This window comes from Coregonus lavaretus (assembly GCF_964263955.1).
Source record: "Coregonus lavaretus genome assembly, chromosome: 36".
Lineage (NCBI taxonomy): Eukaryota > Metazoa > Chordata > Actinopteri > Salmoniformes > Salmonidae > Coregonus > Coregonus lavaretus.
In genome coordinates this window covers 13,780,936-13,902,831 of record NC_140023.1, presented here as the reverse complement: position 1 = coordinate 13,902,831, position 121,896 = coordinate 13,780,936, and the positions used below count along the sequence as shown (strand labels likewise).

The 121,896-nt window shown below is 43.5% G+C and overlaps 2 protein-coding genes across 2 annotated transcripts; one reads left to right on the top strand and one right to left on the bottom strand.

Moving 5' to 3' along the window:
* Positions 1-15,424: 15,424 nt before the first annotated feature.
* soul2 (heme-binding protein soul2) lies at positions 15,425-19,510 on the bottom strand. Its single transcript, XM_084153187.1, has 4 exons — positions 19,137-19,510; positions 18,913-19,039; positions 17,111-17,288; positions 15,425-17,002 (listed from the first exon to the last, which is right to left on the bottom strand). Exons 1-4 carry the CDS (start codon positions 19,269-19,271, stop codon positions 16,828-16,830), a joined length of 615 nt encoding a protein of 204 aa, XP_084009313.1. The 5' UTR covers positions 19,272-19,510; the 3' UTR covers positions 15,425-16,827.
* A 3,314-nt stretch (positions 19,511-22,824) lies between these two features.
* Positions 22,825-69,886, top strand: ccdc85a (coiled-coil domain containing 85A; the record flags this gene model as incomplete). The annotated part of the gene is made up of 4 exons (XM_084153045.1): positions 22,825-23,055; positions 23,895-24,951; positions 67,051-67,108; positions 69,871-69,886. The coding sequence occupies 4 exons, from the start codon at positions 22,825-22,827 to the stop codon at positions 69,884-69,886; spliced, it is 1,362 nt and encodes a 453-aa protein (XP_084009171.1).
* Positions 69,887-121,896: the final 52,010 nt, after the last annotated feature.

The window sequence follows — 121,896 nt, the reverse complement described above, 5'->3', positions numbered from 1 at the left end:
CTGTATTCTGTTTATTTTTTATTCTACAAAATTCCCTAGTCCTTGCCGATGACACGCATAACCATAACATTATGCAGCCACTACCATGCTTGAACACATGAAGAGTGGTACTCAGTGATGTGTTGGATTTGCCCCAAACATAACACTTTTGTATTCCGGACAAAGTGTTCATTTCTTTGCCACATTTTTTGCAGTATTACTTTAGTGCCTTGTTGCAAACAGGATGCATGTTTTGGAATATTTTTTATTCTCTACAGGCTTCCTTCTTTTTAGTCTGTCGTTTATGTTAGTATTGTGGAGTAACTACAATGTTGTTGATCCATCCTCAGTTTTCTCATATCACAACCATTCAACTCTGTAACTGTTTTAAAGTCACCATTGGCCTCATGGTGAAATCCCTGAGCCGTTTCCTTCCTCTCTGGCAACTGAGTTAGGAAGGATGCCTGTATCTTTGTAGTGGCTGGGCTTTTTGATACACCATCCAAAGCCTAATTAATACCTTCACCATGCTCAAAGGGATATTCAGATATTTTACAATTGTTTTTTACAAATCTACCTATTCTTTGCGAGGCATTCAAAAACATCCCTGGTCTTTGTGCTTGAATCTGTGCTTGAAATTCACTACTCGATTGAGGGACACTACAGATAATTGTATGTATGGGGTACAGAGATGGGGTAGTCATTCAAAAATCATGTTAATCACTATATTGAACACGGAATTAGTCGATGCAATTTATTATGCGAATTGTTAAGCAAATTTTTACTCCTGAACTTATTTAGGCTTGCCATAACAAAGGGGTTGAACACTTATTTGCTCAAGACATTTCAGCTTTACATTTTTTATTAATACAAACAAAATTCTACAAACAAAATTCCACTTTGACATGGGGTATTGTGTGTAGATCAGTGACACAATAATCAAAATGTAATAAATGTTTAATTCAGGCTGTAACACAATAAAATGTGGAAAAAGTCAAGGGGTGTGAATACTTTCTGAAAGCACTGTACATTCCTAGATCCACACTGCCTCCTTGAATAATGTTTATGAAAATAACCCTGCCATGACAAAAGCCCTCTGGGGATAAGATTGCACACCCCTGTTGAAGACAGCAGAATTGTGGGATTAGGGCTAAACAAGTGAACATGACAATCAATTGACATTGAACTGTTTACCAACCGAGAATGGACCCTTGGCGCCTCGGGTGCAGGGCTCAGGGGTTGCAGGAGCATTGATTGTGTTGATGTACCCTGAGAGTCCAATCCTCTGAGTCCGTAGGTTCAGGAATGTCCTCTGAAAAGCATAAGTATGTTTGTTTGTATAGCGTAAAGTCGGATACCCTGGCTAACATCAAACATGTACCTAAGTCCACGGTGTTGGCCTTCCATGGATGTTTATATGACAAGTTATCGACCCTGTTTCACGTCGAATCGCAGTGCTCACTCTCACACGCTACAGTTAGCTACGCTAAAGACATTGGTAGCTATTTAGATAGTAATTTGGCTAAAAACAAAGTATTACTGTGCTGATCATCGCTGCTCAGCGACATCATAGCTTCAAATATTGCTGTCGGTTGTGTCGAATCCACCGTCCACCGAATAGACATCACGGGTCTGCATCCCAGCACAGTGTCGATCGTGTTGAACCACCGGTATGTTTTGCGGTCTGATCCACTTTTGTTGTTGTGGTCTTTTATCTTTTTATATTCTTGTTTGAGTTTCTTATTTTTTCCCTGCAGTGTTTTACTGACCGATGAATTCCCATCTCGGCAAACGTTTCCAATATTTTGTAGAAGACCTTTTCATTCCTGGTGGAAGAATCCAGTTGCCTCTGGATGCTGGGGTCTTCCCAGTTGCACAAAAGCGCTTGAACATCTCCAACTGATGAATTTGCTGCTTCCATTGTTCGTTTTTACCTTTAGAGTTATATGTTTGTATAGCTGTACCTTTCGTATTCAGATGTACCTTCTCTTTTGAAAATGGAGCCTGTGGCTCTTTCATGAGTATTAACAACATACGCAACACTGTGACATCATTGCATGAGACCAATCATTGAGTACGGCCATATGTTACTCCACCCACCGGCCTTCTTGGTCGAGGTCAGTACCATATATCAAACGAGGCTGAATATCCTGCTTAGTTCCAGGAATAAAGCGGGCCATGGGCAAATGGAAGCGAAATAGGAACCGTGATATTCACGGCCCGGCACGGCCCTGCAATGGAAAAGCGCCATAAGAGAGCATTAGCTAAAGCTAGTACAACACCTAGCGGTTGCTATGAGCCTCTCTGCTCGACAATCAAGCATCCATAATGCGTACAGTACAGGGAGTAAAGCTGGGACACTGTACCAGCTCTTAGTGATTCACTTGAGGGAAACCACCATAAAGACCAGGCCCCACTTCAACTCTCCATGTTCTGTGTCTAGAGCAAGGAGGTTTCTGTTCTTGTGTATGTGTCTACTGGATCTGAAGCCTAGGATGCATAGTGAGGGACCCATACTATAGTCAGACAAGGCAAACTATAAGGAGAGAAAAAGCAGCAGGGAATATGCTAAACTCAGGGTCTGTGTGTTGAGATGAGTGCAGTTGTGTTATAGGACCAGATAGTTGGAGCGCTGTTCAGCGCTAGTCCAATAACACAACTGCACTCTGAAAGATGGTGGTTTATGCAAGTAATCCTGGGTTAGAAGTAGAACCCTATGAGTGCAGTTGTGTTATAGGACCAGATAGCATGTCCAATATCAGAATACTGTTTTTAGCTGCAGCATTGTATGTGCAGGAAGTTGGAGCTCTGTCCAGCGCTGACCTACTTTCCGATGGTGGTTTATGCAAGTCATTCTGGGTTAGAGGTAGAACCCTATCACCAAGTTCTGACTGACAGGAGGGGAGAGAGAGCGAGAGAGTGAGAGATAGAGAGAGTAGATGGGAGGAGAAGCTGACAGGGAGACAGTGCCTGGGGGGAGAGAGATGCTTGAGAGATTGAGACGGAAACAGAGAGACAGATAAACACAGAGAAATCAAGAGGAAAAGAGAAACAGAGGGGTAACGAGAGAGACAGAAATAAATCTCCTCGACATTTTCGACATCAGCGTGAAAAACAACAATAGACACTAAAAGTGAAGGAGCGAAAGAAACTTCCTGTACAGTTACTACAAAACAACAAAACATCCTTACCCAGGTCTCAATGGTATTGCATGGCTTTGTCCTCAGTTATACTCTATCTGGTCTGGGGGAGACTTTGCCTTGACACCACTGTCTGAGTCTGTCTAAATATAGCTTTTGGTCTTAAACCTCCTTCTTTCTGGGCTGTTTAAGATTACATGGCAGAGTTGAGATAGTGCTGTCAAGCACTAAGAGACATACAGCGTGCCATAGCTGCTCTCACCAGCCGTTATCACTGGGAAAAGGATGCTAAGGCCATTTCACAGTAAACCAGCCCCTGATAAGATAAATCCCTCATGAGCCTCAGCCAACAAGGTCTCTGTGCTGACACAGCGATGGAGAACTGAACACCATCCACAATGGAGCAGAATAAAACTGACGACTGAGGTTTCACCATCCATTTCACTGGCCAAGTGGTGGGTTCGTTAGAAACAAACTGCTATCAGAACACAAGACGTGACTAGAATGGCAGTCAGAAAGATAATTAATTAATCAATTAATACAATTAGAAATAGAGTTTGTGACATCAGGCATATGCAAACCATGTTATAGGTTTAGATGCAGCACTGCATATGATTCAATCTGTGAACTTGAAACTGTGAAAACAGGTTAATATCTGGGAATTTTCCAGGCCTGTCAGAAATATGAGGGGCTCTGCATGGGAAACGTGTTGATAGGTAGGTGGCTCCTTATGTGTAGAGCAGGATGACTCATGCAAACACACTTTGCTGGCATTATTACAGGTTTTCAAAAATAGATGTCACAACTAGGGATTCTAGCTTTAAAGGGGCAATCAGCAGTTGTTACATCCGTTTTTGGACTTATAAATTAATGATATGTACCCATTGATTCTTAAAGAATATAACTTATAAATGGCTCATGAGCTTAGTTCAACTGTTGTACCCCATCAGAATCCAAAATGTAAGCTTTTTTTTTACTCCCATGTTTGTAAACAAAGTAAATGTAAACAAACACTATATAGCCTAAAAACATGGTTATAAACTATAACTTTGATATCATGATGGTCAGTCCTTGCATCCATAGATCTGTCTTTGAATTTGAGAGTGGTTACATTTCTCCAGCCCCATCCCTCTGCTTTTTACAGAAAGAGTGGCAGGGACAAGCTTTGTTATTGTTTCTACTGCTGAATGCCGCTTTAAGGGCCCTAGTCAATCTGTATCGCTGAAGCATTACACATTACAGATAGACATTTTAAGGTAATTTCCAATTGAGCCTACACAGTGCCGCCTCTAGCACGTGTGGGAACCTAAGCGAGATTTGGTTTGGGGTGCCACCCTCTGCATATAGGCCCCCTCTGCGTGTCGGGCCCCCTCTGCGTATATGCCCCTTCTGCGTATCGGGGACCCACTCTGCGTATAGGCAGAGCACAGCTGACATGGGCTAATTGAGTGACTGTCAGTTGCAGACATAAGTGGAAAACTGCTGATACACTACCAAATTGAGAAATTGAGAAATTGTGTATTGCACTTTTAGAACTCTTAACAGTAAGTTGAGACGCCGACTGAGTAAAAATAAATAAAAAATCAAGAAACTTTTTGGGGTAAATTGTCGGGGGGCCCCTATTGGCCGTGGGGCCCTACACGCAGCGCGTAGCCTGCATATAGGCAGAGGCGGAGCCGACATATGCAACGTTTACCGTGAATGCAGTCTACTGCTAACATTTTGTTTTGGTTGTGAAGTGCATTAGCAAAAAGCTTTGTCCTTTCTTTAGAACAAAATGCAATTTACCACATGGCTGACTATTATTTAGTGTCACATGCACTCCCAGTCAACACCACCTCATAAGATTGTCTGCTGCAATTGTTCGAGAGATGTCCAGTTTGCAACCAAACATGCAGCATAGAGAAGAACAGCAAGGTGGCCCTCATCAGCATCATGCAGACATGCCCTCGCTGTGAGCATTCCTATGAATGGAACAGTCAGCCACATGTAGGCAAGTATCCGGCCAGCAACCTTAACCTATCAGCGGCAACAGCTTTCACAGGCTCATCATTTGTAAAAATACAAGAGTGTAACCCTCCACTGGGCACACACTGGTTGAATCAACGTTGTTTCCACATCATTTCAAAGAAATGACGTTGAACCAACATAGGAGAGACGTTGAATTGATGTCTGTACCCAGTGGGCCACTTCATTACTTTGATACATTTGATATCCCAATTGTGAAACATAACATTATTTATGTAAACTGACATTATTTATTGCTTATTGTCTACTTCTTAGATGCAAATAATTTCCAGGGTATAACCTAGCCTGGTGGAACCAGCCTGATCGCTGTGTTCACCATTCTATTTCACTTCACATTTCATGATATCTGGAAGGTATGATGACTGACATGTTTGGCAAGGTAGCCCCAGCACCACCAAACAAAATGTTGATAGGTACAGTATCGGTATCAGCTGAGAATGACAATAAAAGATGAAAGACAAGTGTAATATTTGCACATTGTTATTTTAGCAGACCACCGCTTCTACAATATTATGTGAAGGATGGTTTATTCTACATGGAACTGTTACACTTGAAAGTTAACAATACACTTTGTTTAGAATATCTACATTCAGAAATTGCATTCTTCTCATATTACTCTAGGCTAATCAGTACGAGAAGAGTCCCATCCTCCTGCATCTCACATCTGCCTGTAGTTATTGAACTCTGCCTGCTGGACCCATGAGGCAAACTCTGTCATATCCAGGATGGAGTCTCATCCACTCCACCCCTCCTGCCACCTGACTGCACCTGTCCATAACCTGTAATACATTACATACACTACATGACCAGAAGTATGTGGACACCTGCTCGTTGATCATCTCATTCCTAAATCATGGGCATTAATATGGAGTTGGTCCCACCTTTGCTGCTATAACAGCCTCCACTCTTCTGGGAAGGCTTTCCACTGGATGTTGGAACATTTCTGCGGGGACTTGCTTCCACTCAGTTACAAGAGCATTAGTGAGGTCAGGCACTGATTTTGGGCGATTAGGCCTGGCTTGCAGTTGGTGTTCCAATTCATCCCAAAGGTGTTCGATGGGGTTGAGGTCAGGGCTCTGTGTATACCAGTCAAGTCCTTCCACACCAATCTCGACAAACCATTTCTGTATGGACCTCGCTTTGTGCACGGGGGCATTGTCATGCTGAACAGGAAAGGGCCTTCCCCAAACTGTTGCCACAAAGTTGGAAGCACAGAATGATCTAGAATGTAATTGTATGCTGTAGCGTTAAGATTTCCCTTCACTGGAACTAAGGGGCCTAGCCCGAACCATGAAAAACAGCCCCAGACCCAGTGGCGACCCGTCATTCAGGGCAGATGGTGCAGAGCCCCACCTGTTTTGAGCCCCATCTGTTTAGCTTAAAAATATATATATTATAAAGAAATGTGTTGCCTGTTTTGCATGTTATTTGGCATTAATACGTGTCACATATCAATTTGCAAACAATGTAAACAAACAAAAAAAACATTTTGTTAATATAGCCGCATACAAACATGGTCTCTTTTTTGCTTTCTTGAGTAAGGCAGCTGCAAAATGCAGGTGTTTCAGCCTAGCTTAGTGCTTTCTGTGGTGGTGGGGCAGCCAATGGAAAATACGGAGCGTAGGGGTTGGTAGTGTTCTCTAGTTGCGCCGTGATTGGGTCAGTGTTCTGTCACTCATGGGGACACTACGTCGCCGCAATATGTACGGGGAGAGCTTGAAAATTCTAGCCCCTTGGGTGCTGCCATAGAGTTACATTAGAAGTGCCCATCCAAGAAGGCTCAAGGTCATTGGCCACAGGTAAAATTACGTAAAATCCCATTATATCTACAGTAGCTTTGATTGGACTGATCAACATCATACTTTCAAAATCTTAGCTAGCAAGCTAGCAGTCATCATCATGAATCAAGTCGACAATCTACTGGCAAATCCTTTTCAATCCTTGTCATATGAAGAGAAATAATGAAGAGAAATTATAGATAAAACGTATCGGTGCTAATCGGCCATTGGACATAAACATTACACAACAGTTGGAAATCGCAAATTCAACAATAAGTGGTTTGGCAGGAATCAGTGAATAACTGCAAGCATTGCAAAGCAATCACTATCCTGCTATTCAGTGGAGTGGATGTGTGGTCCAAGTCTGGGTTGAAGGTTCTCTTTTCCAAGCTTAAAAGGATAAACATTCAACATTGGCCATGCTGTTTAAATCAACTGGAAACTTGGAACTGGGAAATCTCAGACTTCAGTGAGTTCAAGACAACTGGTAACTCGGAAAATAACGAGCTCCGACTGGGAAAATACATTTTGAACGGTCATCCAACTCGGAATTCCAAGTCGGGAACTCGGGCCTCTTTCTAGAGCTCCGACCTGAAGATCACTAACGTCATGATTCAACCTTGTTTTTTTTCAGAGTTCCCAGTTGTCTTGAAAGCACCATAAATCCAGAGAATGCCAGACGTTGATGACAAAGTTTGATGACAAAATTTGCCCACGAAGGACCGCTGTGCCACCTTCCTGTTCAAGTGAGCACAGCACAACAAGGTGAGTCCAAAAATGTATTGTCTAAGAAAGTAATACTAAGTGTATATTGTGTAGTAAGCTGTTAGTAGCCCATGTGCCTCACTCTAATAATTTGGTCCCTTTTTCCCTCATAATTTCCCTCATAATTTCGCCTACTGTTCTGACTTGGTGGTGAACATGTAGCCTATAGCCTGTTTTAGAGAAATGTCATCATCAAATATTGTAAGAGCTTTCATTGTCTGCTTATATGACCCTTTTATTTATCCTACGGTTCTGATTTGGTGTACAGGGAGAACACTGTAAGAACGGCCCATGTTCTTGTCACGGATCCCCCCGGTACTGCTGCTCATTCCATTCACCAGCTCCGGAGGTCAACGTCACAGGCCGTCTAGGTGTCACTGAACTAGATCATTACCACCAGCCCCGGACTGTCTTGTCTCATTATGCACAACTGGTTCCCATTCCCCCTAATTAGTATGTGTATATATGTGCCCTCTGTTCCCCATTGTCCTTGTCGATAATTGTCCCATGTCCGTTGGTCTCGTGTATTGTGCTTGTTATTACGGGTCCTGTATATTTGTTTGGAGGTTTACACCTCGCTCTTTTGTTTGGGTTACATCCCAGTGTTATATATATACAGTTGAAGTCGGAAGTTTAAATACACTTAGGTTGGAGTCATTAAAACTTTTTGTCATGCACAAATTTCTTATTAACAAACTATAGTTTTGGCAAGTCGGTTAGGACATCTACTTTGTGCATGACACAAGTAATTTTTCCAACAATTGTTTACAGACAGATTATTTCACTTATAATTCACTGTATCACAATTCCAGAGGGTCAGAAGTTTACATACACTAAGTTGACTGTGCCTTTAAACAGCTTGTGTCATGGCTTTAGAAGCTTCTGATAGGCTAATTGACATCATTTGAGTCAATTGGAGGTGTACCTGTGGATGTATTTCAAGGCCTACCTTCAAACTCAGTGCCTCTTTGCTTGACATCATGGGAAAATCCAAAGAAATCAGCCAAGACCTCAGAAAAAAAATGGTAGACCTCCACAAGTCTGGTTCATCCTTGGGAGCAATTTTCAAACGCCTGAAGGTACCATGTTCATCTGTACAAACAATAGTACGCAAGTATAAACACCATGGGACCATGCAGCCGTCATACCGCTCAGGAAGGAGACGCGTTCTGTCTCCTAGAGATGAATGTACTTTGGTGCGAAAAGTGCAAATCAATCCCAGAACAATAGCAAAGGACCTTGTGAAGATGCTGGAGGAAACGGGTACAAAAGTATCTATATCCACAGTAAAACGAGTCCTATATCGACATAACCTGGAAGGCCGCTCAGCAAGGAAGAAGCCACTGCTCCAAAACCGCCATAAAAAAGCCAGACTACGGTTTGCAACTGCACATGGGGACAAAGATCGTACTTTTTGAAGAAATGTCCTCTGGTCTGATGAAACAAAAATAGAACTGTTTGGCCATAATGACCATCGTTATGTTTGGAGGAAAAAGGGGAAGGCTTGCAAGCCGAAGAACAACATCCCAACCATTAAACAATTTAAAGGCAATTCTACCAAATACTAATTGAGTGTATGTGAACTTCTGACCCACTGGGAATGTGATGAAAGAAAGGAAAGCTGAAATAAATAATTCTCTCTACTATTATTCTGACATTTCACATTCTTAAAATACAGTGGTGATCCTAACTGACCTAAGACAGGGAATTTTTACTAGGATTATATGTCAGGAATTGTGAAAAACTGAGTTTAAATGTATTTGGCTAAGGTGTATGTAAACCTCCGACTTCAACTGTATATACAGTGGGGGAAAAAAGTATTTAGTCAGCCACCAATTGTGCAAGTTCTCCCACTTAAAAAGATGAGAGAGGCCTGTAATTTTCATCATAGGTACACGTCAACTATGACAGACAAAATGAGAAAAAAAAATCCAGAAAATCACATTGTAGGATTTGTAATGAATTTATTTGCAAATTATGGTGGAAAATAAGTATTTGGTCAATAACAAAAGTTTCTCAATAATTTGTCATATACCCTTTGTTGGCAATGACACAGGTCAAACGTTTTCTGTAAGTCTTCACAAGGTTTTCACACACTGTTGCTGGTATTTTGGCCCATTCCTCCATGCAGATCTCCTCTAGAGCAGTGATGTTTTGGGGCTGTCGCTGGGCAACACGGACTTTCAACTTCCTCCAAAGATTTTCTATGGGGTTGAGATCTGGAGACTGGCTAGGCCACTCCAGGACCTTGAAATGCTTCTTACGAAGCCACTCCTTTGTTGCCCGGGCGGTGTGTTTGGGATCATTGTCATGCTGAAAGACCCAGCCACGTTTCATCTTCAATGCCCTTGCTGATGGAAGGAGGTTTTCACTCAAAATCTCACGATACATGGCCCCATTCATTCTTTCCTTTACACGGATCAGTCGTCCTGGTCCCTTTGCAGAAAAACAGCCCCAAAGCATGATGTTTCCACCCCCATGCTTCACAGTAGGTATGGTGTTCTTTGGATGCAACTCAGCATTCTTTGTCCTCCAAACACGACGAGTTGAGTTTTTACCAAAAAGTTATATTTTGGTTTCATCTGACCATATGACATTCTCCCAATCCTCTTCTGGATAATCCAATCCTCTTCTGGATCATCCAAATGCACTCTAGCAAACTTCAGATGTGCCTGGACATGTACTGGCTTAAGCAGGGGGACACGTCTGGCACTGCAGGATTTGAGTCCCTGGTGGCGTATTGTGTTACTGATGGTAGGCTTTGTTACTTTGGTCCCAGCTCTCTGCAGGTCATTCACTAGGTCCCCCCGTGTGGTTCTGGGATTTTTGCTCACCGTTCTTGTGATCATTTTGACCCCACGGGGTGAGATCTTGCGTGGAGCCCCAGATCGATGGAGATTATCAGTGGCCTTGTATGTCTTCCATTTCCTAATAATTGCTCCCACAGTTGATTTATTCAAACCAAGCTGCTTACCTATTGCAGATTCAGTCTTCCCAGCCTGGTGCAGGTCTACAATTTTGTTTCTGGTGTCCTTTGACAGCTCTTTGGTCTTGGCCATAGTGGAGTTTGGAGTGTGACTGTTTGAGGTTGTGGACAGGTGTCTTTTATACAGGTAACGAGTGGAGGACAGAGGAGCCTCTTAAAGAAGAAGTTACAGGTCTGTGAGAGCCAGAAATCTTGCTTGTTTGTAGGTGACCAAATACTTATTTTCCACCATAATTTGCAAATAAATTCATTAAAAATCCTACAATGTGATTTTCTAGATAAGAAATTCTCAATTTGTCTGTCATACTTGACGTGTACCTATGATGAAAATTACAGGCCTCTCTCATCTTTTTAAGTGGGAGAACTTGCACAATTGGTGGCTGACAAAATACTTTTTTTCCCCACTGTACGTGTTTGTTTTGGGCTTCGGCCCCGTCGTTTTTTCAAGACGTACCTTGTGTTGGGTGGAGTAATAAAAAACCCTAATACGTATTCCTTCGCCTGTCTTCTAATCATTATACAACGTGACATTTCTGAATTCTGTCGCTGTACATTTAAAAAGTGCTGAACAAAGTTATATTGACTACGTCTATCCTAGCTCGCTCATTGATGTCTTAATCGAAATTACGGATTGCCTCTGATCTGCTCGTCGTCCCCTTATGCCATCATTTGTACATCTCAATTGTCAGTAGAAACCACATTTGTTTAAGCAAGTCAGCCATATTGGCTATGTTTTTTTTAAAGGCAGTAAATGAGGCTGAATGAACTGTTTCACTGCCAGACAAGGCTCCGCTGATAGCCAGGTGTAGCGGTGATAAGGTGTTGGGACTGCTGTTGGGACTCTGCTGTTGGGACAGCTTTATGTAGGCCCTAACAGTTTGTGGGCACCGTTTGTCACCGTTATAGTCCAATTAATATATTGTTTAGTGTTGTGTTGTGGCTTTGCTGGCATGCATCTACAGTTATTACTTTTTTTTGCCCCACCATCATTTACATCCTAAAATCGCCACTGCCCAGACCATTATTCCTCCCCCACCAAACTTTACTGTTGGCACTATGCACTGGGGCAGGTAGCATTCTCTTGGCATCCGCCAAACCCAGATTCATCCATCGGACTACCAGATGGTGAAGTGTGATTAATCACTCCAGAGAACGCGTTTCCACTGCTCCATAGTCCAATGGCGGCGAGTTTTACACCACTCCAGCTGACGCTTGGCATTGCGCATGGTGATCTTAGGCTTAATTCCGGCTGCTGGGCCATGGAAACCCATTTCATGAAGCTACCTACGAACAGTTATTGTGCTGACGTAGCTTCCAGAGGCAGTTTGGAACTTGGTAGTGAGTGTTGCAACCTAGGACAGATGATTTCTACGCACTACACGCTTCAGCACTCGGCGGTTCCGTTCTGTGAGCTTGTGTGGCCTACCACTTCGCGGCTGAGCTGTTGTTGCTCCTAGATGTTTCCACTTCACAATAACAGCACTTGACCGGGGCAGCTCTAGCAGGGCAGAAATCTGACTTGTTGGAAAGGTGGCTTCCTATGACGGTGCCACGTTGGATGTCACTGAGCTTTTCATTAAGGCCATTCTACTGCCAATGTTTGTCTTTGGAGATTGCATGGCTGTGTGCTCGATTTAATAGACCTGTCAGCAACAGGTGTGGCTGAAATAGCCGAATCCACTAATTTGAAGGGGTGTCCACATACTTTTGTATATATGGTGTAGATGGAAGGGACTTCATCACCCACTGGAGACTTGAAGACAGAACCTCACCCAGAGAGCAGTGCATGTCAATGTGTTAGACAGACAAATCCTTAGATTTGGCCAAATAGACCATAGAAATAGAAATGCCATTCTAGTTCTGGTTAGACAGCTGAAGTTGTACTCTGCACACAACTGATTTTGATAGGTAAAGTGTAAGCATACTGTCTAAATTAAAATAAATATATATATATATTTTTTTTTAAATAAGCACATCAATATGATATTTATATCAGAAAATGTTTTGTCTTTGTAACACGATAACATCCATTGATTTTTTTGTTGATGTTTGTGCAATGTCCACATGTAGCCGACACCTGTAGGGATATTAGTTATGGGATTTGTATTCCGGTAAAGATTTAACTGCGGACATAAGGAGAGACGAGATGAGACAAAACTAGCCAGTTATAGAATATTGTGTTGTAGGACAGCTGAGCTGACTGAAGACTGCAGGCATTAAACTCCCAGTAGTTGGTATCGTCTCCACAGTAGCATGTATTTACATGACGTGATGAAACGTTGAAACTAAATTGCAAGCTACTTTCTTAGCAAGGCATTGTACACTGAACAAAAATATTAACGCTTCATGTAAAGTGCTGGTCTTATGTTTCATGTGCTGATGAAATTAAAGATCCCAGAAATCTTTCATACGCACAAGAAGCTTATTTCGCTCAAATTTTGTGCATACATTTGTTTACATCCCTGTTAGTGAGCATTTCTCCTTTGCCAAGATAATCTATCCACCTGACACGTGTGGCATATCAAGAAGCTGATTAAACTGCATAATCATTACACAGGTGCACCTTGTGCTGGAGACAATAAAAGGCCACTCTAAAATGTGCAGTTTTGTCACACAACACAATGTCACAGATGTTTTAAGTTTTGAGGAATGTGCAATTGGCATGCTGACTGCAGGAATGTCCACCAGACCTGTTGCCAGACAATTGAATGGCTTGCTGATGTCAACGTTGTGAACAGAGTGTCCCACGGTGGCGGTGGGGTTATGGTATGGGCAGGCATAAGCTACGGACAATGAACACAATTGCATTTCATCAATGCCAATTTGAATGCACCGTGACGAGATCCTGAGGCCCATTGTCGTGCCATTCATCCGGCGCCATCACCTCATGTTTCAGCATGATAATGGACGGCCCCATGTTGCAAGGATCTGTACACAATTCCTGGAAGCTGAAAATGTCCCAGTTCTTGGCCTGCATACTCACCAGACATATCAGACATTGAGCGTGTTTGCGATGCTCTGGATCGATGTGTACGACAGTGTGTTCCAGTTCCCGCCAATATCCAGCATCTTCGCACAGCCATTGAAGAGGAGTGGGACAACATTCCATTAGATTAGGGCCTAATGAATTTATTTCAATTGACTGATTTCCTTATACCTCAGTAAAATCTTTGAAATTGTTGCATGTTGCGTTTATATTTTTGTTCAGTATAGAACGAGTGTCTTATAATACACATTCCAGACACTGGCTCTTGCCATCTTGCCATAACTGATTTGACAGAGAAATATCATCTAGATTGGATAGCCAGCTTCAGCTATCACCAAGCTATGCTAGCTAGCTGCTGTCAGCTTGGCTTAACACAAGGTCAGCACAGGCTTCAGCCTACACATAGAAATGAATTAGCTGACCTTCTTGAGATGGCGAGTCTGTCAGGAGGCGAGAAATCCTCAACTTCAAAACTTTGTTCTCTCCTTAGCAAAGCTAGCTTATCTTACCTCACTGTACTCACTACTGCACTTGTTTGTCGTGATTGAATGACAAAGACACACCCAAGAATCACCCAGATCAAACCACACCCCCAAGACAACTCTTGTTTGCCTGTCATGGCCACTACAATTTCTTAATGAGCGTTGATGAAAAACGAGGCCAAATCAGGAAGTTGACTTTAATATTTCTATCACGCTGTAACGCTGAACTTCCGCAATACGGATTGAAAGCCCGGTTTTGACTATACAAGCGGCACTCGCCTAGCCACACTACATACACTGCACACTTCCAGTCCCGCACACACACACCCTCTCACAAACACACGCACGCGCCCTTGGAATTGAATTGTTATCAACAGTGCAGGTTTTGGAGGCTGACAAAAAATATAGCAGCTATTATCAATAAATCATCTCAATTTCATTAATATTTCCAACAACTCTTGAATTGTACAAAGAACCTTGTATCACTAATGAGACGATGCAGAAACCCAAGTTTTCAACTGCTGTCAGTAATAGTTACCCTTGACAAAGATACAATCCAAAAAAGCAACACCACCATCTACAGGACATACAGCAGGCAAATTAAATTATGGCTGCGTAGTACCATAACGCCTATTACAGACTCCCTACTAATGTCTACTTAAAAATGTGTATTTTATAAATAATCTGTGAGATGATAGGTATAACTCTCCTTTTCTCTCCTGTCTCCCTCTGTTCTGTTTTGTCTGTAACACTGCAGTGCTCAGGTGATGGCTGGCTCCTATTTCTCTGCTCCAGCACAAATAAGCCAAACCAGGAAGTAAACACGCAGTGTCATCACATTCCTTGGTCCTTTGGGAAACACTGGGGCCCAATTACGCTGTTCCTGAATCAGTCACATAGCAAACCCACGCAGCTGTGTCCCTTGTGGGCTAACCCAGATTACCCCTCCTGACAACACACAGCCATGTAGCCTACTAATTCAAATCAATGCCATACCATAGCAACAGTTTACCTAGAGTATAGAGCATTAAAAACACTGCTCCTGCTCACCTGTAGAGGGCAATCACTAGATGGCCATGTTATAAAGGACAAAAATGTCTGTGTTATCAGAATTGATGAGCAGTTGCTGCACATTAGTAATTTGTTATCACCCCCAATACAGATACAATTGGCCATTAATTAACTCAGTTTCAGCAGTAGGTCAGGTGGATTGATGAGGGCGAGATTCAAACCAGGCTTGTTCACAGGCAGTGATGAGCAATTTCAAAACAGCCAGGGTTCCTGTCCATACAAACCCATTTAATATGCAGATGATGTGCAGTTTCAGTGAAAGGGAGATTAGGTTTGTACATGGCACTGTGATTCTGAAGTTAGCATTCAGCTCTTAGTACAAGACAGTCAATAACATTGAAAAGGCCCAGTAAACATGTTTAGCACAATCTAAAAGGAATGTCAAAATATAAAACATAAACATAACACATTAAAATAACATTTTACTTTAATGCATAGGAAAAATCACATTATTCACCTAGGCTATTTTGAGGGTGGGGTTGGATGGTCAGAACAGAAGTGGTTGATCCGGTATGGTGGGGTACTTCAGGGTAAATGTCAATATTTTGGGTGAAAAATGAAAAACAGCACAACATTGTCATGATTTACATGAATCCAACCACTTCCTTGTTCCTTGTCAACAAAAGATTCTTAAAGCAAAGCTGAGTACATTTATATTTTTATTGATTTACATTAATATATGTAAAGTAATTTGCAGGTACAAAAGTACATCTATCTGTAAGTATCATTACTCTGAGATTATATAATATGTAAGCTTCTCATGTGTCTTTACTGTGATGACGTCTTGTGGAAATTGAGAATGATATTATGAGAATGTGACTAGGTACTTTTGAGGTTGCTTCCTGCACAGCATTCCTAAAACCATTCACCTTCTAATCACTCTGGCAGAGGACCAACCTGAGACTGTGGACTAACTTGACTTCCTTATATAGCATGTTGTTGTCGTTCACATTCTCATCTGAACTTTATTTACCCAGGAGCAGGCCATTGAGATTGCAAAATATATTTTACAAGAGAGAATAGGCATATAAGTGGCAGTAGAAAGACCAAGTCATTTAAAGAACAAATCATTTATAGTGCAAATCAAGACTGCTGATATAATGCTACAGATAGTTTGTTGAAAAAAGTGCAACTTGTGTTTGTGGATTACAATACTTGCGACAGTTAGATGGTTGAACTATTATCATTTTAACAGAACGGGTGCCCAAAATGTTCTTAACTAACAGTTCATACATATCCACTAGTAGGAGTATATTTAGCTAGTAAAGACTATGGAAATCCACACATCTAAAGTGAGGAAACTAGTATGTTTTTCTAACGGACACAGTAATGGCTTCACATTTATACTATTAGTCCCTCAACCCAAATAGAAAATGCCATGGTTGCATGGCTAAAACACTAAGATAAAAGTAGCTACAGAATTCTGAGGTTGCAAATGATGTAGTTTAAGGCTTAAAATCAATTACATTTTTGTCGTTGACATATCAACTTTCATAGCGTCCTAATTGAACATTCCAAATGGCACGCTCTATAAGCATGGGCAAGTGTACCCACCATTGAACATTTGTTTGGAATTTTAAATCTCTGTGTTTATTAGTTTCATCTGCCTTCCTCAGGCAGCATGGATCCAGACCTCATTGTGTCGGCCAATCAGAGTCCACGGACTTTCATACCCTGCCGCGATGTACTGGTGGGAGTCAAAGGCTTTCCCAGCCTGTGTCAGGGCATCACGTAGCGTCTTCAAGTTTTCCTGGAAGTTGTAGTCTGACGGAAAACCACTGAAAGTCCTGAGAGAGAGAGAAAGAGAGTTAAAAAACAGAGACATAGTCTTAAAAAACCTCTACAGCAGGATTTGGCTCCTAGTAAGAAACAAGATGGCAACGGTGGTTCCTCACCTGACATATATGGTGCCAGCAGCCATAGTCTCGTCCCTGATTGAGGCATCATTGGGAGTGGGGAGGACTGTATCTTCTGCAGCCACATAGAAAGAGAGAGATACATGCTTCTCTCCACCATCCTCTACCTCAGTCGTAGAAATGAGTGCAGGCCAGGTATGAGTATTGACATGTTCACCTGAGAAGGAATGATAAAAAACACAACATACATTTTATATTTTACAACCAAAGAGCAAATAAAAAGGGTTCTTTGAAAGATGATATTCATTGAAATGATTCATACTTTAGGTTAATTTAAAGATTTTAAGTTAATATATAAAATCTTTAAATTGTGCATTCCAACAGGTAGGCTTCCAGTTGTGTAGGCTACTGTAATTACACTGCACTTGCCTATGTTACTAGGCTACCATGTAATAATAGGTATTTTTCTCTTTAATGTTGAATGTTAATGTTAAGTGGATTGCCATATTAAACATATCTTCATGAGAGGGCCATATACAGTACCTAGTAATGCCATGTACAGTTAGAAAGCTCAGATTTCTTGCTTTTTGGGGTATTTATTATTTATCTATGATTTGTATGCACCTTTTCCACTAGTGTGCACTGCTATAGTAAATAGAATGAAAAATAGTACATTGTAGATTTTATTTTCAAATGTCATATGCTATGAACAATCTATTCATGAAAAATGATGGAATAGGGCTTAATCTACATAATATACTAAACTTTACAATTGACATGCTATAAGATTTCAGCTGCCTTATTACCGTAATCATTTTTAGATAACTAGAGATCAGGGAAAATCCTACTCATTTCCTGGTGGACTGCTCTCATTCATTGTTGTCTCTCCCCCTGTGAACGTACCACAGAGTTGGCTAGCAAATCAACTGATTTGTCACAATCTCAGCTTTCATATAATATAAAGTGTGTCCCTCTGTGGTGAAAACAAAGTGGTTTTGTGTCACATCTTCACATTGTGTTACATTTTATTTAAATTCGATACAAATCGATTTGTGTTTGTCATAGAACAATTAGAATATTTCCTATCGCAGCAGTAGACTCTCAGCATTGCAGCGCTATGCTGCTTGTGTGCCTGAGATGTACGCCTGAGATGTACAAATTGTCGGACAGTCCGATCAGCGAATTAGCGTTAAGGCGGGACTCCCGAGCCTCCAATGGCTGTGGATATGTAACCCGATACCGCTAACCTAACGCAGCAGTCGTAAAAGAAACGCCTGAAACTACGCCCCTACCCTACATTCTGGTCTTGCCGAGAATTAAAAAAACTTTCGGGGGAGGTTCTCCTCTGCACTTTTCAAACCAATCCAGTAAATGTAGAGGAGGAATTAAGATGGTGTGTCTCCTTGTTAATGTCCAAAAGCAGAAGTCGTGTCACAGGCTCTCTTTCCAATTCCCCTGAAAACCGGAGCATCCGGTTGTTGGGGACTCGGCAGAGACTATATACCCCAGAGTCAATCGAGGCCAACTGAATTGAAGCAGGGATGCGGGGATGTCAGCCAGAACTGTCGCGAAGCTATTTGGACTGAAATAAGTTGATTTATAAGTGAATTACCTTGATATGCCTTGATAAAATAATTTAATTATAACGAAAGTCCCCTAAATAGGGGAATTAACATTTCATTGGTATTGGACACTTGTAGGCTACAGTAGTATTGAAAATGTATTTCATGTAAATTACATTTCCTTGAAGTACATTTCAGTAAAACACAATACTGCATGCTATAACTTGCAATTAATCAATAAGGTCATTATTGCAGTTGAAGCAATATTGAGACATCCACCTGCTTGATTGTCCCACTGGGTGTAGTCCCACAGCTTCGTGAATCCAGCCTTCACGTCGTGGTCAGAGACACTCAGACTGTCGACGGTTATCCAGCGGCTCACTTGGTACGCACGTTCCTCAAAGTCCTGTTGAAATAAAAACAACGTTAGGCTATTTAACCATTACATCTCAAGCTTCTTACACCAGTTATAAAATGTGTCATAGATCTCTATATTCACTTACCTCATATTTATTAACGACCGTGAACTCAGGACAATCATAGTTATGGCAAAACGGCGGCGCATCCCATCCATGCGCACCGCGTAAAAACACCACGGCCAGAACCGAGAGAAGCGCTGTTACCTCGGGATACTTCATTTTGTCGCGGCCTAAACTCGGATGACACTTTCAATTTTAACAGCTCTCTAGACTGTCTTTGCATTTTGAGGACACACCTACAATACCTTTCTGAGAAAACAGGTGTTGCCTGACTATTTTCTTCGTCGGAGGGGGGGAGGGAGCCAAATAAACAACCATGCAATACCCAGGGGAAGGGCCGGGGAGTTGTCCCCTGGGCCTGGGAGTTGTCTGGTTATGGTCTACGTCCATAACCAGACAACGGAAGGGGCTAACCTTATAGAACTGGTCCAACTGGTCCAAGGTCACTGCTGTTGTTATGCCCATAAAAGTAAGTAATTGGCCAAGAGCAGGGATGCCAGATCCAAAATCAAATTCTGACAGAATCCTTTGCCTATTTTCATAAGCTGGTCTAGACAGTTTCAGCTGCACAATGCAATGCAATGCAATGTTATGACTTTAATGGGGCGACTTTGTCTTAACAGACAAGCAATGAGACAAGTTATGAAGTCTTTGGTTTGCTAATCAGAGGAGAATTGATACCCGTTTTCTGGTCTAGGTGTCTGTGGATTTACATTAACTTTGTGTGGGCCATTATTGCTCCTGGCTTGCCCTTGATGGATGGAGCCTGGGGTGAATAACAAAAAAACACCAGACATGTCAGATGGCATTCAGCAGCTATTTGAGGCTCCAGCCTTAACATAACTACTGGTTCAATTACCATGACAGAGATGACCACATGACAAACTGTCTAACACCTTGTAGCATGTGAAATGGTACATGTCAAAATCTAGTATGCACACTAAAAGAATAGTGATGGTGTTGAAAAAGAAGAAAGGTTTACTGTAGCAATCCCTCTATATTACAATAAAATGGAGGTAGAGATTATATAATTATTTTATTGAAACTATTATTATATTTTGATAAAACTCCCCATTGAGACATAATCCAAGCCACTGTGCATGTGAGAGTGTATTCCAAGGCAATGCTTCGTTTCTAATAAATGCATTACTCACTCACCTCCTGACCTAGTACTTGCCAAGGAGTGGAATGTAATAGCTGAACAGAGACAGCAACCAGGCTATTCCTGACCTAAAGTACATAGCTTAAACAATAGCTATTCATTCTATACTCTCCTTTTTCATTCTTTCTCTTATTGTTATTTGAACTGTAGTTTAAGTCTGTCACACCGATGACTAGGTAAGTGTTGGCAGTAGGCCTTTAGTAAACCTACTTCCCACTGCGCACACACTAGTTGAATCAATGTTGTTTCCACGTCATTTCAACTAAATTATGTTGCACCAACGTGGAATAGATGTTGAATTGACAACTGTGCCCAGTGGATTGTAGGCTTTTGTATACAGTAAATTTACCTGTTCCCTTTGTTTGCTTACATTTTGCACCTGCACTTTTGGACAGTGGTAAATAAATGCATCCACTCCTCAACACACCTTACTTCCTGCTTCGTTCCTGCCATGAAGACCACCTCTCTGTCCACAACACTATGTTGTAGTGTTCATTAGTGAGTTATTGGGCTCACATAGTCATGATGAGTGGTCGAAATCTGCACAGTCATGGTATCAGAGCTAATTTTAGTGGTCATTAGAGTAACTAAATATCTTCGACTATGGCAGAGTAGTCATGGCAAATGACAAAGGGCAGAAACCTGTTGGAACATTAGTAGGCCTACATTGTTAGAGGCAACCCGTCTGTCTATAGCAACTGTTTCCAACCTTTTCTGTTCCTACGTTCACCAAATCACTGTCAACAGCTCTCGAGGACCACCATTTGCAGATTCGCAGAATTGTTAAACATAAAATATCTTGGCTGTTAAATGTAGTCAATTTTATCAGTGAATGTAACAGATTAATGCCTAATAATATTTTTATTATTATAAACAATTTGTATTGTGAAAAGTAACGTAAAATTGTTTATAATACCATTAATACTCCCAACAGTTATTATTTTTTGAAGAAACATTTAATAAATAATGAAACAAATCGCGGACCACCTGCAGTACCCCGTGGACCACAGATTGAAATCCACTGGTCTAGAGCAGGGATGGACTGATGCCGGTGGGGGTCACAAAAAATCTGAACTCATCGTGAGGGGCCGCAGTGGCTGGCGGGTCTGCGTATCCACATCCATACCCACACATGCAGTCAGAGCCTTAGCCTTTTGGGGACCCTAAGCAAAAAAAATTGTTTTGGAGTGGCCCCCTTCTTGACAGCGGAGAGAAAACGTATACGTTTTTAGAGTTATTTCGGTAATTCGTCCATGATTACTATAAATTTAGATATCTGGCTAGACTAACATTTTTTGATGACATGGGCTAATTGAGTGACTATCAGTGACAGATATAACAAGAGAAAAACTGCTGATGCACAACCAAATTTCGAAATTGCGCCTTCGTGTATTCTACTATTCTAACTCTCAACAGTAAAGCCAGTTGCACATCCCTGGTCTAGAGAGACTAAAGGCACATGGGTTCCCAAACCTTTAATTTCGAGGCACCCTAAATATAATTAGGGCTACATAAATGCAAACCATTCGTTTTTTAACGTTTTTGTTCACATTTTCCGCCTTAGGCCTACTTCCTGGATCCAGTCCCATGCTGTTTTTGACTGGACGTTAAGATCAAATTCATGAACACGCGGTCACTTAAACACAGCTATATATTCATATTTGTGGACTAATTTAGGCTACTTCTATCCAATAATTGCTCATGTAAGTCGGTCTGGATAAGAGTGTCTGCTGAAATGAAAAGTGCACATTGGATTCATGTGATACAGATCGCCTAAACGTATCTCATAATAATGACTTACTATCTCATTATAACGACTTACTATCTTATAATTATGATTTAGTACCTCATTATTATGAATTACTATATCATAATAATGACTTACTATCTCATAATTATGATTTACTATCTCATAATTTATAGTCAGATTTTCCTTTTTTGGTGGCAGGAACGAGTTTCCATAGTAGACCTATTTATGCCGACCAATATCGCCACAAGGTTTTCAATCTCAATAAAGTCTACGCTAGGCCTAGTTATATGATTGGAAACCTGATTAATGCAGTTGGTTTACAGGGCTAAAATCATGCAGCAGATGGCGCAGGAAGACAACCGGTCCTCGCCACTCAATCCCTGAGGCAGAAAGAGATAGACCCAGCACGAGCTGCGAAGCATCTGCAGCCACTACTTCTCCCTTCTGGCCTTAGCGCAGGAGCAGGAGTGCCCTAGGCAAAGGCTGTATGTGCGAGGCAGCAGGCATGCCCAGAAACAGCCCACGAGCCGATGATGGGCTCTCCAGAAGAAACTGCGTGCAGACTACTTTGAGAAAGGCGGGAATATAGGAGAGCACTGCTTGTCTTGGATAGTTTCAAAATGGGCGTCAGAGAGAGAGAACAAACATGAAATTGGTATAAATATCTGGACGTTAGATAAAGAGTGTACATTTGGGTAAGTGCATGTGTGGAGTTAGGTTTGGGTGGCTTGTGCACTTAATTAGTAGGTTACCGTCGTAGTGTTAACTTCTTATTGGAGTAAACTAGCCAAAATTCAACGATGGAGAAGGGGATGCAGCCCCAGCTGATGGCCAAGAGCGCAGAGAGTCCGGCGGAGGAGCTCTCCAAGATAAGCGACGAGCAGCTGGTGAAGTGGAGCAAAGAGGAGCTCGTGCGGCGGCTACGGAGGGCAGAAGCCGAGAAGATGGGCGTCATGCTTGACCACGGAAATTTGATCCGGGAGGTGAACCGGCGACTCCAGCAGCACCTGACAGAGATCCGGGGTTTGAAGGTGAGGCAGGTGTGATGTTGATAATGCCGGGCGCACAAGTTTGCGCACTGCTCTATGGATGTCTGATGGTTTCCTGGTTCAAAAAGCCATGGTCTAATTATTATTATCATTAATTCGTTAAAAAAGCTGTAGTTTACCGCTGCAAACTCCTTAAAAATAACAAAGGTAGGGGGTTTGAAGGTAGCAAGGTAGTCTTCAAGTGTTACATAATCCAACCCAATGGACCACGTGTTGCTTGTATGTTTATCATAACAGCTGGAACTGCTGAAGGTATCTAGCCCTTATCTGCAGTCAAATGACCTAGTGTCCTCATGGGTGGAATGTTGTTAATCTTTTTCATAATTTCATAATAAAAAATATTATAAAAAATAAATAAAATAAAAAGTGTTTCTATGTCAAATGGTTTTGTTATATTTCAGTCTTCTGTGATGTAAATAAAGTATAATATTGGGATGCAAACTCAAAATTGAATACATTTCAACTCTATATCTGACAGGTGTCTGAGGTGTATACTTTTTAGATTTGTTTAAGACTACCAAGAAACACTCTGTGTGACCCTGACACTGCTGTAAAATATTGAAATAGAACCACAAAAGTAAATTTTTTTAGGCCTATGATTTTTAAAATAACGATAATATAAAAAAAATAATATATATGTATATATATTACCATCAACACACACACACGCTCCCTCAATGCACAATTGCGTGCTCAACATTTGTTATCACAATGCACAATTGCGTGCTCAACATTATCACAATTCCCATATGATAAATGATATATCACCTCCTCTGTGCTTGCTCCTGTGTGTGTGTGTGTGTGTGTGTGTGTGTATCCAGGATGTGAACCAGAAGCTGCAGGAGGATAACCAAGAGCTGCGGGACCTGTGCTGTTTCCTTGATGATGACCGTCAGAAGGGCAAGCGTGTATCTCGGGAGTGGCAGCGTCTGGGACGCTACAGCGCCGGCCTCATGAGGAAAGAGGTGTCCCTTTACCTGCACAAACTCAAGGAGCTGGAGCAGCGCCAGGGAGAGATGATCAGAGAGAACCTGGAGCTCAAGGAGCTGTGTATCCTACTGGACGAGGAGAGGGGAGGAGGAGGGGGAGGGGGAGGAGCAGTGCATGGTGCAGGGTGCAGAAGTTCCATCGACAGCCAGAGTAGTCTGTCTCAAACTGGGGGGGCTACAACGTGTCTGCTCCGAGACGTGGGGGATGGGAGCAGCACCTCCAGCGCAGGGAGCACAGACAGCCCCGACAACCCCCACCACAAGCCCCCTCACCAGGGCTCCAGGCTGGGCTCCAACCCTGGCTCCAAACATGACAAACCAGAGGGCCCAGGCCCCGAGTCTACAGGCCGTCGCCACAGCTCCACCCCAGACTACCACACCTTCCCCCAGGCCTGCAGGCCCCGCGGGGGGTCCCTCACCAGCCCTGACCCCAGGGGCCTCCGGGGGCCCTGCAGCCCAGAGAAACACGGCAAATCCCCTACTAGACTGGAGGCCGAGGCTCACTCCAAACCCAGCAGTGCTGACATGCTGGCCCAGAAACAGCTCTTGGGGGCTGGGCAAGGGCTAGGGCCAAACCAGGGTCCGGGTCAGTCAAGTCCAGACCTCTCACAGAGACACAGGGGTAATACGGTCGTGGTTGGGACTGGATGTGGGAGCCCTGAGGCCAAACAGGCACTGCCGGGGACACCAGAGCACCTGAGGAAGGGTCGGGTGATAGTGGGGAGTCCTGAAGTGTTACGACACCAGAACCACCACCACAGCCCCAGTTCAGAGCACGGGAAGGGGAGGTACGGCAGCAGCCCCCCAGCAGCTAGGGAGGGGGGACAGAGGAGGACCACTGGAGACGAGTTGTCCCCTCACCACCGCAGCATCTACAATGGCATGAACGGTGCGTTTTTATTCAGAATAGTAATAATGTTTTATTTGATTATTTATCAGGGAAAATACTGTATGTAGCTGAGATGGTTCAGGGAACTATGTCTGTGTGATGAGTCTGAGACATTAACCCTGTCTGAGACATATAGTAAACACTTGTGCAAATGCCTAGGCTTTAGCTGAGTGGGCTAACATGGTCTTTAGGTGTGCAGGCAATATGGGTTAGCACACCCTGTAGCCCTCCAGGACCACTGTATATGACTAGAACAACCATATAGGCAGATGTAACACAATTGACTGTGTAATGTGTTTAGCATTGGGCTATGGCAGGTTCAGTTACTGTGGTATCACCTATGTGGTTCAGCAGCAGTTATGGTGTTAGCCAAGCAGCAGTGATGTCACCGCTCTGTGGGATTCTCTCTCTGTGGGTCACATGGGGTTGTGGTGGTGGTGGTGTTTGTGTGTGTGGATGGATGGTGGAGGGCATATGATGTAACACTCCCCAGGGTGTCTGAAGTCAACACAGGTAACACAGCTGTGTGCGTTCAGGGCCGTGATTCAGGCAACACACACACACGCATACCCACACACACAGCCTGAAGGTGTGTTACTCAGCACAGCAGGGTCCTGTCTTCTTAGTTCATTATTATTATTAGCAGCAGCATCTTTTAGTTATTTTTACCCGCAGTTCCAAGGGCATGTGTTTGTGTGTGTGTCTAAGAGTTCAGGGAGTTATTTTGCCGCACAGTGTGTCCTGGATAAACACGGAAAGGGAGTGAGTCTATCAGTAAGGGTCTCCACATAGTTAAATACAAGGCTTTCATTTAACAGTTAAAGAACATTAAATCAAACTGATTTTCATAATAACCTAGACAAATGGTTCTCTTTTGATAGTAAATGCCTTTCATACCTAAAAAGATTTCTAGGAATCCATTTCAGTGACTGTATTGACTGAGGGACAGCTGAGTATGTATTCATAGATGCTCTGTCCCTTAGTAAGTATGCATGTATTAGGGATACATTTCGTGAGTATGTTTTTCCATTTAAGAATGTATGTGCACATGTTTATATGTGTGTGTGTGTGTCAGAGAGAGAGAGAGAGTGAGTGTGTGCGTGTGTGCCTATGTGTGTGTGTGTGTGTGTGTGTGTGTGTGTCTGCAGCCTTGAGATCTAAAGACTAGTGTAGAGTGCTGAGTGGATTCTCTGTGTAAGGCCATGGGAATGAGTCCTGGAGGTGAGCAGTTAGCCTGACGTGTCGCTCATCACCACAATACTACACGCTCATTTACACACTAGTCTACTCAGTAGGAAAAACACTCTAGATACATAATGTAGACTGGGGGGATTCTGTTTTTGGGTGATGTAGTTGCTACCTTGTCTAAAGAAGTACTATTTAAGATCCAGTATTGATGAGAGGATTGATTATTTGATGAGAAGATTGATTATTGGAGGCATGTTGAAAGGGGATGACATAGTAATTGAGAAGTGGGCCAGTGGTACTGTGCACAGAGTTTATTATAAGGCTTTAGAACACACATCACTGTGAGAACAGGGTGTATAGTACAGTATGATCAAATCATACACAGATTTGCAGATGTTATCGCAGGTGCAGAGAAATGCTTGTATTTCTAGCTCCAACAGTGCAGTAATACCTAGCAATAATAAAATCAAATAAACAATACACACCTAGTCCAGAAAAAAAATTATAAACACATTAAGAAATATCAGAATGAGCAATGTCAGAGACCGGAATATAAATATATATACATACAGTGCATTCGGAAAGTATTCAGAGCCCTTGACTTTTTCCACGTTACGTTGCAGCCTTATTCTAAAATGGATGAAATTGTTTTGTTTTCTCTCGTCAATCTACACACAATACCCCATAATGACAAAGCAAAAACAGTTTCTTAGACATTTTTGCAAATGTATTAAGAATAGAAAACGGAAATATACATTTACAAAAGTATTCAGACCCTTTACTCATTACTTTGTTGAAGCACCTTTGGCAGCGATTACAGCCTTGAGTCCTCTTGGGTATGATGCTACAAGCTTGGCACACCTGTATTTGGGGAGTTTCTCAAATTCTTCTCTGTAGATCCTCTCAAGCTCTGTCAGGTTGGATGGGAAGTTTCGCTGCACAGCTATTTTCAGGTCTCTCCAGAGATGTTCGATCGGGTTCAAGTCTCAAGGACATTCAGAGACTTGTCCCAAAGCCACTCCTGCGTTGTCTTGGCTGTGTGCTTAGGCTCGTTGTCCTGTTGGAAGGTGAACCTTCGCTCCAGTCTTAGGTCCTGAGCACTCTGTAGCAGGTTTTCATCAAGGATCTCTTTATACTTTGCTCCGTTCATCTTTCCCTCGATCCTGACTAGTCTCCCAGTCCCTGCCGCTGAAAAACATCCCCACAGCATGATGCTGCCACCGCCATGCTTCACCGTAGGGATGGTCCCAGGTTTCCTCCAGATGTGACGCTTGGCAGTCAGGCCAAAGAGTTCAATCTTGGTTTCATCAGACCAGAGAATCATGTTTCACATGGTCTGAGAGTCTTTAGGTGCCTTTTGGAAACTTGGCTCATCGTGCTCTAGCGACTCCTTGTGGTGGGCCAGGTGCCTGCAGGCTGACTTCAGTCGTCAGTTGAATGCTGTTTCCTCTGACACATTGGTGCGGCTGGCTTCCGGATTAAGGTGGCAGGTGTTAAGGAGTGTGGTTTGGCGGGTCATGTTTCGGAGGACACATGACTCGACCTTCACCTCTTCCGAGCCTGTTGGGGAGTTGCAGCGATGAGACAAGATCACAATAAAAAATAATATTTCAGTTTTACCGGTCAGAAAACGTATGGCTTCATTCCCAGAACCAATGGGTAACCAAACACGTACATTCCCACAGTCTCTTCGATTCCTCCTCTCTCTCTTTTTCTGTTAATTCCTTTGCCTCATTCTTTCTCTCAGCCTCTCCCTCTCTCTGCTCCCTCCCTCCCTGCTGTTGAAGCTGAGTTTATTGGGAAATGAATGTCTCCGTCTGGTTCTCACTCACCCCTCTGACACCATGAGCTAACGAGGGGAGAACATTCTACAGCACTGCTCTCCCTCCCCCTTCTCTCTCTATCACCCTACGCCTTCTCGTTCTCCCCCTCTGCCTTCCACTCTTTCTGTCTCCATCCCTCTGTTAATGTTGCAGAACCAATTAGACTAACACATACTGTGGTCTGGTCTGTTGGTCTGAGGGTTATAGGCACATAGAGGCACCAGTTATCCAGTTAACCCTTTCACTTTTGGTGCTGGTGTTGTGTGTCCGCCTGTGCCCTCTCGGTTTCTGTGCCAAGTCTATCTTTTTCTGTATCTGCTTGTGCCTTACTGGTGTTTTGCCATTGTACGTGTCTGTGACAATCCTGTTCCCTATGTCTGTGAGCAGTGTGTGTGCCTTGTGTTGTGCTCTATCAAATTGAACTCGATTTTACTGGCATGACTGTAAATATTTTACCTGCAGTAAATAACATGGTTAATCACAGAGTAATAGAGGGTTAGACAAATGTATTAAAGTGTCACTCCACAATGATACAATAATTGACAATACAAAATACAGATTTTTTTTTAAACACGTTGTGGACCACTCAAATAGAGTTTTGAGACACAAAAACACTAGCATAGTCCTTTGGCGTCGTCTCTAATACATCACATCATCTATACATTATTGGTATCAGTTATTATACATTGGGTAATCTATACAAGTGTATGCATAAAAAAAACAAAGTACAGTAGATAAAAGGACATTTAGGCACTTATAAAGTAATGCACAATCAGCAATTAATGAATGCTTTATCACATTTTTCAAAACCTGGTAACATGCTCCCTGTCTCAATGGTTTCCATGGGCTCTAGCCTAACCCTGTCTGTGTGCCTGTTCTCTCTCTGGTCTCCCTCTGTCCTGCCTGCTCTTCTCCTTTGAACCTGCATCTAAGTTCAGCAATGTAATGTGTCTTCCAAAGAACCAACTGTACATGTACATCAGTGGAGGCTGGTTTGAGGAGCTATGGGAGGATGGGCTGATTGTAATGGCTGGAATGGAATTCATGGAACGCAGTCAAACATGTGTTTTCCATATGTTTGATGTCTTTGATAACGTTCCATTTATTCCATTGCAGCCATAACAATGAGCCCGTTCTCCTATAGCTCCTCCCACCAGCCTCCTCTGACGTACATTCAGCATGGCAGTATGCTACCGGAAGGTGTACAAAACATAATAATTATAGCCTAGGCGTAATCATAGAATCACATATAGAATCCCTATGAATTTAATAGGATCTCTGTGGGCCTAGTAAAGATTTGTCATATAGCTTTTAACATGCATTACCTTTTAATGTAGCATAAACACAACCAGTCATGATGTTTTCATCTGATTGTCAAACAATCTCTTCGAAAAAGCACTCCTCTAGGCTACCTATGCACGTTCGTCCACTCACAAAATATTTCAGCATCCAAACAGTGCACTGTGCACCCACAATTTGATGAATGGAAAGAAGACATATTTTAGAAAACACCTAAACTTGTATTATGATTACATTCTGCGATTGTCATTAGGCCTACACTTGTAGCCTGATGTCCGCGCGCTTCTCGGTATCAGCTACTCATCTCCGCCTTGGCAAAATGTAAGTGTTCTCGTCAAACCACAACTCAATTTGGAGCGTATACCACCGGGTTTCTAGTCAATTAGAAAAAAAATTATGAGGCCGACATGCGGTAATGTTAAATAATGGTGTCATAATACATCGTTTTCTTGGCATTTTGTGTTAATTATTGTGATAGGCTCACGTTTTACCGGTATGGCATACCCCCACTATCTATTTTGCCGGAACGCCGGAACGCCGGCCTACTTTCACCCCTGGGTAAATCTTCATTATAACACATAGCTTTGCCGACAAGAATGGGCACCTTAACAAACTATGGTCATTAACACTATGGTTCTGCTGTGTGAAGGCCTAGTGTGTTCAATAATTGAGAAGGCCAGCCTTGTGGTAATCAGTAAACATTTCAGAATGGTAAGAGTTTCCATCAGCCAGTTTGTAATGCATTGTAGATGCTTTATGGACATCAGATGGCCCTGTGCAGGTCAGACAATCACTTTGTTTCCTTCAGAGAGGGTGGTGAGGTAACCAGCTCCACACAAACCTCGCTGGGACTGCTTCTAGGGGGCTTCAACCTTTATCCTAGTGAAAAAATGTATAGCGGTGTCATGGATGTGTGTGTTTGTGTTTACGTGTGTGTGTGTGTGTGTAACTGCACAGTGCATACCTCCTGACAGGGTCCCCTTGAAACTGCCCTCTACCCTAACACACATGCATGCACGTAGGCACACACACACACACACACACACACACACACACACACACACACACACACACACACACACACACACACACACACACACACACACACACACACACACACACACACACACACACACACACACACACACACACCTTCCCTGGGGGCAACCAATCCAGTGCTAGGGTGCTCATCTGAGAGGACATGGGCTGTGACCTGGACTACCTTGAATAAGCACCTTCCAAACACAACATCATAATAAGTGTCTCTTCTTTGTCCCCTTCGATTAGCATCATGGCTCTTGCTTGTCATCCACTGTTAGTATTGCACCATAACGTTCTTATTTATTCACTATGTAGAGTCTGGGTATAGTTTTCTTGGTGCTTGATTTTGTTATGTCCTATCCTTAGAGGTGTTAACCTTGGACTAATGACACAAAAAAACACAATTGATCTCAAAGAAAACAATGCAATATTAGATTTATCTCGGGGACATGATGCACTGCATTTGATTTCCATTTAGTTTGACGACATACAACAATACATATCGACACACAGGTGTAATATGGGCACAATTGTATTGTTAGGTCAATGTAACAACAACATCAATATATCGATACAAGTCAATGTTCTGCTTCAGCGCTAGAGAAGCACTATATACTGTATGTGTTTGTCTTTTGAGAGCACTTAATATTCTCTGGGCTTTGGTGGAGGGATCAGCCAGTCAGTCAGTGAGGCCTGGTGTCATTTGCTGTGTAAATAAGGCATCATTCTCCCTGTAGTGTGCCCAGGGTTGCCAGGCATTAGCATTGGAGATGTGATACCCAACAGGCCCTGCTGAATGTTCAGGCTGCTTCATGCTACATAGGTTTTCCCTTCTGTATCCTTTAGTGATGGGGGGAAAAAATCGATACAGTTAGCCTATATATCACGATATTATTTTGGACTAAATTATATATCGATACTTTGACTCCAAGTATTTTATTTTGCTGGGTAGCATTAGCTAGTTGGCAGTACCTGCTCTATAGATATCCATCTTCTTTTTAAATATTGAGCCAAAATGTTTTCAGTACTTTTATTTCCATGACTGATCAAAACTCATTTTCTCATGCTCTCTCTTGTCTCTCTGCACAGACAGACAGTATAGTGAGCAATATGTTTGGTACATCAAATCGGAATAAAATTGTAATATTTAATCGCAATACATATAGAATCTTGAGAATCTCGAAAGCCCTGCTCTGGTCTGTCCTGTTCTGTTTGGTTTACGATGTTTATATTGCAGTATGAACCTCATTTAATTTGGAGGGCTTTTGATTTGCTCTCTGGGTTTCAATGAGTGTTGGGGGGAGGGGGGTGGGGGTGTAGAAGGTTCAACATCGTCTGCTTTAGCGACAAGCTGGAATTTAATTTATCCTCTCTTGAGATGGTGTTACTGATGAGGGAAAGAGGGAGCTGGCAGGGATCCTCTAAAGTCTTGTTCACACTGCAGGCCTTCATTCTCAAATCAGTTTTGTTCTTCTAATCCGTTTTGGAGTACTGACTGTCCAAACAGCAAGTTACAAGTGACCAAATTGGATTTGTGTGTGTGTTCAGACAGCAGTCTTTTGCTGACACATGCACAGTGGTGTAGGCTGATTGGTGAGTAGTACTGCTGGACATAGAGAAACTAACAGAGAAAACTGAGCAAGGGAACACAGGGAAGTGAGGGCATAAATACACAGGAAAACAGGTAGACATAGGTGACACCAATAGGATACTGATTAGTCCAGACTGTGAGTGAGGAGGTGCCTAAGGTAGTCGGAAGATGACACCACCCTCCTGTAACAAGCTACCACATGTCCTTGTCAAACTGTCAACAGATTAGCTAGCAAGCAACAAGATATGCCAAATAACAGTCTAAAAACCAGTCTAAAAACCATTCAGACACAAGTCGCATGGCCAGGAATCAGATTTGTATCTGACTTCAAACCACAAATGAAGGTGGTTTGAAATGTGGCTCGAAATATCCTATTCCATGTGCTTTTTGGCTGTTCAGACTGCAAGAAAAATAACAGATTCGAATCGGTATGCAAAAAAATTGGATTTGAGTCACTTCAAACTGCCAATGTAAACAAGGCTATAGTCTTTCACTTTCTCTCTTCTTTATTCATTCCCTCCCTCTCTCTCTCTCTCTCTCTCTCTCTCTCTCTCTCTCTCTCTCTCTCTGTCTCTCTCTCTCTCTCTCTGTCTCTCAATTCAATTTCAATTTAAGGCCTTTATTGGCATGGGAAACACATGTTAACAAAGCAAGTGAAGTAGATAGTAAACAAAAGTGAAATAAACAATAAAAATGATCTCTCTCTCTCTCTCTCTCTCGCTCCCTGTCTCTGGCTCCCTCTCTCTTTCACTGTCTCTCTACCCACCTGCTGGTATAAGAGGAATTCCAGTTCTCTGAATAATCAGTCGGCTACACTGAGCAGTACTTAGGGCCATGTTCTCTGTGCTTCCTCCTTCACTTATTAACACCCTGACCAGTGACTCCAAATACCTTGGGATTTTAATAAAGTTGGTCCAATGCAATGCATACAAGGCTATTAGTAGTTGTCCAATAAGGATGAACATGTCTAATATCACAGTAGGGAGTTGTCAGTGTGACAGGTCTATTATGGCTCATTTGTAAAGGCCAATTGTTGTTGTTATCAGACTTGCATTCATATTCAATCTATAATTGGGACTAGGGAGTGTTAAAAAGCATGGGCTGAATCCCCCCATAATGCGTTGCCAGGACAACCCTTTTTTTGTGGTGAAATTCTGAAGAAATGAACTTTCACACACCTGAGTCTATTCAGAACTGAGTCTCTTTTCATTCACAGGCGTGTGTTTTATGCCTCAACTGTAAAATATTGTTGCCTAAAATTGGCATGACATGTGCTATGAGTTTAAAGGCCCAGTGCAGTCCAAAACGTGATTTTCCTGTGCTTTATATATAATTTATATACAGTACCAGTCAAAAGTTCGGACACACCTACTCATTCAAGGGTTTTTCTTTATTTTGACTATTTTCAACATTGTAGAATAATAGTGAAGACCCTCCTCCATGCTTTACCATGGGAACTACACATGCGGAGATCATCCTTTCACCCACACTGCGTCTCACAAAGACACTGCGGTTGGAACCAAAAATCTCAAATTTGGACTACAGACCAAAGGACACATTTCCACCGGTCTAATGTCCATTGCTTGTGTTTCTTGGACCAAGCAGGTCTCTTCTTCTTATTGGTGTCCTTTAGTAGTGGTTTCTTTTCAACAATTCGACCATGAAGGCCTGATTCACACAGTCCCCTCTGAACAGTTGATGTTGAGATGTGTCTGTGACTTGAACTCTGTCAAGCATTTATTTGGGCTGCAATTTCTGAGGCTGGTTACTCTAATGAACTCTGGGTCTTCCATTCCTGTGCCGGTCCTCATGAGAGTGTCACGCCCTGGCTCTGGGGACACTGTTATGTTGAGCCAGGGTGTGTAGATCTATATGTTGTATTTCTGTGTTGGCCAGAGTGGTTCCCAATCAGAGGCAACGAGTGTCAGCTGTGGCTGGTTGTCTCTGATTGGGAGCCATATTTATAGAGGCTGTTTTCCCACAATAGTTGTGGGATCTTGTTTCTAGTTGGTTTGTGTTAGACCGTGAACTGTCACGTTATCGTTTGTTTATTTTGTCGTATAATCGCTAAATAAAGAGTATGTTTGCCTGCAACGCTGCGCCTTGGTCCTCATCTGTTCCCGACGATCGTGACAGAAGATCCCACCAGAACTGGACCAAGCAGCGGGTCCAGGAGCCATCACCAGGGAAATCCCTAGCGGATATCCAGCGCCTCCTCGACTGGGTCAAGCCGGGTGAGGAAGAGAGGGGCTTGACATGGAGGCAGAAGGGCGAAAGGCTGGCGAGAAGTATGGAGACCTGGTCCACTGGTAGGAGTGAAGCCCATAACATTTTTAGGGGGGGGCTAACGCCGTGGACGACGGGGCAGCAGGAGACCGCGACAGAGTGGCCCAGCGGGTTGGCAGAGGAGGCCGCCAGGTTACGGGGGCCACTGGTCGAAGAGGGGAAGGAAGGTGTAGAGGTACGGCGAGAGGGACTGGGGTGTGTTACCAGTCCGGTCCGGCCCGTTCCAGATACCTGCGTAGGGCCAGTGGTGTGTGTCCCCAGTACGGCCCGGCCCGCTCCTGCTCCCCGCACCAAGCCTATGGTGCGCGTCGCCAGCCCGGCCCGGCCTGCTCCTGCACCCCGCACCAAGCCAATGGTGCGCGTCGCCAGCCCGGCCCGTCCTGCTCCCCGCACCAAGCCTATGGTGCGCGTCGCCAGCCCGGCCTGTCCCTGCTCCCCGCACCAGGCCAATGGTGCGAGTCTCCAGCCCGGTCCGGCCCGCTCCTGCTCCCCGCACCAGGCCAATGGTGCGCGTCGTCAGTCCGGCACGGCCCGTGCCTGTTGCCCACACCAAGCCAATGGTGCGCGTCGCCAGCCCGGTCCGGCCCGCTCCTGCTCCCCACACCAAGCCAGTGGTGTACGTCGTCAGTCCGGCACGGCCCGTGCCTGTTCCCCACACCAAGCCAATGGTGCGCGTCGCCAGCCCGGTCCGGCACGCTCCTGCTCCCCACACCAAGCCAGTGGTGTGCGTCGTCAGTCCGGCACGTCCCGTGCCTGTTCCACCGGTGCCTGGTCCGGCACCGGTCAGATGCTTCACGCCGGAGCTAGAGCAATCCGCTCCACCAGTGGGCAGTCCAGCTCCGGCCAGCGGGGCCAGACCGGACCAGGGGTACTTTGGGGAGTTGGAGAGGGAGGGGGGATCAGGCCCGGAGCCGGATCCGCCGCCTAGGCGGAGTGCCCACCCGGTCCCTCCCCTGTGGTATTTGGTTGACGCGGTCGGAGTCCGCGCCTTTAGGGGGGGGTACTGTCACGCCCTGGCTCTGGGGACACTGTTATGTTGAGCCAGGGTGTGTAGATCTATATGTTGTATTTCTGTGTTGGCCAGAGTGGTTCCCAATCAGAGGCAACGAGTGTCAGCTGTGGCTGGTTGTCTCTGATTGGGAGCCATATTTATAGAGGCTGTTTTCCCACAATAGTTGTGGGATCTTGTTTCTAGTTGGTTTGTGTTAGACCGTGAACTGTCACGTTATCGTTTGTTTATTTTGTCTTATAATCGCTAAATAAAGAGTATGTTTGCCTGCAACGCTGCGCCTTGGTCCTCATCTGTTCCCGACGATCGTGACAGAGAGACAGTTTCATCATAGCGCTTGATGGTTTTTGTGACGGCACTTGAAGAAACTTTCAAAGTTCTTAACATTTTCCATATTGACTGACCTTCATGTCTTGAAGTAATGATGGACTGTCGTTTCTCTTTGCTTATTTGAGATGCACCAACCCCCCACCTTGTCACAACACAATTGATTGGCTCAAACACATTAAGAAGGAAATAAATTCTACAAATTAACTTTTAAGAAGGCACACCTGTTTATTGAATCGCATTCTAGGTGACTACCTCATGAAGCTGGTTGAGAGAATGCCAAGAGTGCGCAAAGCTGTCATCAAGGCAAAGGGTGGCTATTGGAAGAATCTCAAATATAAAATATATTTTGATTTGTTTAACACTTTCTTGGTTACTACATGATTCCATATGTGTTATTTCATAGTTTTGATGTCTTCACTATGATTCTACAATGTAGAAAAACCCTTGAATGAGTAGGTGTGTCCAAACTTTTGACTGTTACTGTATATATACCGGAACCATGTCGTCCAAAAAGTTATACTTTTGAATCATCTGTCCATAGAACGTTCTTCCAAGATTCTTGATGATCATCCAGGTGCTTTTTGGCAAACTTGAGTCAACTTTTTGGACGAGATGGGTCCCATTATGCCTGGCGAAAACCAAACACTGCATTCCACAGTAAGAACATCATACCAAAGGTCAAGCATGGCGGTGGTGGTGTGACGGCACCTCCTTACCTTCAGGCTCTGATCAGTCCCTACACCCAAACGAGGGCATTGCGTTCTTCCACCTCTGGCCTGCTGGTCCCCGTACCTCTGCGGAAGCACAGTTCCCGCTCAGCCCAGTCAAAACTGTTCGCTGCCCTGGCACCCCAATGGTGGAACAAGCTCCCTCACGACGCCAGGACAGCGGAGTCACTGACCACCTTCCGGAGACACTTGAAACCCTACCTCTTTAAGGAATACCTGTGATAATATAAAAGTAATCCTTCTACCCCCCCCTACCCCTACCCCACCCCCACAAAAGAAAAGAAAAAATTGGGATGCTTTGCTGCCTCAGGACCTGGATGACTTGCCTTAATAGAAGGAACCATGAATTCTGCTCTGTATCAGAGAATTCTACAAGAGAATGTCAGACCATCCGTCTGTGAGCTGAAGCTGAAGCGCAGCTGGGTCATGCAGCAAGACAATGATCCAAAACACACAATCATGTCTACATGAAAATTGCTAAAAAGCAACAAATTGGAAGTTTTGGAATGGCCAAGTCAAAGTCCAGACCTAATCCCAATTGAGATGTTGTGGCAGGACTTGAAACGAGCAGTTCATGCTTGAAATCCCACACGTCACTGAGTTAAAGCAGTTCTGCATGGAAGAGTGGGCCAAAATTCCTCCACAGCGACGTGAGAGACTGATCAACAACTACAGGAAGCATTTGGTTGGAGTCATTGCAGCTAAAGGTGGCACAACCAGTTATTGAGTGTAAGGGGGCAATTACTTTTTCACACAGGGGAATTGGGTGTTGCATAACTTTGTTTATGAAATAAATGAAATAAATATGGAATTGTTGTGTTATTTGTTCACTTATGTTCCATTTATCTAATATTAGGTTTTGGTTGAAGATCTGATAACATTCAGTATCACAAATATGCAAAAGTAGAGAAAATTAGAAAGGGGGCAAATACTTTTTCATAGACATTCGAGTCATTTAGCAGACGCTCTTATCCAGAGCGACTTACAGTTAGTGCATACATTATTTTTTATACTGGCCCCCCGTGGGAATGGAACCCACAACCCTGGTGTTGCAAACGCCATGCTCTACCAACTGAGTTACATCCCTGCCGGCCATTCCCTCCCCTACCCTGGGCCAATTGTGCGCCTCCCCATGGGTCTCCCAGTCGCGGCCAGCTACGACAGAGCCTGGATTTGAACCAGGATCTCTAGTTGCACAGCTAGCACTGCGATGCAGTGCCTTGGACCACTGCGCCACTCGGGAGGACGAGTTAAAAAATAGGTGTAGCGACTGCAGATTGACCCTTTAAAAGTAAAGAACAGTGATTTTCAAAACCTGCAACAAATTACTAGGTACTTTCCTGCTCCCTGCATCACTACAAATCTCATAGTGTTTGAAAATCACAGTTTTTAAAATGTTTTTACTTTTGATGACATCATGAAATTGCACTTAAATTTGTATATTTTATATTTTAATATTTCTAACTTCAAAACATAGAAATGTTCACATACAGTGCCTTCAGAAAGTATTTACACCCTTTTACTTTTTCCACATTTTGTTGTGTTACAGTTTGAATTTAAAATTGATTACATTTAGATTTTGTGTCACTGTCCTACACACAATACACCATAATGTCAAAGTGGAATTATGTTTTTAGACATTCTTACAAATTAATTTAAATGAAAAGCTGAAATGTCTTCAGTCAATAAGTATTCAACCCCTTTGTTATGGCAAGCCTAAATAAGTTCAGGAGTAAAAATGTGCTTAACAAGCCACATAATAGTTGCATGGACTCACTCTCTGTGCAATAATAGTGTTCCACATGATTTTTGAATGACTACCTCATCTCTGTACCACACAAATACTATTTTCTGTAAGGTCCCTCAGTCGAGCAGTGAATTTCAGGAACAGATTCAACTACAAAGACCATGGAGGTTTTCCAATACCTCGCAAAGAAAGGCATATATTGTTAGATGGGTAAAAAAAAAAGCATACAATGAATATCCCTTTCAGCATGGTAAAATTATTAATTACACTTTGGATACTTATCAATACACCCAGTCACTACAAAGATACATGCGTCCTTCCTAACTCAGTTGCCGGAGAGGAAGGAAACAGCTCAGGGATTTCATCATGAGGCCAATGGTGACTTTAAAACAGTTACACAGTTGAATGGCTGTGATAGGAGAAAACTGAGGATGTATCAACAACATTGTAGTTACTCCACAACACTAACCTAATTGACAGAGTGAAAAGAAGGAAGCCTGTAGAGAATAAAAACATTCCAAAATATGCATCCTGTTTGCAACAAGGCACTAAAGTAATACTGTAAAAAATGAGGCAAAGAAATTAACTTAATGTCCTGAATACAAAGTGTTATGTTTGTGGCAAATCCAATACAACACATTACTTACTCGCATACATTACATACTCACAAACGTACATTACTCACTGAGTTCCACTCTCCATATTTTCAAGCATAGTGGTGGCTGCCTCATGTAATGGGTATGCTTGTAATCATTAAGGACTGGGGAGTTTTTCAGGATAAAAAATAAAAGGAATGGAGCTAAGCACAGGCAAAATCCTAGAGGAAAACCTGGTTCAGTCTGCTTTCCACCAGACACTGGGAGATTAATTCACCTTTCAGCAGGACAATAACCTAAAACAAAAAGCCAAATCTACACTGGAGTTGCTTACCAAGAAGATAGTGAATGTTCCGACTTATAGTTTTGACTTCAATCGACTTGAAAATCTATGGCAAGACCTGAAAATGGTTGTCTAGCAATGATCAACAATCAACTTAACAGAGCTTGAAGAATTTAAAAAATAATAATGTGCAAATATTGTACAATCCAGGTGTGCAAAGCTCTAAGAGACGTACCCAGAAGCTGTAATCACTGCCAATGGTGATTCAACGTATTGAGATATTTCTGTATTTCAATTTGTCATTATGGGGTATTGTGTGTAGATGGGTGAGAGAGAAAAAATCGATTTAATCCATTTTTAATTCAGACTGTAACACAACAAAATGTGTAATAAGTCAAGGGGTAGGAATACTTTCGGAAGCCACTGTATGCAGACACTGGTATGTGCTGCGCATGTCGGCTCAATCAGAAATGACCAAAATGTCAAGCACGCTATATTGAATCCCGCCCCAAGTACAGTTGAAGTCGGAAGTTTACAAACACTTAGGTTGGAGTCATTAAAACTCGTTTTTCAACCACTCCACACATTTCTTGTTAACAAACTATAGTTTTGGCAAGTCGGTTAGGACATCTACATTGTGCATGACACATGGAAGTAATTTTTCCAACAATTGTTATAGTCAGATTATTTCACTTATAATTCACTGTATCACAATTCCAGAGGGTCAGATGTTTACATACACTAAGTTGGCTCAAGTCTGGCTCATCCTTGAGAGCAGTTTCCAAATGCCTGAAGGTACCAAGTTCATCTGTACAAACAATAGTACGCAAGTATAAACACCATGGGACCACGCAGCGTCATACCGCTCAGGAAGGAGACATGTTCTGTCTCCTAGAGATGGTGCGAAAAGTGCAAATCAAACCCAGAACAACAGCAAAGGACCTTGTGAAGATGCTGGAGGAAACAGGTACAAAAGTATATATATCCACAGTAAAACAAGTCCTATATCGACATAACCTGAAAGGCCACTCAGCAAGGAAGGAGCCACTGCTCCAAAACCGCCATAAAAAAGCCAGACTACGGTTTGCAACTGCACATGGGGACAAAGATCATACTTTTTGGAGAAATGTCCTCTGGTCTGATGAAACAAAAATAGAACTGTTTGGCCATAATGACCATCGTTATGTTTGGAGGAAAAAGGGGAACGCTTGCAAGCCAAAGAACACCATCGCAACCATGAAGCACGGGGGTGGCAGCATCATGCTGTGGGGGTACTTTGCTGCAGGAGGGACTGGTGCACTTCACAAAATAGATGGCATCTTGAGGAAGGAAAATGATGTGGAAATATTGAAGCAACATCTCAAGACATCAGTCAGGAAGTTAAAGCTTGGTCGCAAATGGGTCTTCCAAATGGACAATGACCCCAAGCATACTTCCAAAGTTGTGGAAAAATGGCTTAAGGACAACAAAGTCAAGGTATTGGAGTGGCCATCACAAAGCTCTGACCTCAATCCTATACAAAATTTGTGGGCAGAACTGAAAAAGCGTGTGCGAGCAAGGAGGCCTACAAACCTGACTCAGTTACACCAGCTCTGTCAGGAGGAATGGGCCAAAATTCACCCAATTTATTGTGGGAAGCTTGTGGAAGGCACATTTGACCCAAGTTCAACAATTTAAAGACAATGCTACCAAATACTAATTGAGTGTATGTAAACTTCTGACCCACTGGGAATGTGATGAAAGAAATAAAAGCTGAAATAAATAATTCTCTACTATTATTCTGACATTTCACATTCTTAAAATAAAGTGGTGATCCTAACTGACCTAAGACAGGGAATTTTTACTAGGATTAAATGTCAGGAATTGTGAAAAAATGATTTTAAATGTATTTGGCTAAGGTGTATGTAAACTTCCGAATTCAACTGTATGTGTTGTAGCTCTCAACAGACATTATTAATCTTATAGATCTGTCGGTCTGTCAGAAATAGTGCATGACTATCTGTCACGTACTCATCTCATGCTATATTAGTTGTCTACTGCGCTCTAATTACCCAGCACCAGCAGAGACTATTATATTCTTGTTTAATGTTAATGTTTGTGTGTGTGTGTGCGTGTACGTGTGTGTGTGTGTGTGTGTGTGCGTACGTGTGTGTGTTGGTGTCTGTCTGTGTGTGCATATGTGTGCGTGTGTGTGTTACATGCATTAATCATAGGTTTAATTTATGCTGTCAGGCCTTAAATAGCACCATTTAGCGCCTTAATTATGATTATGTTTTGTAGATGATGATAGTATGGATGGAAAAGAGATGAATGATTTGATGTGTAGAAGTCAGTGTGTGTGTCGTTAAGACCAGAACACTGACATGTTTGGCGTCAGGTGTCGCGTGAGCAGCAACAGATGGTGCCCCATTCGCTTGAGCGAGAAAGTGTGTGTGTCTGTGTGTGTGTCTGTCACAGAGAACATGATTATGAACATGTGTGTGTGTATACATGCTTTAAAGTGCCGTAAGTGAAAGCACTGCAGTTTGGCTGGGTCTCAGCTGGCCTAGCTCGCATTATTGTTCATAGGCAGAAAGAAGTGGTTGCTCGACTGAACAGAAGGCAACTTTTTTGTTTCTGATGAGAGGGCACACATCGCTCTCATGTCTCTGCTCCTAGACTGTACAGACTTAGAAGGAAAGGAAGTAGTAGAATCGTTAGGCAGCTAAATAACATATGCACTGTGGATATTTAGCACATGCTTTAAGAAGTTAATATAATACCAGAAGTAAGGCAGTCACATAGTGAATATGGAGCAAATCTGCCGGTGGAGATGCAGAGTAGGATGGAGAGATGGAGGTATTGAGGGAGGGAGGGACTTCCTGTAAACCAGCAGAATGGGAGAATCCAATGTCCCATTTCCCAGACTCACACGACCCATCATGTTGGCCTAGCCACGAAAATCCGTTCAAACAGTGAGAGAGGGAGAGAGTGTGTGTTGTGTGTATTGTGTGCGTGCGGGTGTGCATATGGGTGTGAGGGAGTGGAGCATCATAAGAATATGGACATTAGCAATAGCCTCTTCACTATCACCAGTACACATGGCAACCATCCAACTGTGGTCGCTCACTGTGAGTGAATGAGTGCGTGACGCACATTGAGGGTATAACGAAGGCTGAGCTGTTGTATTTGAAGGAGCTTTACTCTTTGTGGGGTATGCCCCGCCCCCACACTCCTCTTTTGAGAAGTTGTTCAACTAGACAAAAGACACAGCTGCAGGAGCCTGGCGAAGCAAAGACAGAACCTTGAGAAATTGGCGCAAACCTCATCCGTCCTTGAAATGTTTGAATCCCAATCCTGGTAAATGCAGAGTGTATACTTTTTGCGCTAGTACTGTATTCCAATCTGGATATGGGTGTCCCTTACAGAAGTCTGAATTAGTCTCATGATAATAGCATTGGTTGGCGGTGTGTCACCTGACCTCATGACATTCTAACGGGTCAGCAGAGAAGCTCCTGAGCAGACCTTCAACAGAACAGATGACATCGCTTCTCCACTCTGTCAGTAAACGGTTAAGCACACCTACCTCTTCTCAGGGCAGTGTGTATGTTTGTGTGTGTTTGCATGTGTGCGAGCAAGAGAGAGAGAGAGATAGAGAGTGAGAAATTGGAGAGAGAATAGAGCAAACAGTGGCTTTCTATTCTCTAGGGTCTCATACAGTGTATGATGCTGGGGCTATTTTTAGACCTGAGATTAGAGCCCGGTTGTAGCTATGAAGAAAGATGCTGAGAAAGAGGATATGATGTCAGCATATGCTCCACATCCTGTTCTCACTGTCAATCAGACTTCCTGTTGTCATGACAGATGTGCTAACTGGGCTGCATTCAATATCACTGATAAGATGTGTCAATATTTTAGAATAGCAATTGTGCCGAACTGAATAAAGGGTTGCACAACACAACAGTATAGTGACAAGGAAGCTGTTTTTGTAATTGATGCATGGTCATCGGCTCCGTCGGTGGCTTGTCAGCTCCGTCGCTGATTGCTAACCCCCTTGGGATTGATTTTTCTTGTAGATGTTCTGAAAAAATGTGTTCATCATTGTCCTACAATATATGCTTAGACTGTTGAAGTACTTGCTGTGCTGGACATAAGGGATGGTGTTTGCTTTGTGGATCATGTTTTGTGTTCTGAGTCTGGAAGGGCATGCCAGGATGCTAGCAGAGTTGGCCCTGGAGCATTATGCAGTGGTATGGAACGGAACAGAGGGACGTTTGGAGATTTGTATTGCATATTTGAATAGTCTAGTTGTCAGGGTGTCAAATGTGCAGCGGTAGGACGGAGTCAGGCGCAGGACACAGAACTGAGTACACAACGTACTTTACTCGGAAAAAACAAACACTAATTTCCACGCAGGGAAAACACACCAGCTCACAAAAGCGTATGACACAACACAACGAACAAACACGCACAAAACCATGTGGGAACCAGAGGGTTAAATAGGGAAATAATCATCATACAATGGAAACCAGGTGTGTACAAACAAGACAAAACAAATGGAAAACAGAAACGTAGATCGGTGGCAGCTAGAAAGCCGGTGACGACGACCGCCGATAGCCGCCCGCACAAGGAGAGGCACCAACTTCGGCGGAAGTCGTGAAACTAGTGTTAGAGTGGAACAATCAAGGCCTTTGAACACTTGTTGGACAATGGATATAGGGAAGGAATGCCTTTTGTGGTGTCTGACGGAGTTGACTGGGTCCAGTTGGGTGCAATTTATGAAGGAAAGGTTTTGATTAGGTTGTTCCTTTGCATGGTGTGATGGCTGATATTTTTGGTTTGTGGAAGGGTATGTTTCGGATGTGGTTAATGTTGAGGAAAATGTTTGTAAAAAAATCAAATATATATATACACTGCTCAAAAAAATAAAGGGAACACTTAAACAACACAATGTAACTCCAAGTCAATCACACTTCTGTGAAATCAAACTGTCCACATAGGAAGCAACACTGATTGACAATAAATTGCACATGCTGTTGTGCTAATGGAATAGACAACAGGTGGAAATTAAAGGCAATTAGCAAGACACCCCCAATAAAGAAGTGGTTCTGCAGGTGGTGACCACAGACCACTTCTCAGTTCCTATGCATCCTGGCTGATGTTTTGGTCACTTTTGAATGCTGGTGGTGCTTTCACTCTAGTGGTAGCATGAGACGGAGTCTACAACCCACACAAGTGGCTCAGGTAGTGCAGCTCATCCAGGATGGCACATCAATGCGAGCTGTAGCAAGAAGGTTTGCTGTGTCTGTCAGCGTAGTGTCCAGAGCATGGAGGCGCTACCAGGAGACAGGCCAGTACATCAGGAGACGTGGAGGAGGCCGTAGGAGGGCAACAACCCAGCAGCAGGACCGCTACCTCCGCCTTTGTGCAAGGAGGAGCAGGAGGAGCACTGCCAGAGCCCTGCAAAATGACCTCCAGCAGGCCACAAATGTGCATGTGTCTGCTCAAACGGTCAGAAACAGACTCCATCAGGGTGGTATGAGGGCCCGACGTCCACAGGTGGGGGTTGTGCTTACAGCCCAACACCGTGCAGGACGTTTGGCATTTGCCAGAGAACACCAAGATTGGCAAATTCGCCACTGGCACCCTGTGCTCTTCACAGATGAAAGCAGATTCACACTGAGCACATGTGACAGACGTGACAGAGTCTGGAGACGCCGTGGAGAACGTTCTGCTGCCTACAACATCCTCCAGCATGACCGGTTTGGCGGTGGGTCAGTCATGGTGTGGGGTGGCATTTCTTTGGGGGGCCCTCCATGTGTTCGCCAGAGGTAGCCTGACTGCCATTAGGTACCGAGATGAGATCCTCAGACCCCTTGTGAGACCATATGCTGGTGCGGTTGGCCCTGGGTTCCTCCTAATGCAAGACAATGCTAGACCTCATATGGCTGGAGTGTGTCAGCAGTTCCTGCAAGAGGAAGGCATTGATGCTATGGACTGGCGGATGGTGGCGGCCCGTTCCCCAGACCTGAATCCAATTGAGCACATCTGGGACATCATGTCTCGCTCCATCCACCAACTCCACGTTGCACCACAGACTGTCCAGGAGTTGGCGGATGCTTTAGTCCAGGTCTGGGAGGAGATCCCTCAGGAGACCATCCGCCACCTCATCAGGAGCATGCCTAGGCGTTGTAGGGAGGTCATACAGGCACGTGGAGGCCACACACACTACTGAGCCTCATTTTGACTTGTTTTAAGGACATTAGATCAAAGTTGGATCAGCCTGTAGTGTGGTTTTCCACTTTAATTTTGAGGGTGACTCCAAATCCAGACCTCCATGGGTTGATACATTTGATTTCCATTGATAATTTTTGTGTGATTTTGTTGTCAGCACATTCAACTATGTAAAGAAAAAAGTATTTAATAAGATTATTTCATTCATTCAGATCTAGGATGTGTTATTTTAGTGTTCCCTTAATTTTTTTGAGCAGTGTATATATATATAATTCATAGACTATGTGTGGTATGTATTTGTATTTATGTGTGAATCTGTTTCTGGTATATGTAGAGCAACAACACTACAACAACACTACTATGTACCATTTGGTATCAATCCTGAATATTTCTCTGTGGTAGCTAAAGTACCAAAAAGTGATTTTTGCCATACTATCTCTTACACAGGCGACTGGTGGTACCTTTATTGGGGAGGACCAGTTCATTGTAATTGCTGGAACGGAATAAATGGAACAGCAAACATGTGGTTTCCATGAGTTTGATACCATTCCATTGACTCCATCCCAGCCATTGTTATGAGCCGTCCTCTTCTCGCCAGCCTTCTGTGATCTCTCAGTACCAGGGCAGGCAATCAGTAGCTAGACCAGGACTGAATACAGTAGAGTGTTCCCCAGTACCCCTGCTGCGTTTCTACAGACACAAGAGAAGAAATAGAACATTGATCTGTTGTGGGTGGATGCCTTAGGTAGGACTAAGGATGAGAGCCTAATTTGCCTCCAGAGAAAACACACACACACAGTGTAAGAGTAGTTTTTAAAGAGTAGTTTAAGCTCCTAATATTGCTGGGTTCCCTGGTGTGCTCCAATCACTTCTATTTACTCCATCTCTAGGCTCCCGGCTGCGAGCGCTAGGAGTTCCCAACAAACAACTACAACAGGGTAGTGTGTGTGGAAGTGTGAGAGAGAAAGTGTGTGTGTATGTGTGCTGCCACTGTTGGGTATCTTTCTCTCTTTTGGTTGCTAGCAGTCAGGAAGTAGGTCAATAAGTTGGTAAACCCACCACAGATATTTGGAAGGAGACTAATTAAGTGTTGACATGGACTGCTGTTGGAGGATGTGTGCGTGTGTGAGTGTATTTGAGCGTGTGTGAGAGTGTATTTGAGTGTGTGTGAGTGTGTATGAGTGTGTGTGAGTGTATGTGAGTGTATGTGAGTGTATGTGAGTGTATGTGAGTGTGTGTGAGTGTTTGTGAGTGTATGTGAGCGTGTGTAAGCGTGTGTATCACCCCGTCCAGTGTATGTGTGTGTGATAGTGATCAGAGGTCCTCTACAGGGGACAGCTCATAAGCTAGGCCAACAGCTGCTTCCCTGGCTTCTAATTTGCATTTCCACTTTGAAGCCTTTTTCCTATTATTTCTGCGGAGGAATATTTTACATATTAATGGCTTACACGTGCAGCTAACCTACCCACATTTATTTTGTATTTAAATTTTATTTCACCTTTATTTAACCAGGTAAGCCAGTTGAGAACAAGTTCTCATTTACAACTGCGACCTGGCCAAGATAAAGCAAAGCAGTGCAATAAAAAACAACAACACAGAGTTACATATGGGGTAAACAAAACATAAAGTCAAAAATACAACAGAAAATATATATACAGTGTGTGCAAATGTAGCAAGTTATGGAGGTAAGGCAATAAATAGGCCATAGTGCAAAATAATTACAATTTAGTATTAACACTGGAATGATAGATGTGCAAGAGATGATGTGCTGTAATTTCAGATGGGCTGTGTACAGGTGCAGTGATTGGTAAGGTGCTCTGACAACTGATGCTTAAAGTTAGTGAGGGAGATAAGAGTCTCCATCTTCAGAGATTTTTGCAGTTCGTTCCAGTCATTGGCAGCAGAGAACTGGAAGGAATGGCGGCCAAAGGAGGTGTTGGCTTTGGGGATGACCAGTGAGATATACCTGCTGGAGCGCATACTACGGATGGGTGTTGCTATGGTGACCAATGAGCTAAGATAAGGCGGGGATTTGCACATACACACTGTCATGAACATATACACGCACACATGCGCATATACATACAGTTGAAGTCGGAAGTTTACATACACCTTAGCCAAATACATTTAAACTCATTTTTTCACAATTCCTGACATTTAATCCTAGTAAAAATTCCCTGTCTTAGGTCAGTTAGGATCACCACTTTATTTTAAGAATGTGAAATGTCAGAATAATAGTAGAGAGAATGAATTCTTTCAGCTTTTATTTCTTTCATCACATTCCCAGTGGGTCAGAAGTTTACATACACTCAATTATTATTTGGTAGCATTGCCTTTAAATTGTTGAACTTGGGTCAAACGTTTCGGGTAGCCTTCCACAAGCTTCCCACAATAAGTTGGGTGAATTTTGGCCCATTCCTCCTGACAGAGCTGGTGTAACTGAGTCAGGTTTGTAGGCCTCCTTGCTCGCACACGCTTTTTCAGTTCTGCCCACACATTTTCTATAGGATTGAGGTCAGAGCTTTGTGATGGCCACTCCAATACCTTGACTTTGTTGTCCTTAAGCCATTGTGCCACAACTTTGGAAGTATGCTTGGGGTCATTGTCCATTTGGAAGACCCATTTGCGACCAAGCTTTAACTTCCTGACTGATGTCTTGAGATGTTGCTTCAATATATCCACATAATGTTCCTTCCTCATGATGCCATCTATTTTGTGAAGTGCACCAGTCCCTCCTGCAGCAAAGCACCCCCACAACATGATGCTGCCACCCCCGTGCTTCAAGGTTAGGATGGTGTTCTTTGGCTTGCAAGCCTTCCCCTTTTTCCTCCAAACATAACGATGGTCATTATGGCCAAACAGTTCTATTTTTGTTTCATCAGACCAGAGGACATTTCTCCAAAAAGTATGATCGGTTTTGAGCAATGGTGTCTTCCTTGCTGAGCGGCCTTTCAGGTTATGTCGATATAGGACTCGTTTTACTGTGGATATAGATACTTTTGTACCTGTTTCCTACAGCATCTTCACAGGGTCCTTTGCTGTTGTTCTGGGATTGATTTGCACTTTTTGCACCAAAGTACGTTCATCTCTAGGAGACAGAACATGTCTCCTTCCTGAGCGGTATGACGGCTGCGTGGTCCCATGGTGTCTATACTTGCGTACTATTGTTTGTACAGATGAACGTGGTACCTTCAGGCGTTTGGATGAACCAGACTTGGGGAGGTCCCCAATTTTTTTTCTGAGGTCTTGGCTGATTTCTTTGGATTTTCCCATGATGTCAAGCAAAGAGGCACTGAGTTTGAAGGTAGGCCTTGAAATACATCCACAGGTACACCTCCAATTGACTCAAATTATGTCAATTAGCCTATCAGAAGCTTCTACATTTTCTGGATTTTCCAAGCTGTTTAAAGGCACAGTCAACTTAGTGTATGTAAACTTGTGACCCACTGGAATTGTGATACAGTGAATTATAAGTGAAATAATCTGTCTGTAAACAATTGTTGGAAAAATTACTTGTGTCATGCACAATGTAGATGTCCTAACCGACTTGCCAAAACTATAGGTTGTTAACAAGAAATGTGTGGAGTGGTTGAAAAACGAGTTTTAATGACTCCAACCTGTATGTAAACTTCCGACTTCAACTGTATATACAGTTCCAGTCAAAAGTTTGGTCACACCTACTCATTCCAGGGTTCTTCCAGGGTTCTTGTATATTTTTACTATTTTCTACATTGTAGAATAATAGTGAAGACATCAAACCTATGAAGTAACCAAAAAAGTGTTAAACAAATCAAAATATATATATTTTTTGAGATTCTTCAAAGCATCCACCGTTTGCATTGATGACAGCTTTGCATACTCTTGGCATTCTCTTAACCAGCTTCATGAGGTAGTGACCTGGAATGCATTTCAATTAACAGGTGTGCCTTGTCAAAAGCTAATTTGTGGAATTTCTTTCCTTCTTAATGCGTTTGAGCCAATCAGATGTGTTTTGACAAGGTAGGGGTGGTAAACAGAAGATAGCCCTATTTGGTAAAAGACCAAGTCCATATTATGGCAAGAACAGTTCAAATAAGCGAAGAGAAACGACAGTCCATCATTACTTCAAGACATGAAGGTCAGTCAATCTGGAAAATTTCAATAACTTTTAAAGTTTCTTCAAGTGCAGTTGCAAAAACCATCAAGCGCTATGATGAAACTGGCTCTCATGAGGACTACCACAGGAATGGAAGACCCAGAGTTATCTCTGCTGCAGAGGATAAGTTCATTAGAGTTAACTGCACCTCCGATTGCAGCCCAAATAAATGCTTCACAGAGTTCAAGTAACAGACACATCTCAACATCAACTGTTCAGAGGAGACTGCGTGAATCAGGCCTTCATGGTGGAATTACTGCAAAGAAACCACTACTAAAGGACACCAATAAGAAGAAGAGACTTGCTTGGGCCAAGAAACACAAGCAATGGACATTAGACCGGTGGAAATATGTCCTTTTGTCTGATGAGTCCAAATCTGAGATTTCTGGTTCCAACTGCCGTGTATTGTGAGACACAGAGTAGGTGAACGGATGATCTCCGCATGTGTGGTTCCCACCATGAATCATGAAGGAGGAGGTGTGATGGTGTGGGTGTGCTTTGCTGGTGACACTGTCTGTAATTTTTTTAGAATTCAAGGCACACTTAACCAGCATGGCTACCACAGCATTCTGCAGAGATACGCCATTCCATCTGGTTTGCGCTGAGTGTTTTTCAACAGGACAATGACCCGAAATACACCTCCAGGCTGTGTAAGGGCTATTTGATCAAGGAGAGTGATGGAGTGCTGCATCAGATGACCTGGCCTCCACAATCCTCCGACCTCAACCCAATTGAGATGGTTTGGGATGAGTTGGACCACAGAGTGAAGGAAAAGCAGCCAACAAGTGCTCAGCATATGTGGGAACTCCTTCAAGACTGTTGGAAAAGCATTCCTCATGAAGCTGGTTGAGAGAATGCCAAGAGTGTGCAAAGCTGTCATCAAGGCAAAGGGTGGCTACTTTGAAGAATCTAAAATCTAAAATATATTTTGATTTGTTTAACACTTTTTTGGTTACTACATGATTCCATATGTGTTATTTCATATTTGGATGTCTTCACTATTATTCTACAATGTAGAAAATAGTAAAAATAAAGAAAAACCCTTGAATGAGTAGGTGTTCTAAAACTTTTGACTGGTACTGTATGCGTGCACAGGCACGCACGCACATGCACACACTCCCCTAACCATGTCAGCTCCAGGCTTCTGACTGATCTTAGTGTACAGTGTGTTATGTATCCAAATAGATGCAGTGAAATCACTCTGTTTATTTGACAGTGTAAGCAACACTTAGGGGTCGTTCCTGGTGCTTTGAGCTTTTTGTTCCCCCACCAGGGAAATAGACTAATGCAGAGGTTCAGATTCAGAGCAGACATTCACTGACATTGTGTCTAATGGCTGTCATAGTGGGATTCAGGAACATAATGAAGACTGTTGAGGTGGTGTGTGTGTCGTTTTGTGTGTGTGTGTGTGTGTCTTTACCTTTTTATATGTGTTTGTAGTGTGTGTGTGTGTGTGTGTGTGTGTGTGTGTGTGTGTGTGTGTTTACTCTTTGAAGTCTTCATAGAAGCCCAGTGCTGTTGTTCAAAGAGTCACCTCTTTCTATTCTCCCTTCTTCCTTTTTCCTCCTCTCACAATGAGGATAATACAGGAGAGCCACCCCCTCTCCACACACACACACACACACACACACACACACACACACACACACACACACATACACACACACATACACAGGTGCAGCAGAGCAGAGGAGACAGCTGTGGACTAGCCAGAGGTCTCTGTCCCTGTCTCTTGCTAGACCAATGGGAGGGCAGGAGGAAGCAGGTCTGTAGGGGCAGAGAGGGCCAAGATGATCAGGGTCTCTCTGCTCAGAGGACAGGATAGGGGCAGGATAGCCCTTCAAAACACCTGTCAGTGTTTTCTCTGTACTTAGAATATTAAATAAACACGCATGCACACACACACACACACACACACACACACACACACACACACACACACACACACACACACACACACACACACCATGTATGACAGATGATGAGTGACCGGGGTCACTAGTCAGCTCTTCTTTCTTTTCTCTTTCTGAACAGCTGTTCTGCCACATGCTCACTGGAAGTTTGATCCACTGGTTCTGCATGAATAACCAAGATGGCTGAAGGGTCTTAATAGGATACACATGTACTATGTACTGCCTAACATTTGACTATTGATGGCTAAGTATTGGGTTTTAAAATACCTTGCTCCACGTAGAGAGTCAGTGTGGTGGTATGTGTGTTAATAATCGCTGTCAAAGCAGTGCCTTGCCTTTATCTCTGCCCCTGCCCAAGGACATCCACGAAAGACAACAGGGAAACATTAATACGGTACGGTGCCTTCAGAAAGTATTCAAACCCCTTGACTTATTCCACATTTTGTTGTATTTCTCACCCATCTACACATAATACCCCATAATGACAAAGTAAAAACATGTTTTTAGACATTTTTGCAAATGTATTGAAAATGAAATATCTAATTTACATAAGTATTCACACCACTGAGTCAATAAATATCAGAATCACCTTCGGCAGTGATTACAGCTGTGAGTCTTTCTGGGTAAGTCTCTAAGAGCTTTGCACACCTGGATTGTACAATATTTGCACATTATTATTAAAAAAATTCTTCAAGCTTTGTCAAGTTGTGTCACGCCCTGACTCTGGGGACTCTTATTTGTTGAGTCAGGGTGTGTATTTTCTATGTGGTGTAGATCTATGTTTAAAGTCTAGTATGTCTAGATCTATGTTGGCCGGTGTGGTTCCCAATCAGAGGCAGCTGTCGCTCGTTGTCTCTGATTGGGGACCATACTTAGGCAGCCTTTTGGCACTAGTGGGTGGTGGGATCTTGTTCTGTGTGAGGTTTGTTGTGTGTACCTTAGGACGTCACGTATCGTTGGTTTATTGTTTTGTCGTTGTGTTTATTCGTTAAATAAACATGTTAGCATATCACGCTGCGCCTTGGTCCGTCCCGTTTATGAACGAACGTGACAAGTTGGTTGCTGATCATTGCTAGACAGCGATTTTCACGTCTTGCCATAGATTTTGAAGCCTATTTAAATCAAAACTGTAACTAGGCCACTCAGGAACATTCAACTCCAGTGTATATTTGCCATTTTATTTTAGGTTATTGTCCTGCTGAAAGGGGCATTTGTCTTCCAGTGTCTGAACAAGGTTTTCCTCTAGGATTTTGCCTGTATTTATCTCTTTTCCGTTTCTTTTCATCCTAAAAAACTCCCTAGTCCTTGCCGATGACAAGCATACCCATAACACAATGCAGCCACCACCATGCTTGAAAATATGAATAGTGGTACTCAGTGATGTGTTCTGTTGGATTTGCTCGAAACATAACATTCAGGACAATTTCTTTGCCACATTGTTGCAGTTTTACTTTAGTGCCTTATTGCAAAGAGGATGCATATTTTGGAATCTTTTCATTCTGTACAGGCCTCCGTCTTCTCACTCTGTCATTTAGGTTAGTATTGTGGAATAACTACAATGTTGTCGATCCAGCCTTAGTTTTCTCCTATCACAGCAATTAAACTCTGTAACTGTTTTAAAGTGGAAGTGACAGCAATTTTGCAACATGACATCTTATTAAAATCTTTTCATATACACCCCCAGGAAGAATATTACACCTTTTTTGTACATTTTCTGACAAGCGACCCTGGGACTAAACACCTCCCTCTGCAACTGGATCCTGGACTTCCAGACTGGCCGCCCCCAGGTGGTAAGGGTAGGTAACAACACATCTGCCACGCTGATCCTCAACACGAGGGCCCTCAGGGGTGCGTGCTCAGTCCCCTCCTGTACTCACTGTTCACCCATGACTGCATGGCCAGGCACGACTCCAACACCATCATTAAGTTTGCCGACGACACAACAGTGGTAGGCCTGATCACCGACAACGATGAGACAGCTATAGGGAGGAGGTCAGAGACCTGGCCGTGTGGTGCCAGGATAACAACCCCTCCCTCAACATGATCAAGACAAAGGAGATGATTGTGGACTACAGGAAAAAAAGAGGACTGAGCACGCCCCCATTCTCATCGACGGGGCTGTAGTGGAACAGGTTGAGAGCTTCAATTTCCTTGGTGTCCACATCACCAACAAACTATCATTGTCCAAACACACCAAGACAGTCGTGAAGAGGGCACGACAAATCCTATTCCCCTTCAGGAGACTGAAAAGATTTGGCATGGGTCCTCAGATCCTCAAAAAGTTATACAGCTGCAACATCGAGAGCATCCTGACTGGTTGCATCACCGCCTGGTATGGCAACTGCTCGGCCTCCGACCGCAAGGCACTACAGAGGGTAGTGCGTACGGCCCAGTACATCACTAGGGTCAAGCTTCCTGCCATCCAGGACCTCTATACCAGGCGGTGTCAGAGGAAGGCCCTAGAAATTGTCAAAGACTCCAGCCACCCAAGTCATAGACTGTTCTCTCTGCTACCGCACGGCAAGCGGTACCGGAGTGCCAAGTCTAGGTCTAAAAGGCTTCTTAACAGCTTCTACCCCCAAGCCATAAGACTCCTGAACCGGTAATCATGGCTACCCGGACTATTTGCATTGCCCCCCCACCCCACCTCAACCCCCTCTTTTACGCTGCTGCTACTCTGTTTATTATTTATGCATAGTCACTTTAACTCTACCCACATGTACATATTACCTCAATTACCTCAACTAACCGGTGCCCCCACACATTTACTCTTTACCCGTACTCCCTATAGCCTCCCTACTGTTATTTTATTTTACTGCTGCTTTTTAATTATTTGCAATTTTTTATTTTTTACTTATCTATTTTGTACTTTACTTAAAAACTGCATTGTTGTTTAAGGGCTTGTAAGTAAGCATTTCACTGTAAGGTCTACACCTGTTGTATTCGGCGCTGTCACACCCTGGTTCTGGGACTCTATAGGTTGAGCCAGGGTGTGTTCATTCTATGTGTTCTGTTTCTATGTTGGGAGTTCTAGTTTGTTTATTTCTATGTTGGCCTGAGTGACTCCCAATCAGAGGCAACGAGTGTCAGCTGTGGCTGGTTGTCTCTGATTGGGAGCCATATTTAAACTGTCGGTTTTTCCCTTTTGTGTTTGTGGGCTCTTGTTCCGTGTTGGTCTATGTTACCTAGGACGTTACGAGTCGTTTGTTGTTTTGTTCATTGTCAGTATTTATCACTGTAGATAAATAAACATGTTCGTTCATCACGCTGCGCCTTGGTCCTCCTCTCTTAACGACGATCGTGACAGAAGAACCCACCATACAAGGACCAAGCAGCGTGTCCAGGAGCAGGCAGACTGGACATGGGAGGAAGCGCCGGGAAAGGAGATGGAGAGGTTGGCGATGGCCCAGGTGGGCAAATCGTGGTCCTGGGAGGACATGCTCGGGGGCAAAGGGCCATGGGCTAGGATTAAGGCCCTGGCGAGAGAGGAGCAGCGGCGTCAGCAGTGTCATCGTCGGACGGACGAGAGGCAACCCCCAAAATTTTTTAGGGGGGGGCACACGGCATGGTCGGCTGGGCAGCAGGAGGCTGCCACAGGGCGATTTGGAGAGGAGGCCACCGGGTTTGGGGGGCCAGAAGGCAGGTTGGCGGAGCCTGGATGGAGAGCGGAACCAACTTCCCTTACTCAGGCATGGCAGCATGGGACTGGGCAGGTTCCGCGGTATGCGGAGCGGCGTTCTGTGCCACGAGTGGTCCGGCATAGTCCTGTACGTCCTGTGCGAGCACCCCGCACGTGTCGTGCGAAGGTGGGTATGCAGCCAGGACGGAGTGTGCCGGCTCAGCGCTCGTGGTCTCCAATGCCTCTCCTCGGTCCCGGATATCCTGCGCCAGTGTCACGTGCTGTTATGCCAGTACGGGTACACAGCCCTGTGCGTCCTGTGCGGATGCCTCACACAGAGTGTGTGAAGATAGGCATTCAGCCAGGACGGGTTGTGGCCGCACTTCACTCCAGGTCTCCTATCCGTCTCCACAGCCCGGCCCGGCCTGTTCCGGCCCCTCGCACCAAGCCTACGGTGTGCGTCGCCAGCCCGGTCCGGCCTGTTCCTGCCCCTCGCACCAAGCCTACGGTGTGCGTCGCCAGCCCGGTCCGGCCTGTTCCTGCCCCTCGCACCAAGCCTACGGTGCGCGGCGCCAGCCCGGCCCGGCCTGTTCCTGCCCCTCGCACCAAGCCTACGGTGCGCGGCGCCAGCCCGGCCCGGCCTGTTCCTGCTACTCGCACCAAGCCAGGGGTGCGAGTCGTCAGCCCGGTCCGGCCCGTTGCTGCTCCACGCACCAAGCCAGGGGTGCGCATCGTCGGTCCGGTGAGGCCCGTTCCGGCTCCACGCACCAAGCCAGGGGTGCGCATCGTCAGCCCGGTCCGGCCCGTTGCTGCTCCACGCACCAAGCCAGGGGTGCGCATCGTCAGCCAGGTCCGGTCCTTTCCTGCCTCACGCATCAAGCCAGGGGTGCGCGTCGTCAGTCCGGCACAACCCGTGCCTGGGTCACCGGTGCCTAATCAGGTACCGGTCAACTGCTCCACTACGGAGCTGAAGCTAACCGCTCCTGCTACGTCCAGTTCAGCTCCAGCCAGCGGGGCCAGACGGGACCAGGGGCGCTATGGGGGGTTTATTGGAGGGTGGTGGGCAAGCCCGGAGCCAGAACCGCCGCCGAGGAGGAATGCCCACCCAGCCCTCCCCTGTTTTGCTCTAGTTGAGGCGCGGTCGCAGTCCGCGCCTTTAGGGGGGGGTACTGTCACACCCTGGTTCTGGGACTCTATAGGTTGAGCCAGGGTGTGTTCATTCTATGTGTTCTGTTTCTATGTTGGGAGTTCTAGTTTGTTTATTTCTATGTTGGCCTGAGTGACTCCCAATCAGAGGCAACGAGTGTCAGCTGTGGCTGGTTGTCTCTGATTGGGAGCCATATTTAAACTGTCGGTTTTTCCCTTTGTGTTTGTGGGTTCTTGTTCCGTGTTGGTCTATGTTACCTAGGACGTTACGAGTCGTTTGTTGTTTTGTTCATTGTCAGTATTTATCACTATAGATAAATAAACATGTTCGTTCATCACGCTGCGCCTTGGTCCTCCTCTCTTAACGACGATCGTGACAGGCGCATGTGGCAAATACAATTTGATTTGATTTGAAGCGAAGCGAACACTTAGATATAGTCTTTATCATGTTTTCATAAATTCATATAATGTTTGGGAATTACTTATAGTAAGTAATTTGTGAACATTCAATAGCAATATAGAGTGGGCCTTGCATTTGGACAATTAATAGACACTGCTGTAATTGCTACAAGACCATGGTGCTTGCCTACGGAGCTGTGAGGGGAACGGCACCTCCGTACCTTCAGGCTCTGATCAGTCCCTACACCCAAACGAGGGCATTGCGTTCATCCGCCTCTGGCCTGCTGGCCACCCTACCTCTGCGGAAGCACAGTTCCATTTCAGCCCAGTCAAAACTGTTCGCTGCTCTGGCACCCCAATGGTGGAACAAGCTCCCTCACGACGCCAGGACAGTGGAGTCACTCACCACCTTCCGGAGACACTTGAAACCCCACCTCTTTAAGGAATACCTGGGATAGGAAAAAGTAATCCTTCTACACCCCCCCCCCCCCCCCCCCCCCCCACCACTTTACAATAAAAACATATTGTAAAGTGGTTATCCCACTGGCTATAATGTGAATGCACCAATTTGTAAGTCGCTCTGGATAAGAGCGTATGCTAAATGACGTAAATGTAATGTAAATGTAATTAAAACCAAATAAAACATCTGTCCTGTCCAGGACCGGAGTATACACAGACCGGTTCGCCATAGCCAATCAGAGGTACAGTAGGCCTATATGCAAATAAGCCATTTGCCACATGGGCCTGCCATCATTCACTTTGAACTGGACTGTGTGTTTACAGGCAGTAGCAACAGGGCGACTTTAGATCATTAGAACGCATTCGCCAAAAGCTACAAAATACACCTGAATGGATTTCTGCAAATATGTAAATACCATGGGAGTCCTCTTACATTTACAAACTTCACAATCCTATTGATCAAACAACCATAAAAAGGGAGTCTCTCTCTCTCCCTCAGTTGACTATGCACATCAACAACAACAAGATCAACAACTAATGCTAGTCGAGCGAGATTAGATAAAAATCTAACGAGGGAACATTAGATATAACCTCTCAAACTAGTTGGCCATCAAAATTGCACTGATAAACAATGGGGAATAGTAGACTGCTCGTCCTTCTGCCAATTAATGCTTGCCCCAACCCACATTTTGGCAGCTGAATGGGAACTTGCCTGCCCGCACATTTGATCGATGCCAAATACATTTGATTGTCAACTAAGAGATATGCTAACTGTGGATAACAGTCTTTCATGTTCAGAATAGCTAGCTAGCAAAGCAATTCACATTTCTTGCTCGCTAACCAAATGGCACCTGCAGCATTTCTAGCTGTAGCCAACGAAAAATGATATGAGGGGGAAAAGTCGGTCACTCACCCACTCCTCCAATGACATGTCATCCTCCCAGCAGCTAGCTAGCTAACATTAGGCTCAGTGTTATTAGCTTGCTAAATAAATAGCTAGTTACATAAATAGATACTTCCATGGGTGTCAAACTCAATCAGTGCACGGGCCATATTGAAAAAACACAAAGAATTAATGTACCAGACATAGCCTATTTGTTTTGACAAAAAAACGTGCAACTGCAGTTGGCCATTGTTTTATTAGAAAAAATATGGCCCTTTATAATGTCCACTTATGTACATAGCATGCTGTATATACTGTAGCATTTTAACATATTAAAACAAAAGAGATAAATAATATTTGTCCAGCCTTTGCCGCTATGCTTGCAGATGTGCATAATATGCTGCGACCCTAATCAAAAGGTATTTAATAACTCCAAATAACAAAAACTTAGCTATAGGTTGTTGTAACATTTAAACTTAAACATTTTTTTTCATTTACACTGCATGGATCACCGGTGCGGTCGAATGCAGCATTTATTTATGGTGCAATCAAAATGTATTGTAGTTGAGTAGCTAACCTAGGCTACTGTTCAAATGTTGCTGTAATAGGCCTACATGTTTCTCTTTTGCATTGTGTTTTGTTGCAGGTTTTATTTTTTGGTTATTCATTGTCAAGCTTTAAAAACCGAACAACTTATTATGTGATTTGTTAAGCACATTTTTACTCCTGAATTTATTTAGGCTTGCCATAACAAAGGGGTTGAATACTTATTGACTCAAGACATTTCAGCTTTTAATTTTGTATTAATTTGTAAAAATTTCTAAAAACATTATTCTACTTTGACATTAGGGGGTATTGTGTGTAGGCCAGTGACACAAAATCTCAATTTAATCAGTTTTAAATTCAAGCTGTAACACAACAACATGTGGAAAGAGTTAAGGGGTGTGAATACTTTCTGAAGGCACTTTAGTCCTTTAACCCTTTGATGCCTACGATCACATATTTGTGATCATTGTTGAGTGGTCCTTGCAGCATACCATTGCAAATATGTGATTGGAACAGTAGCAGCAGAATGTATTATGCAACAAACTCATCCAAACAGCATTGTTGTCTGAAAAGCATCTAAACAATGTTTTGTACTGATGGGAAATAAAGGTCTTCACAACTTTAGTCCTCAATTTCACCTTTTATTGTAAAAGGTAAATGTGAACTTCATCATCCAAGCATCACACGGAACACATCCACAGCCAAACTCATTCCATAAACCAGTCTAAATAACAGGTTGCACTGACAAAAAACGAATCCTAAGTTAGTGACCTAACAGCTATACTTGTTTACAATGCACAAGGGAGAAATGTAATATTGTTTAGAAAAGAGATGTGTGTCAGCTAAGCTAACAACACCTAAATTCTTTATGATTGATAAGCAAAAACTCCCTAATCCCAGAATGCCATTCACTATAAGAAGTAAATAAACAAAGTCAAAGATGGCTGCGCCCATTGGACAACATTTTTTAGGGGTGTTTGTGGGGGGGGCCATTTCAAGTCCATGGGGGGTAGAAATGGGGGAAGGTATCGTGGGCGGATATGATGCAGGAAATATTACTATGATGGGGGATTTATCAATAAATGGGGGGCAAACACGGGGGAAGTTTATAAGCGAAATAAAAATAAAACCCCTGGAGAGGGGGGTCTGAGCTGGCAACCGTGAGTAACGATAGTTATAATTTAAATCAGTCGAGTGAACCATCCCTTCACATCGTTTTGTTATAACATCTTTGGTCTGACAGACGTTTACATGACAACCAGAGTGCATTGTATAATGTCAACAAACATGGCGCCACACATAGCTTAGCATTAGCTCATCATAATCAGTACAACCTTCCAAAAAGTATTTTACACACATCATATGTGTCCATTACAATCCATGCACGAATCGGAATGCATGATTTGTCACCAGTACTTGAAAACATGTGAATAAAACAGAAAATGCATTATGCTCCAAACATACATACAGTATGCTACAGTAGAAACGACAACATGATATACAGAAACTATAATGATAATGTAATAAGGCACTTCCTTTGATAGGAACGCACACATGTCCAAAGTTATTATTAGTAACAAAAACAACAATGAAGGCAATGCGAGCGCCAGCTGGAAAATGTGCCAGCGGGAAAAGGTTTGTGCAAGTTATTTTCTGACTGGAGATGCGCAAATATCTGCATACTTGATCTGGGGAAACACTGGGGAAGTACTTGGGCTCACTCAGTAAAGCTTCAAACATACAGTGGGGAAAAAAAGTATTTAGTCAGCCACCAATTGTGCAAGTTCTCCCACTTAAAAAGATGAGAGAGGCCTGTAATTTTCATCATAGGTACACGTCAACTATGACAGACAAATTGAGGAAAAAAAATCCAGAAAATCACATTGTAGGATTTTTTATGAATTTATTTGGAAATTATGGTGGAAAATAAGTATTTGGTCACCTACAAACAAGCAAGATTTCTGGCTCTCACAGACCTGTAACTTCTTCTTTAAGAGGCTCCTCTGTCCTCCACTCATTACCTGTATTGATGGCACCTGTTTGAACTTGTTATCAGTATAAAAGACACCTGTCCACAACCTCAAACAGTCACACTCCAAACTCCACTATGGCCAAGACCAAAGAGCTGTCAAAGGACACCAGAAACAAAATTGTAGACCTGCACCAGGCTGGGAAGACTGAATCTGCAATAGGTAAGCAGCTTGGTTTGAAGAAATCAACTGTGGGAGCAATTATTAGGAAATGGAAGACATACAAGACCACTGATAATCTCCCTCGATCTGGGGCTCCACACAAGATCTCACCCCGTGGGGTCAAAATGATCACAAAAACGGTAAGCAAAAATCCCAGAACCACACGGGGGGACCTAGTGAATGACCTGCAGAAAGCTGGGACCAAAATAACAAAGCCTACCATCAGTAACACACTACGCCGCCAGGGACTCAAATCCTGCAGTGCGAGACGTGTCCCCCTGCTTAAGCCAGTACATGTCCAGGCCCGTCTGAAGTTTGCTAGAGTGCATTTGGATGATCCAGAAGAGGATTGGGAGAATGTCATATGGTCAGATGAAACCAAAATAGAACTTTTTGGTAAAAACTCAACTCGTCGTGTTTGGAGGACAAAGAATGCTGAGTTGCATCCAAATAACACCATACCTACTGTGAAGCATGGGGGTGGAAACATCATGCTTTGGGGCTGTTTTTCTGCAAAGGGACCAGGACGACTGATCCGTGTAAAGGAAAGAATGAATGGGGCCATGTATCGTGAGATTTTGAGTGAAAACCTCCTTCCATCAGCAAGGGCATTGAAGATGATACGTGGTTGGGTCTTTCAGCATGACAATGATCCCAAACACACCGCCCGGGCAACGAAGGAGTGGCTTCGTAAGAAGCATTTCACGGACCTGGAGTGGCCTAGCCAGTCTCCAGATCTCAACCCCATAGAAAATCTTTGGAGGGAGTTGAAAGTCTGTGTTGCCCAGCGACAGCCCCAAAACATCACTGCTCTAGAGGAGATCTGCATGGAGGAATGGGCCAAAATACCAGCAACAGTGTGTGAAAACCTTGTGAAGACTTACAGAAAACGTTTGACCTGTGTCATTGCCAACAAAGGGTATATAACAAAGTATTGAGAAACTTTTGTTATTGACCAAATACTTATTTTCCACCATAATTTGCAAATAAATTCATTAAAAATCCTACAATGTGATTTTCTGGAAAAAAAATTCTCATTTTGTCTGTCATAGTTGATGTGTACCTATGATGAAAATTACAGGACTCTCTCATCTTTTGAAGTGGGAGAACTTTCACAATTGGTGGCTGACTAAATACTTTTTTTCCCCACTGTAAATTGTCCGCAACAGTGAAGTGAGCTACTTCTATGTGAATTAATGAGGAGGCGGACACACATCAATGCAAACTGTTGTTAGAAAATAAAACTTGTTAAAAAATCAATTGAAACATAGCCTATAGATAATTAGCAGGCAGCGTGCCTTGGTTTGAGGGTAGCGTGGGTTAACTGTCCGTAACAATAACATTAACGCCCGTTAAGAGATGTTTGGAACTTACACGTGAAAAGGTTAATTGGTAGACATAAAATTTAGCTCAGATCCAACGTGTTACCATGGCAACCAATACTCAATAGTGGTAATTTCTAGTTAATAGAGGGCTAGGGTCACAGTTAGAATGTATGAGTTATTTATGGCTAAATGGAAAATGGAATGCAGTTTGTCGCTATACGCGTGTAGGCTGTGTGTAGGGGGAGGCCTTCCCGCTCAAAGACCTCTCCATCACGGTTGACATCTCCACGGTGTCCCCCTCCCAGAGTGCAAAGAACCTTGGCGTGACCCTGGACAACACCCTGTCGTTCTCTGCAAACATCAAAGCAGTGACTACTCCTGCAGGTTCATGCTCTACAACATCCGTAGAGTATGACCCTACCTCACACAGCAAGGAGCACAGGTCCGAATCTAGGCACTTGACATCTACCGTCTGGACTACTGCAACTTGCTGTTGGCTGGGCTCCCCGCTTGTGCCATCAAACCCCTGCAACTTATCCAGAACGCTGCAGCCGCCTGGTGTTCAACCTTCCCATGTTCTCCCATGTCACCCTGCTCCTCCGCACACTCCACTAGCTTCCAGTCAAAGCTCACATCCACTACAAGACCATGGAACTTGCCTACAGAGGAACTGTCCATCCCTACCTTCAGGCTATGCTCAAACCCTACACCCCAACTTGAGCACTCCGATCTGCCACCTCTGGTCTCGTGGCCCTCACACCACTGCGGGAGGTCAGCTCCCGCTCAGCCCAGTCCAAGCTCTTCTCTGTCCCCAGTGGTGGAACCAGCTTCCCCCTGAAGCTAGGACAGCAGAGTCCCTGCCCATGTAGGCCTAAAGAGACAGACAAGAAGACAGAGAGAAGGAAAGAGATGTAATGTGTGAGAAACAGGCAGAAAAGCCAGAAATAATGATGACTCTCTCTTGCAGATACACAGTCAGACAGTGCTATAGCGACAGTCACAGACACTAAAGCAGAGGATAATGGGTAACAGGAAGTGGCGCCCGCTGCCATCCATGGTGTAACAGACAGAGAGCGATCTGAGAGTAGCGTCAGTCTCATACATCCACTTCATTTATGCCCCAACCACACAGCTAAACCTTTCACTGTGGGTCTTCACACCTACACCGTGTGCGTGTGTGTCCCAGCTACAGTAGCACATTTAGTTTCTTGGAAGTTGTGGGAATGTACGTTTTTGGTTTCCCATTGGTTCTGGGAACGAAGCCATACGTTTCCTGACCGGTAAAACAGAACGTTTTTTAAATGTTCTGAAAACAGAAATTAACATTTTACCTGTTCTGGGAACATACAGTTTTAAGTTGCAGGGAGGTTCTGAGAACGGTTTACTATGGTTCCCGGAATGTTTTCCTGGGAGGTTTTATTAAAGTTATGAGAATGGAAATTATAGGTAATTAAATAACGTTCTGAGAACATGTTTAAATAAGACTTTTAATAATACTGCTAGATTAGTTTGGATGAACTGTTTTGAACGCCAAGCATATATAGGACACATGGAAATTCATTTGCTTAGGCAATAATCATGCAAAATAGGGCTGCACGATATATCGTTTCAGCATCGACATTGCGATGTATGCATCCGCAATAGTCACATCGCAGAACGTTCGATTTAGTAAGGTAAACATATATCAGTCTACAATATATATATATTTTTTTACGTTAAACTAGCATTATATCTGTCTGATATAACGTAATTTACTCTGATTTATGGGTTATTGGATACAAAGTTTATTATTATTATTATTTTAAACACGGAGTTCGTTGCTGCACGTGGTTGACATGCAGGCTCTGCTTGCGCGTGACGAAATGATGGACGAGGAACAGCCAAAAAAGACTGAAATTGAGAATTTGGTTGCAAAAAGAAATGCATCATCAATTATATGGAAATATTTTGGCTACAGACAGGATAATGTTGACCAAAAACAGGTACTTTGTCGAGAGTGCCTTGCAATTGTTGCCACAACACGAGGCAACACGACCAATTTGTTCGATCATTTAAGGCGGCACCACAAATCTTCGTATGACGAGTGCAAAGCATCTCAATTCCCTCCAAAGCAAAAATCTATTTCAGATGCCTTTGCCAGTATTACACCATACGAGAAAGGTTCCAAACGGCAGAGAGAAATCACAGATTCAATAACATTTCACGTCGCTAAAGACATGGTACCAATTAACACGGTTACCAAAGAGGATTTTAAAAACATGATCCGGTCGCTTGACAAGCGGTATGTAATGCCATCACGCAACTATTTTTCTCAAGTTGCCATCCCAGAGTTGTACGAGAAATGCAAGGCACAAGTTGAAACAGAGCTGTCACAAGTGGAATATTATACAGCAACAACGGACTTGTGGTCCAGCCGGACAACGGAGCCCTACATAAGTCTGACCATACACTTTATTAATGAGGACTTCCACCTGAAAAGTCGCCGTTTGCAAACTGCATTTTTCCCAAAGGATCATACATACATCCTGTATTTTTTCATATCGCAATATATATCGCAGAAAAACAAAATATGGCAATGTCAGTTATTTCCAATATCGTGCAACCCTAATGCAAAACCCTTTTTTTATTGTGGCACAGCGTCTGTGAGATTCAAAACTATGATCTTCTGTTCCCTATCCATAGAATTAGTCCACTGCGCCACCAGAATGGAAGTAGCATGCCATGTTTTTTTTACTCATACAAAGCTGTTCATTTTAGTCTATTCAAATAGACCCCATTTCAAAGGAAACAAGCACTCTTTAAGAACCAGGTGTGGCTAATTAGTGGGCGCAGCCAACACACCTGAACACACAACATAGAGAGAGTTTTGTTGACGCTGAGAACGGAATGTATGTTTTTAAATAACATTCTTAGAACATTCTTTGAATGTTACTAATGTTTTCTTGTGGTTTTTATGGAATGTTTTCTTAATGTTCTGTGAACATGACTTTAAATAGAACCTTGAGGAAACCTGTAGAAAACATTATGCTCAAGTACTGAAATTCCCACAAAAGATTGTTGTTTCTTAACGTTCTCTGAACGTTCTGAGAACATGACTTTAAACCATGAGGAAACCTGTAGGAAACATTCATTATGCTGAAGTACAGAAATTCCCACCTAATAAACATATGGTTCATGTTACAGTGGCTTGTGAAAGTATTCACCCCCCTTGGCATTTTTCCTATTTTGTTGCCTTACAACCTGGAATTAAAATGGATTTTTGGGGGGTTTGTATAATTTGATTTACACAACATGCCTACCACTTTGAAGATGCTAAATATTTTTTATTGTGAAACAAACAAGAAATAAGACAAAAAAACAGAAAACTTGAGCGTGCATAACTATTCAACACCCCCCCCCCCAAAGTCAATACTTTGTAGAGCCACCTTTTGCAGCAATTACAGCTGCAAGTCTCTTAGGGTGTGTCTATAAACTTGGCACACATAGCAACTGGGATTTTTGCCCATTCTTCAAGGCAAAACTGCTCCAGATCCTTCAAGTTGGATGGGTTCCGCTGGTGTACAGCAATCTTTAAGTCATACCACAGATTCTCAATTGGATTGAGGTCTGGGCTTTGGCTAGGCCATTCCAAGACATTTAAATGTTTCCCCTTAAACCACTCAAGTGTTGTTTTAGCAGTATGCTTAGGGTCATTGTCATGCTGGAAGGTGAACCTCCGTCCCAGTCTCAAATCTCTGGAAGACTGAAACAGGTTTCCCTCAAGAATTTCCCTGTATTTAGCGCCATCCATCATTCCTTCAATTCTGACCAGTTTCCCCAGTCCCTGCCGATGAAAAACATCCTCACAGCATGATGCTGCCACCACCATGCTTCACTGTGGGGATGGTGTTCTCGGGGTGATGAGAGGTGTTGGGTTTACGCCAGACATAGCGTTTTCCTTGATGGACAAAAAGCTCAATTTTAGTTTCATCTGACCAGAGTACCTTCTTCCATATGTTTGGGGAGTCTCCCACATGCCTTTTGGCGAACATCAAACGTGTTTGCTTATTTTTTTCTTTAAGCAATGTCTTTTTTCTGCCCACTCTTCCGTAAAGCCCAGCTCTGTGGAGTGTACGGCTTAAAGTGGTCCTATGGACAGATACTCCAATCTCCGCTGTGGAGCTTTGCATCTCCTTCAGGGTTATCTTTGGTCTCTTTGTTGCCTCTCTGATTAATGCCCTCCTTGCCTGGTCCATGAGTTTTGGTGGGCGGCCCTCTCTTGGCAGGTTTGTTGTGGTGCCATATTCTTTAAATTGTTTAATCATGGATTTAATGGTGCTCCGTGGGATGTTAAAAGTTTATGATTTTTTTTAAATAACCCAACCCTGATCAGTACTTCTCCACAACTTTGTCCCTGACCTGTTTGGAGAGCTCCTTGGTCTTCATGGTGCCGCTTGCTTGGTGGTGCCCCTTGCTTAGTGATGTTGCAGACTCTGGGGCCTTTCAGAAAAGGTGTATATATATAGAGATCATGTGACACTTAGATTGCACACAGGTGGACTTTATTTAACTAATTATGTGTCTTCCAAAGGTAATTGGTTGCACCAGATCTTATTTAGGGGCTTCATAGCAAAGGGGGTGAATCCATATGCACGCACCACTTTTCCGTGATTTATTTTGTCACATTTTTTGAAACAAGTTATTTTTTTCATTTCACTTCACCAATTTGGACTATTTTGTGTATGTCCATTACATGAAATCCAAATAAAAATCCATTTAAATTACAGGTTGTAATACAACAAAATAGGAATAACGCCAAAGGGGATGAATACTTTTGCAAGGCGCTGTATGTGCTAGCTGGGTATCCTGCACCATTCACAGAACTTTGTGGGAAGGTTGTATGCAAAATAACTATAGGACAACCATGCTCTCAACAAGCTCTAAGAAACATATTGTTCTCAGAACGTTATGTGCTAACTGGGGTGTGTGTGTGTGTGTGTGTGTGTGTGTGGTCCGCTGACTAAGTGTATCAAACATAAATAATTAAGAGGGCATTATAAGCAAATCAAACCAGCAGATCCAGTCCTCTCAGTTTAAGTGATGCTGCCTTATTACAACACACTTGAATTATGGGGTTGTTTTTCAACTAATGCCTGTAATTACTACAGTGACTCACTACTATGGCATCACGCACGAACACACACACACACACACATACACACACACACACACACACACACACTTTGCTCTGGATAAACTGTGAGAATATGTTTTATTTGATTCTATTCCATTCTGATTTTATTGTCAGTATGTTGTGCTTGTCCCTTGTCATTTAGATTATTGATCATATTTATTGATGTTGTTTGCAGCTCTCATATCTGCTGGCTGCTGCACCAACACCTGTAGGAGTGTGAAGATTTGGGACAGGTGAGACATACACACAAAAACAAACACACATACAGTGCATTCAGAAAGTATTCAGACCCCTTGACTTTTTCCACATTTTGTTACATTACAGCCTTATTCTAAATTGTGGTTTTTCCCCTCATCAATCTACACACAATACCCCATAATGACAAAGCAAAACAGGTTTTTAGGAATGTTTGCAAATGTATTTATTTTATTTTATTTCATATATCACATTTACATAAGTATTCAGACCCTTTACTCATTACTTTGTTGAAGCACCTTTGGCAGCGATTGCAGACTCAAGTCTTGTTGGGTATGACACTACAAGCTTGGCACAAGCTTGGCACAGTATGACACTACAAGCTTGGGGAGTTTCTCCCATTCTTCGCTGCAGATTCTCTCAAGCTCTGTCAGGTTGGATGGGGAGCGTCGCTACACAGCTATTTTTAGGTCTCTCCAGAGATGTTAGATTGGGTTCAAGTCCGGGCTCTGGCTGGGCCACTCAAGGACATTCAGAGACTTGTCCCTAAGCCACTCCTGCGTTGTCTTGGCTGTGTGCTTAGGGTCTTTGTTCTTTTGGAAGGTGAACCTTCGCCCCAGTCTGAAGTCCTGAGCGCTCTGGAGCAGGTTTTCATCAAGGATCTCTCTGTACTTTGCTCTGTTCATCTTTCCCTCGATCCTGACTAGTCTCCCAGTCCCTGCCGCTGAAAAACATCCCAACAGCATGATGCTGCCACCACCATGCTTCACCGTAGGGATGGTGCCAGATTTCCTCCAGACGGGACGCTTGGCATTCAGGCCAAAGTGTTCAATCTTGGTTTCATCAGTCCAGAAAATCTTGTTTCTCATGGTCTGAGAGTCCTTTGGGTGCCTTTTGGCAAACTCCAAGTGGGCTGTCATGTGCCTTTTACTGAGGAGTGGCTTCCATCTGGCCACTCTACCATAAAGGCCTGATTGGTGGAATGCTGCAGAGATGGTTGTCCTTCTAGAAGGTTCTCCCATCTCCACAGAGGAACTCTGGAGCTCTGTCAGAGTGACCATTGAGTTGTTGGTCACCTCCCTGACCAAGACCCTTCTCTAACGATAGCTCAGTTTGGCCGGGCGGCCAGCTCTAGGAAGAGTCTTTGTGGTTCCAAACTTCTTCCATTTAAGAATGATGGAGGCCACTGTGTTCTTGGGGACCTTCAATGCTGCAGAAATGTGTTGGTACCCTTCCCCAGATCAGTGCCTCGACACAATCCTTGTCTCGGAGCTCTACGGACAATTCCTTCGACCTCATGGCTTTTGCTCTGACACGCAATGTAAACTGTGGGACCTTATGTAGACAGGTGTGCACCTTTCTAAATCATGTCCAATCAATTGAATTTACCACAGGTGGACTCCAATCAATGGATGATCAATGGAAACAGGATGCACTGAGCTCAATTTACTCCTGAGTGGCGCAGTGGTCTAAGGCCCAGCGTCGTCCAGGGTAGGGGAGGGAATGGCCGGCAGGGATGTAGCTCAGTTGATAGAGCATGGCGTTTGCAACGCCAGGGTTGTGGGTTCGATTCCCATGGGGGGCCAGTATAAAAAAAATAAAAAAAACGTATTCACTAACTGTAAGTCGCTCTGGATAAGAGCGTCTACTAAAATGTAAATGTAAAGTTTGAGTCTCATAGCAAAGTGTCTGAATACTTATGTAAATAAGGTTTGTCTGTTTTTTATTTTTAATACATTTGCAAAAATAAACTATTTTCACTTTGTCATTATGGGTTATTGTGTGTAGATTGATTAGGAAAAATGTTTATTTAATCAATTTTAGAATAAGGCTGTAACGTAAAATTTATTGGAAAAAGGGATGGGGTCTGAATACTTTCCGAATGCACTGTATGTTGCTCTAAGAGTTGTGCAAAGTTGGTAGAATCTTAATAAAAATTCTTCACAGCTATAATGGCTGCCAAAGGTGCTTCTATTAACTCAGGCGGATGGAGACTTGTCCAATTATGATATTTCAGTTGTATTATTTTTTCTTAATTTGGAAAATGTTTTATAGCTTTCTTTCACTTTGAAAAGGTGGAGTAGGTTGAATCGATCTGTAGGAAAAAAATCTAATATAATCCCTTTTTAGATTTAAGTTTAACGCAGCAAAATGTGAAAAAAGTTCAATGGGGTGTAGACTTTCTATAGGCACTGTAGCTTGTTGTTTATGTTGGCCAATCAAAGCGACACAGAGGCTCAATGTGTAACAATTGGAGTGAGAGTTCACTAATGCAATGCAAGATGGAAATGAGAAGGAGTAGGCTACAACGAGCAACCAACAGGTAGGCTGTTGTTTTATCTGAGTGGGGTTGGGGAAAAAGCGCAGCATGTGGCCTGAATATTAGCCTAGCTAGCTATAGCTGGCTAGCTTAGCTAGCTAGCTTCTCTAGGCTACTCCAGTCAAGACAGGCACTGTTATATGGGATGATAAATAACATTGTGGCTGCTACAAGTTAGCTAGGCGTGGCTGTCTACCTCCGTCTGCTCGCTCCCATCTCACACACACCGGCCCCTGTGCAGCTGCAGCAATCGAGCGCTAGCCTCTTTACATCATGCAGCAGTGCTCAGGTAAAAAAACATAGGTAAAAAAAAACAACATGTATTTACAATATCCGGATATCTGACAAAAATTACTATTCGAATAGTGAAATTATTTCAAACCCCATCCCTAACGGGCACACACACACACACGGCCACTTGCACACACACATGCATATATACAGTAATGGTAATACCCATTGTCCCCTCTTGTCTTTCAGCTTTGATGCCTCCTGACCACAACAAGCCTCCATCATACATGCTGCAGTGACCAGAGCCCCTAAAGAGAGAGAGAGGGGGAGAGATAGAGAAACACTAGAGAGAGAGGTGCAGTAGAGAAAGAGAAATAAAGAGAGAGAAAGAAAGACAAAAATAAAGTTTGAAAGACAGTGTATTGATGAGGTCGACTCTCCCACTTCAGCCATGCTCTTTCTTGATGTCAGATAGAGGATACACGGTTGTGTGATTGCCAAATGAATATTACTGTCAGTGAATTGTATCTCTCTGTTGCCAACAAAATAGTCCTACCTCCTTTGATTAAAAAAAGCCTATGAAACCGAAAGGAACAAGACTTGTAGGCCATAGGCCCTTTACAGACCAACACATGCTCTCCATAATACATTACAGTTCCCTTTTGTGTGAAGTTCCAACCAGTGTTACAGTACAGTACATAAACCTTGTGTTCAGCTGAGAAGACTGCATTATATTGGCCCCTTATTATACATCTAGAAATGTAAACACCAGCTCATATGACAATGGTTGTGGAGAGAACATATCAAAATCCTATCCTCAATTCATGTGATTTGTGAGGAGTCACTTATACACACACACCACACACACACACACACACACATTATTACTAACAGACTGTACTGTATAACCTCTAATCCCTGTGACTTTTTAGATTTTTGGTGACAGAACTAAGATAAGTCAAGAGTAGTGTATATCTGCTTAGTTTTCTATATATAACAATGATCATATTATTTTTGACGTACTGGTCTTATTATATCTATAAATATCATATCAAGAGATGTATGTATAAGATAATAAAATGTCTTTATGTAAAATACCTCATCCAGAGAGACTTGTCTTCTGTTTGGCCCCACACACACACCATAAACTGGCACCATAGGTGTGTTTGTTTTTAGGAGTGCATGGATTCATGTTAAGGATGGAGAAAATGACTATTTCACCACAGCAGGAGGAACCGCAAAAGGTATTCAGCAATTATGCACTTAACTCATCGATCCAGGCACAACACAGCAGATAGAAGCTTAAGATGATCAAGCTCACCGTTCCGTTTGACCGAAGAGACCTCCACGATATTCACAGGCTTATCTGATCAATATCTCTCTATATTCAGCTTGTGTGTGTGTGTTTTCATAACACTATATTATACAGTAAACATATAGATATTCCTCTGGGTTGCTGACATGGGAAATGGTCTAACATGATTTATTAACTCAAATGGCATCAGATCAAATAAATTCTAATAAGAACCACCCTCGCACACACAATCACAGTTAGAAACACACATATACACCTCTACATTCTCCCACCCAACACAGCCACACACACACAAACACACACGCGTGCTAAGAAAGCATACACAGTAAGAAAATGTTTTATTTTCATCGCACACAATTATCTCACAAACACACACCTGTGTGTGGGGTAGGCGAGGGGAGTGATGTGCTGATTAACTGCAACCTACTCCTGTGACTGTCTGAGTTCCTACTGCAATGCACCAGTAGTGGGTCCTACTGGGGTTGCCCTCACTACTGCCTGCAAGCTGTGTCTCTGTGTCAGCCTACCTGACTACCACACACACCGTGTCTGTCTATCTGCCTGTATTTACATAGACATCAACAGTCTAGGCTGGGAGGGCTGAAGAGGATGGCATAGATTTCATAACCGCAGTATTGTTCAAATAAAATAACAATTTGTAGGAACTGGGATTGTCTAATTTGCAACATGCCTACGCTAGCACTTTGATACCTGGTGTGTGTGCTTGTGTGTGTGACTGTGAGACTTTGTGTGTGTCTCTTTTTCTGCGCGTATGTGTGTGCATGCATAGAGATCCCTAGGGATTTCCATTATAGAAGAACTACCTTGTTTTTTCAAGTCCTAAACATCCTACATTTGATCTAGGATAACAGTCACACACTAATGTCAGAGCCTAGGGATTTGGGAATCACATTGCAAAGTCCTGGATTTGCAATGGATTGTTCCTCTTCATTGTTATTCCATGTTCCCTGTACGGAAATGTATGTGTATAAATCAGTAGTTCTCACTAGGGATTGAGTAAAGCTGCTTTTCCTTTGGCTCTATTTTCTCTCTCCATCAGTTATGTGACACACTACTTCTGGAAGTCTACCAATCATCAAGTTTGCAGACGACACAACAGTAGTAGGCTTGATTACCAACAATGACGTGACCGCCTACAGGGAGGAGGTGAGGGCTCTGGGAGTGTGGTGCCAGGAAAATAACCTCTCACTCAACATCAACAAAACAAAGGAGATGATCGTGGACTTCAGGAAACTGCAGAGGGTGCACCCCCCAATCCACATCGAGGGGAGAAGGTGGAAAGCTTCAAGTTCCTTGGCGTACACATCACCGACAAACTGAAATGGTCTACCCACGCAGACAGTGTGGTGAAGAAGGCGCAACAGAGCCTCTTCAACCTCAGGAGGCTGAAGAAATTTGGCTTAGCACCTAAAACCCTCACAAACGTTTAAAGATGCACAATTGAGAGCATTCTGTCGGGCTGTATCACCGCCTGGTACGGCAACTGCACCACCCGCAACCGCAGGGCTCTCCAGAGGGTAGTGCGGTCTGTAGAATGCATTACCGGGGGCAAACTATCCGCCCTCCAAGACACATACAGCACCTGATGTCACAGGAAGGCCAAAAAGATAATCAAGGACATCAACCAACCGAGCCACTGCCTGTTCACCCCGCTATCATCCAGAAGGCGAGGTCAGTACAGGTGCATCAAAGCTGGGACCGAGAGAATGAAAAACAGCTTCTATCTCAAGGCCATCAGACTGTTAAATAGCCATCACTAGCACATTAGAGGCTGCTGATGCCTCTTGAAATCAATGGCCACTTTAAGAAATGGAACACTAGTCACTTTAATAATGTTTACATATATTACACTACTCATCTCATATGTATATACTGCATTCTATTCTATAATATTCTACTGTATCTTAGTCCATGCCGCTCTGTCATTGCTTGTCAATATATGTATATATTCTTAAATCCCATTCCTTACTAGTTTTGTGTGTATTGGGTATACAGTGGGGGAAAAAAGTATTTAGTCAGCCACCAATTGTGCATGTTCTCCCACTTAAAAAGATGAGAGAGGCCCGTAATTTTCATCATAGGTACACGTCAACTATGACAGACAAATTGAGGGAAAGAAATCCAGAAAATCACATTGTAGGATTTTTTATGAATTTATTTGCAAATTATGGTGGAAAATAAGTATTTGGTCACCTACAAACAAGCAAGATTTCTGGCTCTCACAGACCTGTAACTTCTTCTTTAAGAGGCTCCTCTGTCCTCCACTCATTACCTGTATTAATGGCACCTGTTTGAACTTGTTATCAGTATAAAAGACACCTGTCCACAACCTCAAACAGTCACACTCCAAACTTCACTATGGCCAAGACCAAAGAGCTGTCAAAGGACACCAGAAACAAAATTGTAGACCTGCACCAGGCTGGGAAGACTGAATCTGCAATAGGTAAGCAGCTTGGTTTGAAGAAATCAACTGTGGGAGCAATTATTAGGAAATGGAAGACATACAAGACCACTGATAATCTCCCTCGATCTGGGGCTCCACGCAAGATCTCACCCCGTGGGGTCAAAATGATCACAAGAACGGTGAGCAAAAATCCCAGAACCACACGGGGGGACCTAGTGAATGACCTGCAGAGAGCTGGGACCAAAGTAACAAAGCCTACCATCAGTAACACACTACGCCGCCAGGGACTCAAATCCTGCAGTGCCAGACGTGTCTCCCTGCTTAAGCCAGTACATGTCCAGGCCCGTCTGAAGTTTGCTAGAGTGCATTTGGATGATCCAGAAGAGGATTGGGAGAATGTCATATGGTCAGAACTTTTTGGTAAAAACTCAACTCGTCGTGTTTGGAGGACAAAGAATGCTGAGTTGCATCCAAAGAACACTATACCTACAGTGAAGCATGGGGGTGGAAACATCATGCTTTGGGGCTGTTTTTCTGCAAAGGGACCAGGACGACTGATCCGTGTAAAGGAAATAATTAATGGGGCCATGTATCGTGAGATTTTGAGTGAAAACCTCCTTCCATCAGCAAGGGCATTGAAGATGAAACGTGGCTGGGTCTTTCAGCATGACAATGATCCCAAACACACCGCCCGGGCAACGAAGGAGTGGCTTCGTAAGAAGCATTTCAAGGTCCTGGAGTGGCCTAGCCAGTCTCCAGATCTCAACCCCATAGAAAATCTTTGGAGGGAGTTGAAAGTCCGTGTTGCCCAGCGACAGCCCCAAAACATCACTGCTCTAGAGGAGATCTGCATGGAGGAATGGGCCAAAATACCAGCAACAGTGTGTGAAAACCTTGTGAAGACTTACAGAAAACGTTTGACCTGTGTCATTGCCAACAAAGTGTATATAACAAAGTATTGAGAAACTTTTGTTATTGACCAAATACTTATTTTCCACCATAATTTGCAAATAAATTCATAGAAAATCCTACAATGTGATTTTCTGGATTTTTTTTCTCATTTTGTCTGTCATAGTTGACGTGTACCTATGATGAAAATTACAGGCCTCTCTCATCTTTTTAATTGGGAGAACTTGCACAATTGGTGGCTGACTAAATACTTTTTTTCCCCACTGTATGTTGTGAAATTGTTAGATATTACTTGTTAGATATTACTACACTGTCAGAGCTAGAAGCACAAGCATTCCGCTACATATCTGCTAAACACGTGTATGTGACAAATACAATTTGATTTGATTTGATTTGGGGTGCGTTCAACGTTTGCTACGTTGCGTGGCGGTTTGCACTGAATGACACATTTTCCCAAAACGGTGCGCACCGTTCTTCAACAGCATTTGAGGTATGTTTTCTCCCGTTTGGTGGGTGTAGCAAGGTGTGGCCTGATCAATATGGGTGTGACCATGTGAAATCGCCAAAAACACCATATATAATCGCCGTCTGAGCCACCATAATCACATTGCCACGTTTACATGCACACCAATATCCCGTTATTATTCGGGATACTCAAGGATTCTGTTTTTGAGTTGACGCATATAAACATCATATCCGGTTTACAATAACCCGAAAAGTTTGTATCCCGGTTATGAGAAACCCAGATAAGATGCCTGGGATATGCTGATCTTAGACCAGATACTGTGGCTTGTAAACATCTTATCCCATTTACTGTTGTTTTTCACGGTCTGCGCCGGCTCAGTTGTGCATATCATGGGTGTTGTGTGATGATGTTTTCATCTGATTGTCAAACAAATCACTTCAAAAAGTAGGCTACCTGTGCAGTTCGATTCACCATAGTAATTACATAATAATTGATTTTGCTGATACTCCGTACTGGACCGTATAGCCTACTGGCTACTTTCACCTGTCACGGTTTCGGCCGAGACTGCTCCTCCTCCTGGTTCGGGCAGGCTTCGGCGTTCGCCGTCCCCGGAGTACTAGCTGCCACCGTTGTATGTTTCGTGGTGTGATTGCTTTAGTCTGTCTTGTACACCCGTGTCTGTTTGTGTTCTGATTACGTGTCTTATAAGTTCCCTGTTTTGTATTAGTTAGATTGTGTGTTGTTGTTTGCCTGTCGTGCGGAGCTGCGTGTTTGCGCTCTGTTAGTTTTGTTTATTGTTTTACGCATGTTGCGTAATTCCCTCGCCTCCGTTTGTTTTCGAGGTCGTGTATTGTTTTGTTGCACTTTGGACTAGTAAAGTCTTTTGGACGAATCCTCTGTGTCCTGCGCCTGACTCTTCCACCACATCCACATCGGTTCTTTTGACAGAACAACACACCACAACTATGGAGTCAGCAGGAGCAGCGGCGGCACCCAAGTCGCTGGAAGAGCGGATCAGCTATCAAGACACCATGATCCGGCAACTTGGGGCCGCCATGGACGAGGTGTCCAACACTCTGCGCCGGTTGGTGACTGGAGAGGTGCCTACGCCTTCTTACTCCATCCCATCACCAACGGCCAGTCCTCCTCTCTCAGTACCGGAACCCAGTGGCATTCGGCTCTCGCTCCCGAGGGCATATGACGGTTCTGCAGCCGGGTGTCAGGGGTTCCTCCTGCAGGTGGAACTCTACCTGGCTACCATACACCCAGCGCCCTCGGGATACGAGAGCGTCTCCGCCCTCATCTCCTGTCTATCCGGCAAGGCGTTGGAGTGGGCCAACGCCGAATGGAGGGGAATAGACGCCGCTACCATCACCTACGCGGAGTTCTCCCTCCGACAGGGGAAGAGGAGCGCACAGGAGTTCGCACTGGAGTTCCGGACGCTAGCGGCGGATACGGGGTGGAATGAGAGGGCCCTCATCGACCATTACTGGTGCAGCCTACGAGAGGACGTTCGTCGTGAGCTGGCCTGCAGGGACACCAACCTATCATTCGACCAGTTGGTGGACATCTCCATACGTCTCGACACCCTGCTGGCTACCCGCGGACGTCCCGAGTGGGGGCCGACCATTCCACCCTCCAGCACCTCCGAGCCGATTCCCATGGAGCTCGGGGGTGCTGGCGCTAGAGAGAGGAGGAGAGAGAACCCGAGGGGGGCCACCCCCTGCACCAACTGTGGCCGTGGAGGACACACCGCGGCCAGGTGCTGGGGAGGGTCTCCTGGGAGAGGGGACAACGGGTCACGCACTGGGGAGTCATTTCAGGTGAGTAGGCGCCCCACTTACCCAGAGCTTTCTGTTGGTCACATGAGTATTCCTGTGAGATTTCCACAGGTGGCACCTCATTCCCAGCATAAGGCGCTAGTAGATTCAGGCGCAGCTGGGAATTTTATTGATCGGGCATTTTGTTATAGGTTTGGAATTCCCCTTCGGCCGGTAGAAGCCCCCTTTCCTGTCCACGCCTTAGACAGCCGGCCGTTGGGGTCGGGGCTGATCAGAGAAGTCACAGCACCACTTACTATGACGACGCAGGGGGGTCATGAGGAGATCATTCAGTTTTATCTGATTGACTCTCCTGCGTACCCCGTGGTGTTGGGGCTTCCCTGGTTAAGCACCCATGATCCTACCATTGCGTGGCAACAGAGGGCTCTTATGGAGTGGTCTGCCCAGTGTGTAGGGAGATGTCTAGGTGTTTCCTTAGGGGCGACCTCGGTTGAGAGTCCGAACCAAGTGCCCGCAATGCGCATTCCCCCTGAGTATGAGGACTTAGCACTCGTGTTCAGCAAGACGAGGGCAACACGGCTACCACCTCATAGACAGGGGGACTGTGCGATAAATCTCCAAACAGGAGCGGCTCTTCCGCGGAGCCGTGTGTATCCCCTGTCTCAAGAGGAGACAGCGGCTATGGAGACTTACATAGCCGAGTCCTTGGCACAGGGATACATACGGTCCTCCACTTCCCCGGTTTCCTCGAGTTTCTTCTTTGTGAAGAAGAAGGACGGGGGTTTGCGCCCGTGTATAGATTACCGTAGTCTCAATCAGATCACGGTTAAGTACAGTTACCCTCTTCCACTGATTGCGACTATGACGGAGTCATTACGCGGAACGCAGTTCTTCACAAAGTTGGATCTCAGGAGCGCGTACAATCTGGTGCGCATTAGGGAGGGGGATGAATGGAAAACGGCATTTAGCACCACCTCGGGTCATTACGAGTATCTCGTCATGCCATACGGGCTAATGAATGCTCCTTCAGTCTTCCAATCCTTTGTTGACGAGATTTTCCGGGACATGCATGGGCAGGGTGTGGTAGTGTACATCGACGACATCCTAGTGTACTCTTCTACACGAGCCGAGCATGTAGCCCTGGTGCGCCGAGTGTTGAGAAGACTGTTGGAGCATGACTTGTATGTCAAGGCAGAGAAATGCCTGTTCTTCCAGGAGTCCGTCTCCTTTTTGGGTTATCGGTTGTCCGCGTCTGGTGTGGAGATAGAGGTAGACCGTGTGTCGGCCGTGCGTAATTGGCAAACTCCAACCACTGTAAAAGAGGTGCAGCAGTTCTTGGGTTTTGCTAATTACTACCGGAGGTTTATTCGGGGCTTTGGACAGGTTGCAGCGCCCATTACGTCCCTGTTAAAGGGGGGTCCGGTTCGTCTGCAGTGGTCAGCTGAGGCAGACAGGGCATTTGTCAAACTGAAGAACCTGTTCACCTCGGCCCCGGTGCTGGCGCATCCGGATCCCTCTTTACCATTCCAAGTAGAGGTAGACGCGTCCGAGACCGGTATTGGGGCAGTCCTGTCACAACGGTCCGGCACGCCACCTAAGCTCCGCCCCTGTGCGTTCTACTCTAAGAAACTCAGCTCGGCGGAGCGCAATTATGACGTTGGGGACAGGGAGCTGTTAGCTGTAGTCCAGGCCCTAAAGGTGTGGAGGCATTGGCTTGAGGGGGCTCAACACCCTTTCCTCATTCTGACCGATCACCGTAACCTGGAGTACATCCGGGCAGCTAGGAGATTGAACCCTCGTCAGGCTAGGTGGAACATGTTCCTGACCCGGTTTGTTTTTAAGATCACATACATCCCAGGGTCCCAGAACGGTAAGGCAGACGCCCTGTCCCGGCGGTATGACACAGAGGAGAGGTCCATTGAGCCCACTTCCATACTGCCGGAGTCTTGTCTGGTGGCTCCGGTGGTATGGGAGGTCGATACGGAAATCGAGCGGGCACTGCGTGCCGACCCTACTCCCCCCGAGTGTCCTGTGGGGCGGAAGTACGTTCCGCTCGAGGTTCGTGATCGTCTTATTTATTGGGCTCATACATCACCCTCCTCTGGACATCCAGGTATTGGCCGGACAGTGCACTGCCTTAGCGTAAAATACTGGTGGCCAACGTTAGCTAAGGATGTGAGGGTTTATGTCTCCTCCTGCTCGGTGTGCGCCCAGTGTAAGGCGCCTAGACATTTGCCCAGGGGTAAGTTACATCCCCTGCCCGTTCCACAACGACTATGGTCCCACCTCTCGGTGGATTTTGTGACCGACCTACCCCCTTCCCAGGGGATACCACCATTTTGGTCGTTGTGGATCGGTTTTCCAAGGCCTGTCGTCTCCTCCCAATGCCGGGTCTCCCTACTGCCCTACAGACCGCCGAGGCCCTATTTACCCACGTGTTCCGGCACTATGGGGTCCCCGAGGATATTGTGTCTGACCGAGGTCCCCAGGTTACCTCCAGAGTCTGGGGGGCGTTCATGGAACGCTTGGGGGTCTCGGTGAGCCTTACCTCGGGGTACCACCCAGAGAGCAATGGGCAGGTTGAACGAGTCAACCAGGATGTGGGTAGGTTTTTGAGGTCCTATTGCCGGGACCGGCCGGAGGAGTGGTCCAGGTATATCCCCTGGGCCGAGATGGCCCAGAACTCTCTCCGCCACTCCTCCACCGGTTTAACACCTTTCCAGTGTGTTTTAGGGTATCAGCCGGTCCTGGCACCGTGGCACGAGAGCCAGATCGAGGCCCCTGCGGTGGACGAGTGGATTCGGCGCTCGGAGGAGACGTGGGACGCTGCCCATGTCCATCTGCAGCGGGCCATCCGTCAACAAAAGGCGAGCGCCGATCGCCACCGCAGTGAGGGACCGGTGTACGCACCGGGAGATCGAGTCTGGCTCTCGACTCGAAACCTGCCCCTCCGCCTGCCCTGCCGGAAGCTGGGTCGGCGGTTTGTGGGGCCCTTCAAAGTCCTGAGAAGATTGAACGAGGTGTGTTACAGGTTACAACTGCCTATTGAATACAAAAATATTAACCCCTCGTTCCATGTGTCTCTTCTCAGGCCGGTGGTAGCTGGCCCACTCCAAGAAGATGAGATAGGAGAGACCCCTCCGCCCCCTTTGGACATCGAGGGGGCCCCGGCGTACAGGGTCCGGACCATCTTGGACTCGAGGCACCGGATGAGTGGTCTCCAGTATCTCGTGGAGTGGGAGGGGTACGGTCCGGAGGAACGGTGCTGGGTGCCTAGGAGGGACATCCTCGATCCATCCCTCCTGACTGAGTTCCACCGTGGGCATCCCACGCGCCCGGGTCCGCGTCCTCCTGGCCGTCCCCGAGGCCGGGGTCGGCGCACGGCTGGAGCCGCGCGTCAAGGGGGGGGTACTGTCACGGTTTCGGCCCGAGACTGCTCCTCCTCCTGGTTCGGGCAGGCTTCGGCGTTTGCCGTCCCCGGAGTACTAGCTGCCACCGTTGTATGTTTCGTGGTGTGATTGCTTTAGTCTGTCTTGTACACCTGTGTCTGTTTGTGTTCTGATTACGTGTCTTATAAGTTCCCTGTTTTGTATTAGTTAGATTGTGTTGTTGTTTGCCTGTCGTGCGGAGCTGCGTGTTTGCGCTCTGTTAGTTTTGTTTATTGTTTTACGCATGTTGCGTAATTCCCTCGCCTCCGTTTGTTTTCGAGGTCGTGTATTGTTTTGTTGCACTTTGGACTAGTAAAGTCTTTTGGACGAATCCTCTGTGTCCTGCGCCTGACTCTTCCACCACATCCACATCGGTTCTTTTGACATCACCCCTAATTTAGACAAGTTTCTGCTTATAATTTGGTAGGCCATATTATAATTTGATAGGCCATTTGTTTGTCAAATATACTGTAGTTATACTGAACAAAAATATAAATGCAACATGCAACAATTTCAAAGATTTTACTGAGTTACAGGAAATCAGTCAATGGAAATTAATTAATTAGGCCCTAATCTATGGATTTCACATGACTGGGAATACAGATATGCATCTGTTGGTCACAGATACTGTACCTTAAAAAATGGGCCTCACAATGGGCCTCATGATCTCTTCATGGTATCTATGTGCATTAAAGTTGCCCTCAAAACTTGAGACATCTGTGGCATTGTGTTGTGTGACAAAACTGCACATTTTAGAGTGGCCGTTTATTGTCCCCTGCACAAGGTGCATCTGTGTAATGATCATGCTGTTTAATCAGCTTCTTGATATGCCACACCTGTCAGGTGGATGGATTATCTTGGCAAAGGAGAAATGCTCACTAACAGTGAGAAATAAGCTTTTTGTGTATATGGAACATTTCTGGTATCATTTATTTCAGCTCATGATGAGACAAACACTTTATATTTTTGTTCAGTACATGCAGCTTCTCTTCTGTCATAAGTTGTTGCCCTAGAAGACTAAATAAAGTAGTGCTCACAAGAATAATGTCTTACATTTATAGAATGAATACATTAGTAATGTAGTTAACACTGGTAAAGTTGTCTGTTTCATTTAGGGACCAGGGATGAAAAGCTGAGAAAACTATGAAACACTTTCTGATAAGACTTCAGTTCCTCTTGGGTGCATAGCCGCAACCTGCTCTCAGAGCATTTCATATAGGCCTCCTGTAGCTATATAGGCCTCCTGTAGCTCAGTTGGTAGAGGATGGCGCTTGCAACGCCAGGGTTGTGGGTTCGATTCCCACGGGGGGCCAGTATGAAAAATTTATGCACTCACTAACTGTAAGTCGCTCTGGATAAGAGCGTCTGCTAAATGACTAAAATGTAAATGTAATATTATTCTGTATATAAATCTGAGATGCTCCATTTAGTATCATATGTTACGTTTAGTATGGTATGTATTAATTTGTGGATGTCCATCATCCATTTCATATGATGTTACGAAATTTGCAAAACGTACAATATGTGACGATTTTTCTAAATGTATGGTATATCATGAATATGTAAAACACATGATATGTTACGAATTCTAATTTCTTGTGGCTAACGTTAGCTTATTGGCTAGGTGGCTAATGTTGGCTAGCTGGCTAACGTTAGCTAGGCTAGGGTTAGGGTTAGGGGTTAGGGTTAAGGTTAGGAGTTAGGTTAAAGGGTTAAGGTTAGGGGAAGGGTTAGCTGAAAAGGTTAGGTGAAGGGTTAGCTAAAAAGGTTAAGATTAGGGTTAGGGGAAGGGTTAGCTAACATGCTAAGTAGTTGCAAAGTAGCTAAAAAGTAGTAAGTAGTTGAAAAGTTGCTAATCAGCTAAAATGCTAAAGTCGTCCAACCTTTGGGTTGCTAGTCGTTTGTGTTATACATCCACCCATCCACCCCAAATAACCACCCTCCTTTTGTTTTTGCCTTACATAACCTCTGTCTTATGTAACCATACCAAACCTAACAAATCATACTATATAATTTGAGTGTCCCTGATTTACATTTACTATGTTACGTCTAGTCTATGAGACCAGGCGGATATTTTATGTGTGTTGAAATACTGTCTGCTTGCATAACAGTGTGAAAGATAACACATTACACTCGCATTCACATTTTCTCAAGAGATGCTGAAAGTCAGTGTCCACATTTCAATTACTATTCCATTTACACCATATATGAACTTTAATTAGAAATATTCTGTTTTTTCATGGATATGGGGATACTCGTGAGCGGGATATCAAAGGTGCACGTAAACATTTTATCCCGAATAAGACTTTAAGCGGGATATGAGCTACTATCCGGAATACTGTGCGCATGTAAACATGGTCCATGTCTTCAACTGGTTGTTCAGTACAGTACCATTTCCACACACCGTTCAGTCATACTGACCTAGAAGTCTCAGAGGGGCTACTTACACAAATGTAATGCAAGACCCCAGGGCATATACAGTATACATTGTATTGTATTTGATCCCTTACTGTAGTTACCTCAATACAATGATAACCAATTTGATCAAAGGGATTCTGGGTTATGTTTGATACATTACCACCACCATCTAAATACTTGCTTATAAACTTGAAAGCAGGAAGTACTTGATGAAATCCAGACTTGTGAAATAATCATTTTATAGAATATACCATAGAGTTATGTATTAAACCCTCATTGAGTTTGATGCAGTGTGTACTGAAAGGTTGCGTTTGATAGCAGTATGACGTAATGTGAAAAGCACTGTGTGTGCACTGAATGGGCAACCGTGGAGAGTGGGCACTGAGGCAGACTGACATGCCAAATATGGGCATCCTGAACACATTTAGCACCCTACATCAATTGTAGTCTTAATTAATCTCCACCGTTAGGTCACACACATGCATGCACACACACACACACAAACACACAAACGCGCATGCACCCACACCCACACTACTCTTTCTATTGCGTTGCTTTGTAGCATGTCTCCCATGTTGTATCCAACCGCATCCCCACCCCCAACACACTTACATAACGCTGCCCAACCATGGCCGACATGAGTTCATCACCATGGCAACAGACCTAAACGCTCAGAAGCTGTTACGATTATCTGGGTTTCCACAGTTTTACACTCTGTGTCTCAATGACCGTGCCTGTCTAACTCAGCGACCAGTCATTTTCAATGGAAGGAGGATACACAAAGAGACACACAGCAACGGTAGTGCACACGGTAACAGTCAGTGACGAGAGGGCTACAGTAGCGACTAGAATTGATAATATCCCAATATTATGCAATCAGGAGAGGGCGGTTCATTTTAGCTAGCTTTGACACTGGCTAACAACAAAACTGTCCTCATTCATGCTATTTGAAGGATACACCCACCACGGAAGAGTGTGATGACTTGATAGCTGATTATCGCTGTAGGTCTGAGTCCCCCGTAATACACATACGATTCTGGGTAGAAGTATCCTATAAGTACAGATCTAGATGGTAGAATTTCAATGCCAGTCACATGATTAAGGAAATGAGTTTGGTCTATCTGTAAGGGTTGGAAGGGCTAAGAGGACAGGACATGACAGTTCCCTGTGTTAGCTTCCATCATGGTTCCTGACAGGGGCAGCAAGGAGTGATGGAGAACAGGTTTCAGCTGAAAGGAGGGAGAGACAGGATCTGTCTGTCTCACCCATCCTCTCATTATAAATTGTACACAGCAAGGCCCTGCTAAAGTCCACTCAGTGTGCACTAAACCAGAGCTCCAGATATGGATAGCTGTCGTCTTATGGATAGCTGCCGTTTTACAGATAATCCTGAATGAATCGTGAATAACAGACGCACAAATATCATAGCCCCCAAAAAATGCTAACCTCCCCTGTTATTGTAATGGTGAGAGGTTAGCATGTCTTGGGGGAAATGATATTTGCGTGTCTGTAACTTTCTCACTCATCATTATTCATAATCTGTTCAGGATTATCCTTAATGATGGTAGCATCCACATTAATGTAGAAGTATTTAGAAACATTATATTCTTATTTGCAATAAAAATGACTCCAAAATGATACAATATATTATTTACCATTCATATCTATTGGGCATAAAATCATCTGAAAAGATTCAACAACAAAAAAATAATTGCAAATGCGTCCAACAAATGTGTAGTCACAAGCTTGATGTAGTCATTGTGTGCTATGAATATGGGACCAAATACTTAACTTTGTACTACTTTAATACACATATAAGTGAATTTGTCCCAATCCTGTCCCCTAAAATGGGGTGACTATGTACAAAAAGTGCTGTAATTTCTAAACGGTTCACCCGATATGGATAGAAATACCCTCAAATTAATTCTGACAGTCTGCACTTTAATTAACCTCATAATCATTGTTTGATTTCAAATCCAAACTTTTGCAGTGTACAGACAAAATAATAAAACATTCTTCACTGTCCCAATAATTACAGAAGGCACTGTACAGCTAGCTGGGTTTCTATGCATCGTCAAGCCCGAACGGCAGCATTGCGTAAGGTTAAATGAGGAGTTGTGTGTCTCTTTGTTAACAACAGTTGGTGCGCAATCTCTAATGTAAAGGAATTCTGTAGGTTATGCTCACCTGAGTTAGAATAAACTGCAGACCATACTATTTACCAAGAGAGTTTTTACCACCACAAACCAATGGTGGCACTAAGACCGCACTCAACGAACTGTATAGGGCCATAAGCAAACAAGAAAATGCACATCCAGAGGCGGCACCCCTAGTGGCCGGTGATTTTAATGCAGGTAAACTGAAATCTGCCATACCAAACAGGATGTCACCTTTGCAACTAGAGGTGAATTCTTTTTTGATCGACTTTACTCTCGCCCTCCATTTGGCAAATCTGACCATAACTCTAAGCAAAAACTCAAACAGGAAGTACCAGTGACGCGCTCAATATGTAAATTCAGCGGATGCTAAGCTACAGGACTGTTTCGCTAGCAGAGACTGGAATATGTTCAGGGATTCATCCGATAACATTGAGTAGTTTACCACATCAGTCACCGGCTTCATGAATAAGTGCATCGACGACATTGTGTCCACAGTGACCGTACCTACATATCCAAACCAGAAGCCATGGATTACAGGCAACATCTGCACTGAGCTAAAGGCTAGAGCTGCCGCTTTCAAGGAACGGGACACTAATCTGGACACTTGTAAGAAATCCCACTACGACCTCCGACGAGCCATCAAACAGTCAAAACGTCAATACAGGACTGAGATTAAATCCTACTACACCGGCTCTGATGCTCGTCGGATGTGGCAGGGCTTGCAAACTATCATGGATTACAAAGGGAAACCCAGCCGCGAGCTGTCAGTGAAGAGAGCCTACCAGAGAAGCTAAATTCCTTCCATGCTCACTTCTAGGCAAGCAACACTGAACCATGCATGAGAGCACCAGCTGTTCCAGACGACTGTGTGATCTTGCTCTCCGTAGCCGATGTGAGTAAAACCTTTAAAGAGGTTAACATTCACAAGGCCACGGGGCCAGATGGATTACTTGGACGCATACTCAGAGCAGTTGATGACCAGCTGGCAAGTGTCTTCACTGACATTTTTAACCTCTCCCTGACCCAGTCGGTAATACCTACATGTTTCAAGAAGACCACCATAGTCCCTGTGCCCAAGAATGCCAAGGTAAATTACTATCACCCCGCAGCACTCACATCTGTAGTCATAAAATGCTTTGAAAGGCTGGTCATGGCTCACATCAACTGAATCCTGAACTTCCTGACGGGCTGCCCCCAGGTGGTGAGGGTAAGCAACAACACATCCGCCACGCTGACCCTCAACACGGGGGCCCCTCAGGGGTGCGTGCTTAGTCCCCTCATGTACTCCCTGGCCGCCCACGACTCCAACACCATCATTAAGTTTGCTGACAACACGATGGTGGTTGGCCTGATCACCGACGACGATGAGACAGCCTATAGGGAGGAGGTCAGTGACCTGGCGGTGTGGTGCCAGGACAAAAACCTCTCCCTCAACTTCAGCAAAACAAAGGATCTCATCGTGGACTACAGGAAACGGAGGGCTGAACATGCACCCATCCACATCGATTGGGAAGTAGTAGAATGGGTCAAGAGCTTCAAGTTCGTCGGTGTCCGCATCACTAAGGAATTATCATAGACCACACACACCAACAGAGCCGTGAAGAAGGCACGACATTGCCTCTTCCCCCTCAGGTGGCTGAAAAGATTCAGCATGGGCCCTCAGATCCTCAAAAAGTTATACAGCTGCACCATTAAGAGCATTTTGACTGACTGTATCACGACTTGGTATGGCAACTGCTTGGCATCTGACCGCAAGGCGCTACAGAGGGTAGTGCATACGGCCCAGTACATCACTGGGGCCGAGCTCCCTGCCATCCAGGACCTCTATACCAGGCGGTGTCAGAGGAAAGTCCTAGAAATTGTCAAAGATTCCAGCCACCCAAGTCATAGACTTTTCACTCTGCTACAGCACGTAAAGCGGTACCGATGCACCAAGTCCAGAACCAACAGGACCCTGAACAGCTTCTACCCCCTGCTAAATAGTTAGTTAAATAGCTAACCAATAGCTACACTGACTATCTGCATTGACTCTTTTGACTCATCACATACGCTGCTGCTACTGTTCATTATCTATTCTGTTGCATAGTCACTTTATCCCTACCTATATGTACATATCTACCTCAATTACCTCGTACCCCAGCACATCAACTCAGTACCGGTACCCTGTGTGTATAGCCAAGTTAGCGGTACTCATTGTGTATTTATTCCTCATGTTATTATTTTTCTATTATCTCTCTTTTTTTCTCTCTGCATTATTGGGAAGGGCCCGTAGGTAAGCACTTCACTGTTAGTCTACTACACCTGTTGTTTACGAAGCATGTGACAAATACAATTTAATTTGACGATTTGAGATATCCAGAGTAACAAAAAAATATTTATTGGTGAACTGCACTTAAATAGAGTTTGAAATGTATGCACTCACTAACTGTAAATCGCTCTGGACAAGAGCGTCTGCTAAATGACTAAAATGTAAAATGTAAATATATCCAATGAGCACTTCGACTTTACTTCATTTCTTAATCCCCTACCTAAAGAAGGAAGTCAGAAGAATCTCTACATTTTATCTCAAACTTGAATTGAAGAGTTTCATTCCAAAACGCTACAGTATATATACATTTTCAGAAATGATCAATTCGCTTTTATTGTTAAAGAAATTACGTAAGAGATTGGAGTGTTTTGTCACTATCTAATCATGGCATGGCGTTGTTCAATGACAGACATGTATTTGTTTGAAATCTATCACTTGATGGTTTAATTTCAGATATCATGTTTATTTGCTAAATTAAATATATCCGCCTCACTCGCAGATAAATACTGTATAGTACTGCTAGGTTTTACACAGTCAAATGTAACAAATAACTACATTTTTAATAAAGAAATGTACAAATAATTAAATACAGTAATATGACATCTGTATGTAAAACATTTACATTTGACATTTTAGTCATTTAGCAGATGCTCTTATCCAGAACGACTTACAGTAAGTGCATTCATCTTAAATAAACATTTTCATACACATCTCAAATCTATTAATTAAAAACCTGAGAACAGTAATATTTTACACACACATGAAGGTACCCATAAGCAATCATTTTGTTTTGGAAATAAACTCTTCAATTCTTGAACCCTTAAGCACGCATGCACACATGCACACGTAAACATTCTCTCTGCCTCCCTCTCTCAAACTATTTTTCAGCATCTCACTCTCCCTCCATCTGTCCTTCGGTCATAGCCCTATTCTTCGGGGTCTGACAGAAAGCATGAGGGACCTGCAGGGAGCAGAGTAACACACCTCAACCCCATTCTCCATTACCTACTCATTGAAAGATAAGCATTAGCTAACGCTAGTCTTCATTATAACAGTACAATAGACAGCTCATTACATCCCAGCCCAGCTACAATAGACTCATCATTATAACTGGGCGCTGCAATTACAGAGCACAGGCAGATAGGAAGATGGGAGATAGATACGACAAGTCTCAGCATAGTTCACTGTTCACATCTCTGCCCAGAGAGAGGAGAGAGAACATCTGAGGGGCTATGGGACTGTACAAGCACCAGTCTGATCATAATATGAAGGGCAATCCCCCTTCCTCTGGAGTTTTTTCTTTGTTCTTCTCACTTCCTCTTCTTGTCATGCAGTGTGGAAACGATAAAATGACCCAGGGATTAAACAATTACTCTGTGACATTGGATCATGCATGCAATTAAGATGACAGAAGCACTGCAAGCATACACGCATGCATGCACACACCACCAAGCACTTCAATCACCTGCAATAATCTGTCCCCCCTGCAATCTGTTGGCCCATCACACACATCTGGATTAAACACATTTAGAACCACGCTTAATACCCACTCTGCTGCTGATCCGTCTACATTTTGGAAAACAGTTAATGTACTGAAACGTGGAAATTCCTCTCCGTCCCTGCCTAAGCAAGTCTGACATCATTACTGAGAAAAATGTGATGTGATGCTTTTATTTTTATTCATTTTACAACCCCCTTTTTCTCCCAATTTCAATGATACTCTTGTCTCATCGCTGCAACTCCCCAACAGGCTTGGGAGAGGCTAAGGTCGAGTCATGAGTCCTCCGAAACATGACCCGCCAAACCGTGCTCCTTAACACCCGCCCGCTTAACCTGGAAGCTAGCTGCACCAATGTGTTGGAGGAAACACCGTTCAACTGACGACCGAAGTCAGCCTGCAGGCAACCGGCCCACCACAAGGAGTCGCTAGAGCGCGATGAGCCAAGTAAAGCCTGTCATTTTCTAGGGATTCCCTGTTCTCATTTCAACAACTTACTACGTATGATGTGCTAGACACCTTGCTTAAGATGGATTTTTTTTAAATCCATTGGGACTGATTTACTTGATCCTTTTTTGCTGCAGCTTTCTGCTCCCCTGATTGTGGAATCATTGACAAATACACTATATATACAAAAGTTTATGGACACCCCTTCAAATTAGTGGATTTGGCTATTTCAGCCACACCCTTTGCTGACAGTTGTATAAAATCGAGCACATTGGCAGTAGAATGTCCTTACTGAAGAGCTCAGTGACTTTCAACGTGGCACCGTCATAGGATGCCACCTTTCCAACAAGTCAGTTCGTCAAATTCCTGCCCTGTTAGAGCTGCCCCTGTCAACTGTAAGTGCTGTTATTGTGAAGTGGAAATGTCTAGGAGCAACAACGGCTCAGCCGCGAAGTGGTAGGCCACACAAGCTCACAGAACGAGACACCGAGTGCTGAAGCGCGTCTGTCCCCGGTTGGAACACTCACTACTGAGTTCCAAACTGCCTCTGGAAGCAACGTCAGCACAACAACTGTTCGTCTGAAGCTTCATGAAATGGGTTTCCATGGCCGAGCAGCCGCACACAAGCCTAAGATCACCATACGCAATGCCAAGAATTGGCTGGAGTGGTGTAAAGCTCGCCACCATTGGACTCTGGAGCAGTGGAAACATGTTCTCCGATGGACGAATCTGGGTTTGGCGGATGCTAGGAGAACGATACCTGCCTCAATGCATAGTGCCATCTGTAAAGTTTGGTGGAGGAGGAATAATGGTCTGGGGCTGTTTTTCATGGTTTGGGCTAGGCCCCTTAGTTCCAGTGAAGGGAAATCTTACCGCTACAGCATACAATGATATTCTAGACGATGCGCAAAGCAAGGTCCATAACGAAATGGCTGAATGGTAGCACGTTTGAAGGTAGGCCTTGAAATACATCCACAGGTACACCTCCAATTGACTCAAATGATGTCAATTAGCCTATCAGAAGCTTCTAAAGCCATGACATAATTTTCTGGAATTTTCCAAGCTATTTAAAGGCACAGTCAACTTAGTGTATGTACATTTCTGACCCACTGGAATTGTGATACAGTGAATTATAAGTGAAATAATCTGTCTGTAAACAATTTTTGGAAAAATTACTTGTGTCATGCACAAAGTAGATGTCCTAACCGACTTGCCAAAACTATAGTTTGTTAACAAGAAATTTGTGGAGTGGTTGAAAAACGAGTTTTAATGACTCAAACCTAAGTGTATGTAAACTTCCGACTTCAACTGTACTTAATTAAAACTATTTTGAAGTAAAACTATTTCACTCATATTGCAATTAATAATAGGTAATGTTTCATAGAAATCAGGAAACACTGGACAGTTATTAAAATTTAAATGGGCTTTGAGTTCCAAAAAATTGAGTTCCAAAAAGAAAATAGCTGCTCTTAAAAACATAATGAAAAAACAGCAATCAATTAATTACATAGATAGAATTATAATTACATTGTTTCATATTACACTATAATGCAAAACAAGCATATGAAATAAATAATCTAGAAATAATCAAATAATCTTTGCACGCAAGAACCCTCAATGGGCTCATTCATTCAGTAGTTTTATGAAACATTACAGATGGCTTCTACTGCAATTCCAATTGGTTCATTTTGCAGCTTTGGGGTTGGTTGAATCATCATGGTAATATTTCCTTTAGGGCTCTTCAACTTTAGCAAAATACCACTTAAATCGCCTCTCAATAACCTTTTTCTTCAACAGCTATATAACAACTTCCTACTTTCAACTTTTAGGTAAGATTTGTTTGTCTAAAAATTGTCTAAAAATACAGAGTCAATGTGCGGGGGCACCGGTTAGTCGAGGTAAATGAGGTAATATGTACATGTGGGTAGAGTTAAAGTGACTATGCATAGATAATAAACAGAGTAGCAGCAGCGTAAAAGGGGGGGTGGGGTGGGGGGGACAATGCAAATAGTCCGGGTAGCCATGATTAGCTGTTCAGGAGTCTTATGGCTTGGGGGTAGAAGCTGTTAAGAATTATTTTGGACCTAGACTTGGCGCTCTGGTACCGCTTGCCGTGTGGTAGCAGAGAGAACAATCTATGACTAGGGTGGCTGGAGTCTTTGACAATTTCTAGGGCCTTCCTCTGACACCGCCTGGTATAGAGGTCCTGGATTGCAGGAAGCTTGGCCCTAGTGATGTCCTGGTCCGTACGCACTACCCTCTGTAGTGCCTTGTGGTCGGAGGCCGAGCAGTTGCCATACCAGGCGGTGATGCAACCAGTCAGGATACTCTCGATGGTAAAGCTATAGAACTTTTTGAGGATCTGAGGACCCATGCCAAATCTTTTCAGTCTCCTGAGGGGGAATAGGCTTTGTCGAGCCCTCTTCACAACTGTTTTGGTGTGTATGGACCATGATAGTTTGTTGGTGATGTGGACACCAAGGAACTTGAAGCTCTCAACCTGTTCCACTACAGCCCCGTCGATGAGAATGGGGGCGTGCTCAGTCCTCTTTTTTTTTCCTGTAGTCCACAATCATCTCCTTTGTCTTGATCACGTTGAGGGAGAGGTTGTTGTCCTTGCACCACACAGCCAGGTCTCTGACCTTCTCCCTATAGACTGTCTAGTCGTTGTCGGTGATCAGGCCTACCACTGTTGTGTCGTTGGCAAACTTAATGATGGTGTTGGAGTCGTGCCTGGCCATGCAGTCATTGGTGAACAGGGAGTACAGCAGGGGATTGAGCACGCACCCCTGAGTGGCCCCCGTGTTGAGGATCAGCGTGACTGATGTGTTGTTACCTACCCTTACCACGAGGAAGTCCAGGATCCAGTTGCAGAGGGAGGTGTTTAGTCCCAGGGTCCTTAGCTGAGTGATGAGCTTTGAGGGCACTATGGTGTTGAACGCTGAGCTGTAGTCAATGAATAGCATTCTCACATAGGTGTTCCTCTTGTCCAGGTGGGAAGGGCAGTGTGGAGTGCAATAGAGATTGCATCATCTGTGGATCTGTTGGGGCGGTATGCAAATTGGAGTGGGTCTAGGGTTTCTGGGATAATGGTGTTGATGTGAGCCATGACTAGCCTTTCAAAGCACTTAATGGCTACAGATGTAAGTGCTACAGTTCGGTAGTCATTTAGGCAGGTTATCTTAGTGTTCATGGGCACAGGGACTATGGAGGTCTGCTTGAAACATGTTTGTATTGCAGACTCAGTCAGGGACATGTTGAAAATGTCAGTGAAGACACTTGCCAGTTGGTCAGCGCATGCTCAGAGTACACGTCCTGGTAATCCGTCTGGCCCTGCGGCCTTGTGAATGTTGACTTGCTTAAAAATCTTACTCATATCGGCTACAGAGAGCGTGATCACATAGTCATCTGGAACAGCTGATGCTCTCCTGCATGCTTCAGTGTTGCTTGCCTCAAAGCGAGCATAGAAGTGATTTAGCTCGTCTGGTAGGCTCGTGTCACTGGGCAGCTCGCGGTTGTGCTTCCCTTTGTAGTCTGTAATAGTTTGCAAGCCCTGCCACATCCGACGAGTGTCGGAGCCGGTGTAGTACGATTCAATCTTAGTCCTGTTTTGACTCTTTGCCTGTTTGATGGTTCGTCGGAGGGCATAGCGGGATTTCTTATAAGCGTCCCGCTCCTTGAAAGCGGCAGCTCTACCCTTTAGCTCAGTGCGGACATTGCCTGTAATTCCATCGCTTCTGGTTGGGGTAAGTACGTACTGTCACTGTGGGGACGACGTCATCGATGCACTTATTGATGAAGCCAGTGACTGATGTAGTGTACTCCTCAATGCCATCGGAAGAATCCCGGAACATATACCAGTCTGTGCTAGCAAAACAGTCCTGTATCTTAGCATCTGCGTCATCTGACCACTTCCTTATTAACCAAGTCACTGGTGCTTCCTGCTTTAGTTTTTTGCTTATAAGCAGGACTCAAGAGAATATAATTATGGTCAGATTTGCCAAATGGAGGGCGAGGGAGAGCTTTGTACACATCTCTGTGTGTGGAGTAAAGGTGGTCTAGAGTTTTTTTCCTCTGGTTGCACATTTAACATGCTGGTAGAAATTAGGTAGAACGGATGTAAGTTTCCCTGCATTAAAGTCCCCGGCCACTAGGAGCGCTGCCTCTGGATGAGCATTTTCCTGTTTGCTTATGGCCCTATACAGCTCATTGAGTGCCATCTTAGTGCCAGCATCGGTTTGTGGTGGTAAATAGACAGCTACGAAAAATATAGAAGAAAGCTCTCTTGGTAAATAATGTGGTCTACAGCTTATCATGAGATACTCTACCTCAGGCGAGCAAAACCTCGAGAGTTCCTTAGTATTAGATTTTATGCACCAGCTGTTGTTTACAAATATACACATACCGCCACCCCTTATCGTACCGGAGTCAGCCATTCTATCCTGCCAATGTAGAGTATATCCCGCCAGCTTTATGTTATCTGTGTCGTCGTTCAGCCACGTCTTGGTGAAACATAAGATATTATCGTTTTTAATTTCCTGTTGGTAGGATATCCTTGATCTTAGGTCATCCATTTTGTTTTCAAATGATTGTACATTAGCTAATAGGATTGATGGAAGAGGCAGATTACTTGCTCGCCGTCGGATCCTTACAAGGCACCTCAACCTAGGTCCACAATATCTCTGTCTCTTTCTCATGCGAATGACGGGGATTTGGGCCTTGTCGGGTGTCTGTAGAATATCCTTTGCGTCCGACTTGTTGAAGAAAAAATCTTTGTCCAATACGAGGTGAGCATTCGCTGTCCTGATATTCAGAAGCTCTTTTTGGTCATAAGAGACGGTGGCAGAAACATTATGTACAGAATAAATTACAAATAAAGCGAAAAAACACACATAATAGCACAATTGGTTAAAGGGCGGTAAAACGGCAGTCATCTCCTATGGTTAGTACTGTAGGTGCTTGTATACGGGAGAGTTGGTGTATTCAAACTGTATGTATTTGTCTCTCTGGCTCTCCAGTGTATTGCTATTGCCTTTAGTTTCCAAGTGAATATGACCCCATGCTAAAATGAAAGCTACACTATATGTTTGGTCTGTTAATATTTCACATACTGTATCTCTATATCCAACCCTCAAATCTCCTGTCTATAGCTCGGCTGCAGTGGAGGCTGCTGAGGGGAGAACGGCTCATAATAATGGCTGGAATGGAAAAAATTGAATGGTATCAAACACATGGTTTTCATGTGTTTGATACCATTCCATTCTCTCCATTCCAAGAATCTCAAATATAAAATATATTTTGATTTGTTTAACACTTTTTTGGTTACTACATGATTCCATATGTGTTATTTCATAGTTTTGATGTCTTCACTATTATTCTACAATGTAGAAAATAGTAAAAAATAAAGAAAAACCCTGGAATGAGTAGGTTTGTCCAAACCTTTGACTGGTACTGTTTTTTCACAAAAGTAGTGCACTGGGCCTTTAATAGTCCTGTATTAGTGGACCGATATAGCCTCTGCAGCGCGGGCAAAAACTTTCTGATTAGCTATTTCTGAAATTAACATCATATAGCACATTTAGCACATAAACTAAGCATTTGTGATAGCATAGAGCAAATGTTGTCTCTGTTAAGTTATGCAGATGAGATATGACCCCTCATGCGTTGAACACCCACACTATTTACTAAACGGAAAACGGAGGGTCCAACATTATTCCCACCTCTCCTGGAGTATTGACAAGACAACGGCGGGGTGATTGGGAATGCTGTTCATTTGCATCGGACACAGGGCGGAAATTAAATTCCTGTGGTGATGGATTGGCTGTCTCACTCGGATTTAAACAGACTGAGTGGAATTCCAGATCGGAATTCTCAGCGTCACAGGTTCCAAGCTTTTCTCGTTATCCTAGCAGATCTAGTTCATCCTGAGGTTGTCTTTATGAGAATTGAATATAAGGTAAAATTATAGTTGTTCTCAACCACACCATTGCTCATCACAATAGCCCATATTGTGATTTGAATATAGTGACATTGGATTGCTAAATGACCTTGGCTGTTACTGATTTTCTCATACAACAGCTACTCCATAATGACTCTATTTTAATCAATCAACTTTAGATGGCTGTCAATGAAGAAATGCTGCAACCACAAATCTAACCTTGTGCATAACTCATGTACATTCAAGATGGTGTTTCTGCTGTTTGGAAGAATCGTTTACCTGCAATCTGCCACGTGTGCAGCCTCCTGACAGGAATACCTGGTATGTATCAACCTCATTCACTCAAGTAATTCATTCACAGCAGTCATACCTTTTCTGTTGATGTGATTTGTCACTGTGCTGTGAATAACCAACATGGCCATCCTCCAGGATGACTCAGCGATGTCAGTATCATCATGACAGCGGAAGAGCAGGTGGGACACACTGTCTGCCAAAATAGAGAGGCTGAAGGACACACATGCTTGTATCCACACACACACACTTGTATGCACTGAAAATCCTCACACAGGTTTTCAAATTTAACAATAACTCTTGGGTGTATCGAAAATTAATGGATATTCAAACCTGATGTGACAATCTAGACCCTTTCTTTCTAAAACTAGCCGCCGAAATTGTCGCAACCCCTATTACTAGCCTGTTCAACCTCTCTTTCGTAACGTCTGAGATCCCCAGAGATTGGAAAGCTGCCGCGGTCATCCCCCTCTTCAAAGGGGGTGACACTCTAGATCCAAACTGTTACAGACTTATATCCATCCTGCCCTGCCTTTCGAAAGTTTTTGAAAGCCAAGTTAACAAACAGATCACCGACCATTTCGAATCCCACCGTACCTTCTCCGCTATGCAATCCGGTTTCCAAGCTGGTCATGGGTGCACCTCAGCCACACTCAAGGTCCTAAACGATATTATAACCGCGATCGATAATAGACAGTACTGTGCAGCCGTCTTCATCGACCTGGCCAAGGCTTTCGACTCTGTCAACCACCGCATTCTTATTGGCAGACTAAATAGCCTTGGTTTCTCAAATGACTGCCTCGCCTGGTTCACCAACTACTTCTCAGATAGAGTTCAATGTGTCAAATTGGAGGGCCTGTTGTCTGGACCTATGGCAGTCTCTATGGGGGTGCCACAGGGTTCAATTCTTGGGCCGACTCTTTTCTCCGTGTATATCAATGATGTCGCTCTTGCTGCTGGTGACTCTCAGATCCACCTCTACGCAGACGACACCATTTTGTATACATCTGGCCCTTCATTGGACACTGTGTTAACAAACCTCCAAATGAGCTTCAATGCCATACAACACTCCTTCAGTAGCCTCCAACTGCTCTTAAACACTAGTAAAACTAAATGCATGCTCTTCAATCGAACGCTGCTGGCACCCGCCCACCCAACTAGAATCACTACTCTTAACAGGTCTGACCTAGAGTATGTGGACAACTACAAATACCTAGGTGTCTGGTTAGACTATAAACTATCCTTCCAGACTCACATTAAGCATCTCCAATCCAATGTTAAATCTAGAATCGGCTTCCTATTTCGCAACAAAGCCTCATTCACTCATGCTGCCAAACATGCCCTCGTAAAACTGACTATCCTACCGATCCTTGACTTCGGCGATGTCATTTACAAAATAGCCTCCAACACTCTACTCAGAAAATTGGATGTAGTCTATCACAGTGCCATCCGTTTTGGCACCAAAGCCCCATATACTACCCACCACTGTGACCTGTACGCTCTTGTTGGCTGGTCCTCACTAAATATTAGTCGCCAAACCCACTGGCTCCAGGCCATCTATAAATCACTGCTTGGCAAATCCCCGCCTTATCTTAGCTCATTGGTCACCATAGCAACACCCACCCGTAGTATGCGCTCCAGCAGTTATATCTCACTGGTCATCCCCAAAGCCAACACCTCCTTTGGCCGCCATTCCTTCCAGTTCTCTGCTGCCAATGACTGGAACGAATTGCAAAAATCTCTGAAGCTGGAGACTCTTATCTCCCTCACTAACTTTAAGCATCAGTTGTCAGAGCACCTTACCGATCACTGCACCTGTACATAGCCCATCTGAAATTAGCCCACCCAACTACCTCATCCCAATATTGTTATTTATTTTGCTCATTTGCACCCCAATATCTCTATTTGCACATCATCTCTTGCACATCTATCATTCCAGTGTTAATACTAATTGTAATTATTTTGCACTATGGCTTATTTATTGCCTTACCTCCATAATTTGCTACATTTGAACACACTGTATATATATTTTCTGTTTTATTTTTGACTTTATGTTTTGTTTTACCCCATATGTAACTCTGTGTTGTTGTTTTTTATCGCACTGCTTTGCTTTATCTTGGCCAGGTCGCAGTTGTAAATGAGAACTTGTTCTCAACTGGCTTACCTGGTTAGATAAAGGTGAAATAAAAATACAAAATAAACGCATGCAGAGATCATCCGTTCAGCTACTCTGAGTCTCACAAAGACATGGCGGTTGGAACCAAAACTCTTAAAATTTGGACACATCAAACCAAAGGACAGATTTCCATCGTTCTGATGTCCATTGCTTGTGTTTCTTGGCCCAAGCAAGTCTCTTCTTCTTATTGGTGTCCTTTTGTAGTGGTTTCTTTGCAGCAATTCGACCATGAAGGCCTGATTCACACAGTCTCCTCTGAACAGTTAATGTTGAGATGTGTCTGTTACTTGAACTCTGTGAAGCATTTATTTGGGCTGCAATCTGAGGTGCAGTTAACTCTAATTAACTTATCCTCTGCAGCAGAGGTAACTCTGGGTCTACCTTTCCTGTGGCGGTCCTCATAGAGGCAATTTCATCATAGCGCTTGATGATTTTTGCGATTTTTCCGGATTGACTGACCTTCATGTCTTAAAGTAATGATGGACTTCCCATAATATGGACTTGGTCTTACCAAATAGGGCTATCTTCTGTATACCACCCCTACCTTGTCACAACACATCTGATTGGCTCAAACACATTAAGAAGGAAAGACGTTCCACAAATTAACTATTAACAAGGCACACCTGTTTATTGAAATGCATTCCAGGTGACTACCTCATGAAGCTGGTTGAGAGAATGCAAAGCTTTCATCAAGGCAAAGGGTGGCTACTTTGAAGAATCTCAAATATAAAATATATTTTGATTTGTTTAACACTTTTTTGTTTACTCCATGATTCCATATGTGTTGTTTCATAGTTTTGATGTCTTCACTATTATTCTACAATGTAGAAAATAGTAATAATAAAGAAAAACCCTGGAATGAGTAGGTGTGTCCAAACCACATGCGCCGAATACAACAGGTGTGGACATTACAGTGAAATGCTTACTTACAAGCCCTTAACCAACAATGCAGTTTTTGAAAAAAATAGATAAGTAAAAAATAAAAATACATTTTAAACACATTTTAAAAAGCAAATAATTAAAGAGCAACAGTAAAATAAAATAACAGTAGGGAGGCTATATACAGGGGGTACTGGTACAGAGTCAATGTACGGGCCATATGACCTTCTCCACAAATTGCCCCAAGAGTTACATAATTATTTTCTATAATAGAAGGTAAGCAGAAGAGGAGATGGTGTTGAGAGAGGAAATTAGGCAGCTAAAGAGTAAACAGTTTCTTAATTGGTTATATATTGTTGCATTAGCTTAGGGATAAACACAAACACATTGCCTCCCAACGCTCTCGCTCATTCTATTCACACACATGCATGCACGCGCGCACACACACACACACAGAGATGCAGTGACACAAGGTCGTAAATCTTGCTTACTCTTGGAGAGAGAGTAAGCAAGCTTAATGGACGCACAAACAAACACACAAAAACACAAGCACGCACGTGCACGCACACACGCACACAACCACACACACACAAACACCCACATATTATACTGTATATTCTAGAAGCTGGTAATGAGAGAGTGACTTAGAGAAACACAGTAGAAATTGTAGAGAATATTTTACAGTATCACAGGTAAGCAATCCCCTTCCTCTTGGGCAATTGACAACACTAGTGCTAGCTACAAAACAGAAATATAACATCTTTATTTGTAAAGCATTAATTGTCACGGCCCATTGAGTGGATACCATTTACATGCACTACATTTTCATTCTTTAGTTCAAAGCCTTTATGTATTATGTCAGCACGAATCCTTCAGCAAATAATCGCTCAGTTGTACACATTCATTAAAGGTAGAGTAAGACTTACAGCTCTATACCAGAGGACACCTCTGCTAGTGGGCGGTTCCTCCTAGTTGTGTAAACTGCATATACGATTACCATCAAGGGTAGTGCCACACAGAGCACTATGCGACTGATTGGCAACTCATTGATGTGGTTGGTACCTGAATGAGAGGGCTTTGAAGGACTTTGACCATCAATAGGTTGTTGTGGGGCAGTGATGATTGTCCCGACAGGATCCATAGTCCCACCTGAGACCTTAGAAGTGAGGTAGACAAATGTCTTCCTCGTTCCCTCAGTCAGCTGACACCACCACTTCCTGTTGTTGTCATTTCTTCTAAGTTTCACAGTCAGAGTGATGTCACAGCCAGACGCCCGTGTGACCTGGTATCTGGAGTCTCCCTGCAACTCGCCACCTGTCTCATTCACCCAGTTCACTCTAATGATATCTCTAATAAAGGAGTCACACGTTACAGGACCACCGTATGTGAGCAGAGAGCACCTCAAGGTTACATTTCTAGGATGCTTTAGATCTGTCTCTGGTGTGGACATAGAGATGGTGAGAACAGACAGGTAGACAGTAGTATCCTCTCCAAGATGTGCGCTGCCATCTGTAAAGTACTGTCGGCAGACGTAGACTCCAGTATCCTCAGCGCCAATGTTACGAACGCGTAGGGAGCAGTCAGACCCTACTCTCAGTCTCTCACTGCTCTCATTTCCTCCATTTTGGATCTCCCCTTGAAAGACCTTTTCAGTAGCACTGTGAGACCAAGTGCTGCTGTAGAGCCACACTGTAGAGGAGCAGTCAGGGTTGACAACGTTGGTGCATGGCAGACTGACATCATCCCCCACACTGGAGTACAGAGAGAGGGAGCCCCCATTGACACCTGGATAGACAAAGAGGTTTCTTACAAAAACATATATTTTGAACACAATTTGCTAAAAAGAGAATTACAACAAAGTCAGTTGTCATGATATGACTTACTTTAATGTATGACTGTTATTTATCGAATCACCTAACTATGTTTAATTGTCACTGGATTAAATTAATAATGTAACAATTAACTAATTAGGAATTTGGGGCACCACGGAAGAAGTTGTTAAACGAGTTAACATCTCCCGAATTAAAGATATATAACAGTCACATAATCCTTGAACCTGCAAGAACCCTAACCTTATTGATGAATCAGCAATACACAAATTGGCTTAATTATTTACTAACTAAATAATGAATAACACAATACAAACACACACAGGTTATTGATTACTAATGTAATACAATGAAAATAGGTCCCTAGTGGACTGGACTAACAATATCATGAATGCTTGGGTAGAAGGAGGGTCAGAGTGGAAGGGAGAGAGAGATTCAAACTATCGTGGTTACTTTGGAGACTACGCTCACAGTAATCATAATACTTATGCACCCTAATAACGCTAATTCGGATTAGAAATGCAACATGCATTTACGTGTAGCTGTCCTCGATAGTTGAGTTGATGATGTAGGACTGCCCACCAGAGGTCCCAATGTCCTTGGTAGAGTTTCTGGTCGTAGTTGTGGTTAGATTGGATACTTCAGATGTACCAACGGTTGTCTGAGAGGGATTGTCCTCTCCTCTCGTGTCTTTAGTGAAAGTTCTGTAGACGACTATACATGCCAGCTGCAGACTGAAATGATAAGGTCTGTTGCATTGTCTTCTTCTTCACCTCGTGTAGAGGTTGAGAGTTTCAGAGTTTCTCCATTTCAAACGTGTGGACTAAACGTCTCACGTTTTCTGGTCTTTCTGGTCTAACCATTTTGTAACGTGTAGCTTCAGCTTCACACTTCTTGGTCTTGTAGAAATTCAACCATTTGCAACATCCGGCTTATACCGTAGTATGCTTGGTCTTGCTTTGGTAATGGAGTTGTAGTGTTAAACCATTTTGTAACATTTAGCTCACGCTTCACGTCTGCTGGTCTTGTAGAGTGTCAACCATTTTAAGCCGTGGGCTTCCTGGTCTGGTAGAAATTCAACCATTTGCAACGTTTAGCTCATGCTTCATGTCTGCTGGTCTTGTAGAGTGTCAACCATTTTAAGCCGTGGGCTTCCTAGTCTGGTAGAAATTCAACCATTTGCAACATTTAGCTCACGCTTCATGTCTGCTGGTCTTGTAGAGTGTCAACCATTTTAAGCCGTGGGCTTCCTGGTCTGGTAGAAATTCAACCATTTGCAACGTTTAGCTCATGCTTCATGTCTGCTGGTCTTGTAGAGTGTCAACCATTTTAAGCCGTGTGCTTCCTGGTCTGATAGAAATTCAACCATTTGCAACGTTTAGCTCACGCTTCATGTCTGCTGGTCTGAGGTGAATTTTGTCACCAGGCTTTTTATGCACTCGGGGTAAAAGGGGCGTTCCATCATGTTTGTGCTTATCTGGGCGTGGCCACTGAATGAGAACAAATCAATATGGAAAACAATAATCTCATCTAGAATGCTAAAATCACATTGTTATCTTCACAAAAGTATTATTATACTTAATAATTTGCTTTATACAACGATTAGATGCAAACCTCATAACGATTAGATGCAACCCCCCCCCAGAGATACAGTTATGTTGTTCCACCGTCTTTAATGACATCACAACATAGTAACGAATTTGACATGATTGTTCTTTACGTCCCCACCAACCATTTCCCACATTCTTTTAAGTAGGAATATTGTTTCATTATCCACTTTTGGATGTTGGAGTCTTGGCGGGAAGACTTCATTTGTTAACAAAGTGGTCCTTTCTCCCAATACTGCATGGCAAGGAAGAGAAAGTCTGCACGGTATTTACATACCGGTCATAAAACTGGCCCCCAGGAAAGGGGGTGTTCAAACCTTTGCCTAGCCGGCATTTTTGATCCTCAACCCATGAGGGCAAGTCATGACACAGTCTTTTTTGTATTAATTGAAATTCTGTTCCATACCCCCCGCTCCCCTTAACATGTGCTACAGTACCGGTCAAGAGAAGAGCAGTGCTGATCAGGAGCTCCATCAGAAGTCCATTGTGTGTAACCACAGTCAGTCTCTCTGTGTTCTGTGTTCTGTGTGTGCCGTAATCCTAATGTCTCTATATAAAACACCCTGATATCCTTTAGTTAGAGGTCAATTGGGAAATGATGTGACTTCCTCTTTTGTTTTGATCAGCCCCCAGCCCTCAGCCCACAACGTTGCCTCTATGTATTCGTTCCCCCAGTAACATTTGGAATTAACATATTGTTGAAATTATGAAACTACCCTAGACAGGGTGTGTGTTGAGGTCTTTTGTGTGTTAACCAACATGTAACTTCCCTCTTCTCCTCTAAAATCAATACCCCCATCAATTCAACTCAGTCAGCTTGTTCTCTGGGGAAGCCGTGCTAGAAATATAATGTTATTGTGTGGGTGGGTGCCTGTGCATGGTCTGTGGGTCCATGTCCTTAATTTCCCTCAAATTAGTGTGTGCGTGTGTGCGTTTGTGTGTGTGTATGGGGGGTGATTCATGAATTTGCCTCAATATTCTAATCATTTGTCTTTTGAGCTCATATTTCATGAACATTCAGACCATAGTGTGATATGTAATGCAAACCGACCACATTTAGAGAGAAGGTAGTGTGAATATCAACAGTGAAAGTTGTTTCACACCTCAGATGTAATCAAAGGACATAATATTGGTCAGCACAAAAAGGACAACAAATATGGAAATGCCTTTTTGTTTAGTTTCGAACACTACTAATTTAACCACACCGGTGAGTGAAGAGAAGGAGGAGGATGAGTGAGAGAAGAGAGAGAGAGAGAGAGAGAGAGAGAGAGAGAGAGAGAGAGAGAGAGAGAGAGAGAGAGAGAGAGAGAGAGAGAGAGATTATTTCACTTCTGTTTATTATCTATTTCACTTGCTTTGGCAATGTAAACATATGTTTCCCATGCCAACATAGCCCTTTGAATTGAATTGAGAGAGAGAGAGAGAGAGAGAGAGAGAGAGAGAGAGAGAGAGAGAGAGAGAGAGCTATGAATTAGCATTTTTCATCCTCATCAGAAGTCTAGGTGTTTGTGCCTCTTCCGCTAATGACAGGGTTAGAATTACAAATCAGGGCATCCCCATATGTGTGGTACAAATATTAAAGTGGGCATTCTCATAATAAGTGTTGAAAATATCAACATTGGTCCAGATCATTATTTTCAGGGCACTCGCAAGTGACAACACATCATTACAATTCTATGGACTAATGCAGTTATGGCCAGTTATGGCATTTTCTTTGGAGGCTGTGCTGATAATTATGTGGAGTATGTATTTAGTAAGAGACTTGTTTAAAATCTGCTGTTCCCAAATCATTAAGGGCAGTGAAATGAAGAACAGTCCAACTGTGAAACACACAAATCAACATACTAATTGTCTTGTGTCTGTGGCATCAATCTACACTATGTCTACACTATGATAATCTCAATTTGAGGTGTCATAGATTATTTACTACAGGTCTGTGGTCAAAAAGATGATGTCTTCACATTTTGGCTCACACCTCTCTCTGTATCTGAGTAATTGGCAGTGCAGTTATGTGAATATTGTATAGGTCATTCAGTGCAGGCTAATCTTGGTTAACACAGAACTAAAATCGTGCGTAATTTTTTTCAGCTCTGTGATTAAGTTTTTGGTCTATATACGTTTTAGAAATTGAGAGTTCCGGTCTCCACCCTCGCAAAATAACTAGTGACGAAAACCCAAACACCGGAACTACTGCTGCTCATTATCCCAGGCATCCCATTCAGTCCCAACAGATTCTACGGGTTACTCACAGATATCTGTCCACGAGAGATTAAGTGCAGACCTACTGCACCCAATGCGGCATTTCTGAGTTAATAGGGCTGTGTGTGTGTGTGTGTGTGTGTGTGTGTGAGAGAGAGAGAGAGAGAGAGAGAGAGAGAGAGAGAGAGAGAGAGAGAGAGAGAGAGTGTGAGAAGATCATGATGACCATACATCCATATTTAACATATTCTACCTTTGAGGGTCCTGATTAGAACTGTTCCTCTGATTAGGACTAATACAGCATGTTCTGTTCCTTTTGAAGTCAGAGACATCAAACAGATATAAAGCATAACACGAATGACCCTGTTTGCCAGATGTATTTAGTTTGATGTCATTCCCAGTAAAACACAGCAGCAGTATACAGCATACAACAACGTGGATGTTCCCAACATCTCTGGATCTTTCAGTAGAATGACAAACATTTGGGTCTAGGAGTTTCTCCTACAATCCACCATGACAGATAGAGTATGCCATGGGCAGTTCTCATAAAATCATCTTTCTCTACCACAATGTCTGCTTGACAGATATTTTGTCAGTGGTATCTCTTTTTTCTCTCTTCGTTGTCTGTTTCATTTACATCAGTGTGGTTTCTGCATTTCAGGCCTCCATATTGCATCTGTGTGCTGGCGCTGTGATTTGGTGTGTACTGCACTGAGCTGTTAGAGAGAGCTGATTTAGCGGTCTCATTCCCCCACCTAGCCAGAGGGCAGGGGTTTCATGACAGATGTGATCTGCTGCAGACAGTCTGATACAGATACAAGGACATGTACAGACACAGAGACACAAACACACACACACAATCTCTTTCTCCGTCATGATTAAAGTCACAGCTATGCGGTTGTGGTTTCAGCTGTGCCTTCGATCCTTAGCTGTGATATAATCAAGAATTGGCTCAACCTTTTTGCTTTATGATGGAACAATACCTTATTCTAGAAATGAGTTCCAGGTAAAATTGTCAACATTGTTACCACAATTGTCTGTGTTTTGCTGAGGCTGAAAGTGTTAGAGGCCTTTCTTTTGCCTGAGTAAGTGCTTGGTGAACTGGAGTTCAGTAGTAATCGACTGAATCTTCTTGTTAGATGTCTGCTGTGCACTAATTAACGACTCTTGTTACAGTATTGGGGTTGGATGAAATTGCATGAATAAAACATATATCTCAACAAGCTCAAGGTCTCACTCTGAGTTTTACAACAGCAGTTTCCCTCTCTCCCGTTTGCAACGAAGAAAGAGAAGCGCTACACAGCTATTTCCATTGTATTGCTATTATGACACATCCTGTCAGAGGTTTATATAAAAAAACATTGCTTATACAATTTCTTCTCAGTCTCCAGTGTAATAGTCAGTGTGAGAGGGAGGCAACGACAGAGCCATTGGAAGTGATCTTATAGGTTACCAATACATTACCCTATGATTTCCATTTTAACATTTGCAGACAGTGCTACTTGATGTTGTCAGAGAGATACTGTGTGAATTCTAAACTGTGTATTAGACACATGCAAATGAGCTTAATCTAACCGAATGTGATGTTATATCTGGAGGTCTCATGGCTGACGTTAGCGCTGTGGCTACTGTAACATAATTTCCCATTTGGCAGTTTTAACTTGATGTCTGCAATCAGCCAGCTGTGCCTGGAGTGTGGCAGATTGCATTACCATCGTGAGGCATGCCCCTGCAAATGTCTACCAGTCAAATGTATTCAGAGCATTGATGTACTGGTGTCACATCAATGTTAACGTGGTTGGTTCACACTGTGAGATAATGGTGAGATGGGGCGAGGGAGGAGGGCAGTACGAAGGATAGGGTGAGGAAGAAAGAAGGAGACACCAGTACATGTTGACAGCTCTTCAAGATACATTACCATAATCACTTTCCCTTTAGGGGAAACTTCCAGATATGATACATACTGATACACACTGGTAATGGTTTTTATTTAATATGACCAGAATTGTTTCAATTTGACATAAGTTGATTACTAATTCAATGAAATCAATGTTCACATTAATTCAATAAATACATTGTAAAATGACATTGAGAAATAGAGTATTAATTTCTAATACTGGGTAGATAAGGATCCAGAGTAATGGTTGTTTCTCTATGCAGCTAGCTACCTGTGAATCACCATCGCCAGTCAAGATGAATACTTGTCATTACTCTTCAGATGCAGTCTTTGTATAGACTTGAATACCCTGACAGACATGGCAGGAAGGATGACCTGGCCAAGCAATCAAATCAACGTTTGCTGTAAACATACTGATAAAAAGCCATTCTCTTTGAGAGCATCTTAAGATTCATATTATTTCAAATGATTTTGTCTGTGTTTACGCAATTTACTCCTTGCTGTATTGGGTCTGGTGTGCCCAGAACATATTCACATCCCTTGACTTTTCCACATTTTGTTGTGTTACAAGGTCGGATTAAAATTGATTTAATTGTCTTTTTTTTTGTCAACGATCTACACAAAATACTCTGTCATGTCAAAGTGGAAGACAAATTCAAACATTTGTAAAAAAAACACACAAAAAAAAACACTAATATATCTTGATTACATAAGTATTCAACCCTTTGAGTCAATACATGTTAAAATCACCTTTGGCATTGATTACAGCTGTCTTTCTGGTTAAGTCTCTAAGAGCTTTGCAAACCTGTATTGTACAATATTTGCATACTATTCTTTAAAAAATGTAAGCTCTGTCAAGTTGGTTGTTGATAATTGCTAGACAGACATTTTCAAGTCTTACCATAGATTTCAAGCCTATTTAAGTCAAACTATAACTAGGCTACTCAGAAACATTCAACGTCGTCTTGGTAAGCAACTCCAGTGTATATTTGGCCTTGTGTTTTAGGTTATTGTCCTGCTGAAAGGTGCATTTTTTCTCCCAGTGTCTGATGGAAAGCAGACGGAACCAGGCTTTCCTCTAGGATTTTACTGCGCTTAGCTCTATAAAGTTAATTTTTATCCTAAAAAACTCCCTAGTCCTTGCCGATGACAAGCATACCCATAACATGATGCAGCCACCACTATGCTTGAAAATTATGGACAGTGGAACTCAGTGATGTGTTGTGTTGGATTACGCTTTGTATTCAGGACACAAAGTTAATTTCTTTGCCACCATTTTTTCAGTTTTACTTTAGTGACTTATTGCAAACAGGATGCATGTTTTGGAATATTTTTGTACTGTACATGCTTCCTTCTTTTCACTCTGTCATTTAGGTTAGTATTATGGAGTAGCTACAATGTTGTTGATCCATCCTCAGTTTTCTCCCATCACAGCCATTAAACTCTGTAACTGTTTTAAAGTCACCATTGGCCTCATGGTGAAATCCCTGAGCAGTTTCCTTCCTCTCCGACAACTGAGTTAGGAAGGACAAAAAAAGTATTTAGTCAGCCACCAATTGTGCAAGTTCTCGCACTTAAAAAGATGAGAGAGGCCTGTAATTTTCATCATAGGTACACGTCAACTACGACAGACAAAAGGAGAAAAAAAAATCCAGAAAATCACATTGTAGGATTTTTAATGAATTTATTTGCAAATTATGGTGGAAAATAAGTATTTGGTCAATAACAAAAGTTTCTCAATACTTTGTTATATGCCCTTTGTTGGCAATGACACAGGTCAAACGTTTTCTGTAAGTCTTCACAAGGTTTTCACACACTGTTGCTGGTATTTTGGCCCATTACTCCATGCAGATCTCCTCTAGAGCAGTGATGTTTTGGGGCTGTCGCTGGGCAACACAGACTTTCAACTCCCTCCAAAGACTTTCTATGGGGTTGAGATCTGGAGACTGGCTAGGCCACTCCAGGACCTTGAAATGCTTCTTACGAAGCCACTCCTTCGTTGCCCGGGCGGTGTGTTTGGGATCATTGTCATCCTGAAAGACCCAGCCACGTTTCATCTTCAATGCCCTTGCTGATGGAAGGAGGTTTTCACTCAAATTCTCACGATACATGGCCCCATTCATTCTTTCCTTTACACGGATCAGTCGTCCTGGTCCCTTTGCAGAAAAACAGCCCCAAACCATGATGTTTCCACCCCCATGCTTCACAGTAGGTATGGTGTTCTTTGGATGCAACTCAGCATTCTTTGTCCTCCAAACACGACGAGTTTAGTTTTTACCAAAAAGTTATATTTTGGTTTCATCTGACCATATGACATTCTCCCAATCCTCTTCTGGATCATCCAAATGCACTCTAGCAAACTTCAGACGGGCCTGGACATGTACTGGCTTAAGCAGGGGGACACGTCTCGCACTGCAGGATTTGAGTCCCTGGCGGCGTAGTGTGTTACTGATGGTAGGCTTTGTTACTTTGGTCCCAGCTCTCTGCAGGTCATTCACTAGGTCCCCCTGTGTGGTTCTGGGATTTTTGCTCACCATTCTTGTGATCATTTTGACCCCACGGGGTGAGATCTTGCGTGGAGCCCCAGATCGAGGGAGATTATCAGTGGTCTTGTATGTCTTCCATTTCCTAATAATTGCTCCCACAGGTGATTTATTCAAACCAAGCTGCTTACCTATTGCAGATTCAGTCTTCCCAGCCTGGTGCAGGTCTACAATTTTGTTTCTGGTGTCCTTTGACAGCTCTTTGGTCTTGGCCATAGTGGAGTTTGGAGTATGACTGTTTGAGGTTGTGGACAGGTGTCTTTTATACTGATAACAAGTTCTAACAGGTTCCATTAATACAGGTAACGAGTGGAGGACAGAGGAGCCTCTTAAAGAAGAAGTTACAGGTCTGTGAGAGCCAGATATCTTGCTTGTTTGTAGGTGACCAAATACTTATTTTCCACCATAATTTGCAAATAAATTCATTAAAAATCCTACAATGTGATTTTCAGGATTTTTTTTTCTCAATTTGTCTGTCATAGTTGACGTATACCTATGATGAAAATTACAGGCCTCTCTCATCTTTTTAAGTGGGAGAACTTGCACAATTGGGTGGCTCACTAAATAAAATTTTTCCCCACTGTATCTTTGTAGTGACTGGTGTATTGATACACCATCCAAAATGTAATTAATAACTTCACCATGCTCAATATTTAATCTCAGCTTTTTAAATTTTAAACACAAACATTCACTGCATCTCTCTCACAAACAAGCACGCTCACAAACACAAACTAAGTTATGAGTGACATGAGCTAAGACAAGCAGAATTCACCCACAGCTTCACTTTGAACAAAATTTGATTCCTGGAAAACCATAGTTTTAAGTAAATATACATTGACAGTAAAAATGCTCAATAACAGACCTGTTCTACTTTGAATTGTGATTGAGGTATACCAGATTATTTTTTCCATGCACTATCGATTAATTAAATTGCTGTTTGCACTAAACAAGGTAATGTTTAAGTTAGTTTATTGTCATATACACATAATATACAGTGAGCTCCAACAGTACTGGGACACAATAGTTTGTTGTTTTGGCTCTGTACTCCAGCACTTTGGATTTGAAATGACACAATGACTACGAATAATGACAATTGAGAAAGTTACAGATGCACAAATAGCATACCCCCCCCCCCGATTAGCCTGATTAGCATCAAAATCCGTCATTTTCAGCGAGAGATGTAACTTTTTGTAACTTCCGCATCTGTGGTGGAAGGTGGCCGAGCTACAGCGGTGTTTGTAAGACCCTCCGAAAATCGGTCGTGTATGGTAACCCAAACAAATTAATGGAAGTATGGAGTTAATTTTGTGCCAATAAAAACAAGGGGTTAAATATGTGTACCAAAAAATATATACACTGCTCAAAAAAATAAAGGGAACACTTAAACAACCCAATGTAACTCCAAGTCAATCACACTTCTGTGAAATCAAACTGTCCACTTAGGAAGCAACACTGATTGACAATACATTTCACATGCTGTTGTGCAAATGGAATAGACAACAGGTGGAAATTATAGGCAATTAGCAAGACACCCCCAATAAAGGACTAGTTTTGCAGGTGGTGACCACAGACCACTTCTCAGTTGCTATGCTTCCTGGCTGATGTTTTGGTCACTTTTGAATGCTGGCGGTGCTTTCACTCTAGTGGTAGCATGAGACGGAGTCTACAACCCACACAAGTGGCTCAGGTAGTGCAGCTCATCCAGGATGGCACATCAATGCGAGCTGTGGCAAGAAGGTTTGCTGTGTCTGTCAGCGTAGTGTCCAGAGCATGGAGGCGCTACCAGGAGACAGGCCAGTACATCAGGAGACGTGGAGGAGGCCATAGGAGGGCAACAACCCAGCAGCAGGACTGCTACCTCCGCCTTTGTGCAAGGAGGAGCAGGAGGAGCACTGCCAGAGCCCTGCAAAATGACCTCCAGCAGGCCACAAATGTGCATGTGTCTGCTCAAACGGTCAGAAATAGACTCCATGAGGGTGGTATGAGGGCCCGACGTCCACAGGTGGGGGTTGTGCTTACAGCCCAACACCGTGCAGGACGTTTGGCATTTGCCAGAGAACACCAAGATTGGCAAATTCGCCACTGGCGCCCTGTGCTCTTCACAGATGAAAGCAGGTTCACACTGAGCACATGTGACAGACGTGACAGAGTCTGGAGACGCCGTGGAGAACGTTCTGCTGCCTGCAACATCCTCCAGCATGACCGGTTTGGTGGTGGGTCAGTCATGGTGTGGGGTGGCATTTCTTTGGGGGGCCGCACAGCCCTCCATGTGCTCGCCAGAGGTAGCCTGACTGCCATTAGGTACCGAGATGAGATCCTCAGACCCCTTGTGAGACCATATGCTGGTGCGGTTGGCCCTGGGTTCCTCCTAATGCAAGACAATGCTAGACCTCATGTGGCTGGAGTGTGTCAGCAGTTCCTGCAAGAGGAAGGCATTGATGCTATTGTCACGATCGTCGTAAAGGAGAGTAGACCAAGGCGCAGCGTGTGAAATGAACATGACTTTATTATATTAAAGTATCTAAATAACAAACAAAACACGACTCGTGAAGTCCACGGTTACACTGACCGCATAAGGAACAAAAACCCACAAACACAAGGTGAAGACACACAGTTTAAATATGGCTCCCAATCAGAGATAACGAGCCGACAGCTGACACTCGTTACCTCCGATTGGGAGTCACTCAATACAAACATAGACATCGACAACCTAGACACCCAACATAGAACATGAACACATAGAATGCACACACCCTGGCTCAACATAATGAGTCCCAGAGCCAGGGTGTGACAGCTATGGACCGCCCATTCCCCAGACCTGAATCCAATTGAGCACATCTGGGACATCATGTCTCGCTCCATCCACCAACGCCACGTTGCACCACAGACTGTCCAGGAGGTGGCGGATGCTTTAGTCCAGGTCTGGGAGGAGATCCCTCAGGAGACCATCCGCCACCTCATCAGGAGCATGCCCAGGCGTTGTAGGGAGGTCATACAGGCACGTGGAGGCCACACACACTACTGAGCCTCATTTTGACTTGTTTTAAGGACATTACGTCAAAGTTGTATCAGCCTGTAGTGTGGTTTTCCACTTTAATTTTGAGGGTGACTCCAAATCCAGACCTCCATGGGTTGATACATTTGATTTCCATTGATAACTTTTGTGTGATTTTGTTGTCAGCACATTCAACTATGTAAAGAAAAAAAGTATTTAATAAGATTATTTCATTCATTCAGATCTAAGATGTGTTATTTTAGTGTTCCCTTAATTTTTTTGAGCAGTGTATATATTTCCTGAACTTCCTTATATCTCCTAGATATAGGACAGACACTTCAAAACCTTATTCCTTATTATTTATTTTTGACTACCCTCCTTTTTTGACTGTCTTTTTTGCCATGTGTGAATGTGTTATTTAATGCATTTCTATGGGCTATGGTAGTAAAGTCCAAATTCAATATTTTATAAAATAATTTCAATATTACATTTTTGATACCTAAAGGGATCCTACAATTCCAAATCAAATAGCTAAATGATCCATGGTATGGCCATCTTAAAACAATACCGTGTGTTAGCTTAGTAGAACAACATGTGCATTACTCATTTATACATTTATAATGCATTGTACCTTCCTAATTCTGGTATTCTGGACAATGTTAGGTGTCTAAAATTAGAGTGTGTTCTGGGCAGAGACAGTGAAAGAGGAAGGACAGATTTCCTCAGAGTCCTAAAACGCACGCACGGACCCGCACACACAGACTCACACACGCACGCACGCACGCACGCACACACACACAGTGCAACCCATTGAAGGAGTGAGTCACATTAGATAACGCACCAATCCACAACATCACCACAGCAGGACAGGCTCCAGTGATATAGCATCTCTCTATAATAATATGCCATTTAGCAGACGCTTTTATCCAAAGCGACTTACAGTCATGCGTGCATAAAATTTTTTTGTGTATGGGTGGTCCCGGGGATCGAACCCACTACCTTGGCGTTACAAGCGCCGTGCTCTACCAGCTGAGCTACAGAGGACCACACCCTATTCAGGGTTGAGGTCAGGGGATTGTGGAGGCCAGGTCATCTGATGCAGCACTCCATCACTCTCCTTCTTGGTAAAATAGCCCATACACAGCCTGGAGGTGTGTTGGGTCATTGTCCTGTTGAAAAACAAATGATAGTCCCACTAAGCCCAAACCAGATGGGATGGCGTATCACTGCAGAATGCTGTGGTAGCCATGCTGGTTAAGTGTGCCTTGAAATCTAAATAAATCTGAGACATTGTCACCAGCAAAGCACCCCCACACCATAACACCTCCTCCTCCATGCTTTACGGTGGGAACTACACATGCGGAGATCATCTGTTCACCCACACTGCGTCTCACAAAGACACAGTGGATTTAACAAAAATCTCCAATTTGTACTCCAGACCAAAGGACACATTTCCACCAGTCTAATGTCCATTGCTAGTGTTTATTGGCCCAAGCAGGTCTCTTCTTCTTATTGGTGTCCTTAGTAGTGGTTTATTTGCAGCAATTCAACCATGAAGGCCTGATTCACACAGTCCCCTCTGAACAGTTGATGTTGAGATGTGTCTGTTACTTGAACTCTGTGAAGCATTTATTTGGGCTGCAATTTGTGAGGCTGGTAACTCTAATGAACTTATCCTCTGCAGCAGAGGTAACTCAGGGTCTTCCATTCCTGTGGCGGTCCTCATGAGAGCCAGTTTCATCATAGCGCTTGATGGTTTTTGCGACTGCACTTGAAGAATTTTCCAAATTGACTGACGTTCATGTCTTAAAGTAATGATGGACTGTCGTTTCTCTTTGCTTATTTGAGCTGGTCTTGCCATAATATGGACTTGGTCTTTTACCAAATAGGGCTATCACAACACATCTGATTGGCTCAAACGCATTAAGACGGAAATACATTCCACAAATTAACTTTTAAGAAGGCACACCTGTTAATTGAAATGTATTCCAGGTGACTACCTCATGAAATTGGTTGAGAGAATGCCAAGAGTGTGCAAAGCTGTCATCAAGGCAAAGGGTGGCTATTTGAAGAATCTCAAATATAAAATATATTTTGATTTGTTTAACACTTTTTTGGTTACTACATGATTCCATATGTGTTATTTCATAGTTTTGATGTCTTTACTATTATTCTACAATGTAGAAAATTGTAAGAAATAAAGAAAAACCGTTAAATGAGTATGCGTGTCCAAATCTTTTGACTGGTGGTGTACTTCTGGGCTGCACGCACACCATAAAGTATATAATAGAACATTGTCCAGGATTGACGTAGATTCAGGTGAATACATTTGGAACGCTGAGCCATTGACTGCGTGCCTGCACCAGATGGCAGTGTGCGAGTGGGCTTCTTTTGACAATGACGCACTGGACAACAGCCATATCATTTTGAACCTAGAAGAAGACCTATAGAGGGGAGTAGGCAAGAAGGAATCTTAATGTCTAGTTGTTCAGAAAAGTATGGTAAGTTACCGAGTGAGTGTATTTGATAACTGCCTAGTTGGTTAGCTAGCTAGCTGCATTTTACACTTAGCTAGCTAGCTAGATAATGAACTAACTGCAATTATCATAAACCATTATTATCTAACTAGCTACAGTAGCTAAATATCTGTCAGATGTAAAGTAAGCAGGATCGTGGCATGTCAGAAACAATGCATGTTGGCTAGCTAGCTCACGTTAGCTAGATCCCGCTAGCTAGCTAGTGAGCTAATGCCTACAGATGTAACTCGGAGGTGAAGCCTACTTTCTGAATTAAGCAATAGAGTCGATACTTCTAGAATTAAAAGGATTACCATTTAACTAGCTAGCTATTTACCTAGGCTAATCACCCTATTTGAAGCAGTTTGGTTGCAACATTGGCCCAGCCTCAATCACAGGCTACATCTGGCTAAGCTAGCAGCTAACCACAGTCAAATACGGAGCATCTTGTCATTGATGTCATGATGGAAAAAGTCGAGCTAGCAATTGTTACTGAAATTGTACGAGGTGCCATAATATAAATAATAGCTTAGCTATCAATTCACATGGATGCCATGTAATTTTATGTAACCATTATCACAAAATGTCGTGTATATTTTTTGTCAGCTCTGTTGGGTTTCAATTAGTTACCACAGCCACAAAGTCATAATTGGCCAAATCATAAAAAATCATGAAAACAAACTTTTACTTTTTGGTCTTAATTTAAGGTTAGGTATAAGGTTATCAGTGTGGTTAGGTTAGGCTTAGATTTAAAATCTGATTTTAAGAAGATAAGTTGTAGAATAGGTATGACTTTGTCAGCAGGAACAGTAAGTCATGACATTATTTTTTCCTTTACATTGCATTATACCATTTTAAGAGCTAACACTACACTCATATAAGAAGTGGAGAAGCCCTATGCACCATACAAAGGTCTACTCCTGGAGCAACTCCCTGTCAAAGAGAGTGGGATAAGAGGGTTAGGCAGGAGGCCCTTGGCCAGAGGTAGGTCAGGGGTGAGGGCTCTCTCTTTCAAGCACACATCAAAAAACCTGCCACCTTATTGTCAGCAATAAAGTTTTGTATTGTAAGATTACAAAACAATAACTTTTTTATAGCATGTTTGTCATACAGGTGTCTCAACTAAAATATATATCCCAGACAAGATTAAAGAATGGGACAAAGTGAATATACTGTAAGTCGGTGCTTGCGTCCGTAGCAGTTTGTATGAATTTGAGTGGTTACATAAATACATGTTGACAGAATGGCTGAGAGACAGAGAGACTGTAGCTGTACTCCCAGGTAGGGCCCTTGCTTCTGGAACCACTGAAGACCCCAGTATTCAATCAGGAAGCTTGAAGAAGATGTGTGTCACCATCCAAGCCCATGTCACAGCATACAGTGGCCTGATAGGGAGATGACAATAAATGCATTATGTACCTTTCATCACCAAAGCCATGTTCACTGCATATGTTGCTGAGCAATTCAACCCTTTTGTTAGTGTCATTAACATATCGAAATTCACAGACAAATATTCAGTTCATAAGCATTGGCTGTAATACCTCTAGGGTCCTGTGGTGAAAGACCGCTGTGCAAGGTATTGGGCAACAGCTTTCTTCCCAGACCCGTATTCACAAAGCATCTTCAGAGTAGGAATAGTGATCTAAGACCAGCTCCCCCTTGTCAATGTAATTATTAATTGTTTTGTCAATGTAATTATTAATTGTGATATAAAAAGAAAAGGATCCTAAATCAGTACTCCTACTCTGAGATGCTTTGTGACTACGGCGATGGTCTGTCTGCATTCTGCTTTTCTAGTGATGTAACTCCCTCTTCATCTGAAATAAAACACCAAAAACATGAATAAGAATTAGCCTAGTCAGTAACTTTGTTAACTAATGAAACACTAATGTAAATGTGCACAAGCCTATTCAGCCAAATTATACCAAAACAACACAGCCTATTTGCAGTGAAATCAAGAGGGGCATTTTTCTTGCCAACTTTTTCAGTCACCTGTGCATCAATAAACAGGCAGAGGAACAAAGTAGTTTGTCAAAAAGTGTTCACAATAGACAGTATTATAGCTAGCAAATATAGCTAACGTTATAGTTGTTATTTTCTAGAAACCTTGCTACAGTCCACTTAGCTAGCTGAGGTGATAAACTCAGACTGATGGTGGGAGTTAGGTAACGTTAGCCAACTTTCCTCCAGCAGTTTCCACCTAGCTAGCTGGCTAAATATATTTTTATCAACTTTATAATCAGATGGAGAACTTAGCAAATATAGCTATTTGTTTTCCTCTCGCATGTAAAACCTGCCTGAAACAGCTTGCCAGTTGCTAGTGTAGTGTCGAGAAAACGATGCTGAGATGCTGTGAGAACAAGAAATCCGCTGACACTGTCCTCGATTATAATTATTTATTACATTGAAGATCTCAGCGCCAATTTACAGACATCTGCAGACATCTGGAGAACAACGGCCCAATCTCTTAATATGTTGTTCTCCCCTCCTTTGTCCCAAACCATAGTATATATATCCTATGTAACCTGATATGGGTGTTTTCCCCTACAGACCAATCCCAGGACTCCACATAGCAGACTTCCTCTGTTTTAGGGTGCCCCTATAGAAATGCTCTCCAGATGCTTCCGCAAGCTGAGTCAACATCCTCTAAGACACCATTTGCAGACGTCAGCAAAGTCATAAATTGTCTAGATACTACACTAGTAAAGTAGCATGAATAAGTCAGAAGCCAGCTAGCAATGCCGAGTTCATGTCTTTTACCAACACAAATCATGTACATGTATAAAAGAGACAATTACCTTGAAGCAGATCATTTTAGTTTTATTCTAGGACTTCAGGCCTTCACCTGATGTTGTGCCCAGTCAGCTCCAGAGACTTCGCCTGAACCAGGGGGCATTGCTTACTAGCACACTAGCAAAAGCTTTTATTTAATTTTTATTGCCATCTACAAGGGGTGTATATTCTGTAGATGGCAATAAAAATAAAATAAAAGCTTTTGCTAGTGTGCTAGTAAGCAATGCCCCCTGGTTCAGGCGAAGTCTCTGGAGCTGACTGGGCACAACATCAGGTGAAGGCCTGAAGTCCTAGAATAAAACTAAAATGATCTGCTTCAAGGTAATTGTCTCTTTTATACATGTACATGAGTGCCTTCGGAAAGTATTCAGACCCCTTGACTTTGGACACATTTTGTTACGTTACAGCCTTATTCTAAAATGGATTAAACAAAACATTTCCCTGAGCAATCTACACACAATACCCCATAATGACAAAGCAAAAACAGGGTTTTTGAAATGTTTGCAAGAAAAACAACAACAACTGAAATACCTTATTTACATAAGTATTCAGACCCTTTGCTATGACACTCGAAATTGAGCTCAGGTGCATCCTGTTTCCATTGATCATCCTTGAGATGTTTCTACAACTTGATTGGAGGCCACCAGTGGTAAATTCAATTGATTGGACTTGATTTGAATCCCGTGTAGCTCAGTTGCAACGCCAGGGTTGTGGGTTCGTTTCCCACGGGGGACCAGTATGTTTTTTTTTTTTACAAAAATGTATGCACTCACTAACTGTAAGTTGCTCTGTATAAGAGCGTCTGCTAAATGACTAAAATTTACAATTTGGAAAGGCACACTCCTGTCTATATAAGGTCCCACAGTTGACAGTGCATGTCAGAGCAAAAACCAAGCCATGAAGTCGAAGGAATTGTCAGTAGAGCTCAGAGACAGGACTGTGTCGAGGCACAGATCTGGGGAAGGGTACCAAAAAATTATTGCAGCATTGAAGTTCCCTAAGAACACAGTGGCCTCCATCATTCTTAAATGGAAGAAGTTTGGAACCACCAAAACTCTTCTTAGAGCTGGCCGGCTGGCAAAAACTGAGCAATCGTGGGAGAAGGGCCTTCGTCAGGGAGGTGACCAAGAACCCGATGGTCACTCTGACAGAGCTCTAGAGTTCCTCTGTATAGATGGGAGACCCTTCCAGAAGAACAACCATCTCTGCAGCACTCCACCAATCAGTCCTTCATGGTAGAGTGGCCAGATGGAAGCCACTCCTCAGTAAAAGGCACATGACAGCCCGCTTGGAGTTTGCCAACAGGCACCTAAAGACTCTCAGATCATGCGAAACAAGATTCTCTGGTCTGATGAAACCAAGATTGAACACTTTGGCCTGAATGCCAAGCGTCATGTCTGGAAGAAACCTGGCACCATCCCTACGGTGAAGCATGGTGGTGGCAGCATCATGCTGTAGGGATGTTTTTCAGTGGCAGGGAGACTAGTCAGGATCGAGGGAAAGATTAACGGAGCAAAGTACAGAGAGATCCTTGATGAAAACTTGCTTCAGAGCACTCAGGACCTCAGACTGGGTCGAAGAATCACCTTCCAACAGGACAACGACCCTAAGCACAAAGCCAAGACAATGCAGGAGTGGCTTTGGGACAAGTGTCTGAATGTCCTTGAGTGGCCAAGCCAGAGCCCGGACTTGAACCCAATCGAACATCTCTGGAGAGACCTGAAAATAGCTGTGCAGCAACGCTCCCCATCCAACCTGACAGAGCTTGAGAGGATCTGCAAGAAGAATGGGAGAAACTCCCCAAATACAGGTGTGCCAAGCATGTGGCTTCATACCCAAGAAGACTCGCTGCCAAAGGCGCTTCAACAAAGTACTGAGCAAAGGGTCTGAATACTTATGTAAATGTGATATTTCTAAAAACCTGTTTTTGCTTTGTCAGTACGGGGTATTGTGTGTAGATTGATGAGGGGAAAAAACAATTTAATCAATTTTAGAATAAGGCTGTAACGTATCAAAATGTGGAAAAAGTCAAGGAGTCTGAATACTTTCTTATGGCACTGTATATTGCAAATTTAACTTGCAACATGGCCTTTAACTACCTTTCTGATTTTGATTAACATCATTGATTTGTCATGTTTTGAAGATCAGATGATGATTAATTCAGTTCAGCTCTGGCCAGGTGATAGCAACCCCAGGAATGTACAGGGTGTCAACACCAGCCTGAACAAACTACCAATCACATCTGACAAGCCTACCTCTGACGACAAGTGTGACTGCATATGATATGTTTCTCTCTCTCCCCCCCCCCCCCCCCCCCTCTCTCTCTCTCTCTCTCTCTCTCTCTCTCTCTCTCTCTCTCTACCTCTACCCAACAGGTTCTCTTTATCTTTCTACCTCCCTCATTCTCTCACTCTTTTTTTTCTCGGTCTGCCTTGCTCCTTCTTTATACTCTATATTATGCCAGTCTTTATCTTCCTCTGGTATCTTCTTCTTTTTCTCTCTGTCTCTCACTCTCCCTTCCCTCTCTCTGTCTCTGAGGCTTTCTCTCTAAGTGCTGCACTGTGCTGCAGGTAGCGGAAGTATAGCCTCTCCTAACAGCTTGTGTATTCGCCTGAGGCAGAATAGCTCATGTCACTGCCTCTCCACAGATCATAGAGTGCAAACATTTTAGTGTAAGCAACAGCCTGTTGTATTTCTCTGAATAACTGTACGACACTTCACTTACTCCAGTAAGACCAAGAGACCCTAGAAGTCCTAGGAATATTATTTACTTCAGATTTCTCAGAATACTCCCAGCGTACATTAAACATGCTTGTATACATACAATCGTTCTATCATATGGTACAGTCACAAAGATATGAGGACACAAGATAAGTGACTGAGGCAATACCATCTCATGTCTGTCCTTCGACTTCTCCTGGAATTTCCCATCCTTTGAAGCAGTGGGGAGTAACAGAGCTTGATTAGTATGACTTTGCCGTCACACATTTTGGTAAAACTGATTAAACAAAATGTCCATGATTACACTGAATGGTTAATCTTCCCTAAGAGAGAGTCCCAGTATGACAGTTCATTCAATAACATAAATGAAGACTGTAACAGTTAATTACCAATTTAAAGAACTTGTGAGGCAGACCAGATAATCCGAGGCGTGACGTGTATAGGGATTTCTGTAGAGGAGAAAGATTACCAAACATTTTGTTACTCATCAATGGTTTGCTCATCCAACATGGTTTTCTGTGCCACTCCAAAGAAGATGGCCATCAACATGTAATGATTGTAATGATGAATATGGAGGAATCACAGATTTGCACAGACCAAAGTGTATCAGTATTATGTTCTTATCAAAACATTGGTACCCATCCAGGGATGGACATTAAGCCTGTAGACCTCCAGATGTAAGTTAAGGAGAGGGTGTCAGATAAGAACATTGGCACCCAGCCCATCTCTCCAGTTTAGGGCGTGTGTGACAGGGAAGGCCACAGGTGATTAACGCCACCATCCCTCATTGCCTTGGTGACCCTTGGACTTTAACACCTTCAATCTGTCAGGTGATCACAGCTCAATCTGCACGCCGCCGCGTGTCACACCGTCACCACTAGCTATCTGTCATCCACAGCAACAGCAGACCATCAGTAACTGGCTCCTAAGAGAGGACCAGGTCAAGCTTCAACAATAGGCTGCTGCTGTCACATAGACTCCCATACATAACGTCTCTTATTACCTCTCCTCTCTTTTTGTATTTTGTTATCTCTACCTCATGTCTCTGTGCCTCATGTCTACTCTCTATATATTTCATTATCTCTCTCCCTGCCTCTTTGTTTACCATCTAAAGTTCTGTAAACACAAATCATAACAAAAATTCCACTAAAACAGACCATATTTCCCTACCTGAAATTGAGACTCACACAGGGTGTTGAAATAGGCAAATACAGTCTCTGTTTCTTTCAATCCTATATAGGTATGTGGGGTTAGCTGAGGTCCTGACCCCTCTAACCTCTCTCCCACCACAGACTGCCTTACAACGCCCTCTGACTGTACTGAGTTCTGAAATCACTTTAACCTTTGACCCCTGACATGTGGGAGGTCATGGTAGTAGGGGATATTTCCCTTCCTGTGTTAGTTGAGACAGGAGAAGACAGACACATGCCCAAAATGTCAAAACCCTTTCAGAGTTCACCGGGCCAGGTCATACTCTCTCTCTTTCGGGTTTTTTCTTCTGTCCCTTCTCTTTTTTTCTTTAATGACTGACTATCTGGCTGGCTGTATGTCTGTCTGTCTGTCTGTCTGTCTGTCTGTCTGTCTGTCTGTCTGTCTGTCTGTTTGTTTGTCTGTCTTGTCTGGCTGTCTGGTTGTCTGGCTGTCTGGTTGTCTGTCTGACTGTCTGTCAAGCTGTCTGGCTGTCTGGCTGTCTGTCTGTCTGGCTGTCTGGCTGTCTGTCTGTCTGGCTGTCTGTCTGGCTGTCTGGCTGTCTGTCTGGCTGTGTGGCTGTCTGTCTGGCTGTCTGGCTGTCTGTCTCGCTCTCTCTTAGCTCTAGACCGGCTTATACAGTTAGGGAAAAAAGTATTTGATCCCCTGCTGATTTTGTACGTTTGCCCACTGACAAAGACATGATCAGTCTATAATTTTAATGGTAGGTTTATTTGAACAGTGAGAGACAGAATAACAACAAAAAAAAACAGAAAAACGTATGTCAAAAATGTTCTAAATTGATTAGCATATTAATGAGGGAAATAAGTATTTGACCCCCTCTCAATCAGAAAGATTTCTGGCTCCCAGGTGTCTTTTATACAGGTAACGAGCTGAGATTGGGAGCACACTCTTAAAGGGAGAATCAATCAGATTCCAAATGCTCCACCATGGCCAAGACCAAAGAGCTCTCCAAGGATGTCAGGGACAAGATTGTAGACCTACACAAGGCTGGAATGGGCTGCAAGACCATCGTCAAGCAGCTTGGTGAGAAGGTGACAACAGTTGGTGCGATTATTCGCAAATGGAAGAAACACAAAAGAACTGTCAATCTCCCTCGGCCTGGGGCTCCATGCAAGATCTCACCTCGTGGAGTTGCAATGATAATGAGAACGGTGAGGAATCAGCCCAGAACTACCCGGGAGGATCTTGTCAATGATCTCAAGGCAGCTGGGACCATAGTCACCAAGAAAACAATTGGTAATACACTAGGCCGTGAAGGACTGAAATCCTGCAGCGTCCGCAAGGTCCCCCTGCTCAAGAAAGCACATATACAGGCCCGTCTGAAGTTTGCCAATGAACATCTGAATGATTCAGAGGAGAACTGGGTGAAAGTGTTGTGGTCAGATGAGACCAAAATCGAGCTCTTTGGCATCAACTCAACTCGCCGTGTTTGGAGGAGGAGGAATGCTGCCTATGACCCCAAGAACACCATCCCCACCGTCAAACATGGAGGTGGAAACATTATGCTTTGGGGGTGTTTTTCTGC

Excerpts from the sequence above, each read along its gene's own strand:
- soul2 (XM_084153187.1), bottom strand. The coding sequence starts at position 19,271 with ATGAAGTATCCCGAGGTAACAGCGCTTCTCTCGGTTCTGGCCGTGGTG. Across the intron at positions 19,040-19,136 it reads CGGTCGTTAATAAATATGAG|GACTTTGAGGAACGTGCGTA; the intron begins GTAAGTGAATAT and ends TTATTTCAACAG. Across the intron at positions 17,003-17,110 it reads GCTGGCACCATATATGTCAG|GACTTTCAGTGGTTTTCCGT; the intron begins GTGAGGAACCAC and ends TCTCTCTCTCAG.